General features: G+C 44.4%; 1 protein-coding gene across 1 annotated transcript; it reads right to left on the reverse strand.

Moving 5' to 3' along the window:
- Nucleotides 1-7,067: 7,067 nt before the first annotated feature.
- LOC144479211 (troponin I, slow skeletal muscle-like) lies at nucleotides 7,068-109,051 on the reverse strand. Its single transcript, XM_078197873.1, has 7 exons — nucleotides 109,038-109,051; nucleotides 98,497-98,545; nucleotides 14,826-14,867; nucleotides 12,967-13,098; nucleotides 10,170-10,259; nucleotides 8,586-8,762; nucleotides 7,068-7,175 (listed from the first exon to the last, which is right to left on the reverse strand). The coding sequence occupies exons 1-7, from the start codon at nucleotides 109,049-109,051 to the stop codon at nucleotides 7,068-7,070; spliced, it is 612 nt and encodes a 203-aa protein (XP_078053999.1).
- Nucleotides 109,052-144,179: the final 35,128 nt, after the last annotated feature.

The raw sequence follows: 144,179 nt of genomic DNA on the forward strand, positions 1-144,179 counted from the left end.
CGGTGGCACAGTGGTTAGCACTGCTGCCTCACAGCGCCAGGGACCCAGGTTCAATTCCGACCTTGGGTGACTGTGTAGCGTATGCACATTCTCCCCGTGTCTGCGTGGGTTTCCTCCCACACTCCAAAGCGGGTTAGATGGATTGGCCATGCTAAATTAACCCTTATTATCAGGGGGATTAGCAGGTTAAATACGTGAGGTTACAGGGATAGGGCCTGGGTGGGATTGGTGTCAGTGCAGGCTCAATGGGCCAAACTGCCTCCTTCTGTACTGTGGGGATTCTATGATTTTCAAAAATGATGTTCACATACCTTCACAGGTATGTTATGAAATATTATTTGACACTGAGCTACATAACACATTAGGGCAGTTGACCAATTGCTTTATTTGTAGGTGTTAAGAAGCAAACTAAATAGGAAAAGAAAGATATCGACATAGGAGGGTTAAGGAGGGAGGCCCAGAGCTTTTAGGGCTCAGTAGGGAGGCAATGATGCAGTGGTGTTGTCACTGGACTCGCAATTGGAGGACCAGGGTAATGCTCTGGGGACCCAGTTCAAATCCCACCATGGTAGGTGTTGAAATTTAAATGCAGTAAAAATCTGGAAGTAATCTAATGATGACCATGAAACAATTGTAAGTTGTTGTAAAAACCTATGTGGTTAACTAATGTCCTTGAGGGAATGAAATCTGCTACCCTTACCCGTTCTGGCCTACATGTGACTCTACATCCAGAGCAATTTGGTTGACTGTTAAATAGCCTCGCAAGACTCTCAGTTCAGGGGCAATTAGGGATGGGCAATAAATGCCAGTAACGTCCATATCCCATGAAGGAATTTTTAAAAAGCAACTCGAGGTTTGGCCATCCATTCGTGGAGCAATTAAAATCAGGGCCGATCCAGAGGCGAGAATTAGAGGAGTGCAGATACCTCGAGAGTTGTGAGGCTAGAGGAGCATATGGAGATAGGGAAAGATTAATTGGAGAGTTGGTCAGATTGAAACGTTTAGTCACTTGATCTGCTTTGAAGTGCAGCCACTGTTGATGAAGCTTGTTGTAGTTGGACTTTGTGAATTCCTTTTAACTTGTTGCTTTTTGAGAAATGAGACAGATGCATTCGTTTTAAAATTGATTTGAGGCACTTCTGTCACTTTGGTTCTTTCTGTGTGTCTTCTCAACACTGGACTTCAATTTTTTAACCAAACAACTTCAATAACATATCAGCAGGAGTTCTGAATCAATTTTGAAGCAGATTCTTGTAAAAGGTGATAGGAAAACACACTTGAAGCTTTAAAATACGCTTCAAGTTTTAAAAGAGTTAATGAGGAGCAGGTTTTACAAGGCCCAACCCAGAAGCTGATATCTAATTAAATGTAATGTTGCCATAGAGTCTCTTAAACAATTATGAATTCTGATCTATTGCTGACAATTGGAACACTTAAATCTTGCTATCTTTTACAATGGGACTTAGAAAAAGTTTTTGATCAATCTAGATTGATTTGCATACAGTTTGAAATTATATTCTATGCAATAAGCATTGGGAATGTGGAAAGATAGTAGAAAACTGATCCAACCCTTTTCCGTGGACTACGTGCAAATTGCGCTGCCAGGAGCTATTGAACTGAGTTAAAACTGGTTTAACTGATTTGTGGTTTGCAAACTTATGTCTTCATATCATATGAGTCTACCTGCCATTTCAATAAAAGCATTAAAGAGAAAATAATTACAAGGCAATAGAAATCATAGAAACCCTACAGTGCAGAAGGAGGCCATTCGGCCCATCGAGTCTGCACCGACCACAATCCCACTCTACCCCCACATATTTTACCCGCTAATCCACGCATCTTAGAATTCTAAGGGGCAATTTTTAACAGGGCCAATCAACCTAACCCGCACATCTTTGGACTGTGGGAGGAAACCAGAGCACCCGGAGGAAACCCACGCAGACACGAGGAGAATGTGCAAACTCCACACAGGCAGTGAACCGAGCCGGGAATTGAACCCAGGACCCTGGAGCTGTGAAGCAGCAGTGCTAACCACTGCGCTACCGTGCCGCCCACGGCAGAATAAGTTCCAGGAATTGAATCACTGGAAAATAACTTAATTATTCTCCAAATATACATAAAAACTCTCAGGGAAAGAAACAGGGATAAAATAAGATGGATATTAGAAAGCTCCCGCAGGCCATAGATATGCCAGTTAGGTGGATTGCCCATGCTAAATTGCCCCTTAGTGTCCATAGATGTATAAATTAGGGAATTAGTGGGGTAAATGCATAGGGCTACGGGGCTAGGATGTGGGGTGGGCCTCGTTAAGATGTCAGATAGTCAATGCAGATGCGATGGGCTGAATGGCCTCCTTCTGCACTGTAGGGATTCTGTGACTCTGATTATTAGAAGCAACAACCTTCAAATTCATGGCATTCGACTGACTCATCATCATAACTTCAGTGAGAGACTGATGGAAATTATAAGGATATGGAGGTCTTCTTATCACTCCTTTCAAGCCAGATAATGGACCTGGGCACAGAGGCAATGATCCAACGCCTGAGAATAACAAGTGTTGTATAGTAATAGCTTGTATGCAGAAATGGTTGAGGTGTACAGACCTCCACAAACAAACCTTAGCAAGGGATCTAGGCTTGAAAGATGTTAAACAAAAATGAGTGAAATAATCTGAGTATGTCTAGTGGCTTGGGCTGACTGGATCATTGAGAATGGGAGAGGAGAAGATATGAGGAAACTCATTCCCACAAAGTCTCCATTGGTAAGAAACAGAAAGAAGTAGCCGAATATCAGAAATAGGAGGGGTGGCCATATGGCCTCTCAAACCTGCTCTGTCATTCATTAAGATTCTGGGAAACCAATGTGGCTTCCCATTGAATGCAACCCCCACCGCCGGAAAAACCGCTGCGGGGGTCCGCCATCAGCAGAACTAGAAGATCCCACAAGCGTGAATGGCTGGAAAATTCCAGCCTGTTAACCTTCTTAAGCAACATTTTTTCAAAGACAATTAACTCCCATTTTGGTGCTCAATTATGTCTCATGTCGATAAGTTTTGCAGCATTACCAACATTTTGTTCTGAAGAGAAAGAGTAATAAAGTGACAAAAAAACAGAAATTATTGCAATTTTAACTGAAATAGTGCACAGCACAGGATCCTTCTCTCTCACATTCTATTCCAATAAGAAAAAGCACTGTTTGCATACTTTTTGGAAATAATTGTGAATTCTCATTGATACAGGGGGTTACACAGTAAACATAGGTATTACTGTCCTGTTGCAATGCTTCGATGGAAATTTCTAGACCTTTCATTCTTAAATATTAGGAAAAGCATCTTGAAGCTTATTGAGAATCTTATTAAGATTCTGGATGATCTTCTGCCTCAGCTTCAATTTCCCACTAGTTCTTCAGACCTTTAATTCCTTCAGAGATCAAAATCACGTCTATCTCAGCCTTAAATATATCAATCCAAATCTCCCTAAGGTAGATAATTTGAAAGATTCACAATCCTTTGACTGAAGAAATTTCTCTTCAACTCAGTTCTAAATGAGCAACCTCTTATCCTGAGCATTGATACCTGTGCCTGTCTGTGTCACAACTATGGTAGGGTCAATATTGGATTTGCAGAGAGGTCAAGAACCAAGCGATGTATTTTTAAAGGTAGAACGATGAAAGGGGAATAGCGGAGTACTATTTAAAACACTAGAGGATGTTGAGGGTCGAGAACACTGAGTGACAGGACGATAGGTACAGAAGCATCAATGCATTTAGAAAACAATTTTGATATGCATATAAGATGCCACAAATTATAGAGCAAGAGCTAGAACATGGATTAGGCGGAACTTTTATTTTTGGGCTAGCATTGAGATAATGGGCCAAATTACCTCCTTCTGAGACATAAATTGTTTTGTGTTTCTCTGGAGGATGTTGGCCGGGAATAAGCCTAGCCAAAACAGTTCAGTTCAGTTGCACTACTCTGCTCTGAGGAAGGGTTATTCTGACTCAAAACGTTGGCTCTCCACAGATGCTGTCGGACCTGCTGAGATTTTCCAGCATTTTCTGTTTTTGTTTCAGTGGCACTACTTTTGCTCTTGGAAACAATAAATCTCCTTTGCTATCTGTTTCTAAACTTGTAGCTGTTACAAAACAGTTTATTATAAAGATGTTAATGTTTCAGCCTTCTTCATCATCGTACGTGAATGCTTACCTGGGCGTTTTGCAGGAAACACTGACATCCTTGGTTTTGGTGGCAGCTGGAGCTGATAAAACAACAGTGTCGGTCCTCTCATTTCAACCCTTGTACTTTGCATAAAATGTTGCCACAAAAACACCAGCCACCAAATATTTTCAAATTTATCGCTTCTTTATTAAGCACCGGCAGGCTATATAAAACAATGGATTTAAAAGAAGAATCTGGTATTTACATCATCCAGGGACTGTGAATTTAGTTTTATTTGATCCGAATTTACACCAAAAGAGGAAAATCAGAGCAGTCTTTTAGTCAGCTCATTTAGTCTGTCTTAAAATAATATTCCTCATTATCTTCTCTCCTGTGCAGGTCATGTTTTCTTCAAGCAGTTCCAGACATCTTCAAATGCAGAGAAATACCAGCATATAAAGCAGAAGAAGGTAGGAATCTCTTGAACTTCTTGAAGCAAAATCATCTGTAAGTTGCATGCGAAACAAAAGCATACTGTATATTTTCGAGTGATCATTATTGTCAAAAATACTAAATATATATAAGTTCATAAGTTCATAAGCTATGGGAGCAGAATTAGGCCATTCAGCCCATCGAGACAGCTCTGCCATTCGATCACGGCTGATATGCTCCTCATTCCCATTTTCCTGCCTTTTCCCTATAACCCTTCAACTCATTACCAATTAAAAATCTGTCTAACTCTTCCTTAAGTCCAAAGATGTGCGGGTTAGGTTGATTGGCCAGGTTAAAAAAATTGCCCCTTAGAGTCCTGGGATGCGTAGGTTAGAGGGATTAGCGGGTAAAATATGTGGGTGTAGGGCCTGGGTGGGATTGTGGTCGGTGCAGACTCGATGGGCTGAATGGCCTCCTTCTGCACTGTAGGGTTTCTATGATTTCTATGATTAAATTTACTCACTGCCTTAGCATCCACTGCACTTTGGGTAGCGAATTCCACAGATTCACAACCCTCCTCAACTCTGTTTTAAATTTGCTACCCCTTATCCTAAAACTATGACTTCTCGTCCTAGGATGCCCCATAACAGGAAACATCTGCTCCACAGCTACTTTATCCATATTTTTTATCATCTTATATATCTTAATTTGATCTCCCCTAATTCTTCTAAATTCCAGAGAGTATAGGCCTAAACTGTTCAATCTCTTTTCATATGACAAACCCCTCATCTCTGGAATCAATCTAGTGAACCTCCTCTGAACTGCCTCCAATGCCACTACATCTTTCCTCAAATAAGGGGACTAAAACTGTGCACAATACTCCATGTGAGAATGGATTTCAGTGTGAGGCCATTTCTGGCTTCAGATTTGCCACTGTGGAAGCAACACATATCCTAACCTAGAGGTCTGAGGATCATACACATTGCAGTTAGCTTGCCCCACAGGATAAGTACATTTTGTGCTGTCTTCACATACTGGAGTTGCAATAGTGGGAGGCAGCATTATGGAGAGGATGCTGCACTTGGTTGAGGTCATTAGGTCACATTGAAGCTTCATATGTTTCATATGAAGCAATTTTTAAAAGCGGCATCTCGGCCTTTTGACCAAGATGGAAATGAGCCCAAGTCTTGGAGGAGGAACCTCCCCCTTCACCAATCAGCTTGGCTCATGTAGATCGGGCCCAGGACAGGGTGGTTTGGTTGCTTCCCCTGTCTTGTCAGCCTGGATCTGAAATGTCTCAACTTGTTGAGACTCTGAATTGGATTTGATTTGATTGAATTGGAAAAGTATTTTTTTTTTAAATAGTGGGAGGCAGCATTGCAGGATATCATTATTATGTGTGTGGGGGGAGGGAACACTTCTACCTCTTCCTGTCTCCACTGAAAGGATTTTTTAAAAATGTAAGATGCTTATATGTAGCATGGGCCCTCTGGAGAATCCTGAATGGGTCAGGTCCAACACTTACCCAGTGCACATAATTAACTTTTGCACAGAGATACTTCAATGCCAATAAATTGGGGACTGACAGATGTAATCGTTGAATGAACAGGGCAAACTATTGCTAATATGGTATACATTATACTTGGTTTACATCCTGGATGAGTACTAATTTCTATTAAGACTGAAGTATTGCAAGATACCAGGTTGCAGAAACATGGGCTGGAATTATCCAGCCCTTTCCACGGCAGGGCTAGTAAACTATTTGAAATCTCCTTTCACATCAGCCGGACTGGATGATCCCACCAGCATTAAGGCCTAGAAAATTCTGGCCTCAGGGTGGGATTTTCTGCGCAATCTACCACATGTTTTGCGGCAGCGGAGGCACCCTGCCCTTGGCCGGTGGCGGGACCAACGTGGCTTCCCATTGAATGCAACCCCCACCGCCGGAAAAACCGCTGCGGGGGTCCGCCATCAGCAGAACTAGAAGATCCCACAAGCGTGAATGGCTGGAAAATTCCAGCCTGTTAACCTTCTTAAGCAACATTTTTTCAAAGACAATTAACTCCCATTTTGGTGCTCAATTATGTCTCATGTCGATAAGTTTTGCAGCATTACCAACATTTTGTTCTGAAGAGAAAGAGTAATAAAGTGACAAAAAAACAGAAATTATTGCAATTTTAACTGAAATAGTGCACAGCACAGGATCCTTCTCTCTCACATTCTATTCCAATAAGAAAAAGCACTGTTTGCAGACTTTTTGGAAATAGTTGTGAATTCTCATTGATACAGGGGGTTACACAGTAAACATAGGTATTACTGTCCTGTTGCAATGTTTTGATGGAAATTTCTAGACCTTTCATTCTTAAATATTAGGAAAAGCATCTTGAAGCTTATTAAGAAAATATCTGTTTCTGATACCCAGGACACTGGCTAAGAATGACATGTATTGAAGAAGGGTAAAGTGGAGGCTTTCCTGTACCTACTGGCCAGAACCAGTTTTAGCAGCATCAAACATTTTCTTTCTGCCTTCCATTCCAGACATCGCCTCCACATTTTTACGCCAATCACTAACGCCAACAGGACGCTCCTAAGGGTTGGAGACAAAACATATCAGCAACTGTCCTTTATCTGTCTGCGTATTCAGAAGATTTATCACTTAAAAGGTAAACCTGCAAAAGAGCTAACCTTATTTTTAACTGTCCTATCTTATTAAGGTAGTTCTGTGCTGCTCTAGTGCAGCATCAGGGGCAGGAGGCCCCCCCACCCCACTGCCCAACCCTGCAGCGTGTCTTGCAGCAGCAGAGACAGTCTGCCATTGGTTGGCAGTGGGGTCTTCCAGTCCCACTGCTGTCAACGGGATTTCTCCTTGTTCGCACCCTTTGTTGCCGGGGAACTCATGTTGGGAAAAGCTGGAAAATCGTTGTCCCAGGTCTAAAGGCTAGTGAAATCTATGGCTAATAAAGAGAAAGACTTGCATTTATATGGCACTTTTTACAGCCTCTGGTTGTCCCAACATTCTTTATAGACAATTGAATACTTTTGAAGTGCATTCACTATAGTGATGTAGGAAAAAGAGCAGTCAATGTGTGCACAGCAACCTCCTACCAATAGTGATGTGATCATGAGTGGATAGTCTGTTTTCCTCTTCAGCGACGGTGATTGAGGAATAAATATTGACCAGGAGACTGACGATCATCTGAACGCATCTTTATGAACAACTTTCTAAACTGTGTTTGGATTTTATAAACTGGCCCTTTTGATGCCCATTTACAACAAAGGACAAGCAAATTATTCAGATATCAAAAATAAACAACCCAAAATTATAATATACTATATTGTCACAAATATCTCTTGGGAGCTTTTTTCTAAATAACAATAATTTATAACAATTTATTTCTCAATATCTATTATTATTACGGGTAGCACAGTGGCACAGAGGTTAGCACTGCTGCCTCACAGTGCCAGGGACCTGGGTTCGATTCCTGGCTTGGGTGACTGTCTATGCAGAGTCTGCACTTTCCCCCTGTGTGGGTTTCCTCCGGGTGCTTCGGTTTCTTCTCACAATCCAAAAAACATGCTGGTTAGATGCATTGGCCATGCTAAATTCTCCCTCCGTGTACCCGAACACGCACCGGAGTTTGACGACTAGGGGATTTTCACAGTAACTTTATTGCAGTGTTAATGTAAGTCCACTTGTGACACTAATAAATAAACTTTAACTTTATTTATGGTTGGTCAGTGTTCTAAGAGTCACTTTGAGTTTAAATCCCAGTAGTGACTGGCTTTAAGTTTCCCCTTCTAGATGGCTTTGTCAGTGTGGACCAGAGCAACTAAACTACAAAAGAAGAAAATTGGTTATTGATATCTTGCAACCACAATTTTCAACCAGGGGCAGTAATGATGGGGTTGAAGTATATTATAAACCAATGAGCTGTTTCCTAAGGTGCTTTGCTAGTAGGCAGATGGTATTTTCTATGGTTGGTGTTTGCTCTCATACCTTTTCTGAATCTTCCTTTTTGACTGACTTCAGGTTAGCACGAAGATCCATGGATACTTTGTGCTTGGATCCCAGCAAGGCCCTCAGCATAGCATCAGCAGAGACTCGGACCCGGCGGAGAGTCGGGCGCTTGAACTTTCCTCTGAGATCAAAAACTTTCAGATTCAAGTCCTGAATCTTAAAGATCAGAGATGAGAACAGTAAAAGCAAAATCTGCCTAAAATACAAGCCACAAAATCAAAGCACTGGACAGTCCCACAATGATTGTCTTGTTTTGTGACAAACAGTGCTCTCAACTTTGTTAACCAATATGATGTAACTTTGACATTAACTGGGTCGGGATTTCCTGACCACGTGGTATGTTTTCCAGCAGTGATGGTGGTTCACCATTGGCCGCTGTTGGGATCCTCCAGTCCCATCGACGTCAACTGCCTTTTGCATCGCTTGCCCGCCCCGCTGTCACCATAGGTGGGAAGGGTCAGAAAATCCCACCCACTGAAATTCATGGGCTAGATATAATACAAAGACAGATTCTGAACAAGGCGGAAGGGCAATAGCGTGCATGGAACTTGGAAGATATTTGGGCATGTGGTAATGTCCAATTTTAACATGGATGCCTCATTGTCAATTTACCTCTGGATTTTGTGTCTACAATGCACCCAAGTGGGTGTAATTTTATTTATATTTATTCATGCAATGTCCATCCCTATTTACCCTTAAACTGCTAGATAATTTCAGAAGGCATTTAAGCGTCAAACATGGCTAAACCGTGGCAGAATTCCTTCCTTAAAGATAGTTAGTGAACAAAATGGGTTTTCATATTATCATCAGCAATGGTTTCATGGTCATCATTAGACTTTTATTGAATTCAGTTATCACCATCTGCCATGATGGGACTCGAACCCAGGCCCCCAGAGCATTACCCTGAGTCCCTGGATTACTAGCCCAGTGACAATACCACTATGCCACTGCCTCCCCATGAACTACATAGCACAATCTCAGCTCGGCTATGAAAAGGGCCAATTCAAGGATGGAATTTGGAGCATTGAGAACATTTGGAAAGAGATGGAAAAGTCAAAACATGGAGCTAGGGTGTCCCATTTCAATGATGCCTCACTTGATCTACTACTGAGTGCAGTAAGGAGCTGGAAGGAGGTAATGTTCAGCTCAAATATTTATGGCTTGATGTCATAGGGCAAAGCAGGGATGCCTTCCATGGATGGAGAAGCCTTTTCCCAGATCTTCAATCATAACATTTGAATCAGTCCATGAAAACCCTATATCCATGAAGAGTATGGATGCCAACATGGCCACCATCTTAAAAGGATTAAGATATCTTAGCCACAGAATGCTAGCAGTGATGTGCCAGTGGTCTGCTTGATGGAGAATGGTGAAAGGGGAAGTGGAAAGGGAAACTCCATTCAAAGTGCGCCCATAATTTACCTGCTGTACTCTGTACCCAACTTGGTTATTCTGGAGGAGTGAATCTCACTAGCTCTCAGTCACCTCAAGGTAGGAAGCTTAGCTGCAGTAGTGCTACCCATTAGATGGAAGGAGAAGCTAACACATCTTCTGATTACATACCTCTCTCGTATTGTGTATCACTTTGGCTTCAATATCATATCGCTCCTCATCCACTACGTTGACCTTCTCATGGAGTTCCTGGCAGAGTTCCTTCAGTTTTGAAGATGACAAATTTATTTTTGTTAGAAAATGTAATAAATAAATGTATGAAAACTTTGTAATTGTTCAACAAATCCCATTTTCCCATTAATTCAGTTTTTAATTAAATATTTTCACTTGTAACAAAAAATCCCAATCTATGTGTGAAAGCAGTTTAATGGATGAGTAAACCTTTTGATAGCCTTTGAGATGTAAACTGTATTCAGTAATAATAAACTAAGAGAAAGGAATATTAATTTCAATTTGGAACTGTTAATTGCACAGAAAGAAGCCTGATAATGAACCAGGCAAGCAAAAGAACCTTAATCAGTATTCACTATAAACCCACTGACTCTGAGAGATTATATTTCCTCCCATCCCACTTTCTGAAAGGATTCCCTACCATTCTCCAAATTCCTCTGTCTCAATTGTATCTTGTCAAATGAGGTAACCTTCCATACCAGTGCCTCTGATATGTCTTCCTTTTCCTCGGGCAAGAACTCTGCCCAAATGTGGGTGGCAGGGACCTCAGTGTTCTTGTCCTATTGTTCACATTTCTGCTCTCACCACTTCTCCTACCTCGCTAAACCATGATAGGGTTCCCCTCATCCTTACCTTCCATCCTCCATCGTGAACAGATCAACCTTCACCATTTCCACCACTTTTAGCACAATGCACAACCAAAAACCTTCCCCTCTCAGCATTCTGCAGGAACCAATCCCACTGTGACATCATGGTCCATCTGTCAATCATCCTGAACAGAAGGGGTAATGGGGATTGGGGAGGTGGGGAGTATTGGTGGTGGTGAGAGAAGAGGTGGTGGGGAAAGGGGTGGAGTGGGAGGGGGGTGGAGAGGGGGTGGGAAGGGGGTGGTGAGGGAGGTGAGGAAGAGTGTTCCAAAGACCCATGACCCTCTGAGAGAGAAAAAAAATTCTCTTCATCTGTGTCTCTATCATAGTTTAGGACATTGCTACTCTATTCTCGCTGTTCCTTTTCTGGTAATAAATGCAAATAATAAAGGATGAGACTGCCTTGCAGTTTAATTCTCTCTGGCAATGTGACTGAGTAATATTCTTTCCTGCATTATGTTAACACAACCTTGTTTTCAAATAACACAGGACGAACTTAAATCACTAACAATAAATCATTATGTCACATCTAGTAGCATGTTCATTGATGCCAGTGTCATTTCTATATGAGTTAATGGGTGCTTTAAGAAACAATTACACGTTAATGGTATCTACAAAGTACGGCAGAAGTGGTTTAAAAGCGATTTTGAATTCTTAACTCAACATCTCGCATCTACACAGTGGCTGAAATGTTACCACCATTCACACCAGCGAGATTTTCCCACCCCGCTGCAGCGAACGGAGATTTGGCTGGGCGTCAAATTCTCCGACCTTGCTGCAGCAGGAGTGTGGCGTGAACGGCCAGTGAGCTGGCGCCCAATATCTTTAACCTGGTGGAAGATTATAGGAGAACAATGAGCTGAAAGGTGCCCCTGAGCTGCAGCAGAACTGAGACATTAGGGCAAGATTTTCCTTGCAGGTTGCTAAACCCCATTTTCAGGCTCAAGTAGGGGAGGCTGAGGGAGTGGTCAGAAGCCTGTATGTACAATTTGGGAAACTCATCACTCATTGTGATTTTTTTCAAGAGCAACTAATTAGTAGCCAGAGGATAGGCTCACAGTCCATTTACATGCTGGGTTGGCTCTCAAAGCTGGAGGGCTAATTAGAGGCCATCCAGCTTGAAAGAAGCATCAGGATCTCCTGGAAAGTTAAGTAAGGTAGAGACTGTTTCAAAATTGAGGAGTTAGCCGTAATTTTATCAGCACACCCGCCCCAGAATCGGGGCGGGCACGGCTCTCAGAATTCTCCTTTGGCCTCGGGTGGGATTTTATGAGCCTCGCCCGAGCAAGATCATAAAACACCGGCCACTGCCTCTCTCTCTCTCCAACTCTTTTATAGTTCAAATAAGCTTTGGCAGCAACCTCCTCTATGGGGCAGCCTGAGGCTGCTGCTGAACTTAGGTAGGCAGAGAGGGCCTCATGTAAGCCTCTTTGTAGTGCTGCACTCGCCTCCCCCTTTCCCCCCGCCTCCGGGGTCTGCTGCTGGGAGGTCACTTTTAGGCAGCCTCTACCACCTATGGGAATCTGAAGGCCAACTGGAAAATGCCAGTTGGTATCCTTAGTGGCTCCTAATGTGCCTGACTCACTACCAGCCGCAGATGGGGCTGGTGGCCCTGTGACACCCCCACCCCACTCCATGAAAATGGAGCCACAGAACTGGCAATCAATCTTTAGCGTTTGCCCTGTCTCCATCTCCAAGGGTGTAAAACTTAATCCCTAGGGCAAGTGATGGAAGCTTCATCAAAGTGGCCTGTTTCAAGGAGCACCTTAAAGGGGGAAAGTTTTAGGGAAGGAATTCCTGAGCTTGGGACCTGGACAGCTGAAGGTGTAGACTTTCATGCTGAGATGAAGGAATTTAAAGGTGAGGAAGAGGCTCGAATAGGGGGAACACAAAGTTTTCCATTTCACAAACACCCTTGTCCAAATTATTGCCAAGTCAGCAGCACGTTCACCCTCCCAGAAAGTGAATCCACATTCCCGAATCCGCACCTGGCATGTTTAGGTTTGTGGAGTAAACACCAGAATATGAAATAAAAATCAGGTTTTACATTAAAAGAATGAAGTGGGTGTATTCCATTGGTAAATACTTACCTGCAGCTGAGTAAAGGACAGACCAGCAATTCTTACAGGCGGGACCCGTTCGACAAGAAACTTTTCCTTTTCTTCACTTTTCTCTGTTGTTTCTTGGGCCAATTCTTCTGTTGCTTTTGCCAACAACAAACTCTAGAGGCCAAATTGTGGGTTTGTTAAATCTTGCCATGCCTTGAATGTTAAATTCTTATTTTAATAGTTACACGTATTGAGGTCACTTTACACAGTGAATGCCCAGCGAGAGGACATTTACTGATTGGCTGGAAATGCGCACACCAAAGTTTTGAATTCATTTGTTGGTGCACAAGTGGTGCAGTTCCAGTGTAATAGACTAGAACTTGGGGTGTAGGTCAGGTGCACCATCTGATTCTAAAATACCAATTCAATTCCAATAGATTGATTGCTGGCAAAATATGCATCCTGTGTTAAAGTGAGGCATTTCTGCAACTGGCAAGGACAATGAGAGTCATGTCACTGAGATTCCACCATTTATAGCTGGCTTTCGTTTAGTCTATAAAATAATGTGTTGATGTGAGATCTAAGAAATAAGGGCTGACTTCTGGAAAGGTCACGATAAATTTGACCTTTCCCTCTTATTCCATCAGTACAATCCCTGATGCTAGCTTACCTGGACTGCATTAGGGGGAGTCTTTAGATGCCTGCCTGCTTGCCGGTGGAGTGCTGGGATACGATGAAGTGACACTCACTGCCACCGATACCTCTCTGCACAAAGCTAGCACCACGCAGGGGCGGCTGTTCAGACCCTAGCCCCCATCACTCCTAATCTGCATCTTCATTATGAGGACATGTCGATCCTGAAGTTTGCTGCTCATTTCTTTAACATGGCTGCCATCCTTGTCACCCAAATAACCTGTTTCCTTTAGTGCTGCCACTGACCCTTTAAGCAGTGACAGGTTTTACTTCCTGTTGGATCTCTCTCTCTCCTGCAGGTGTTTTTTGATTTGATTTGATTTATTATTGTCACATGTATTAGTATACAGTGAAGAGTATTGTTTCTTGCACGCTATACAGAAAAACATACCGTTTATAGGGTACATAGGGGAGAAGGAAAGGAGAGAGTGCAGAATGTAGTTTTACCGTCATAGCTCGGATGCAGGGAAAGATCAGCTTAGCATTATTCGAGAGTTTAAGAGAGTTAGAGCTCAGTTTTAAGAGCTAGAACGAGAGTAAAAGATAGAAGTAGAGAATATGCTGGAGACAGCTTGCAAGAAGTCGCCATGCTCTGGCGCCTTCTTGAGTGCTTTTTTTTGGACTCCGACAATGCTACTCCCAACCATCAACCCGATCATCTGGTATTATTCAACCCCTTCCTTCATGGACCAGTTGCAGTCTAACTACTGAGGCACTATTTTGTACTCTATATATTCCAGATATTTCAGTCTCCATGTGAATTGGCCGACCCTGAATTTTACCATGGGATCACCCCCTCACTACCTTAAGACAGGCAGATGTCCTGCTCTAACTTAGTCCTGGTGGCTTAATGTCACTGTCAGATTATGAGCTACCTGGGACTGATAACCTTTCTAATGCCGATGACCTTCATCAGTTCTCAGGATGGTCACTAGATGGAGCATTTGAGATTACAAAGCGTTTCCCAGAGAGGGAGTGGGAAGGCTTCAGTGAAAAATCCCCAACAGTGCTCAATCTCATTCCAACTCTATTCACATCACCTCTTGGCCCATCAGTGTGGGGGAAAAGATGTCACCATGGAGAATCTCATTCTCTGGCCTGTGGCAATAATTCCATTGATAGAGCTTAATAGAAGGCAAGCAGCCATTGAAAACTGTTCATGTGCAGCTGAAGTTGAATAAGATAAATTATAAATTCCAATCACTTACCTTAAGCAGGAGCTTGCGGGATGCTGTGATCTTTGATTTTCTCTACAGAAACATTAAGAAGTGGTTAATTTATTGCTTGGCCTGATGTTCATCTCTGCTCCCATATTCTTATCATAATTCCTGAAACACCTTCACTATGTATTCATCAGTCAAAACATATCTGCAGTGTTTGCTTCAGACTTTACTTTCTTTACGTCCTTTTTAAAAAATGTTTTTACCATTTAGCTTTCCCCTTTACTTTTTATAATTCACACTCGTTTTCTTATCTTTCAATATTTCCTCCTCTCTTTGTCTTCTTTCTTTCATTCTATACTTGTTTGATGGACAGTTGACACCAAGGCTCACCTTGGGAGAAACTAATTACATGTTTTCAGAATGGCAAATTGATGGTGCAATATTGTAGCAAAAATTTAATAGATGAATGAGCACAAAGCTGGTACTCAGTACTGACCCGCACCTCTAGATGGCACTGCTTTTGAAGGTTGAAGCTGCTTTCATTCTGATGCTGTTTTTGTTCAGATTCTGGGAGACTGGCACCAATAAATATACCCCTACGGGATTTTATGGCCTCACTCATCCAGAAACTGTAAAATCGCTCCGGAGGTCAACGGACTTTTCCATGGTCCGCCCCTCGCCTGCTCCGATTCCTGTATCGGGCAGGACGATAAAATTCCGGCTCCAGTTTTTACAGCACCACACTCGTCTCTCTTATTCAAGCAAAATCAAACCTCGTGGATCTGATTCTGGGATAACAATTGGATTTAGTGGTGTAACTGGGTCAGAGTATCCTGCAGAAAAGCAAAATACTGCGGATGTTGGAATCTGAAACAAAACCATAAAATGCTGAAAAAATCTCTGCAGGTCTGACAGCATCTGTGGAGAATGGAGCCAATGTTTCAAGTCTGACCCTTTATCAGCGCTGGGAATAGAGCCAACATTTTGATAGTCCTTCTTGAAAGATTGGCTCTGTTCTTTCTCCACAGATGCTGTCAGACCTGCTGTGATTTTTCAGAATCCCCTGAAATCTGAACTAAAACGGGACTAATGTAAATCTGCCGTTTACCAGAATATGCAGTCTCATTCACCTGCCCGATACTGAAGTAAACCTCAAAATCTGGACTAAAGGATATTACTGATGATATAGCCCAATGAATGTGGCACTTTAATTGACATCTCTTTGGTGAACATGTAGCCCTAAAATGACAAAAAAAAGACGGATGATAAACACAGATTTGCATCATCCCACAGGACACACAATTACTGGAAATTTTCTCTGGATGGTCATTATCTATTTCTTTTAGCTTTTGATTCAAAAATAAAACATAAATAAGATTCATGTTGTTTAAATGACAAAACGTAATTTTGTATTGAAAGTCCTTGGGTCTTACGCAAGTTTTATTCTTTGCATCAAATCATAGTTCTCTGCGCAAGCAGAGATTCAAATGATTTCTGTCAGCATAGTCTATTTTTGCCATTGGACTAATTGTTTTCATTAGCTCTGATGCAAATAATGTGCGAGACTTCATTTCAGACTATGTCAGAATATACCCGATATATCACTGATTTTGACTGAAGCATGAGCAATTGCGAATTATATTCACACACAAGTCATAGGTCAGAAGAGTACAAGTAGATGCCACAATTGAAAACAATGCTGGTTTTATATTTTGTTTTTGACAAAATGTCTATCCTTTACAAAGCTATCATACGTTCACTCTTGGCAATAATAATAAAAAGCTGTGTGTTAGTCAGGAGGGGCTTGCCTCACCAGATATCAGAGCCACAACTACTGACCATTCCATCAGGCTGCTTCAATAAATCTCATCGCTATCAACTGTGTTATAAAATAATTTCTGACACAAACACAATCTTTGCCACAGCAAAAGTTGCAGTTGAAAGCTGAGTAATTGTTACTTTCCACAGCAAAAAAAAATGATTTTTTTTACACTGGTGTTTGACAATCATGCTACAGACTGAATTTAGAAAGTAAGCATCCTGTCACCATGTAAAGTGTCAGTCATTTCTCTTTAACATTGTTGTCATTATTTTCTCTTTTCAAGTAACAGAAATGCCACACCATTCATTCAGTAAATGGTGTTCAAAAGGATAGCATTAAAAGCAGTAGCTTCATACTATTACTTCCCTGTTGATCAGACGTGCTTTATTATTTTCTTGAAGTCGTGTTAAATCTTTGGACTGCATGCAACTGACCAGTAATAAACTGTGAGTGAACAGCAAACTGGGGGAGAGGAAAGGATTAAACGCATGCAAACATTTCAAAAGAAGCAAGCTTTCCTTACCTCCCTGCTGCAGGAATAATAATGAACAAGATAACGCATGAATTTTTGCTGTACTGAAGGCAATAAGAAGTTAGAATTTTTCTTAAAGTTACGTTTTATTTGCAAAATTCATCATACTTACGCAGGTTCTGGCATTTTGACAGTAGAGTTTTAAGCTGGATGAAAGAAAGAAATGTTTTAAAGCCTAGCTAGCTGCCTCATCGGTAATTGTATGTTGACGTCTTAAAATAAACACTGATAAAGGGCTGAAACCTGAGATTGCTTTATATGGTTTTGAACCTTCCATTTTAGATAAAGAGTAAATGTCACTGACATGTTTGACGCACCAAAGAAGAAACCAGATTGAGATGCGGCATCATACATAAGGCTCCTTATTAATTATCTAAGGATTTTTTAAAAATAAAACTGGGGTCCACAATGCAGCATCATCTTCAACAGTGGATAACAAACTGTGGGTAAACTGAAATTTTAAATTCTGCTCAATGGACCTTAACAATGAGAATCCCATATTTGCCAGAAAGACAATATCTGATATTCAACAAGTAATAGAATCCATTGGGGAACCTCCAGCCAAATTTACTTTTGCTAATCAGCATGCTGCAGGTTAGCTCTATCTGAATTCAGTCTAGGAAGTATTTTCAATGATCTAACCAGGCTAGGAAAGGTGTATACTGATACACATCTATCTACACTCTGTTGTATCACTTTCCCCCAACAGCCACGCCTTGCTAAGCCTATTCCATCACACCCAACAAACCATCAAGAGCACTTATTGTTTAATCCGGACAAATGCGAGGTGATGCGAGGAGGATCGAATTTAGGTGTGAATTATACTGTACATGGCAAACCCTTCGGAACATTAGCATACAGAGTGATCTGGGTGTGCAGGTCCACAGTTCCTCAAAAGTGGCCACACAGTGGCCAAAGTGATTAAGAAGGCACATGGCATGCTTGCCTTCATCGGCCTGGGCATCGAGTACAATAAATCGTGTTGCAGCTATATACAACCTTGGTTAGACCACATTTGGAGTATTGTGTGCAGTTCTGGTCACCACACTACCAAAAGGACTTGGAAATTTTGGAGAGAGTTCAAAGAATGTTCACCAGGATGTTGCCTGATCTTGAGGGTGTTGACTACAAAGAGAGGTTGAATAAACTAGGATTCTTTTCACTGAAAAGACAAAGGCTGAGGAGAGACCCGATAGAGGTCTATAAAATTATGAAAGGCATGGACAGAGTGGATAGTCTGAGGCTTTTTCCCAGGGTGGAACTGTCAATTACAAAAGGGCACAGGTTCAAGGTGAGAGGGGGCAAGTTTAAGGGAGATGTGCATGGGAGGTTTTTCACGCAGAGAGTGTTGGGTGTCTGGGACACGCTGCCAGAGGAGGTGGTGGAAGTAGGCACATTAGCAACATTTAAGAAGCATCCGATAGGGACATGAATAGGGAGTGAATAGAGGGATATGGACCAAGTAAGGACAGAAGTTTTATTTTAGTTTAGTTAGGGCATCATGATTGACACGGGCTTGGAGAGCCAAAGGGCCTGTTCCTGTGCTGTACTTTTCTTTATTCTTTGTTCTCTTTGTTCTCTTTCTATTCTTTGCTCCCACTCCCATTTATCTGTCCATCAGTGTCACTCATCCTGCTCCTTACGCAATGTGATGTCCCTCCCTGCAGTCACAGTCACCAATTGCACAGCTTCCACCTGCAAAGTCACTCAGAGGTCTGTCCTTCTACCCATTGTGTGAACAGGGCGTGCAAACATTAGGGAGAAAGATGGGAGGTGATCCTCCACAGATCTCATAACTGACAACTGTGAGGAGAAGCACATGCTGGAGATCTGTAGCATTTCAGAATCTCTGGTCAAGAAATCGAGAGATTGAGATTCCTAAGTGACATGGTGATGGAATTAAATATCAGTGGCCCACATGTGGTAGAATATTCAGGAGCAAATGCTATATAATCATCGTCATAATCCTTAAATGAATGGCAACATTCTTATCTTGCTAGTATTAACTCCAATCTTTTCTCTTCATCAGAACCTTCACATGGGCGGCATGGTGGCACAGTGGTTAGCACTGCTGCCCCAAAGCGCCAGCGACCCGGGTTCGATTCCCGGCTTGGGTCACTGTCTGTGTGGAGTTTGCAAAATCTCCGTGTCTGCGTGGGTTTCCTCCGGATGCCTCGGTTTCCTCCTACAGTCCCAAAGATATGCAGGTTAGGTGAATTGGCCATGCCAAATTCTCCCTCAGTGTACCTGAACAGGTGCTGGAGTGTGGCGACTAGGGGATTTTCACAGTAACTTCATTGCAATGTTAATGTAAGACTCCTTGTGACTATAAATCAACTTTTAAACTTTGTAAAACAGCATTTTGTCCTGCACCTGGACAATGAATCCTCAGTGGTTGATTCCATCTGAGGGTTCATTATACACCAGTGGGTATAACTGATGTATAACACATCAGTTATACCCAAACCTTGGTTTTACACTGGTGAATAGAGGTGGTAGACAAAGGCATAATGTCAAAGAAACTACAAAAGGTCATGAATGTAGCCCAATACATCACGCAAACCAGCCTCCCATCCATTGACTCTGTCTGCACTTCCCGCTGCCTTGGCAAAGCAGCCAGCATAACTAAGGACCCCACACACCCCGGACATTCTCTCTTCCACCTTCTTCCATCGGGAAACAGATACAAGAGTCTGAGGTCACGTACCAACCAACTCAAGAGCTGCTTCTTCCCTGCTGCCATCAGACTTTTGGATGGACCCACCTTGCATTAAGTTGATCTTTCTCTGCACCTAGCTATGACTGTAACATTACATTCTGCACTCTCTCGTTTCTTTCTCTATGAACGGAATGCTTTGTCTGTATAGTGTGCAAGAGGTTAAAGTCCAACAGGTTTATTTGGTAGCAAATACCATTAGCTCTCGGAGCGCTGCCCCTTTGTCAGATGGAGTGTAAATGTGCTCTCAAACAGGGCACAGAGACACAAAAATCAAGTTACAGAATACTGATTAGAATTTGAATCCCAACAGCCAGCCAGATCTTAAAGATACACACATTGTCTGTATCTTTAAGATCTGGCTGGCTGTAGGGATTTGCATTCGACAGAAAGATATGCACACGTTTATATTCTGCATGCGCGACATCAAAGGAAATCCCTTCATTGATAATGACTGTTAGTTAAAATTGAACAAGTTTCTAAAAATAGCTGTGGATGCCATATAAGGTTTTGGGAAGTTAAATATCATGATGTGTAGTGATATATATAAATTGCAAATTATACTTTTTAAAATTGCCTCCAAATAAGTAAAGCATTGATGCCTCAACCTGTAATTTCATGTATCGTATGCATTCAGAATGGGGCTACGCATGCAGAATTAGAGTTACAAAAATATCACAGCTTAAGATCAAAATGTAACTTAATACATAACTCAAGTTGGTTTAGAACAATTCATAACACCACTCTGTGGGAAATGTTGGTGATGACTTTCCTCAAGCATGAATGGAATTATATTTCTATTTTGAAGGTGTGAGCATTCAGATCAGTTTGGTTCCCGAATTTGAATACACCGCACTGTCATAACACAAGTATAGGGCAGCACGATGGTACAATGGTTAGCACTGCTGCCTCACAGAGCCAAGGACACGGGTTCAATTCCAGCCTTGGGTGACTGCTGTGTGGAGTTTGCACGTTCTCTGATTTCCTCCCACTCTCCAAAGATGCGTGGTTAGGTTGATTGCCTAATTACCTCGCCAAGATCACCTCCAATCTTGCTTGTTGTCGATGTAGTCTTGATGGGCCAAATGGCCTCTTTCTGCACTGTAGGGATGCTATGGTTCTATGATACTGGCAATGTCATAGTGATGTTGTACTGCCAATTATGTATAGCTCCTTGACCAGCTAAAATGGGAGTTCACTGCACTGATGTCCAAATGTCTAGTGTTTTGTTATATATCTATAAAGTGGCAATGGAGGATCAGTTTATTTTCTAACACTAAACATTTCTTGGTTATTGAATGGGCAATTGAAAGCTGATCATTTAAGGAAATCAGGTGCAGGGTGATAATCAGGTTATAATCACAAGACACAGAGAAAGCATGGTGCTGAGAAATTTCAACTTGTAACACAAAGAACAATTGCAGCAACTCAGCAAGGCTTCAGAAAACTTCCCAAACCCGTGATCTCTACACCTAGGAAGATCGGGATGACAGCTGCATAGCAGCATCACCTGTACAAATTTCCCCTCAGATCTCATTCCATTCTAACTTGGAAATATGTTGGGGATGATTTTGAGCCTTCATTCCTGCGGCGTGTGCTCAAAATCCGGAGAGCATGATTCGCACCAACAGGTTTCCGATCTTACCGCCCCCTCGCCAGCGGAGTGGCATGAAACACACCACAGGACTACAGAAAACTAATTTTAATACATTAGCATATCGTTAGCGAGTGCCCTCTCCGGGACTTCCGCCCTCACCGAATATTCAGTGGGTGCCAGCGTGATGTCACGCCAGCGCCATTTACAACAGGTTCACCTGGACGTGAACCTGCCATGGGGGTCTCCCCGAGGTTGTAATGGTAAGTATAGCTCCCAAGGGAGAAGGATATGGTTAGGCAGTGGCCTGGCAATGCCCATTGGCACTGCTCTTTGGCACACGTTGACACCATGTCAACCCAGCAATGCGAACCTGTGCCAGCGGATGAGCCCCAGTGGGAGCCTCATGGGGGGATGGAGGGATTCATTTAGATGTTATGGTGACCGGGAGAGGTCAGAGGAGCAGGGGATGCTGGCGATAGCTGTTGTGGTGGGTCGGGCGATGGAGGTCAGACTGTCGGTGGGGGGGAGAAGATGGAAAGGTGCCGATGATTGAGGGGGTTGGGGTGAAGAGACTCTAATTGGGGGTGGGGACTGGGGCCTCTGAGACCTCCATTGTGGGTTGGGAGGAAGGTGTACTCAGGTTATGATTGGGGCATCTTTTAAATATTGCGCCCCGATCTCTGTGCAGCTGGGTTTTGCTGGAGTGTTGAGGCCTCGACCACTGTATGATGGTGTGAAACATGCCCTTTCGATTTATTTTGGGAACAGTGTGATAAGATCTGGTGAGAAAACTGACCAGTTTCTCTGGAGAGAAACATGCTGGCTTTCTTGTCGCAAACAAAACTTTGCTATTCTTTGGTAAGATTTCACCCAAAGTCTCTCCTTCATTGATGTAGGGTCAAATTCCTTGAACTGTCTGACAAACAGCACTATGGACCATCCTCATCACATGGACCAAAAACAGCTCAAGAAGCTGAATTACCATCACCTTCTCAAGAACATTTAGGCAAGAGCATGAAGTGCTGACCTAGCCAGAAATGTCCACATCCTGTGAGTGAATAAAAAAAACAAAATTCTTCAACTAGAAATCTCACTTTGAAGCATAAGTTTGTCAAATATGGAGTTAAATGATGCAACTTTTAAAGGTTTATCCACACTGACTGGAAGAGCAATAAATTCTACCATTTCTGATTACACATTATCATTTTTGCTAAATGGGCAGTCATATCTGAACTGAACTCAAATTCCAGTTGTGCGCAATGAATTAAAATTGGTCAGATGTTCAGAATGGAGATGTTCAAAATCATAACAAGGCTGGACAGAGTAGATAGGGAGAAACTGTTCCTGCTTGTAAAAGAATCAAAAACGATAGGGCTCAGATTTAAAGAAGAAAATGTGATGTGAGAAAAAACTTTTCCACACACAGTGGTCGTGTTCTGGAGCGCACTGCCGGGATGTGTGGTGGAGGCAAGTTCAGTCGAGGTTCCAAGAGGACATTAGATGATTACTTGAATAGAAACAATGTGCAGGGGTACGAGGAACAGCACTAGGTCAGGATGCTCATTTGGAGAGCTAGTGCAGACACGATGGGCCAAATAGCCTCTTTCCGCGCCATAACAATTCTGTAAAATTGAGACCATTTTGCATGTCAGTTTGCAGCTCATCTCAATTTTAGTACAATACTTGATTTTTTCAGGCTTACATGACCCTTCACACATTCCACACACCAAAGGCAGTCACTGGGCAGAATGTTACCGGTACTTCCGCCTGAGGTTCAGATGATCCCACCCAAGGCCAACAGAGAATGCCATTCTCCAGCCTTGCGCCCATGGAATCGGGGCGGACGTGTCGGTAAAATTCCAGCCACTGTGTCAGATTGTGCGGCACACAAAATGGTTTAAGATTGGCCTTTCTGTGACTCCACATATAGTAAGAGTACATAATGCCCAGGTCCTTAAACTTCCAAACTTCACAATACCCTTGTACAAAACTGCTATCTTGTTTGACAAGAAGCACTATCTTTATACTTGAAGGGGATAATACATCAATACAGTATGTCAGCGGGGAGGATAACTTTTAGGAACTTGGAGATTTAATGCGATGCAAAATTGCCCAGTTGCTTATGTTACTAACCCTTCAGAACCAGCTGCAAATATATTTAAACTTTACACAACATAGCAGACAAAGGCAGAAATATCCCTGCCGAGCCGAGGTTACGTATGTGTTGATATGTTAAAAGTGAAACTCAGAAAAGAACAATTTAATTTAATTTTAACTTGAGAAATATAAAATATAGATGGATTATCACTACTGACTCTAACAAAAATAAACATTGTTCAGTTATAAGAATAGTATATGATACACAAAAACCATGTGAAAACATTTTCATTGGATGTGCCAGTGACATTGAACAACCCATTTTGAATGAATTGTTTGTAAGCTATGAAGTCATCTGTTTCCAGAACTTTCTCATTGAAGTAAACTTTATAAGCCTGATTACTATTGTGCACATAAAAAGTAGCTAAAATCTCAGTTTATCAGGCTGGCTGTTGTTTTCTATTTTTGTATGTATTGGTTTCTCGTTACTAGTAAAAGTATATAAAAGATCTTTGAAGGACTTTAGCCTAGCCAGAAATGAGTGCTTCTGTCGAAGTGTGGTGAACCATAGATGGTTACCACTATGGGTACTTGTATATATGTTACTCTCGTTACTGTTGGGGTTAGGGTTGTTGGGTGTTCCACCTGTTATTACTGTTTATGTGGTACGCTCCGTTCGGCTCCGCCCAGGACTCCGCCTTCTTACAGGAGTATAAAGGTCACTGCTACTTCCTAGTAGTCTTTAGTCTGGGATAATATTGTTGAGTAGTGCGCTCCTATTTGTAGTGAATAAAGCCTTTATTCCCGGGTACGTTCTAGCCTCCCGTGTGAGTCAATCGCGCATCACTAAGTTACATTCATCATTACTTCACTATTGGTATTTGACAAAATCATGCATTGAATGTCACTCTGCAAGAAGTGGAGAGCACAGTGGATTAATAAAAGACTTACAAGCAGAGAACCATAAAAAGCAATGCGTTTTGATTGAGCTTTGAAGAGATGAGGCAGATGCAAGTCCAGTTGTCATCATTTGGTTCACTGCTACAGAATGCAAGGTAAAGGGACACAGCAGGTCACTTTCTGAAGGAATGTGTTCCACCAACAAATGGGACTGGATTTGCAATCTACACTCGCGAACCCGAAGCACAGATCATTCCTGGGCCCCAATCCTGCACCAGCCTCCCATCCATTGACTCTGTCTACACTTCCCGCTGCCTCGGCAAAGCAGCCAGCATAATTAAGGATCCCACACACCCCGGACATTCTCTCTTCCACCTTCTTCCTTCGGGAAAAAGATACAAAAGTCTGAGGTCATGTACCAACCGACTCAACAACAGCTTCTTCCCTGCTGCTAACAGACTTTTGAATGGACTTACCTTGCATTAAGTTGATCTTTCTCTACACCCGAGCTATGACTGTAACACTACATTCTGCACTCTCTCATTTCTTTCTCTATGAACGGTATGCTTTGTCTGTATAGCTCTCAAGAAACAAAACTTTTCACTGTATGTTAATACATGTGACAATAATAAATCAAATCAAATCAAATCAAATCAAAACATCAATGTCACAAGGTGGAGCGGCATGGTGGCACAGTGGTTAGCACTGCTGTCTCACAATGCCAGGGACCTGGGTTCAATTCCCGGCTTGAGTGATAGTCTGTGTGGAGTCTGCACATTCTTCCCGAGTCTGCGTGAGTTTCCTCTGGATGCTCCGGTTTTCCCTCTGTGGTGAACCATAGTTGGTTACCACTATGAGTGCTGAGCCATGGATGGTCAGCACTATGGGTGTTTGTAGATATGTTACTGTTGTCACTGTTGGGGTTAGGGTTGGGCTGTTCTACCTGTTGATATTGTTCTGTGGTACACTCCAGTTGGCTCCGCCTACCTGGGGAAGTATAAAGGTCACTGCACTGCCTGGTGACCCTTTAGTCTGGGATTGTATTGTATATAGTGTGCTCCATTCTTGTTAGTAATAAAAGCCTTTATTTCCCGGGTACAATCTAGCCTCCCGAGTGATTTAATCGCGCATCAATTTTATTACTAACAAAATTTTGGTAAAAAAAAAACCATGGAGCAAATGTTGAAACCCGAGCGGCTTACTTTAGATCCACGTGCAGCTGGAGCGTCGAACACTTTCGACCATTGGTTAAAGTGTTTTCAAGACTACATCGATGCCTCAACAGCCATTCAAAATGACGCCGATAGACTGCGGGTCCTCCACGCGAGGGTAAGCGACACCGTATACTCATCAATCCGCGATGCCCAAGACTACTTAGGGGCCATCGAACTACTTAAGAAACGGTACAACAAACCGCCAAACGAGATCCATGCTCGACACCTACTAGCCACTCGACGGCGGCAGCCCGGCGAAACCGACAGAACAGTACCTGTGTGAACTTCAGCAGCTAGCCAAAGCCTGCAACTGCAAGCCAGTGTCGGCGGCCCAGTATACGAACGACTTGATCCGAGATGCGTTCGTGGCGGGAATCGGCTCGTCGTATATTCGCCTTCGGCTGCGAGAGCAAGGTAATCTAGACCTCGCTAAGACAGTAGAATTGGCTGACGCTATGGAAACGGCCTCCAGAAGTCTAGAAACGTACCCCACCGACCACGTGGGAACATCGTGGCAAGTACAGCCACCGACTCAACTTTATTCAGCGGCTCCGAAAAACTGCGCAATTGTGTTTCCAACCTTGGACCTGACGACGGCGGCAGCTCCAGGAGGCCCGCGGTGTTACTTCTGGGGATTGGCGAAACACACTCGGCAGCGATGTCCAGCTGGAACAGTATTGTGCTCCGCATGTGGAAAGAAAGGGCATTATGCCAAAGTCTGCAGGACCAAACCACTCTCCAAACATAGCAGCGCGGCGTGTGATTCTCCTGAGCCTGTCTCCTTGTCTCCAGCGTCTTCGAGGTCTTCCACCACGTGCAATTCCAGAGCGCCGCCATTCCTGACGACGGAAACGCAAGACACGTGCAACCTGCAGGGGCCGCCATTTTTAGCGCCACCGACCACGTGCGATTCATGAGCACAGCCATTCTGGTTGGCACCGACCGCAGACGACCAGCAGGGGTCATCATCATCAACCATCTCAGCTGCCTGCAGTTGCACCCAAGACCCAACGGTGGCGTCAATCATCCTGGACCAGGCCAAGCCTCACAGACTCGACAAGTCCATGATGGGCATAGAGGTAAATGGACGCCAAATTCATTGTTTGTTTGACAGCGGGAGCACGGAGAGCTTCATTCACCCTGACACCATGAAACGGTGCAGTCTCCGAGTACGGACTGTCAGACAGACAATTTCGATGGCGTCGAGGTCCCGGTCTGTTAGGGAGCTGCGTGGTAGGGAGCTGCGTGGTCAACCTAACGGTGCGGGGCACAGTTTACGAGAACTTCAGGCTCCTTGTGTTACCGCACCTTTGTGCTCCGATACTCCTGGGACTAGACTTTATGGTCCACCTGAGGAGTGTGACCCTGCAGTACGATGGGCCACTCCCTCCACTTTCAGTGGGAGCACAGCAGCCTCCAAATTGCCCAGCGCGCTCCACGTGTAGCCTCTCGACACTCAGAATCACCCCACCATCTTTATTCGAGAATCTCGTGCCAGGCTGCAAGCCCATCGCAACCAAGAGCAGGCGTTACAGCGCTGAGGATCGGATCTTTATTCGATCTGAAGTTCAGCGGCTCCTCAGGGAAGGGATCATCCAACCTAGCTCTAGTCCATGGAGAGCGCAAGTAGTGGTGGTTAAAACTGGAAACAAACCCCGGATGGTCATAGACTATAGTCAGACCATTAATAGATATACGCAGCTGGATGCGTATCCTCTTCCGCGCATATCTGACATGGTCAACCAGATTGCGCAGTACCGGGTGTTCTCCACCATTGACTTGAAGTCAGCTTACCACCAGCTCCCCATTCGCCCAGAGGACCGAAAATACACGGCCTTTGAGGCGGATGGTCGTCTTTATCACTTTTTAAGGGTTCCCTTTGGCGTCACGAATGGGATCTCGGTCTTCCAGCGTGCAATGGACCGAATGGTGGACCAGAACGGGCTGCGGGCTACCTTCCTGTACCTGGATAATGTCACTATCTGCGGCCATGACCAGCAGGACCACGATGCCAACCTCCTTAGATTTTTACGCACTGCGTCTCGCCTGAATCTGACCTACAACAGGGAGAAGTGGGTATTACGCAAGCGCTGCCTCGCAATTCTCGGATACGTGGTGGAAAACGGGGTCCTTGGCCCTGATCCAGACCGTATGCGTCCCCTCCTTGAACTTCCCCTGCCCACTAGCATCAAAGCACTGAGAAGATGCTTAGGCTTCTTCTCGTATTACGCACAGTGGGTTCCCAATTATGCGGACAAAGCCCGTCCGCTCATCAAGTCTACCTCTTTTCCCCTAGCAACAGAGGCTCGCTTAACCTTTGAAGGGATAAAAGCCGACATCGCGAAAGCCACGATGCACGCTGTTGATGACTCCATCCCCTTTCAGGTGGAGAGTGATGCATCTGATTTCGCCCTGGCCGCCACACTTAACCAGGCGGGCAGGCCCGTCGCCTTTTTCTCTCGCACCCTCCAAGGCCCTGAAATTCGGCACTCCGAGGTGGAAAAAGAGGCTCAGGCCATTGTGGAGGCCGTCCGGTATTGGCGCCATTACTTGGTGGGAAAACGATTCACCCTGCTCACGGACCAGCGGTCCGTGGCATTCATGTTCAACAACACGTTACAGGGTAAGATCAAAAATGGTAAAATCTTGAGGTGGAGAATCGAACTCTCCACCTACAACTATGATATCATGTAATGTCCAGGGAAGCTCAATGAGCCCTCGGACGCCCTGTCGTGTGGAACATGTGCAAGTGTGCAGGAGAATCGATTACAGGCTCTCCACAATGATCTCTGCCATCTGGGGAACACTCGGCTCTTCCATTTCGTAAAGGCCCAGAATCTACCCTACTCAGTGGATGATGTCAGGTCCATAACCCGAAGCTGCCAGGTATGTGCTGAATGCAAACCGCACTTCTACCGACCTGACAGGGCACACCTCATTAAGGCCACTCGCCCTTTTGAAAGACTGAGTGTGGACTTCAAGGGGCCCCTCCCTTCGACAGATCGGAACATGTACTTCCTCAATGTGATTGACGAGTACTCCCGATTCCCTTTTGCCATTCCCTGTTCAGATACGACCGCTGCCACGGTTATCAAAGCATTACGGGATCTTTTCACCCTGTTCGGTTACCCCAGCTATATCCACAGTGATAGGGGCTCGTCATTCATGAGTGACGACTTGAGGCAATACCTGCTCTCAAAAGGGATTGCCTCAAGTAGAACTACGAGTTACAACCCTAGGGGTAACGGGCAGGTTGAACGAGAAAATGCTACAGTCTGGAAGGCTGTCTTACTGGCGTTGAGGTCTAAAGGTCTTCCAGTCTCCCGTTGGCAAGAGGTACTCTCTGATGCGCTCCATTCCATCCGCTCACTCTTGTGCACGGCAACCAACGCTACTCCACATGAGAGGATGTTTTCCTTCCCTAGGAAGTCTTCCTCTGGGACCTCATTATCGTCTTGGTTGACATACTCAGGACCTGTCCTCCTGCGGCGGCATGTTAGGACCCGCAAGTCCGACCCTTTGGTTGAACAGGTCCATCTCCTCCACGCCAACCCTCAATATGCCTATGTGGCATATCCTGACGGGCGAGAGGACACGGTCTCTATTAGAGATCTGGCGCCTGCAGGGGACTTGGAAACCCCAGTTGCTCCCGCACCCCTAGTTAGGGACCCCCTGACCCTTATCTCCCCTCCTGACACGGCGCGGGCAGTATCGGGACCACCACTTAATCCTCTTACTCCCGTGTACAGCTTGCCTGAGTTCAGGAGATTGTCGCCACCTCGAGCCGTGCTGGAGTCCAGCAGATTGTCGCCACCTCGTGGTCCACCTGTCTGTGAGGAACTGGAGGAGTCACTGGACACCGCCTTGGAGAGAAGGTCACCACGGTTACCAGAACCGGCGTTACCGCCAGTGTTCAGGAGGTTGCAGAGACGGTGCGGTCCTCCAATATGACTGAACTTGTGAATATATGAACAGTTGTTCTGGTTTTTTTTGTCCCGCCGGCCTTTGTTTTAAAGGAGGGGTGAATGTGGTGAACCATAGCTGGTTACCACTATGAGTGCTGAGCCATGGATGGTCAGCACTATGGGTGTTTGTAGATATGTTACTGTTGTCACTGTTGGGGTTAGGGTTGGGTGTTCTACCTGTTGATATTGTTCTGTGGTACACTCCAGTTGGCTCCACCTACCTGGGGAAGTATAAAGGTCACTGCACTGCCTGGTGACCCTTTAGTCTGGGATTGTATTGTATATAGTGTGCTCCATTCTTGTTAGTAATAAAAGCCTTTATTTCCCGGGTACAATCTAGCCTCCCGAGTGATTTAATCGCGCATCACCCTCACAGTCCAAAAATGTGCGGGTTAGGTTGATTGGCCATGCTCCTTAGTGTTAGGGAGATTGGTAGGGTAAATGTGTGGGGTTACGGGGATAGGGTCAGGGTGGGATTGTTGTCGGTGCAGGCTCGATGGGCTGCACTGTAGTGTTTCTATGATTCTATATACATAAGTTCTGATTGGACTGGAGGTAAGTTTTGCCCACAGTTAGTGGTGCCTGGAGCCATTTCAGAAAGGAGCAGGCAGGAAAGCAAAGGCAAGCAGCCTCACAGTGACAAAACAGTCACTCACCTGATCATTTCATTTGTTCTGCTCAAGCGATGGCAGCTTTGCGCCACTGCATGAACACCTCAGTTTGTTGTTCTCTTTGTGTCAGTCGTACACACAGCAGCACCAAGAAATAATGCCTCGCTGCTGTGATCCTGACAACTGTGAGCTAATGTACCCCAGACCATTCACTCTTCCCACTCTCAGATTTGAAAATTTCATTCTATCCCTCTCCGGCCAGTTAATAGGAAGAGTGCACTTTGCCGGTTCTCCCTCAGTCCACTCTTCCTTTAACTGTAACATGTCACTGAGGCATCAGGAGACTGACATGCCATCTAAGAGCACACCCAAATCTTACCTCACCCCTCATGGGTGATTGAAAGCCTAACCCACAGTATCAGTTGACATATGATGCTGGCAAAACAAAACATGTACATTGAAAACTTTCCATTCATCAAACAAAACAATTAGAGCTGATAGCAGCATTTTCGTTTTGGGGAATGAAAGTTTGCAAGATGTGACCTGGTACCTAACACCGTTATTCTTTTCATCACTTAACCAACATTTTTCTTCCTTGTTTTAGAACATTTCTGTTTCTCTCATTGACTCCACAAATTTCTCACTTGCATCTTCACCTGGATATTCCATTCCCCACCCCTTCACTCCTTTCTTCCTCCCTTATTTCTCCCTCTCACTTTCTCTTTTCCCACTCCAAACTGTCTCCCTATTCCTTACCCTCTCCAAGCTCCCTCCCTTATTCCTTTCTCCCCCATTACACCTACCTCTCCACTTGCACCGTTCTCCCTGTTACACTTTCCTCACCCCCCCCCCCGAATTCTCTCCCCTCCCTTCCCAGCTTTATACCCCCGATACCTTCACCCTCCTCCCAGCTTTACCCCTCCCCTCTCTAATACCTTCCTCTCCCACTCCGACCTGAACATTCCTCCACCCACCCCCACTTTGCCTCATCCTTACCAGCTCATGTCGAAGAACCCGCAGTTCCGGAGTAGGTCCGAATTGATTCCACGCAACAGTGAAGCTACTACGTGGAGATCTCCCACCTTTCAAGAGCCGCTTTGTGGCGGCACCATATGCATGAAGATCCACCCAGCATGTGATGCATGTGTTCCTCCAGGGCAGTGGTTCCCAAACTTTTTTCACTGGGCCGCACTGTCGGAATAAAAATTTGCTCGCGCCACACCAAATTTTTTATTGATAAGAAATACATTCAAAAACAAAAAAAAAACAACTCCTAGCAGTGCTTGATTCATAACATAGAACACAACTACTTTATAATATGATCATGGGACATCCAGAAAGTATAAAACAATGCATCACTTGATGCTCTTGCTCTCACTTTGGAAAAATATCTATCCATGTTTAAATGTTTCTTTGATTGTCCTTGAATCTTCCCGCCACACTTGCCATCCTCTCTCGCCGCTCCAGTGTGGCGCACCGCACCCTTTAGGAACCACTGCTCCAGGGTGTGGTAGCTGCAGGCCTCCAGCATCATCTTCCCCTCAGTTGTTCATGACCTGAGCAAAGCCCTAAAGTCCCTAAGTCCCGTCTTTCGCATGCCAGTTTAGTCCAGGTGTGTTCTGGCTGAGGTGGGCAGCACGGTGGCACAGTGGTTAGCACTGCTGCCTCACAGCGCCAGGGATCTGGGTTCAATCTCAGCTTGGGTCACTGTCTGTGTGGAGTTTGCACATTCTCCTCGTGTCTGCGTGGGTTTCCTCCGGCACGGTAGCACAGTGGTTGGGCGGCACGGTAGCACAGTGGTTAGCACTGCTGCCTCACAGCGCCAGGGATCTGGGTTCAATCTCAGCTTGGGTCACTGTCTGTGTGGAGTTTGCACATTCTCCTCGTGTCTGCGTGGGTTTCCTCCGGCACGGTAGCACAGTGGTTGGGCGGCACGGTAGCACAGTGGTTAGCACTGCTGCTTCACAGCTCCAGGGACCTGGGTTCGATTCCTGGCTTGGGTCACTGTCTGTGTGGAGTTTGCACATTCTCCTCGTGTCTGCGTGGGTTTCCTCCGGGTGCTCCGGTTTCCTCCCACAGTCCAAAGATGTGTGGGTTAGGTTGATCGGCCAGCTTAAAAATTGCCCCTTAGAGTCCTGAGATGCATAGGTTAGAGGGATTAGCGGGTAAATATTTGGGGGTAGGGCCTGGGTGGGATTGTAGTCGGTGCAGACTCGATGGGCCGAATGGCCTCCTTCTGCACTGTAGGGTTTCTATGATTCTATGATTGGGTCACTGTCTGTGCGGAGTCTGCACATTCTCCCCGTGTCTGCATGGGTTTCCTCTAGGTGTTCTGGTTTCCTCCCACAGTCCGAAAGATGTGCTGTTTAAGTGCATTGGCCATGCTAAATTCTCCCTCAGTGTACCCGAACAGGGGCCGGAATGTGGCTTTCACAGTAACTTCATTGCAGTGTTAATGTAAGCCAACTTGTGACACAAATAAACTTAAACAGTAAACATTGTTTTCCCACTGACATCGCAAAGAATTGGGCATTGGGGAATGTTTCTAGTCGGGTCTCCATTTGCTTTCCATTAGTAGAATGCAGATCAGTTTGATGCCTGCCTCCAGTGGGATTCCTGATTCACCATAGCAGGCACCAGCAGGAAATCCCACTGTAAATTCATATAGCCATAAAATTGATATTTCCATCTGCCCCAAATATTCCCCCCCACCCCCTGCCATTCATCCTGCCAATGGGAGTGTGGGGAAATTCCACCCCATAATCATGGAGGAAACCAACAGCCACTTGGACAAGCGTGGATTAGTAAAGGAGAACAAACATAGGTTTGTTAAGGGTAAATTTAATTTGACTAACTTATTTGAGTTTCTTGATGAGGTAAGTGAGAGCAGTGCAGCTATAGAATCCATAGAATCCTACAGTGCAGAAGGAGACCATTCAGCCCATCGAGTCTGCACTGACCACAATCCCACCCAGGCCCTATCCCCATAACCCCATGCATTTACCCCAGCTAGTCCCCCTGACACTAAGGGGCAATTTAGTATGACCAATCCACCTAACCTGCACATCTTTGGACTGTGGAAGGAAACCAAAGCACCCAGAAGAAGCCCACGCAGACACTGGGAGAATGTGCAAACTCAACAGACAGTGACCCAAGACGGGAATCGAACCCGAGTCCCTGCCGCTGTGTGGCAGCAGTGCTAACCACTGCGCCAGCGTGCTGTCACAGTTGATATCGTGTAGGTGGACTTTTAAAAGCTGTTTAATAATGAACCACAAATTGGGGCTGGTTAGCAATTTTGAAGCCCTTGGGATAAAGCAGGCAGTAGCAGCATGGATAGCAAATTGGGTAAGGGATAGAATTCAGGGATACAAGGTGAATGGTCATTTTCCGGACAGGGGAGAGGTTTACAGTGGAACAGTTCAGTACTGCGACCACTCTCTATTTTTGATGTATATTATATATAACATAATGTACATCAAAATAACTGTGGTCCTAGTACTGAACCCTGGGGAGTTCCAATGTACACCTTTCCCAGTCTGAAAAATGATGCCATTATATATAATGGAATTCTCCCATCCCGCCCACCATGGGAATTGTAGCAGGCAGGGGGACCATGCAAATGTCCATTGACCTCGGGCGGGATTCTCCGGTTTTGAGGCAAGGGTGGCCAGAGAATCCCCCCCCAATGTATACAATATATCATTGATATACAGAAACTAAACTGGACCAGCCACCATGAATATTTGGCCAGAAGCGCAAGAAGAGGCTGGTTACATGTAGCGAGTAACTCACCTCCTGACTTCCCAAAGCCTGTCCACCATTTGCAAGGCACAAGTCAGGAGTGTGATGGAATACTCTCCACTTGCCAGGATGAATACATCTCCAACAACATTCCAGAGACTTGGCACCATCCAGAACAAAACAACTGATTGTCACCCCATTTATAAGGTTAAATATTCACTTTCTCCACCGCTGACACACAGATGCACTGGAGCAACTCGCCAAGCTTCAACACACTTTCCAAACTCATGGGGCACAATTTTACTGCCTTGCTCATCCTGAAACCTTAAAATTCTGCCCGAGGTCAACGGACCTTTCTGTTGTCCGCCCTCGCCCGCTCCGATTCCCGTGATGGGCGGGGCAGTAAAACCCCAGTCATGATCTTTTGTATTGAGTAAAACAAGGACAGCAGGCACATGGAAGCACCATCTGCAAATTCCCCTCCAAGTGATGCACCATCCTAATTGCAAAATAGAACATAGAACATTACAGCGCAGTACAGGCCCTTCGGCCCTCGATGTTGTGCCGACCAGTGAAACCAATCTAAAGCCCATCTAACCTACACTATTTCAATATCATCCATATGTTTATCCAATGACCATTTAAATGCCCTTAATGTTGGCGAGTCCACTACTGCTGCAGGCAGGGCATTCCACGCCCTTACTACTCTCTGAGTGAAGAACCTACCTCTGACATCTGTCCTATATCTATCACCCCTCAATTTAAAGCTATGTCCCCTCGTGCTAGCTATCACCATCCGAGGAAAAAGGCCCTCACTATCCACCCTATCTAATCCTCTGATCATCTTGTATGCCTCTATTAAGTCACCTCTTAACCTTCTTCTCTCTAACGAAAAACAACCTCAAGTCCCTCAGCCTTTCCTCATAAGACCTTCCCACCATACCAGCCAACATCCTAGTAAATCTCCTCTGCACCCTTTCCAATGCTTCCACATCCTTCCTATAATGCGGTGACCAGAACTGTACACAATACTCCAAGTGCGGCCGCACCAGAGTTTTGTACAGCTGCAACATGACCTCCTGGCTCCGAAACTCAATCCCTCTACCAATAAAAGCTAACACTCCGTCCACCTTCTTAACAACCCTATCAACCTGGGTGCCAACTTTCAGGGATCTATGCACATGGACACCGAGATCTCTCTGTCCATCCACACTACCAAGTATCTTACCATTAGCCCAGTACTCTGTAATCCTGTTACTCCTTCCAAAGTGAATCACCTCACACTTTTCCACATTGAACTCCATTTGCCACCTCTCAGCCCAGCACTGCAGCTTATCTATGTCCCTCTGTAACCTGCAACAACCTTCCGCACTGTCCACAACTCCACCGACTTTAGTGTCGTCCGCAAATTTACTAAACCATCCTTCTACGCCCTCATCCAGGTCATTTATTTATATCACCATTCCTCCATTGTCATTGAGTCAAAGTCTTGGAACTCCTTATTAACATCACTGTGGGTATATCTGTACCAAACAAATGGCAGAAGCTCAAGAAGATGAAGAGTTCATCTTCACTTTCTCAAGGGAAAATGGGTGGGCAATAGTGGACTTTAGTGGTGATACCCATATCCCAGGAACAAATAATAGTTTGAAAAACTTGGCCTTGAGGTATGGGCACAATTTTGAAAATTTGCAGATGACCACAAATCTTGAAAGAGCAGTAATCAATGTGAAAGATATTTATAGACTTCAGAAAGACTTAGGCGGTCTGGTACAGGATGGACAAGTGACAGATGAAATTCAACGCAGAGAATTTTAAAACTTCATTCACGGGGACATGGGTGTTGCTGAATGGCCAGCATTTATTGCTGATCCCTAGTTGTCCTTGTTCAGAGGACAGCTGAGAGTCAATCGCATTGCTGTAGGCCAGACCAGGTAAGGACAGCAGATTTCCTTCGCTAAAGGGCATTAGTGAACCAGATAGGTTTTTCCGAAAATCCTCACCATAACCCTTAATTCCTTTACTGTTCAAAAATTTATCTATCCTTGCCTTAAAAACATTCAGTGAGGTAGCCTCAACTGCTTCACTGGGCAGGGAATTCCACAGATTCACAACCCTTTGTGTGAAGAAGTTCCTCCTCAACTCAGTCCTAAATCTGCTTCCCCTTATTTTGAGGCTATGCCCCCTAATTCTAGTTTCACCCACCAGTGGAAACAACTTCCCTGCTTCTATCTTATCTATTCCTTTCATAATCTTTTATGTTTCTATCAGTAGATTCTTAATTCTGGGGGCAGGATGTGGGGGGGTGGGGGGGGGGGGGGATTCTCCCAGCCCAGTGCACTGCTCTAGAAGTGCAGAGGCTAGAAGACTTCAGTCGAGGCTGTGTCGCCACAGCCTCTGTGTGTCTCCGGCCATCGGATTTCCAGCATCGTCAGCTCCGTGCCAGAAATCGCCGCAGATCTGAATAAATTATTTAAATGAGGATTTGCCTATCATTAGCGGGCCTAGGACTGAAGTCTCCAGACCCACTAGCATCTCCCCCACCACCAGGAGTGTTTCACTCCAGCGTGGTTTACAAAAGCTCCCTACCAGCGGGGAGCTGGTGGCCCAACTCCGCTGGAGGTTGGGAATGATAGGGATGTCCCCTGGGTATTGCCAGCTTGGGAGTGCCAGCCTGGCCATTGGCACTGCACAAGGGGCAAAGTGGCAATGCCCAGGGGGCACCTTGGCACTGCCCATCAGGCATTGGGCAGTACCAAGTGGGTTGGGCCAGAGGGAGGCAGGACCCATGCAGAAAGTAATGATACATCAGTTTGTGAATTTGTTCTTTAATGTTGATAAGAATCATGCTCGTGTTGTGGTGAAACAGTTCAGTTTCAGACTGAAGAGGTCAACCAGACTGAAAAGTGGAGTTTGTAACTTCGAAATCATAGAATCCACAGTGCAGAAGGAGGCCATTTGGCCCCTCGAGCCTGCACTGACAACAATCCCACTCATGTCCCATCCCCGTAACCCCACATATTACCCTCCTATTCCCCCGACACTAAGAGGCAATTTATTACGGCCAATCAACCTAACCTGCAAAACTTTGGAATGTGGGGGGAAACCAGAGCACCCGGAGGAAACCCATGTAGCCACAGGGAGAATGTGCAAACTCCACACAGACAGTGACCCAAGCCAGGAATCGAACCCAGATCCCTGGTGCTGTGAAGCAGTAGTGCTAACCACTGTGCCACCGTGCCGTGCTTGGCAGAAGGCTTTGAGAGCAATAGAGAAACTGAGAACTCTGCTCATCCTTGCTGCTCTGGTAAGGTCACTGAATAATTTCTACATCAAACTCAGATTCTGGTGGTGATTCCGTTAGCGCTGATCCTCTCAGCTATCAGACGGGCTAAAATCCTTTGGGTGCTGATAAACAAGACCTCCTTCCTCGCCCTGATCTGTTCAACAAGGCCCTCGAGGGTCCCTGACGCTGTGAGACAGCAGTGCCACCATGCCACCAATCAGTTGCTGAACATAAAGTTACGTAAATTCCTCATAACTTTTCTGTTATTACTTTGTCATTAGATGTTAACTTTTTTTATTTACTGTAAACACAATAAAAACAATGCACACATGCAGAGATCCTGCTGAACCTGAACAACTGGAGAGCTGAAATTATGGAAAAAAACTGAAAATACTCACAAGATTGTAACTCCAGTGTTAATGGAATCACGGTATTGAAAAAACAGGCAGTATATACCACCATAACCTCTATTACTGTATGTTCCTTACACAAGGTTTGATTCTGAATTGAAAAAATGTTAAACTTGGTATGTACTGCACTAGTGAGATTGAATGGTATACACTCAGAAGGTGGAATTTTCTGCGAGTGAAATAATTAAGGCTACAACTTAACTGAATGAAATTTTAAGATCAGGATATATGCATCAACAGAGTACTGAGGTTGATTTACAGCCTTAACATCTGATAGTCTTTGGCTTTTGAGTATAAGAACATAAGAACTAGGAGCAGCAGTAGGCCATCTGCGAGCCTGCTCCGCCATTCAATAAGATCATGGCTGATCTTTTTGTGGACTCAGCTCCACTTACCCGCCTGCTCACCATAACCCTTAATTCCTTTACTGTTCAAAAATTTATCTATCCTTGCCTTAAAAACATTCAATGAGGTAGCCTCAACTGCTTCACCGGGCAGGGAATTCCACAGATTCACAACCCTTTGTGTGAAGAAGTTCCTCCTCAACTCATTCCTAAATCTGCTTCCCCTTATTTTGAGGCTATGCCCCCTAATTCTAGTTTCACCCACCAGTGGAAACAACTTCCCTGCTTCTATCTTATCTATTCCTTTCATAATCTTTTATGTTTCTATAAGATCTCCCCTCATTCTTCTGAATTCCAATGAGTATAGCTCCAGTCTACTCATTCTCTCATCATAAGCCAACCCTCTCAACTCCGGAATCAACCTAGTGAATCTCCTCTGCACCCCCTCCAGTGCCAGTATATCCTTTCTCAAGTAAGGAGGCCAAAACTGTACACATACTCCAGGTGTGGCTTCACCAGCACCTTATACAGCTGCAACATAACCTCGCTGTTTTTAAACTCCATCCCTCTAGCAGTTAAGGAAAAAATTCCATTTGCCTTCTTAATTACCTGCTGCACCTGCAAACCAACTCCTTGAGATTCCTGCACAAGGACACTTAGGTCCCTCTGCACAGCAGCATGCTGCAATTGTTTACCATTTAAATAATGCTGTTATTCCTACCAAAATAGATGACCTCACATTTACCAACATTGTACTTGTGGTGAACCATCGTTGGCTCCCACTAGATAGCACTGAGCCAGGGTCTGGCCAGTACTACAATTATGTATATATGTTGCTGTTGGGGTTAGGGATGGGTTGTTCTACTTGTTGCTGTTGGGGTTAGGGTTGGGCTGTTACACCTTGTATTATAGTTATTGTGGTACATCCCAGTCGGGCTCCGCCTCCTGGGAGAGGTATAAAGGTCACTGCTCTGTCTGGGACCCCTCAGTCTGGGATCGTATATATAATTAGTAGCTTCATTGTAACAGCAAATAAAAGCCTTTATTTCCTGAGCATCTCAAGCCTCGTGTGTGATAACGCGCATCAATTTTATTTGCTGTTAAGTAAATTCTCGTCGAAAAAAAAACGATAGAGTATGGAGCAGATATTGAAACCTGAACGTCTTACACTGGATCCACGTCTCTACGCCTCTAACACCTTCGACCACTGGTTGAAATGTTTTGAGGACTACCTGGCAGCCTCCGCAGCGGTCACCACAGACGATGACAGACTCCGGGTCCTCCATGCGAGGGTAAGCGACACCGTATACCTCGCGATCCGTGCGGCCACCGACTACACTAAGGCCCTCGAGCTTCTTAAGAAGCGTTACATTAAACCGCCAAACGAAATGCATGCTCGTGACCTCTTAGCCACTCGACGACGGCACCCGGCGAAACGACGGAAAAATACGCGAACGAGCTCCTACAGCTAGCCAGGGGCTGTAACTGCAAAGCAGTGTCGGCAGAGCAGAATATGAACGACCTCGCTCGAGATGCGTTTGTGGCGGGAATCGGATCATCTTACATCCGACTCAGACTACTGGAGCAAGGTAATCTTGACCTCACTAAGTCGATAGAACTAGCGGATATGTTGGAGACGGCCTCCAAGAGCCTAGTATTGTATCCTGAAGACCACGTGGAGACAACGTGGCAGGAGCAGTCGCTGATTCCTCCTCGTCCCTCAGGTTCGAAAAGCTGCATGATGGCGTGCCCACACTCGGGCCTGACGACGGCAGCAGCTCCGGGCGGCCCGCGGTGTTACTTCTGTGGGGGAGCGAAGCATACTCGGCAACGGTGTCCCGCTAAAGCTGTGTTGTGCTCCGCCTGCGGTAAGAAGGGGCACGACTCGAAAGTATGCCAATCTAAACCTGCTTCTATGAACAGCAGTGCGGCCTGCGATTCCTCGGACCCGGTTTTTCGTCGTCGGCATCGTCGAGGGTTTCGTCCACGTGCGAGGCCAGGACGACGCCATTACGGTCGACGGAGTCGGAGATGCGTGACCACCAGGGGTCGCTGATTTTGGCGCCATCACCCACGTGCGACCTATGGGAGCGGCCATGTTGGTCGGCACCGACCGCGAACGACCAGCAGGGGTCATCCTCGTCAATCTCAGCTGCCTGCAGTGGCGCTCATGAACCAACAGTGGCGTCGATCATCCTGGACCAGGCCAAGCCTCATAGACTCGACAAGTCTATGATGGACATTCAGGTAAACAACCACTTGTTTTATTGTCTGTTTGACAGCGGGAGCACTGAGAGTTTTATCCACCCAGACGCTGTGAAGCGGTGTGGACTCCAGATTCAACCTGTCAAACAGACAATTTCTATGGCATCAAGGTCCCGGTCTGTCACCGTGCTAGGGAGTTGCATGGTAACTTTAACGGTGCAAGGCACGGTTTACGAGCGCTTCAAGCTCCTGGTGTTGCCGCACCTTTGCGCGCCAATACTTCTCGGACTAAACTTCATGGTCCACTTGAAGAGTGCAACCCTACAGTAGGGTGGGCCACTCCCTCCGCTTTCAGTGGGAGAACAGCAGCCTCCAAATTGCCCAACGCCTCTCGACGCTGAAGATTACCACACCCTCCCTGTTCCAGAATCTTGTGCCAGGCTGCAAGCCCATTGCGACTAAGAGTAGGCATTACAGCGCTGAGGATCGGATTTTCATTCGATCTGAAGTTCAGCGGCTCCTCAAGGAAAGGATCATACAAGCTAGCGCTAGTCCGTGGAGAGCGCAGGTCGTGGTGGTCAAGGGCGGGAACAAATCCCGGATGGTCATTGACTATAGTCAGACCATTAATAGATACACGCAGCTGGATGCGTATCCCCTCCCGCGCATATCTGACATGGTCAATCAGATTGTGCAGTACCGGGTGTTCTCCACCATAGACCTCAAGTCTGCCTACCACCAACTCCCCATTCGCCCAGAGGACCGACAATACACGGCTTTTGAGGCAGATGGTCGCTTGTATCACTTTCTCAGGGTTCCCTTTGGTGTCACCAATGGGGTCTCGGTCTTCCAGCGTGCTATGGACCGAATGGTGGACCAGAACGGGCTGCGGGCTACCTTCCCGTACCTGGATAACGTCACCATCTGCGGCCATGACCAGCAGGACCACGACACAAATCTCCTGAATTTCCTACGCACTGCATCTCGCCTGAACCTGACCTACAACAGGGAGAAGTGTGTATTTCGTACGCGCCGTTTATCCATCCTCGGATACGTGGTGGAAAACGGGGTCATTGGCCCTGATCCAGACCGTATGCGTCCCCTCTTTGAACTTCCCCTGCTCACTAGTGCAAAAGCACTGAGAAGATGCTTAGGCTTCTTCTCTTATTATGCACAGTGGGTTCCCAATTACGCGAACAAAGGCCGTCCGCTCATCAAGTACACTTCTTTTCCCCTAACACCAGAGGCTCGATTGGCCTTTGATAAACTAAAAGCCGACATCGCGAAAGCTATGATGCATGCTGTTGATGAGTCCATCCCCTTTCAGGTGGAGAGCGATGCATCTGATTTCGCCCTGGCCGCCACACTTAACCAGGCGGGCAGGCCCGTCGCCTTTTTTTCCCGCACCCTCCAAGGCCCCGAAATTCAGCATTCAGCGGTGGAAAAGGAGGCCCAGGCCATCGTGGAGGCCGTCAGGCACTGGCGCCATTACTTGGTGGGAAAACGGTTCACCCTGATCACGGACCAGCGGTCCGTGGCTTTCATGTTTAATAACACGCTGAGGGGCAAGATCAAGAACGACAAGATCTTGCGGTAGAGAATTGAACTCTCCACCTATAACTATGACATCATGTATCGTCCAGGGAAACTCAATGAGCCTTCGGATGCCCTGCCGCGTGGAACATGCGCCAGTATACAGGAGGACCATTTGCAGGCTCTCCATAATGACCTATGCCATCCTGGGGTCACTCGGCTCTACCACTTTGTAAAAGCCCGCAATCTGCCCTACTCGGTGGAGGATGTCAGGTCCATAACAAGAAGCTGTCGGGTATGCGCGGAATGCAAACAGCACTTTTACCGACCTGACCGAGCACAATTAGTCAAGGCCACTCGTCCCTTCGAAAGACTGAGTGTCGACTTTAAGGGCCCCCTTCCCTCAACAGATCGGAATGTGTACTTCCTCAACATCATTGATGAGTACTCGAGATTCCCTTTTGTTATTCCCTGCTCTGATACATCCGCTGCCACGGTTATCAAGGCATTCCGTGATCTTTTCACCCTGTTCGAGTACCCCAGCTACATTCATAGCGACAGGGGCTCGTCGTTCATGAGCGACGACTTGAGGCAATACCTGCTCTCATACGGGATTGCCTCTAGTAGAACCACGAGCTACAACCCTAGGGGTAACGGACAGGTGGAACATGAGAATGCTACAGTCTGAAAGGCTGTCTTACTGGCGTTGAAGTCAAAAAGCCTTCCAGTCTCCCGTTGGCAAGAGGTGCTCCCTGATGCGCTCCATTCCATACGCTCACTACTGTGTACGGCAACCAACGCTACTCCCCATGAGAGGCTGTTTTCATTCCCTCGGAAGTCTTCCTCGGGGACCTCATTACCGTCTTGGTTGACGTACTCAGGACCTGTCCTCCTGCGGCGACATGTTAGGGCCCGCAAGTCCGACCCATTGGTCGAACAGGTCCAACTCCTCCACGCCAACCCTCAGTATGCCTATGTGGCATACCTGACGGGCAAGAGGACACGGTCTCGATCCGAGACCTGGCACCAGCAGGGGACGTAGAAACCCCTGTCGCTCCCATACCCCCTGTTAGAATCCCCCCAACTATTGTTTCCTCTCCGGACACGGCGCGGGCAGCATCGGGACCATTACTTAACCCTTTCACTCCCGTGTACAGCTTGCCTGAGTCCAGAGGATGGTCGCCACTTCAGGGCGTGTCGGAACTCAACGGATTATCATCACCTCGGGGTCAACCGACCCGTGAGACTGTGGAGGAACCGTTGGACATCGCCTTGGGGAGAACGCCACCGCAAGTGCCTACTCCGGTGTCATCGCCGGTGTTGAGGAGGTCACAACGACGTGCGGTCCCCCTGACCGTCTGAACTTATAGACTGATGACAAATTATTCTGTTTTTTTTGTACCCCGCCGGCCTTTGTCTTCAAAGGAGGGGTGAATGTGGTGAACCATCGTTGGCTCCCACTAGATAGTACTGAGCCAGGGTCTGGCCAGTACTACAAGTATGTATATATGTTGCTGTTGGGGTTAGGGATGGGCTGTTACACCTTGTATTATAGTTATTGTGGTACATCCCAGTTGGGCTCCGCCTCCTGGGAGAGGTATAAAGGTCTCTGCTCTGTCTGGGACCCCTCAGTCTGGGATCGTGTATATAATTATTAGCTTCGTTGTAACAGCAAATAAAAGCCTTTATTTCCTGAGCATCTCAAGCCTCGTGTGTGATAACGCGCATCAGTACTCCATCTGCCAGACCCTCGCCCACCCACTTAGACTATCTATATCCCTTTGCACACTTTCAGCGTCCTCTGCACACTTTGCTCTGCCACTCATCTTAGTGTCATCCGTGAATTTTGACACACTGCACTTGGTCCCCAATCCAAATCATCTATGTAAATCATAAACAATTGCGGTCCCAACACTGCTCCCTGAGGCACACCACTAGTCCCTAATCACCAACCAGAAAAACCCCCATTTACTCTCACTCTTTGCTTTCTGTTAGTTAACCAATCCTCTATCCATGCTAATACATTACCTGTAACACCTTGCATCTTTATCTTATGTAGCAGTCTTTGGTGCGGCACTTTGTCAAATGCCTTCTGGAAATCCAGATATACCACATCCACAGGTTTCCCATTGTCCACTTCACATGCAATGTTCTCAAAGAATTCCACCAAATTAGTCAAACATGACCTTTCCTTCATGAACCCATGCTGCGTCTTACCAATGGGACAATTTATATCCAGGGTATAACTGGGTAGTTCCCACAATATGTCAGCGTCTGGCTTCTCTTTCCCTCTTGCATATTCAGTTGCCTTTATATTCACTTCCTCCCTTTGTCTCTCTTGGTGTAGAGATCCTGCTGTGAGCTCAATGTACATTGCTAAATAGCGTTGTTCAAGTCAAATAAGGGCCCGATGTCCAGACCTGTCCTTTCTCTGGCAGGAGATGAGGAAACCACACCAGAATATTAAAGGAGGAATTGCACAGAATCATGGGAAAAATATAAGAGAGAAGACATGATTAAAAGCTAAGGGAAGATCATGTCAAAGAGACACCTCCAACCTTGTAAGTGTGATAGGGCCTGACCACGTTTAAGATTGAACAATGAATGGGAAGTGTTTAAAGTGTCAGGGTGTACATTTTTATTAACATCTCTTTCTACTTGAGTTCTTATGGCAAATTACGGTGATATTTTTCTGTGGGTAGGAGGCAGGTCCCAAGTCTATCTCTGCCAAAATAGGGATCAAACCTCATCCTGTTGGCATCAATCTGATCCATACACTGCCATCGAGCCAACTGAGTTAATTGGCTCAATTTATTAATTTAGTTATTATAATTTATGTACAATTAATTTTTTTGTACTGAATATGATGGGTGGTTACTTTAAATAACTGGGAAAATCAGGAAAAATACTTCCCCATTCATGATATTTTAGCCAAACAAACATTTTTTCTTTCCCTTCCTGCACAATAAAAGATTGACTCTTGAGGTTGTCCTTTTGCATTTTGCTTTGTTCCAATTGATGCACTTTGGTAGAAAGGGTTTCATCCAACATTACTGCTTTGCTGCTTCGTTGGTTAGTATATAAAAAAAATAGTGCTTTAAATCACTATTTCAAACTTATTCAGCAGTACAATATTAGTGTAGGTTGGTTTAGCTCAGTTGGCTTGATGGCTGGTTTGTCATAGAACATAGAACATAGAAAAACTACAGCACAAACAGGCCCTTCGGCCCACAAGTTGCGCCGAACATGTCCCTACCTACCTAGGCCTATATATAGGCTTACCTATGACCCTCAATCCTATTAAGTCCCATGTACTAATCCTGAAGTCTCTTAAAAGACCCTATCGAGTTTGCCTCCACCACCATTGACGGTAGCCGATTCCACTCACCCACCACCCTCTGAGTGAAAAACTTACCCCTGACATCTCCTCTGTACCTACTCCCCAGTATCTTAAACCTGTGTCCTCTCTATGCTAGAGCAATAACATGAGTTCAACTCCCAGTACTGGCTGAGGTTATTCATGAAGGCCCTGCTTTCTCAATTTTGTTCCTCACTTGAGGTGTGTTGATCCTTAGATAAAAATCACCACCAGTCAGCTCTCCATTTTGAGGGGGAGAGCAGTCTTTGGCCATCTAGGACTATGGTGACTTTAACTTTAATTACTCTGGGTGATTTAGCATGTTTAAATACATGAACTTGTCTGGTTGAGGGTAAAATGCCTTTTATAAAAGGTAACTTTCTCCTTCCCAATTCTTCCACTTCCCCAATATTTTATTTTATACGTTCATAGAATCTGAGCATTGCTGGTATTGTTACCCATCCCCAATTACCTTAGAGAAGATGCTGTCCTGAACCCAACTTCTCAGAGTGAATAAGTTGAACAGGGTGTCGTGCTTGCAAATGTTCCCTCCCTCCCTTTCTGGAGGACCTCCTATTCATTTAGCATTTCTTGAATCTGCAACACTGATGTCAATGTGCATTTGACAAAGACTTTTTAAGCTGGCAACAACTAATTTCTTGGAATAAGTATACATATTTGTCAATTATCCATGTTTTACAGAGAATTAATATTTTGAGGTTAATGCCCACTTGTCTCTCCTGTATGAACATGAAAATTGGGACCAGTTTCTGGCTTTGTTTCTGTCCTGTTTCTGGTTCAGTCCCTGATTGGCAGTTCTGGTTCCTACCTGATGATACTGCAGAAGTTCTCTCAGTAAATCAGAAATATCTTCCCACTGTAGAGGTCTCCTGTCTGTAAGACAAGATCAATGTCCAACAGGAACTGGACGCTGTACTTCAGGGGTAGGAGGGAGGAGAGTTTGAGCGTGGCATAAAGGGGGTGGTGGAGAGGAGGATATGAGTGTGAATCGGGAGGATGCCAGATATAAACCTACACAAGAGCATAAGGGTAAGACAGAACAAGCCCCTCAGTGCCATCCTGTTCAGCACAGAGGTGAAGCGTGTCAGCTTAGATTGCGAAAGGAGGGGAAAGCTGCATCAGCGCCAAATAGAAGGTTGAGGAAAAGTGCACCATTCTAAACTGAGGAGGAACATGAAGGTCAGCATGAATTGGGAGGAGAAACTGAAGAAAGAGCCCAGACTTAGGAATTTCACATTCGTATGGGACCTTAAATGTTTATACTGGTGGATGTCCCTGGTTACTCTCCTAACATTAATAGTTAGCTGCCTGGGGAGAATGTACTCATGCACAGAATTCTTATGTAATTTGGAGGCTGCGACCTGCAGAAGTGTGCAGTTAAACCATAACCCCAGTCTCCTGGTTTTCAATCATACTTGACACATACCTTCTTCATAGCTGCAATATTATCATGTTTTGAAATATAACTCAGCCTTAGGTTAATAAATATAATATACATGTTGATGGAGATGTTAAACACCCAGCTGGTTATCCACATATCCTTAAATTAAAAACATGTTACCACTTGATATCTTACTAAAAGTTTAATTTGTCATTTCTAAGTAGTATCTGAAAACCCTTACCTTCTTCCAGACTATAAAGGAAATTCACTGATGGCAGGCGAAGGAAGAATCAAAGAAAAATAGGAGGGGACAAGAGTATTTAATCCTTTGCAGCTTTCAGAGCTGAATCCAACTGGTCAATAAAAATAGCAGCTCCACATTTTCACTCTGACTATGGCAACCAAATGAAAAATGTGAAATTTTCTATTCATTTGACCGGTCAAGCATGCCTGTCGAGAAACATCAATCATGTTATTTTGGAGGCAGATCTGACAAATATTTGCTGCCTGGGGTTTGTGTTGTCAAGCAAACTATCTCTGCTTACATAGAAATCTGATCACTGGTGACACCACTCTTTATATTTAAATGAACATTGAAGCCAGACTTCAGCATGACAAAGAGATACCCCACCATACCAGACAAGTCAAACAGCCAAATAACTGACTTTTCTGTTCATATACAGTTACAGGCAATTCTAATAATTCATCAGCCAAACAAAGCCTTCATGAATTTGCAGTACCTTGCCCTCAGTTGGGGCTACACTGATGCTTACACTGCAGTCAGTCTGAGACTATACTGTAGTGTTAATGTGAGGCAGTTCTGCAAATATACTGTGTGTGCATCTCTCAGGGACCATACTGCAATGTTAATGTGAGGCAGTTCTGCATATACACTGTGTGTACATTTGTCTGAGACCATACTGCAGTGTTAATGTGAGGCAGTTCTGCATATACACTGTGTGCGTATCAGTCTGAGGCCATACTGCAGTGTCAATGTGAGGCAGTATTTCATATATACTGTCTGTAGCAGTCTGAGACAACTGAGACATACTGCAGATATCAGTGGGAGACAGTTACGTTATAGTGAAGCAGCAGTGTATCAGGGTAGAAAACCTGGTACGCATTCTCATGTTCGAGAGAGAGTTCTGTAATTGAAAGAACTTGAATTTATATAGCATTTTTCACATTTTTAGGGTGACTTAAAATGTTTTTCATTCAATTAATTATCTTTTGAAGACATCATGATTGTCAGTGGGATAGCCAATTTTCACACAAGATGCCATAAACACCAAATGGAATAACATACAAACGTTTGTATTAGGAGTAGGACTAGGCCACTCAATCCCTCGAGCCTCCTCTACCATTCAATAAGATCATGACTGATCTGATTGTAATCTCAACCCCAAATTCCTGCCCATCACTAATAACTTTCGACCCCCTTGCTAATCAACATCTAGCTCTGCCTTAAAAATATTCAAAGATTCTGCATCCACTGGCAGCATGGTGGCACAGTGGTTAGCACTGCTGCCTTACAACACCAGGGACCTGGTTTCAATTCCATTGGATGACTGTGTGGAGTTTGCACATTGTGTGGTTTCCTCTGGGTGCTCTGCTTTCCTCCCACAATCCAAAGATATGTAGGTTAGATGGATTAGCGATGGGAGATGTGCGGCATTACAGGATAGGGTGGGGGAGAGAGCCTAGGTAAGATTCTCTGTCAGAGAGTCGGTGTAGACTTGATGGGCTAAATGGCCTCCTCTGCACTGTAGGGATTCTATGACACTGCCTTTTGAGGAAGAGCATTCTTAGAATCTTAGAAACCCTACAGTGTAGAAAGAGGCCATTCGGCCCATTGAGTCTACACCGACCACAATCCCACCCAGTCCCTACCCCCATATCCCTACATATTTACCCGCTAATCCCTCTAACCTACCCATCTCAAGACACTAAGGGGCAATTGTTTTAGCACGGCCAATCAACCTAACCCGCACATCTTTGGACTGTGGGAGGAAACCGGAGCACCCGGAGGAAACCCACGCAGACACGAGGAGAATGTGCAAACTCCACACAGACAGTGACCCGAGCCGGGAATCGAACCCAGGTCCCTGGAGCTGTGAAGCAGCAGTGCTAACCACTGTGCTACCGTGCCGCCCATTCCAAAGACTCACAATTCTCTGAGAGAAAGGGTGGCACGGTAGTAATGCCGTTTCACAGCACCAGGGATCCGGGTTCAATTCTCAGCTTGGGTCACTGTCTGTGTGACGTTTGCACGTTCTCCTCGTGTCTGCATGGGTTTCCTCCGGGTGCCCCGGTTTCCTCCCACATTCTGAAAGACATGCTGGTTAGGTGCATTGTGCCAAACAGGCATCAGACTGTGGCGACTAAGGGAATTTCACAGTAACTTCATTGCCCGTTGGAAGACTGAGACCCCATTGGTGACACCAAAGGGGACTCGGAGGAACTGGTAGAGGCGGCCATCCTTGGCACTGTCCAAGGGGTACCCCCGTCTTGCACTTGGCCTCCCCAGAGGGCCTCAGTGGCCTCCGGTTCCACCAGCGAGGCAACACGACTGTTCCCCGTTCATGGGGAGCAGGTGTTTTCCTCGGTGGAGAGAACCTCTCCTGGCGAGGCCATTGATGCGCTATCAATAAGGCGAAAGACTACCGATATGCCAATATAAGTGTAGGCTTTTATCTGAGGGATATGACTCCCATACATCACTTACACCCTCATCCTGGCACAGATCAGCTTCCTCAGAGACACAGTCTCTCCATGATCTGATGACCTTTGCAGCATCACCAAGCAGCACCCGAGGACCTCCACCGAGTGGGAATTCGAGGCCATGGAGATGGTCTGGCTCCAGGGTCGCACGGGAAGGGTATATTGACGCACTGTGCGAGGGTGTATAAAACTTTCTGTGCTCCCACAGTCAAACAGGCAGTTTTCTGCATAACCATTTACCTTGATCTCCATTATTGACTTGGAGAGTTGATGAGGCTGCGACTGGTCCAGGCAAATCGATGCCACCGTTGAATTAAAGAAGAATCCATCTTCGTCGCCGTCTGATGACGTCACGGATGAAGCTTCCTGCTCAGCTCGCCTTGATGCCAGTCTCAAAGATGGCGACTCCCGCACTTCTGGTGACCGCATCAAAGATGGCGATTCCCGCACTTCCGGTGACCGCATCAAAGATGGCGATTCACGCGCAGCCGCCACCTGCATCAAAGATGGCTGCGCCCTCGGAGCACAGTAAGAAGTTTAACAACACCAGGTTAAAGTCCAACAGGTTTATTTGGTAGCAAAAGCCACACAAGCTTTCGAAGCTCTAAGCCCCTTCTTCAGGTGAGTGGGAATTCTGTTCACAAACAGAGTTTATAAAGACACAGACTCAATTTACATGAATAATGGTTGGAATGCGAATACTTACAACTAATCAAGTCTTTAAGAAACAAAACAATGGGAGTGGAGAGAGCATCAAGACAGGCTAAAAAGATGTGTATTGTCTCCAGACAAGACCGCCAGTGAAACTCTGCAGGTCCACGCAACTGTGGGCGTTACAAATAGTGTGACATGAACCCAATATCCCGGTTGAGGCCGTCCGCGTGTGTGCGGAACTTGGCTATCAGTTTCTGCTCAGCGACTCTGCGCTGTCGTGTGTCGCGAAGGCCGCGGTGCACACATGGCTCCACGAGGCTTCGGAAGCGGCTTTGCTCAGCAGACTTTAACAAAGTGGCCTAGCTTACCGCATCCGGAGCAAATCGCGTCCTTTGCCGGGCAGCGACGCCGAGGGTGCTTAGGTAGGCCACAAAAGTAACATTTGGGCCCCCGCCGGAACAGCCGTTGCGGTGGAGCCGTCAGTGGAATGGGATGCAAGGTAAGACCCGAAATTATGGGAGGCCGCTTCTAACGTTTCAGCCATCGTGGCCGTTTTCCGGAGATCTAGGTCATCTTGTTCCAGCAGATGCTGCTGGATGTATGTAGACTCAATGCCCGCAACGTAGGCGTCGCGGATCAGATCCTCCATGTTCTGAGCTGCTGTAACAGCCTTACAGTCACAAGCTCGAGCTAGGACCCGCAGGGCGCGCAGAAATTGGGCGCACGATTCTCCTGGCTGCTGCTTGCGGGTAGTTAGGAGGTGTCTGGCGTAAACCACGTTAGGGCTCTTTCGGAACTGCCCTTTTAGGAGTTCGATAGCGTCCGCGTAAGTAGCAGCGTCCCGGAAGATTCCATAGACAGTTTCGCTTACCCAGGCGCGGAGCACGTGGAGTTTAGCAGCGTCGATGTCGATGGCCGTAGCGGTGTCGACGAATGCTTCGAAGCAGTCCAACCAATGATCAAATTTATCAGAGGCTCCAACCTCTTGAGGGTCTAATGCTAACTTGTCGGGTTTTAGAAACTGCTCCATACTAGTAACTGTTGTGAATAAAATTGATGCGCTATCAATAAGGTGAAAGACTACCGATATGCCAATATAAGTGTAGGCTTTTATTCACAACAGAATCAGGAGCAGATCCCAACATATAACCAACCTGGACTAAACAAGGGGGAGGAGACAACCACCTTTATACTAGGTGCCGAGGGGAGGAACCAAACTGGAAGGGGATGTGTCCAGGTATGACAAGCACACACAACGGTGGTCCATATGGGACAAAGGCACAACTGAGGTCCACCACAGCCATAAAGTCAAGCAAGCCCAGATGATTGAGTGCCGTGCTCACTAAACGCATTGAAATGATCATATACATAAATTTAAATAAATTAATCAGTCTCTCTCCCATTCCCGGCGAGAGGCTGACCGCACTGGAAATCTGGGTGTTGTAAAATCGTGAAGACTGGCGCCATTCGAACTAGTCGCTTTACGCCCAATTTCACGACATTTACCCACCACAAAACGGGCTTAAAGTGGCCGTAAAATTCTGCCCACTGTATTTAGATTTTGAGAATGAATTTGATAAGGTTCCACATCAAAGGTTACTGCGGAAAAAGAAGCTCATGGTGTAAGGGTTAAAATGGATAGAATTTGGTTTGCTGGCAAAATAACAGAGTATGCATGAATGGGCCTTTTTCTCTTTGGCAAAATATGACAAATGGAGTCCTGCAAGGTCTATGCCGGGGCCTCAAATTTTTACAAACCATATCAATGACTTAGCTGAGTGAAGCAAAGACATGGTAGCTAAATTTTCAGATGATAGGTAGCAAAGTATATTGTGAAGACACCTATCATTTTCGATGAATATAGATATGTGTAGTGAATGGGCAAAAATCTGGAAAATGGGGTATAATGGGAGAAAATATGAAGTTGTTCACTTTGACAGGAAGAATAAAAAGGCAGAGTATTACTTAAATGGAGAATGACTGCAGAATTCTGAAGTGCAGAGAGATCTAAGCATTCTCGTGCACGAGTCACAAAAAGTTTGTATGCAGATAAAGCAAGTAATTTAGAAGGAATGATATCCTTTATTACAAGAGGAATCAGACATAAACATAAAGACATTATGCTTCAGTGATACAGGGCATTAGTGAGACCACATCTTGAATACTGTGTGGTTTTGGGCTCCTTATTTAAGGAAGGATATAAATACATTGAAGGCTGATCAGTGAAGGTTTACTGGACTGATATGTGGAATGAGCAGCTTGTCTTATGAGGAAAGGTTGGACAGATTGGGTTTGTTTCTACTGGAGTTTAGAAGAGTGACTTGATTAATGTATATAAGATCCTGAACGGTCTTGACAAGTTGGATATGTAAAGGATGCTTCCTCCTGTCTTAAAATAAGGGCTCACCATTTTAGGATGGGATAAGGAGAATGTTTTTCTCTCTTGAGGGTTTTGCCACATTGGAATTCTCTGTCTCAGAAGGTAGTAATGTTGAGGTGGACGTAGATAGATTCTTGTTAGGCAAGGGAATCAAAAGTTATCAGGAATAGATGGGAATGTGGAGTTTGATACACAAACAGATCAGCCATGATTTTACTAAATGTGGATCAGACTCGAGGAGCTGAATGGCTTACTTCTGCTCCTATTTCATATGTTTGTATATAATTCATTTTTTACATGAATCAAGAGGCATATTTCCTCATTGTAAATTTGGAATTTATTTTCCCTTCAATATGTAATAGGATCCAGAATCAGCAGGGCAGTGCAATAAAAACCTCAGCATGCACTCTTTCTGATTTTGTTCTGCCTGACTTGCCAGTCCCATTGGAGGACAAGTGAAATGTTGCCTGATGGTATAGAATTTGAGTATTGCTGAAAAAAGGCACATGCCAAAGCTTTTCATATTGCAATCATCAGGACATTCTCAAAAATGTCAAATGTAAAGGAAACAACAATTTATACTGCATGAGAACAGAGTACTGATTGGTTGGCAATTAGGCTCTAATTGGTAGAGGTATTGCCATGGAGAATGCACCAATTAACTGGTGACTGACAGTTAACAGCCAAGCATTGTTTAAATTTTGGTTCATTTCCCTGGGCAATGCCTTGACCAATCAGAGTCAAACTGCCTGGTTTGAATTTAAGTTAGCTTGGCAGTTAACCATCAGTCGTCAGTTAACTGGTGCATTCTCCATGGCAATGCCTCTGTCAATTCGAGTCCTCTTGCCAACCACTCAACACTCTTTTTTCATCAAGTATAAATTGTTGCTCTCTTTACATTTGGTATTCTTGCAAATGTCCTGACAAACACAAGACAAAAGCTTGGACATGTGTCTTTTTTCAATGAGACTCAAGCGAAATGGCAGTATATAAAATAGGATCTGTGTATTGAATAAACTTGCACAGGAGATGCAATTTTTCTGGCATCTATGGGATCCGTAAAAAAATGAAACTTTGACAAAAATCTGCAGGTGGCACCATTTACATTTCAAAATACTCTGTGAACTGTGGCTTGGTTGGGAGCTGTGGTGATTGCCCCTTTAAGGGCGACTCAACAGAAGAGGGTCACCTAACTTGAGGGAGCAATTGAAACTGAGCGTGGGTAATCACCCCAGGAGGTGGAGTTCTATCTTAGGCAGAAGTCAGTCTGAAGACATGTAGAGACTGGGGCAGCCGGGGGGGCTGCCGGCATCTGTAGAGTTTTTCCTTGTTAATAAATATCTTTTGTATTCCTGACGAAGGCTGTGATCATGCATCGTTACAGTAGCATTCATGAAGGGCAGAGTTCTTTCTTTGGAGTGAATAATGCACTCCTTTAAAATGATCATCAATATAAGAATGTTTCAAAATTTAAAACAAAAGTATTCAGGATGATGCCTTTTCAATACTTTGTATTGTGTGATTGTTAGCTTGTGAGCATCTCACATTTCATTGCAACCAGATAGTTTGGGTTGAAGTTCTATTCCAGGACCTGAGTAGAAAAGTCAAGGCTGATACTCCAGTACAGTACTGAGGCTGTGCTACACATTCAGGATGCTGTCTTTTAGATTAAATATTTAACCAAGGTTCTGCCCTGGTGGGTGTAAAAGGTCCAATGACAATATTTTGAAAATGAACAAGGTATTTTTCTTCATGTCCAGGCTCATGGCAAGAGCCAGGGTTGTAAACTCTCTAAGTTAGCCCTGGAATCGCCAGTGAACCCTCCAGGAGTGTATCCAATTAGATGAGGTAACTCTACAAGAAACCTACTTCAAAAGCATCGTGCAACAGGCTGGAATTTAATACCTCCCATGGTAGCAAGTTTGGAAGCAGCTCAGGAGGGCAGATTCATGGTGGGGACTCTACCTTCTTGCCTTCATCCAATTAAGTCCTGTTCAAAGGCAGAGTCCCGATTGAGGGACCCAGCAACAGTAAAGCCTGCTGAGAGCCCCTCCCTGCCGTTTCTTCTGACCCCCTCCCCACCAGCCAGTGACCTCTATCCATGACCCCCATCATATCCTGTCGCTTGGGTGCCACATTGAATCTCTCCTTCTCTTGTAGATGCATTACTGGCAGCAGTTACTGCTCCCAGTGGCGCTAATGAGTGAGGGAATACTGCAGGCATTTGATTAGCCAGTAGCAGGTGAAAAGCGTTGATGGCTAAGAAGTAGAGCAATGGGCTGCAAAGGCAGTGAGCTTGGGTTCAAATCCCACAGTAGCTGAGGGGGATTTTAGTGATATTTTAGGGCAGCATGGTGGTACAGTGGTTAGCACTGCTGCTTCACAGCTCTCGCGACCTGGGTTCAATTGCCGGCTTGGGTCACTGTCTGTGTGGAGTTTGCACATTCTCTCCGTGTCTGCTTGGGTTTCCTCCGCATGCTCTGGTTTCCTCCCACAGTCTAAAGATGTGCGGGTTAGGTTGATTGGCTATGCGAAATTGCTTCAGCGTCCCGGGATGTGTAGGTTAGAGGAATTAGGGGGTAAATGTACGGGGATTGGGCCTGGGTGGGATTGTTGTTGGTGCAGACTCGATGGCCAAATGGCCTCCTTCTGCATTGTAGGGATTCTATGATACCCTATTTTTAAAAAAAATCTTTGTGAGCGGCACATTGGCACAGTAGTTAGCACTGCTGCCTCACAGTGCCAGGGACCCAGGTTCAATTCCGGCTTCAGGCGACTGCGTGGAGTTTGCACGTTCTCCTCGTGTCTGCATGGGTTTCCTCCAGGTGCTCCGGTTTCCTCCCACAGTCCAAAGATTAGGTGAATTGGCCATGCTAAATTGTCCCTTCGTGTGTCCCGGGATGTGTAGGTTAGAGGGATTAATGGGGTTGTAGGGATAGGGCCTGGGGTGGGATTGTAGTCGGTGCAGACTCGTTGGGCCGAATGGCCTCCTTCTGCACTGTAGGGATTCTATGAACCTTCTATGAAGCACTCAGGGCATGGGAATTCTGCCCTCAGGGTCCTAAATTTGACCAAGATCAACACTGGCTAGTGTGTATAATGGACACTTAAATCCGGAGGGCCTTCCCCAATAGAGACAATGCACTGGTTCTCCAGCAGTATCCCACCCAGTGCCTCAGATTAAAACCTCCACCAGTATCCATTTCATCATTCCCTTCACAATGTATATTTCAACAATGCTACCCTTACAATGGAACGAAAATTATAAAGGCCTGAGTGATTTTATTGTTGCTTTCATGCCCAAAAAGTAAAACTTGAGAAGGACAGCATACTCTTATCAACTTAGCAAGGAATGAACAGATGGATCAAATATGTGGTACGTGGACCAAAATAACTTTTAAGTGGACGTTTCTCATATCAGACTCTGAAGTGGCATTAATATAATGGCATTAACAGAGGCTGATGTTCAGCTGTCGGTTATTTCGTAAGTGTCATTGACGTACATTCTCTTCTTTTCAAGAGAAACAATCACAATGGCTATCCAATCCATCCCAGGAGTGTCTCAGGCCAAGAACAATCTCTGTTCCCAATTAAAAAAGCGTTTTGTATCTTTCGAGTTCCAATTTGTTTGTCACCAGTTATTTATCTGCTGTACATTCTGATCCCAGTACTAGACGCTAAAGTGTGTTTATAGGATAAGGCTGCAAAATTTGGCTTAGTAGCAAAAGGGCATCGACACCACTCACGTCCAGTGTGGCCTATGGTGAGTGCCACCTTGGTAAGATTGTGATTGTCGAGCTTTACTGAGATTTCACTCTTGTCATGCGTTCTTGTCTTAGTGAACCTTGATGGGGTTTTGCTTCCTTTGGACAAGACTCGAGACAGTCGGTATAGTTTAACTTCAATCAATTTATTAAGAGCTACTTACAAAGACCTCAGAGTAAGCACATTGTATTTAGGATACAGGGCGGGATCTTTTGTCCCCTCCCCCCTGTGGCATGTTTCTCAGCAGCGGGAGGTGGCCCGCTATTGGCCAGCAGAGGGATCTTCCAGTCCCCTCACTATCGATAGGATTTCCGATTGAATCCACCCCACACTGCAGGAAACCCGCAGCAGGGTGCGCCGGCAGAGGGTCTGGAAGATCCTACCAGCAGGAAGGGCGGAAATATCCTGCTTACAGTCTGTTCGAGCTTTCTTGGAGCTTCCCGTCTGTCAATGTCACAGTTTCATCATTAATATAATCATAGTCCCATTAACACATCCATTATCCCATTGTTCCACCATGATGTTAGTGCTGCTTTTATGAGCAGTGGAAGTATGCAAAGCAGGTAGATTGTGACATCAGTCAATGTCTAACTCTGATTTGATGCCATGCTGCCATTTGGACCTTGCCATTGTATTAAAACCCTCTTTTAAACATACATGAATGAACGGCCATTCAGCAGCAGGAAGAAACCCCAACAAGAGGCCTTTAAAGAATCATTATCAACTTGCAGCTGAGTTGCTGACTACATTCCATTGGTGCTGGGAGTTTTAAGAAGTGGCTTACAGTGAGTGAAGTTTGCAGGGAGTGAGGACTGCACTGCCAGCTTCCAGCATTGTGGCACAGTGGTTAGCACCAGGGACCCCAGCTCAATTCTGCAATTCCCTCCTTGGGTCACTGTCTGTAAGGAGTCTGCACATTCTCTCCATGTCTGCGTGGGTTTCCTCCGAGTGCTCCAGTTTCCCCCCACAGTCCAAAGATATGCAAGCCAGGCCTTCGCGGCCGAGAGCTGCTTGGGGGTGGTCTGTAAGGCCATCTTCAATGTTGGCATCTTTCCACCAACCATACTGCAGCCACTGGGGTGGCACTGTGTAGGGCACTAGACCAGGTAAGAACTGCATCATTGAGAAAGCCGTCAGGGCTGGCTGGTTGACAGGCAACTGCAGGGGCACTTCCAGAGTGGTAGTGGGGGGAACTCAAATGCTACCATCCTGAGAGATGAAAGCTGTTTTATGCTCTGTGAAGCCATTGCCACTTTCCCCGGAGTGGTGCCTCAGCAAACCTAAAATTTGCTGGAGCACAGATTGCTGGACTGCTGTGAGAGTCTGCATTCCCCTTTGAATATTGAATCCATGGCCACAGTCTGAGTTTCCACTGCAATACTCCGACACTGAGTGGCTTCTGCTAGTACTGCAATGGAAGCTGAGACAATCCAGACGCTGCACCATGGTTCGATCAGGAAATGTTCTCAATGTCGCCACTATTTCGCGTGTCAGAAGGGATGGTCTACACTCTTCACAAAGTCCTGTGCCAATTTCCAGCTGGTTTTCTCCATGCTGTATGAGAGTGACACCAGGGGTTTCTGACAGTCTAGCTTACACCACAAATGTTTTTGTGTACATGTCCATTAACCATTTTCTTTAAGCTGCCCATTGAATTCTTCATCTGAATCCTCTGCAGCAGAATTTCTATGTGACCACACCCCGTGGAGAGTGGTGTCCATTCTATCCTTTCACCCTACCCTGTGTGGTGAACCACTGTATTTGTCTGTTTATGTGATATGCCTGGACACGCCCCTGCTGCCTCAATCCGGGGCTCCGCCCTTCTCGGGGTATAAAGGTGACTGCTCTCCGCCCCTTTTGCCTCAGTTCGGATTAGCTATCGGTTCAGGTGTGCTCCAGTTCTTTTGTTAATAAAAACCTGTTATTTCGCAACAACGAGTCTTTGCGTAATCAATGGTGCATCACCCTGGTTGTAGTTCTCTCGTGCCTGGTGACTCACCATGCACGGATCCTGCCTCTATGCAACCTTTCTAGTTTGTGCAATGTCTGTATCTGAGCCGGTTGCTGGGAGTGTGAGATTAAGTGGCGTTATTTCTTTTTCATTAATAGAAATAGAAATAGAATCCCTACAGTACAGAAAGAGGCCACTCTGCCCATCGAGCCTGCACCGACCACAATCCCACCTAGGCCCTACCCCCATATCCCTACATATTTACCCACTAATCCCTCTAACCTACGCATCTCAGGACACTAAGGGCAATTTTTAGTATGGCCAATCAACCTAACCCGCACATCTTTGGACTAATCTCTTCTTCTTCTCGCCTCACCAGAACTCTTGGGTATCTGAAAGCATAAGTCTTGGGAGGGTGTTGGTTACAGATCGGTTTGTCTTAAAGAAGTCTTTGTAGTCTTCTCGAGGCTAACTATACGTTTTTATTAACTACTTGAATTATTTACACATGTAAAGTAAAGGGTACAAGCTAGGAGCTCCATACTTAGGTCTATTCACATCTCTGCTCAATACTACACTGGTCCTGGGTCTGGGTCTTGTACCTTCTTGTGTGTGGGCGGTACTGTACTCAGTCCCATATTAACCCTGTATCTGACAGACCTGTTGTGGTGATCGGCCCTTTAAGGTCCCATCCGCAGAGTAAGGGTCACATGAGCCGGGGAATCAACCTGGAAGCAGGGTGGGGGATCACCCTGGTGAGCTCAGGTTTCTGTTCCAGAATCTTCTCGAAAGTTGACTGGTGACCATGGGGCTGCCAGCCTCTGTATTATAGTTATATAAAAAAACATTGTAGTTGTTATTTATTTAACTGCTGAACAGGAATTTTTATACCTGCTCACGACAATAAGGGTAAAAGGACAAGTTTGGAATGTGGGAAGTGGGGTGGGGTAGAACTGAAGGTGTGTGTGGTTACAGAAGGGATTGTGAGGGTAAAGTGGGATATGATAAACTGGATTCGGTTTTTGTCTCCAGTTATTGCTGCTGAATAAAATTTATGTTGTGGCCACACCATTGATTTCCAGCACTGCCTCCTCCATGGAGATGAAGACAAGCAGTCATGCCTGCTCACTAGCTCTTAGCTGCATATCATGATCCCTGAAACTGTTTTCGGGGGCCAGTGAATTTTGTTCCCCATGTTCTCCGATACCCCCATTCCAAAGCATTAACAATTTGAGATTCACGAAACTATCGCTCGCACACTTCATGTTGATATTGCTGCAGGATTTTCTAACAGGCCACCTGAGTCCTATCTAAAGGGGTAATGGACGTCTTCAAGCAAGGTTACATTTCCTGATGCTCGACTTGTTTGTTAGACAGTTGGGACAGTGTCATTAGGAGACTGAATCACAGCGCTGCCCAATGTTTTCTGATGGCTGGGGTGGTCAGTAAGTTGCGGACGACACAAAATTGGCAGGACTTGCAGATAGTGAGGAGCATTGTCAGAAGCTACAGAAGGATATAGATAGGCTGGAAATTTGGGCAAAGAAATGGCAGATGGAGTTCAATCCTGATAAATGCGAAGTGATGCATTTTGGTAGAAATAATGTTGGGAGGAGCTATATGATAAATGGCAGAACCATAAAGGGTGTAGATACGCAGAGGGACCTGGGTGTTCAAGTCCACAGATCCTTGAAAGTGACGTCACAGGTGGAGAAGGTGGTGAAGAAGGCATATGGCATGCTTGCCTTTATAGGACGGGGCATAGAGTATAAAAGTTGGGGTCTGATGTTGCAGATGTATAGAATGTTGGTTCGGCCGCATCTGGAATACTGCGTCCAATTCTGGTCGCCACACTACCAGAAGGACGTGGAGGCTTTGGAGAGAGTACAGAGGAGGTTTACCAGGATGTTACCTGGTATGGAGGGGCTTAGTTATGAGGAGAGATTGGGTAAACTGGGGTTGTTCTCCCTGGAAAGACGGAGGATGAGGGGAGACTTAATAGAGGTGTATAAAATTATGAAAGGTATAGATAGGGTGAACGGTGGGAAGCTTTTCCCCAGGTCGGTGGTGACGTTCACGAGGGGTCATAGGTTCAAGGTGAAGGGGGGGAGGTTTTACACGGATATCAGATGGACATATTTTACACAGAGGGTGGTGGGGGCCTGGAATGCGCTGCCAGGCAAGGTGGTGGAGGCGGACACACTGGGAACGTTTAAGACTTATCTAGACAGCCATATGAACGGAGTGGGAATGGAGGGGTACAAAAGAATAGTCTAGTTTGGACCAGGGAGCGGCGCGGGCTTGGAGGGCCGAAGGGCCTGTTCCTGTGCTGTATTGTTCTTTGTTCTTTGTTCTTGGCTCCCTCAAGGCCTTGTTGAACAGATCAGGGCAAGGAAGGAGGTCTTATTTTTCAGAACCTAAAGGAGATTAGCCCGTCTGATAGCTGAGAGGATCAGTGCCACCAGAATCACCACTGGAATCTGTGTTCAGTGTAGAAAATGATTCAGTGATCTTACCACAGCAGCAAGGATGAGCAGAGCTCTTAGTTTCTCTATCCCTCTCAAAAGCTCCTGCCAAGCGCGGAACGGTGGCACAGTGGTTAGCACTGTTGCCTCACAGAACCAGGGACCCGGGTTCGATTTCCGGCTTGGGTCACTGTCTGTGTGGAGTTTGCACATTCTCCCCGTGTCTACTGGGTTTCCTCCGGGTGCTCCCGTTTCGTCCCACAGTCCAAAGATGTGCGGATGAGGTTGATTGACCATGCTAAATTGCCTCTTAGTATCAGGGGGACAAGCTAGAGTAAATGCATGGGGTTATGGGGATAGGGCCTGGGTGGGATTGTGGTAGGTGCAGACTCAATGGATTGAATGGCCTCCTTCTGCACTGTAGGATTCTATGAACACTCCTTTCAGTCACTCAGTAGCAACTGCCAACATTCAGTCCTCTAAGTCACATCCTTCAGCAACAAATAAAAGGGTACATTACAACTCTCCTCTTTCCAGGTAAATCACCTTCTCATTTGTGTTATTTATGCCACTTTGTCTTCTCATATCCCAACGTCTTTGCAGCCAACAAGTTCGCTCAGACCTCGGAACACATTTCATATTTCACACACTGGAGTTTTACATTTGTCAGCTCCCCCATCCCCTTTCTCTCTTGTTTCCCCAGCTTTCAACAGGTATAGATCCTACACATCTCCACTTCCCTTCTCAGCAGCCACTCATTAATTCTCACCTTCTCTGCCCGCAGGACAGAACAACACATATTGTCAGGGAGGAAGGTTCAAGACCAGTGTATATCAGACATCAACTGCTGTGTTTAAATTTAATTCATTATTTTAATTCCCATTTGGCTCTGGTCTGTAGTGTGACTTTGTAACAGTTTCTCTGGCAGCATTGTCAGTGTGCTATTGATAGCAGAGTTGGTTGAATGCATTCAATGTTCTTTAATGCAAGATGATCAGTGCGTTGAAAGATCTTATAAAGGCTATTAATACAGAGGGGCTTTGTGTAAGCTCTAATGGTAGGGAAATGAGAAGGTCACTGAATTGTTGTGCAATTAGCTCATGTCTTTTGTTCCAAGTCTAAGAGGTGGCTACCCTTCCCTGGCTGCCTCCTTGCCTTCTCCCCGTTCTTCTGTTCCGATGAGGGTTGCGGATTCTATCATAGATACTCCAAATGCAGGTCTTTCTGCAGAATACAGCATTCAATCAGGATGTGGGAGACACTCTATGAGATGTTAATATCGGGTGCCCTGTACATTCAAACACTGCAAGGAATTTTATGCTGTTTAATAATCATTTTGGTGGTCCAGTGACATTGGTTATACCAGTGTTGCTTAGGCATGATGGGTTTTATTGGGGCATCATGATCTGCATGTGTCTTCTTCATCAGCAACCAAGGAGGATCAACATATAGAGGTGACGGGGAGTAACAAGACTGGTTGAATCACGTATGATAATTGAATTCTGAAAGGTTCCCAGATACCTTGCTCAAACTTGCATGAACTTGTTTCTTCGATTGGAAACTATGACTGGATAGATACTCAGATAATGTTGGTTGGTATTCTGGTTTTCTGATGGCAGCATCTGTGCGCTCAGTGGCACATTTGATGTGAGGGGAGCCAATTGCCTGGCATCCTTGATCCCTCTTCTGTTGCCTGTGTAAGGTCAATGGAGAAGATGATAAACTGGTTCATCCTGGCAAATAAAGTACTGTTACTTAATGTTGCTGTGCACCACAGGTTTGGAGAAGTCCTCTGCAGCCGAATGGAAGGAGTGAATGACAAACAAATTACGTCTAACAAGCAGCAAGTCCCATTGCAGGATATGCAGAGTCTGCAGCTTTTTGCTCCTGGGAGAGATCCAAGAACCCAAGTCTTGGACAGTGCACCCTGTGTGCTGGGTGCTGTGTCCCATTTGTAGTTCCCTCTCGCATGCTATGTTCTGATTTCTCCGGCTGATGTTTATGTTGATCATTGAGGCTCCTTTTGCTTCATCTATTCCTAAATCCAAATGAAAAGGACAATAACAGCACCAGGAGAAGCAGATAGAGCTTACTGAGGGTAAAAAAGGCAAATATATCACAAAAAAAACACCGAAAAGCTGGCAATTATATTGACAATTCAAACAGCACAATGACACATAGATTCTATCATCCTTCTTATTTAAGTATTGCTGCCTAGCTCTAAAAGTGCAATCCTATTCGGTTTTATTGATGGATGCAGAAATGATTTTGTAACTTCAAGTTAAATGATCCAAGGTCCATTATTGACTCGCATTTTCATGAGGTCTTGACTCTTCTAACAGGCACAACAGCTGACTTCAAAAACTGTACATGTAAAAGGACAGTTGCAAGAAATGCAGTGAGAATGAATCAGTAATCTACATGGATTTTAACCACTCCCCTGCCCCATTTCTACAGAGTAGGAAATCTCAAATTGCACCTTCACATTTGAGTAGGAGACATCTCAATTAAGAATGGGAGGCAACCCACTCCTTAGCTCTGGTCACTGTGGCTGTTGAAGTACCCCACTAACCTAGCACAGATTAAACATGACCAGCAATTAACCCAGGACTTTTGATATGTAGTTATATATATGTATGTATATATATATATATAGTTATATTATATACATAGTTACCAACTCAGCCTGCAGGCAAGCCCTTCCAAATGAGCTTTGAGTTTTCTTATACTGATGCAAACATCTTTTTAGTACATACACACTGCAGTGAAAATCCAACTTAAATATTTACTATGTTTACTTATTGGTCGTTAATCACGAAAACATCAATGAGTCATAAATCTGGAATGTTTCATTATATGATGCGTTTGCCACACTTTAACTGCAACAAAGGTTGTCAAAATATGGTCACTTCTTGGATCTGCACCATCATTGACTCATTTATCTACATTTTGCAGTTGATGGTTAAAAAGAATTAGTTTGGTATTTCTTAATTGCCAGCTGGCAGAGTCCATCATCTTAGTTTCCTGCAAGCCCAATTTAATTTCAATGTGAAGGCTAAATTGTTACACCATAAGACATAGGGGCAGAAGTAAGCCATTCAGCCCATTGAATCTCCTCCGCCATTCAATGAGATCATGACTGACCTGATGTGATTACTCCACTTTCCCACCCTATCTCCATTACCCTTGATTGCCTTACTGATTAAAAGCCTGTCTGTCTCAGCCTTGAACAAATTTAACAATCTAGTCCTTGGCGGTAAAGAATTCCACGGATTCACTCTCCTCTGAGAGAAAAAATCCTCCTCATCTCTGTCTTAAATGGGTGGCCCCTTGCTCTGAGATTAGGTCATCTCATCCCAGACTCTCCCATGAGGGGAAACAACCTCTCAGCATTATTGCAGTATTAACTTGGAAACTTGGGCTTCACAGTAGCCCAGTGTTTAGCACTGCTGCCTCACAGCACCAGGGACCCGGTTTAATTCAGGCCTCGGGTCACTGTCTGTGTGGAGTTTGCATGTTCTCCCCGTGTCTACGTGGGTTTTCTCTGGGTGCTCTGGTTTCCTCCCACTGTCCAAAGATGTGCGGGTTAGGTTGATTGGCCATGCTAAATTGACCCTATGGGATTAACAAGGTAAATATTTGGGGTTACGGGAATAGGACCTGGGTGGGATGGTAGTCTATGCATACTTGATAAGCCCCCTTCTGCACTGTATGGATTCTATGATTTTTTACCTTGAATAATTTATGCTTACAAAACAATGTTTTATCTTCCTCCGGCAAAGTACACAAATCATTTTCTTTCAGTCAGAGAAAGTCTGCTTTTTCAGGTAACAGCTTGAGTTGTAATTTGTTGCGTGATTGATAGCGATTTCTGTTACTGAAAAGGTCATGTTTTGTTCTAAATTTAGAAGGCCCGACTTTGTTTGGCAGAGAAATTATTTCACCAGTCCAAATCTTTCATCAGTATGCAACTCTTTATTGTCTGATCATAAATAAGTTAATTATGTTTGCGATTCCTAATTAATTGTTTTGCAGCTCTTAGACAGGCATTATTGTTTAATAGTTTGTCCACATAAACTGCTTGGAAATTAAGAATTATAACCATTTGATGACTAGAAATAATTTACCATGTAATAAAACTGAGGAAAAGAGGTGAGGAGTAAATTGGATCATGTCCAAAAATGGGTACAAGGATTGTGATGTGTGATTAACTCACCTCCTGCTATTGCGTCATAGGTAGCCTGCCAACTTTCTGTTGCCTACTCAATTCCATGTGCTTTGTGTCCAGACAGCACTAACTGCGCTGTTCATTGGTTGCACACATCAGCAGGGAGCCCAAGATCTTGACTTCCCACCATGGTTAAAGCTAGCAACTTGCATCTCTTAAAGGGGAAGTGTGTTGTGGCTGAAACAGGAGTCAGAGGTCATGCTTGAAGAGAATCTGACCTTGTAAAGAGTCAGGAATGAACAACATGGGAGCCAGTGGGCTCTAAGGTTTTCAAAAGGTGTGCTGGAGCTCTGGGTGGGAAAGGTGGAAAGGAGGAAAGAAAGATGTCCTATACCAGCAAAGGGGGCAGAAAGCCCTCCAAGCACATGGTCAAAACGCATTGGGAGCAGGCAGCTATCGAAATCAATGTTAGGAGTCAAGCCCAGAATACCTAGAATCAATGCTGCAAGGTATTAAATATCCTCACAAGTGGATCTTCTAAATCCATACCCTAGTAACTGCTAAAGTAGCCCCATGCGCTGCTCAATTGGTCATATCCTCACCATTCACCTACCAACACTCTCTATCAATCAGGATGCATGTTTAATATACACAGGCTTCACCTCACCCTGATATACTTAGCACTGTTGCAAGCTTCACACCCACAATTCACAGCTTACCCACATTGCCAGCTATCCAACCATGACAGCTACATCAGCCAAGGATTGCACCACACTCAGTGACACACTTCCCCTTTTTTACAGGACAAGGTGGCACCGAACTTGAGGTAACAAGAGCTAACTGGCAGGGAACAGCTGTGCCTGCATGTGCATGTTCTAACCTCCAAAGCTGAGGTGATACTGGCCATTATTGGAACTGCCATTGCAGAGGCCATGGCCAATGGTCAAGCTGAAACCATTAAATGGTACCTTCATACTTAATCCTCCTTCTCGCATCTCTCTTCCCCCTCATCCCACAATCTCTTCCAATTCATAAGCGGCAGATGGTGTCAAGCATCCTCTTAGCTTTCCCTGACATCTCATCACAAACATGGGCCTGTTTCCTTTCAGATAATCAAGAGATACAACCTGGCCAGGCAGTGGAGGAACACCAACAAGATATGATGATAAAGACACAACATTTAATTTCATACTTGCAGCCACCAGATAAGATATCAATGCTTCACATATCTTACAGGATAATATAGAGGCAGGATCTGATGTAGACACCGGGTATGAACAGGCTACAGCTAGGGCAGGAGACAAAGATAGCCCAATTTTCCAGAGTGCAAGGTTATACATGGGTTCTCCTCCATTGATTCAGCCAGGCACTTTGATGGGGCAGCCTGCAGAAGAGCCAAATGATTATGTACAAAAAAATGATGAATACATTGAGATGTTTGCCTGATGCTTGTATCCAATGTCACAGAGCATGGAGGAGTCCGGCATGGCAGGGATTTGCAGGGTGCTTGGGGTGTATCCTTTCCAGCATGGAAGTGTGGCCAACTCTGCTTGTACACTTGTGGACCCAGCTTGCTGCAGTGTCTTATGGCTAATGACAGAGCTCCATTGCAGCACAACCTATCTCTGAGTGCTACAGTACAAGCTCAGATTCTGGAAACTCCACTCAGAATCTGTCACGCAAATTCAGCTTGCTGCCATGTGATGCGTACCCAAACCACAAATCATGTGATCAGCAGAAAGTCCTTATCTCCCAGTAAACCCTCCTTTGATTTCTCATGGTACCTCAAATACAGCTGACATAATGGAATGCACAGAATGACCTCCTCCAGGCATTGACCAGCAGGATGCACTGCCTCAGGTCAGATACCAACTGGAATGCCTTTCAATTCCCATGCATGGCAGAGTTAATATGCAAAGCTTTGTGTGGCATCCTCATCTTGTGGAAGCCTGGATTTCTATCAAAGTTCAATGCCTGCTGACAAGAGAATGAAATGCAGTTAGCTCTCTTTGAATGAACGGACTCTGACATTCTTTATGTAACAATGGAGGGCAAATTGCAAGATGTTCAAATATCACCAGCTCTAGCCTAGAAGATGCCAGTGCATAAAAGTTCATGGCTGCAGTCACCCTCACAGCCACTGACAATGAGGTTGTAGTTGTGGCTGCAATAGGTGGCAAACTTTAGTGAGGATGCCCTTATTGAAGTGTAGAAGCCTTCCAAGGTGCCATCGATCTTTAGGCAGGGAAAGTGCTCCCTGAACACCATGGGCAGATATGGCCTCCTGACAAAAGCTCTTAATTCCACCCCCCACCCCCCCCCCCCCCCCCCCGCCTCCACCACACCACCTTCCTCCTCCTCTTTCTTCCAGCCATTTATACTGCTCTGTGAGGTCTCTGTTCATTCTCTAAGTCACATTACATTCCAAGGGGAATATTTGCTAGTGTGCCCACATAGATCTGGGAGTGACTGGTTTGTGCAGGAACCTTGAGATCAGGAAAATATCCTTCAGCACCTGCACTTTAATAAGGGGATCTTCACTGAAACCCACCACCTGTCGCAGCCACAATAACCTTTGAGAAAGGGCACAGGACCACATTGTTAGTCTCTGTGAGGGTGAAGTTGGCCATGAACTTTTATGCACCTGCAATCTACATCGCTGTAAAGTTTTGCAAAATGAAACTTTGAGAAAGTCCCAAGCACTTATAGAATTGTAGCAAATGACAAATGAAATCAATTAGCAATTAAGCTATAAATAGTTGATGTTCCCTCTAAATAGCGCTGGTAGAAGGTGGGGATCCTCTTTCCTAGAGCTTATCAGTACAGTGAGCTATGAAATGGCACCACTAATGCCTCATCAGCATAGCACATTGATTGCCATCATTAGTGCCAGCTCTGCATACTTTCAGCTGATGTTAGAAAGGAGCAATAATGCATTCATCAGTATGCAGCAGAAGTATGCACATCAGATGCCAGTTTGTTCCCCAGTCAGCACCCATAGCCCCCAATGAAGTCCAGCTTTGTGCCTGATGTCTTTTATTAGAGTTCCCTAAACACTGTGAATGCACATTTCCCATAATCTTGATGTTTAGAAACGTCGTCTTTGTTTAAGTTTTTTGTGATTCAGTATCTCTCTACACTCTGATAATGCTCATTCTACTTCAGAAAGGGAGTGATTCAAGTACCTTCTGAAAGAGGTTGGTGCAAGAGAAATATATCCTTATCATTGGATTTGGGACAATAGAGGAATTTGATTTCTCAACCAAAATCAGCACTGTCCCTGCCATCAGCCTCAGTGAGATTATTTAAATCAGCACAAGGATTATTCCTGCATTACATGGCTCAGTCCCCCTCTGGATTGTGCTTATATTCACTAATCAAACTAATTTTACATTCAGAAAATTGCAGACAACTTTGATGGAAAGGTCACTCTGTGAAAACGAGTCTTAGACTTAGAGAAAATAATCCAAAAACTCTGGGGGCATAATGTTATAATGTTACGTATTTGCAAATTATATTCCAGGTGGGTCATCAGTAAATAACTAGACTCTCGGCCTTTCCAATGCATTTTCATTTTATTTTATTTATATGCACAAAATACATTAAAAATTGCGGAAAATTAACTTCATTTTTTTGGTCTTTGTTAACTATGCAAATTAAATTGAATAATTTTTAATCCATTGCTCATGTAAATGTTCTTGATATTCAATGTTTTTAAGCTTAATTTCTTCTTTTAAATGAATGCTTTTTTGATCATATTTGAAGCTTCCTCGTGTGGTGAAGAGCATAACTAGAGTCCAGCCAATACAATATAGTCACCAAGAAATCGAAGAGGGAATTCGAAAGAAACTTCTTCAATCAAAGAGTGGTAATAATGCAAGGTGTGACTTTCTGTCCCTTCTCACTGGTGGAATCTTCCAGTGAGAGTCTGCATCGACTCTTCAACAAAGCATCTTACCCAGGCCCACTACCCCACCCTCTACCTGTAACATTGTGTATTTACCCCACTAATCCCCCTAACCTACATATCTTTGGACACTAAGGGGCAATTTAAAATGCCCAAAAGACCTAACCTGCACATCTTTGGACTGTGGAAGGAAACTGCAGAACCTGGAGAAAACCCACGCAGACACGGGAGAGCGTGCAAACTCCACACAGACAGTCACCAAAGGCCAGAATTGAACCTGGGTCCCTGACACTGTGAGGCAGCAGTGCTAACCACTGTGCTACCGTATTGTCCTGGCAGCTGTATGGGTGATCCATACCAAACTCCATAGATATCGGCAGGATTGGAAGATCCCGTCAGCAGCCAATGGCACCTCCACTGCCAGAAAACACGTCGTGAGGGGAACTGGGAAAATCCTGCCTATGGAACTCACTACCACAAGGAGTGGTTGAAAGTGAATAGCAGAAATGCATTGAAGAGAAAACTAAACAAGTGTATGCAGGGGAAGGGAATCTACCATCTATGATGGTAGATTTGGATTAGATAAAATGATAGGAGGCTTGAGTACAGTATTAAAGCCAGCATAGACTAGTTGGGCCAAATGACCTATTTCTGTGCCATATATTTTATGTAATCCTATGTATTTAAGGCTGAAATCATTCAGTCGTGCCTTGTATAAAATGATGTGCAAGTGCTGTTATTTCAAGACATCTATCACGGTACAGTAAATTATAATTTTATAAAATCTTACATTAAACTTAAAAATATGTAAGAAATTGCGCGATCACAATATTGGAGCAATATTTTCCTCTCAATTCCTGCAAAGTCAGTAACATTTTACTGGAGCAATTAAAAGCCCTCAGGTATGTAGACACGTAAGAATTAAATCACTGTGCTGAAAGATTCTGTCTGCTCGCTGATAATCATACATCAAGAGTTGAATGTTCACACATTCCGTCTGCTCTGTTAATGTCCTGTGTATGAGCCCAGTACGTATTTAATTCTTAGAGCGTGTGGTCATAAAAAAATATTAATACCTATTTCCCATGAGAAAAGTAGGCATCAGTGATTAATAGATGGCAACACATGTAGCCTCAGTGTCATAATGCCTTGTTATATTCTACTGCTACACATTAGATTGGTCCACCCAATCGGTGGATTATAGGGGAAAGGCGGATCAGGATATTGCATTCGATGATCAGCCATGATCATAATGATTGGTGGAGCAGGCTCGAAAAACAAAATGGCCTACTTCTGCTTCTATTTTCTATGTATGAATATCAGATCACATTTATTTACTTCAATGCATGCAAACAATTCATTTACTTTTTTATGAATGCTACGCACATTCAAATACAAAGCCTTTAGTTTTGTCTTTTTATTATGTTTGTAACATTTAGTCTTGACCGTTGGTTTATTCTTGGGTTTTATCTATCTGTCTCTTCCTGCTCTTCTATGACGCTCATTTCCTATATCATTCTTATGTTCTCCTATCTTGAATCTACATCTTGATTTGCTATATTTTCTCAAGCTTGATCCTTCACCCCTGTTGTTTAGTTTAAAACCCTAACTGCTTCCCTAATTATGTTGCTTGCTAGGACACTGGTCCCAGTATGATTCAGGTGTAGACTGTACCAATGGTACAGCCCCTACTTTCTCCAGTACAGATGTCAGTGAACCATCAGCTGAAACTCACTTCTCCTATACCAGTTCGTGAACCAAGCATTCATCTCTCTAATCCTTTTTTCCAGTGACCAATTTGGATATGGTTTACATAGTAATCCAGAGGTTATCACTTTTGGAGTTCTGCTTCTTAATTTGGTGTATATCTCTCCATACAGATTGCGCAGAACCTCTTTCCTCGTCTTGCCTATGTCGTTGATACTTATTTGCACCACGACAACTGAATTCTCTCCCTTCCATTGTAAGTTCCTATCCAGCCTTGAATAAATATCCTGAACCCTGTACCAGGCAGACAACACAGCCATCAGTTGCTTACTACCACTACATTCCTCTTTGCTCCCCCACTTGGATGGCTTTTTGTAAATATGGCCCTGGCCAGCCTGCTCGCCCACCTTGCAGATCTTGTTATTGTTCACATAGTTTGTAAGCACCTCAAACCTGTTTGATAATTGAAAAGTCTGAAGCTCCCCCCACCACTGTCTGCTTGGTTCCTTTACCTGCCTTGCTCACAGTCACATCCTCCTGTTCCGCACTTCTGTCCAAATCAGACAACCCTATTCTAGTAGGTGTGACCATCTTATGGAACAAAATATCCAGGTATTTCTCCCCCTTCCTTACGTTGCACAGTTCAGCTCCCAAATCAATTTTAATCTGAAATCCCTCTGGCTGCTTACACTTTGTGAAGATGTGTTTGTTGTGGATTACCTTGGCATCAAGAAGCCCCCACGCTCCACAACATAACACATGCCTGGCTATTGTTACTTACTAGTTGCTAATGTAGATGTGCTGATTGTAACAGTAGAGCCTGGCAGAAGGTCATTCTCTGGCAGTTATTTAAAAAAAATAATTAATGGAACAGAAACCGACCTTCAACTATCAGATTATATGTTACAGCAGGTGGTGGAAAATAAGAAGTCAAAATGCTTTGCAAACTTATTTCTGACATGACCTCCAACCACACTGAAAAATTGATTTGATGTACGTACACAGCTTTTTCCAAGAATCATTAGATACTTTCAGACTCAACCCCACAGTCTCTATTTTGTTTCTTTCCATTGTCCCCATTTCTGCCTTTTCCTGAATGTGGTAATTCAGGCGGGGGAACATTTCCACAATTGCCAAACATCCTCTGATATCTTGCTGAACCAGATATTGATCTAAAGTGAGTCTAGATCACAATAGTGAGTGGTCTATTCATCTCAAGTGACCACTAAGTTTGATAATATCCTGAATTGATCTCCACACTGGTGCAATTTGTAGAAGAATCATAGAATCCCCACACTGCAGAAGGAGGCCTTTTAGCCCATCAAGCCTGCACTGACAACAATCCCATCCAGGCCCTATCCCCTTAATCCCATGTATTTACCTTGCTAATCTCCCTGACACTGAGGCACAATTTAACATGGCCAATCAACCTAACCTGCACATCTTTGGAATGTGGAATGAAAACCAGAACACCCAGAGGAAACCTACGCAGACACGGGGAGCAGGTGCAAACTCCGCACAGACAGTCATCCAATGCCAGAATTGAACCTGGGCCCCTAGCACTGTAAGGTATCAATGCTAACCACTGTGCTGCCCAACTACGGTACCACTATGTAAAACCTGGCCCTAATTTAGCCTTCCCCAATCCAGAGATATCGCAGGAATTTGTTTTATAATACTTCTGACTGAGATGAATTCATTCACCAGAGATCAATAACCAAACCAATTTATTGGTATTCTTTGAAGGAGTAACTTGCACCATGGATAAAGGGGAACCTATAGATTGTATATGGATTTCCAGAAGGCATTTGATAAGTTGCCACATCAAAGGGTATTGTGGAAAATACAAGGTCACGGTGTAGGGGGTAACATATTAGCATGGATAGAAGTTTGGCTGGCTGGCAGAAAACAGAGTATACATAAATGTGTCATTTTCTGATTAGTAGGAAGTAACAAGTGGAGTCTCACAGGGGTCTTTGCTGGGGCTCAACATTTTACAATTTGTATCAATGACTTAGCTGAGTGGAGCAAAGGCATGGTAGCTAAATTTGCTGATGACACAGAGATAGGTAGAAAAACATGTTTGAAGAGGACACGAGGAGGTTGCAGACAGATATAGATGGGTTGAGTGAGTGGACAAAAATCCAGCAGATGGAAATGTGAAGTTGTTCACTTTTGCAGGAAGAATATAAAAGCAAAATATTACTTAAATGGAGAATGACAGTGGAATTTTGTGGAGTTCTCGTGCAAGAATTGCAAAAAGTTAGTATGCAGGTACAAAAAGTACTTAAGAAACCCAGTGGAATGCTATCCTTTATTACTCTCTGCCTCAGAAGGTGGTGGAGGCAGGATCATGGAATATTTTTAAGGCAAAGGTAGATAGATTTCTGTTAAGAAAGTGAATCAAATATTATCAGGGGGAGATGGAAATGTGGAATTAGAAACACAAACAGATCAGCCATGATCTTATTGATTGGCAGAACAGGTTTGATGGCCCGAATGACCTACTTCTTCTTCTATGGCATTAGCTATGAGGAGAGATTGGAGAAACTTGGTTTGTTCTCACTGGGGCGACCTGATAGAAGTCTACAAGATTATGAGAGGCATGGACAGAGTGGATAGTCAGAAGCTTTTTCCCAGGGTGGAAGAGTCAATTACTAGGGGGCATAGGTTTAAGGTGTGAGGGGCAAGGTTTAAAGGAGATGTACGAGGCAGATTTTTTACAGAGGGTAGTGGATGCCTGGAACTCGTTGCCGGGGGAGGTAGTGGAAGCGGATACGGTAGTGTCTTTTAAGGGGTGTCTTGACAAGTACATGAATAGGATGGGAAGAGAGGGATGTGGTCCCCCGGAAGGGTAGGGGGTTTTAGTTCACTCGGGCAGCATGGTCGGTGCAGGCTTGAAGGGCCGAAGGGCCTGTTCCTGTGCTGTAATTTTCTTTGTTCTTTGTATTATGTATGTTTGGTGGTAGACCATAGGCCTACATTTATGACTCTGCACCAGGTGCCTGATTAATCCACTTCATGGGAGAACTATGTTTTGATCAACAAGAAGTTCTGTGTGATCAGAAGTGCCCATAAATTGTCAACAGTTACATTTACTGTACATTAGAGAGAATTCTACCTAAGGCAAATACTAAGGTTAATTAAGAGCTTGGAGAAATCTGTTCTATTGAGACCGCACCTGTCTATAAAATTTGAGTTGTTGTGCCCAACTCTAAAATCTCATTTACTTCCAAATATCCTCTGAGTTTATTATCTCATTCCTGTCACGTCCATGAATTTATTTGCTTAAGGTTTCTGAATTCCTTACTGTCGAGCCTTCTCCACAACTCAATGACATGCATTGTGGTGTAGAACCAAACCATAAAGGCTCTGAGTTCAATCCTCATTTGAGGAGGAGCTCACTCATTCTTGTTGAATGCCAGTGAGCTTCAATTAGCCTAAATATCCATGAACCAAGGATCCTCATCCTTATAATCTGACCCCACTGGAAGTATACCTACTGCCACTGGATTGAATGTCAAGTGATTCAGTAGATTTGTAATGCAGTCTACTGTTCTAAATCTTGTCAATGCTCACTGACAGATTCATGTATAAAGAACAAGCAGTTTTAGCAAGGTATCAAGGGACCATAGAAGAACTTGAACATTTATAGTACAGAAGGAGGTTGTTCAGCCCACATAGAATCATAGAATCCCTACAGTGCAGAAGGAGGCCATTTGGTCCATCGAGTCTGCACTGATTCTCCAACAGAGCATCATAGCAGGCCCTATCCCAGCAGCCCCATATAGTTACCCCAATAATCCTCCTAATTTACACATCCTGGGACAATAAGAGACAAGCTAAAATAGCCAATCCACCCAACCCATATATCTCCACCTATGTCAGACTCCTATTTATCGACTACAGCTCAGCCTTCAACACCATTATTCCTACAAAACTCATCTCCAAACTCCATGGCCTGGGGCTCGACTCCTCGCTCTGCGACTGGATCCTGAACTCCCTAACCCACAGACCACAATCCGTAAGGATAGGCAACAACACTTCCTCCACGATCATCCTCAACATCAGTGCCCCACAAGGCTGTGTCCTCAGTCCCCTACTATACTCCTTATATATCTATGACTGTGTGACCAAATTCCCTTCCAACTAAATTTTCAAGTTTGATGACGACATCACCATAGTGGGTCAGATCTCAAACAGTGATAAGACGGGGTACAGGAGATAGAGAATCTGGTGAACTGGTGCGATAGGAATAATCTCTCCCTCAATGTCAACAAAATGAAAGAGATAGTCATCAACTTCAGGAAGTGTAGTGAAGAACATGCTCCTGTCTACATCAATGGGGACGAAGTAGAAATGATCGCGAGTTTCAAGTTTTTATGTGTCCAGATCACCAACAACCTGTCCTGGTTCCCCCATGCCAACATTATAATTAAGAAAGCTCACCAACACCTCTACGTTTTCAGAAGACTAAGGAAATTTCACATGTCAGCTATGACTCTCACCAACTTTTACAGATGCACCATAGAAGGCATTCTTTCTGGTTGTATCACAGCTTGGTATGGCTCCTGCTCTGCCCAAGTCCGCAAGAAACTACAAAGGGTTGTGAACGAAGCCCAGTCCATCGTGCAAACCAGCCTCCCTTCCATTGACTCTGTCTACACTTCCCGCTGCTTCGGAAAAGCAGCCAGCACAAATAAGGATCCCACACACCCCGAGCATACTTTCTTCCACCTTCCTCCATCGGGAAAAAGATACAAATGTCTGAGGTCACGTACTAACCGACTCAAGAACAGCTTCTTCCCTGCTGCCATCAGGGTTTTGATTGGACCTACCTCGTACTAAGTTGATCTTTCTCTACTCCCTAGCTATGACTGTAACACTACATTCTGCACTCTTTCCTTTACTTCTATATGAACGGTAAATTTTGTCTGTATTGCATGCAAGAAAAATACTTTTCACTGTATACTAATATGTCACAATAATAAATCAAATCAAATCAAAATCATCCTTTGACTGTGGGAGGAAACTGGAGCACCTGGAGGAAACCCACACAGACATGGTGAGAACATGCAAACTCCACACAGTCAGTCACCCAAGGCTGGAATTGGACCTGGCTCCTTGGTGCTGTGAAGCAGCAGTGCTAACCACTGCACCACTAAAAATTAGCTACCCAACCTAATCCCACATTTTAGCTCCCGTTCTATAGCCCCTCTAGGTTACAGCATTTTATTTCAAAGCAATGAGAATTTTGGGCAGTGAGATCCAGTATCCCACCACCTTTCAGTTGAACTCCTCTAATCCTTCCTGCTGTCCCTAGAGTCAATCTCCAGCATAATCATTGGCTCAAGTGCATATTAAGTATGAAAACTGGAAGAAAAAAATAAAATCCTCACACACCAACTGTTAAGTAGAGCATGATTTCACGGCCCCTCCCACCAATGGGATCTCCCAGTTCCGCTAAAGTCGACCCCTCGTGGCAGGTTTCATGGCCACAATGTGGGTGGCCACACGAAAGGCCATAGACTTCGGTGGAACTGAAAGATCCCACCAGCGAGCAGTGGTTCGCTGCATCCACAACTGGAAAAGCCGCTATGGGGAGTGCTGGAAAATCCCGGTTGCTCACTTATATTTAACTTGCAGCGATTGGTGCAAATATGAACCCTGACCTATTTGCTTTTGCAATGACTTCCTTGCTGAGTAAGTGCGTTAGAAATCTGAAAATGCTAAGCCAGATACAACTGGTATTTAAATTTTAAAGTTTTTATTTAGTCACAAGTAGGCATACATTAACTCTGCAATGAAGTAACTGTGAAAATCCCCTCGTCGCCACACTCCGACACCAGTTCGGATACACTGAGGGAGAATTTAGCATGGCCAATCCACCTAACCAGCACATCTTTTGGACTGTGGGAGGAAACCGAAGCACCCAGAGGAAACCCATGCAGACAATGGGAGAACGTGCAAACTCTGCACAGAAGTGTGCCCAAGCCAGGAATCGAAACTGGGTCCCTGGCTCTGTGATTTGAGGCAGAAGTGCTAACCACTGTGCTATGGTGCCTCAAATTGACAAAAGTTAACTCAGATCATTGACTTCATTTTACTCTCACCCCTTACCTCATGAAGAATGCACTTGTTTCAAAAACACAGCTGTTATTGACTTATTTTTTATTGATGTCTATCTATTCTGCTCTATTCTGTTGCTAATATAAATGCTGTCACATCTAATCCACTCTCTACTACTTGATCCTTAAAGAAAGAAATTGCATTTCAGAATTTGACAAAATCAAACAACCTCAGGACCTCCCAAAGCACGTTACAATTTATATAGTACAGTCGTTGTTGTAATGTAGGGAACTCAGAAGGCAATTTGCACACAACCATGTCCTGCAAACAGCAATGAGATGGTGACCAACTAGTCTATTTTAGTGCAACAAAAACAGAAAATACTGGAAAATCTCAGGTCTGACAGCATCTGTGGAGAGAGAGAGTAGAGCCAATGTTTCAAGCCTAGATGACTCTTCATCAGAGCCCAGAATAGAGCTAACTTTCAAGTTAAAATGACCTTTCTACAGAGCAGTCTATTTTATGATTCAGTTGATTTGTAGAGTTGGGGCTAGGGCAGCTGAAGGCACAACGGTGAAGTAATTAAAATACAATAAGTCAGAATTCGAGGAGGGCAGAGATCTCAGAGTCATAGGGCTTGAGGATTTTCTGGAGATAGGGAGGAGAAAAGCCATGGAGGGATTTGAAAACTCAGATTAAAATTTTGATGTTGATGCAATGGCGGACTGGAAGTTAATTTGGATCAGTGGACACAGAAGTGATTGGTGAATGCTACTCGGTGCGAGTTAGAATATGGACAGCAGAAGTTTAGATGAGTTGAAGTTTATGATGGATGGAGTTTGGAGACTAACCAGAAGAGTGTAGGAAGATTTAAATCTAAAAATAACAGTTTGGATGAGGGTTTCAGCAGCAAATGAGCTGGAGTAGGGTTAAAATCTGCAATGTAACAGAGCTGGAGATACCCGGTCTTGATAATGGACCAGATATGTGGCTGGAAGTTCAGTCTAGGTTAACACTGGAAGGCTGCAAATGGTTCAACCTCAGAGTGTTGCCAAAGAGAGGGATGGAGTCAGTGTCTAGGGGATGCAGCTTGAGGCAGAGAGCAAAAGCAATGCCACTTTCAGATCTGCGAGAGAATAAACAGAGATGAAACAGAAGAGGGCAAGCTGCTTGAAGAGGCTAGAGGAGGAGGAAGGAGAGAAGAACTCCTAACCAGATGCCAGATTGACCCAGGGTTTTCATGGACTAATTCGCTTCCCTTACGCTACGTCAGGTACAATATCTTAAATGCTTTCAATTAACTTGAAGAGGTACTCATGGAATCATAGAATTCCTACAGTGCAGAAGGAGGCCATTCGGCACACCTGGTCTGCACTGACTCAGCATCTTACCCAGGCCCCCCACCCCACCTTATCCCCATTACTCCACACATTTACCATGGCTACATATCTTGGGACACTAAGGGGCAAGTTAGCATGGCCAATCCACCTAACCTGCTCATCTTTGGAATGTGGGAGGAAACCGGAACACCCAGAGGAAACCCACGCAGACTTGGGGAGAATGTACAAACTCCACACAGACAGTCACCCAAGGCCGGAATTGAACCCGGGTCTCTGGGCTCTGATGCAGCAGTGCTTACCATTGTGCCACTGTGCCGCCACGCCACCTGTTGCAGGTATACCTAGTTTCAGAGCAGGAAAAGGATGGCACTATTAGTGGCTATGAAGGCGGTCATGGCCACAAAATCCTTCAAATCAACCCTCTTCCTGTCTAGAGCAGATACATCTCCAACATCTCCCATATTTCACCGTCCAATATTGTATAGGGGAGGAAACTGATGCACTGAGAGGGAAACACATTGCCTCCTCTATTTCCAGAGAGAAGAAGGCAAAGTGTGCACATGGTTTTGCTCAGATAATGAGCTTTCCACTTACTGCTGACACATTGCTTTGTGGACGCCAGAGCTCAATTCAGAGATGTATTGAACCCACTAAGTGTTCAATTTCCTTTAAGTGTAGCAAGTGTGATCATGATCAATACATCATGCAGGTCAATGCCCAATATGCTGTCAGCAGTCAAAATGCCTTTATTCTGCAACGATGCACTTAACATTGCATTTTTTTAATTCACTCAAGGGATGTGGGCATCACTGGCTGGACCAGTATTCATTGCCCATCCCTAATTGCCCATGAAAAGGTGGTGGTGAGCTGCCTTCTTAAACCATTGCCATCCATGTGGTATAAGCCATCATGAACGATCAGAAATCGGCTGCTGGGTAACAATTGTTGTCAGCTGACCACTGGCTTGTGACTCCAGTGCACAACCCAAGCATACTAGGGCAGCATGCATATAATGAGAGCTACGCTTCCACATGGAATGTCTCTGAGAAGACCGATAGAGTGTTAAACAAACCTTCTGTTGCCTACATTGTTCTGGAGAAGGAATATTCAGATGTGGTTTGAGAAGGACAGGAAAGAGGAGAAGGTGAAGAGGAAGAGGGGGAGGAGACATCCCCTTTCTGGCCAGGCTGCCAATGATTGGCTCATCTAACTGTGCTAGGAGTGAAAGTAATCCCACACTTAACGTCCACCCACTGCCCTTCCCCCCATTCTGTATTACAGACTATCACACTATCTTCAGGGCCACAGTGCTGAAACAAAAAGCACTGAAATAATACACACATGAACACACACACACACAAACACACGCACTACAGTCATTCAAGAAGGCAGCTCACTACCACCTTCTCAAATGGATTTAGGGATGGGCAATAAATGCTGGCCTAGCCAATGAAGCTCGCGACTGGAATTTTACCTGCACACCCACCCCTCCATTGGCCTTGGTGAGATTTTACAAGCCTCACCTGAGAAAGGTCATAAAATCCTGGCCAACATTTCAGGTCTGTGACCTTTTGTGCTTAGGTTCTTTTGAATGAATTTACTGTCATAAAGCAGGCTGTGGAGGAAAACATTGTTGATACCTTTGATGAACATTTCTGCTCAGTTTAATTTCCAAGGCAAGTGATGTTCATAGAAATCATAGAAAACCCTACAGTACAGAAAGAGGCCATTCGGCCCATCGAGTCTGCACCGACCACAGTCCCACCCAGGCCCTACCCCCATATTCCTACACTTTTACCCACTAATCCCTCTAACCTACGCATCTCAGGACACTAGGGGCAATTTTAGCATAGCCAATCAACCTAACCTGCACATCTTTGGACTGTGGGAGGAAACCGGAGCACCCGGAGGAAACCCACGCAGACACGAGGAGACTGTGCAAACTCCACACAGACATGTTCTGAAAGCATCGACTATTTTAACTTGTTTCAGAATCCTTTAGTTGATCTCCTTGGTCAGTGTGTCCGGTGCTAATCCAAGCTGGTCTGAGTTGCCTGTATTGTCAGGGATTCGTTTTCAACAACGTAAAATCATTTTGTAATAGTTCACCTTTGTCCCGGCAAAAATCTATTGAATATGCAATTAAATTTGTTTACTGTTTATTTCCATCATGAAATGCTAATGTGTAGGATTACTTGTGAATGGGCTTAGCGGATGCTGAACAATGATTGAATATTCTATATCCGGTTTGAATTGGTATGTCCTGGTCAATATGTGATGATAGTAGTTGCTATTGGTATGAATATAATTTTCTATGTTTAAGGGGACTGTTTTAAAGTTTCTCTTTTCTACAGGTAGTCAGTATGTTGGGTGGGAATACAACTTAGATGCTTGGAAAGCAGGACAATTACTCATTTCAACCATGTAGTTTTTACTTAGGTGAGAGCTAATGGAGGTTAATTGGCAAAAAGAAAAGGTTCCCTGGGTTTTTTGATTAAAGGAATAGAAGATGAATTTACATCACAAGTACATGTGATAATGTGGTTAATGAGAGGAGCCTTTGAGTCCTGACTGGGTTTGTTTAAAGGCAGGGGTCTGCAAGCTGCTCTTTCCACGAAATCTTTCTGAAAGCTTCAAGACTGACTACACCACTGATAGTAAGTACATTTATGGTTGCTAACTGTATTTAAAGTGGTTTTAAAGACTGTAAGCGAATGTTGCTTATTTGGAACTGAAACAGTGATAAGTTAGAAATTAAAGTTGTTTCCTTTCATATTTAAATATTGTTCAAACGGGTAGTAATTAATCTGCTGCATTTGTTACAGTTATAGTTAAACTATATTATGAAATAAATTTAGTCTTACTATATAAGAACCCTAATTAGTCAGTGGAATTTCTCCTGGAGTGAAGCATTCTATCCTCACATTTATGCCAAAATAAAAAAGCTGTTGGGGTCTAGTCTAACTTGGGTTCTGGTCTAGGATCCAAAAATATAGCATCAATTAAGCAACAACAGCAATTACACCAATAATTTATATTTATTATAGTGTCTTTAATGAAGTGAAACATCACAAAGTGTTTCACAGAAGCATTATTAAAAAATAATTGACAGCTTGAGTAGTTTCTGTTCATCCTATATATGTGGCTCCACTCCAGCAGGGAGCTTTATGGAAATGTGTTGGAGTGTTATGGCAAGAAAGATGACCAAAAGCTTGGTCAAGCCAGTGTGCCAGCATAGCCTTCAGTCATCTGAGGAAAAGAGTTTTTGGTGTCAAAGACTTTAAACCCGGCAGTAAGCTCATGGTCAACAGGTCTACAGTGCTACCTGCCCTCCTGTAAACATCAGAGACATGAACAACATACAGCAAACAGCCTAAAACCCTGGAGAAATATTGCCAGCAATTCCTCCGCACACATCTTACAAATTCAATAGGAGGATAAAGCATTCCATTATCAGTATCCTGTCTCATTAATCAGATCAATATCCCCACTATTGAAGCACTGGTTATGGTTAATCAGCTACATTGGGTGGGCCACGCCATCCACATGCTTGACACAAGATTCCGAAAACAAACTCTCTATTCTCTACTCTGAGCTTCATCACATTAAGCACTTACTGGGAGGGCAGAGGAAATGTTTCAGTGATATCCTCAAAGCCTTCCTGAAAAAAATGTAACATCCCTACCAAAATGTGGGAATCCCTTGCTCGAGACTGCCCAAACTGAAGAAGAAGCACACGCAACAGTGCCAACCACTTTGAATGTGTCCGGCAGGTCCAGGTGGCGGATAAGCGCTAACAGCGGAAGGAGTGTACATTAATCCGAGCATCCCACCCATCTCCAACACCTAAGAATACCTGCCCATTGTCCTTCCTCCCTGTGGCAGTGTGCAGAAATAGCGCTGGACTTTTTAGTCACCTCAGGATTTACAATCCTAGAGTGGAAAGAAGTCATCCTCGATCCTGGGGAACTGCCTGAGAAGAAGAAGAAGAAGAAGAAGTTTGCAGAGGTTGGAAGATGGAAAGCCGGCCAGGTGTGTGTTGGGATAGTGAAGTCCAAAGGGAACAAAGGCATTGAATGAGCTGAGAAAGAAATTCAGTTTGTGATGCGCGTTATCACACACGAGGCTTGATGCTCAGGAAATAAAGGCTTTTATTTGCTGTAACAAGGCAGCTACTAATTATATACACGATCCCAGACTGAGGGGTCCCAGACAGAGCAGAGACCTTTATACCTCTCCCAGGAGGTGGAGCCCGACTGGGATGTACCACAATAACTATAATACAAGGTGTAACAGCCCAACCCTAACCCCAACAGCAACAAGTAGAACAACCCATCCCTAACCCCAACAGCAACATATATACATACTTGTAGTACTGGCCAGACCCTGGCTCAGTACTATCTAGTGGGAACCAACGATGGTTCACCACATTCACCCCTCCTTTGAAGACAAAGGCCGGCGGGGTACAAAAAAACAGAATAATTTGTCATCAGTCTATAAGTTCAGACGGTCAGGGGGACCGCACCGTCGTTGTGACCTCCTCAATACCGGCGATGACACCGGAGTAGGCACTTGCAGTGGCGTTCTCCCCAAGGCTATGTCCAACTGTTCCTCCACAGACTCACGGGCCGGTTGACCCTGAGGTGATGGTAATCCATGGAGTTCCAACACGCCCTGAAGTGGCGACCATCCTCTGGACTCAGGCAAGCTGTACATGGGAGTAAAAGGGTTAAGTAATGGTCCCGATGCTGCCCGCGCCGTGTCCGGAGGGGAAACAAGAGTTATGGGGTTTGTAACAGGGGGTATGGGAGCGAAAGGGGTTTCCACGTCCCCTGCTGGCGCCAGGTCTCGGATCGAGACTGTGCCCTCTCACCCGTCAGGGTATGCCACATAGGCATACTGAGGGTTGGCGTGGAGGAGATGGACCTGTTCGACCAATGGGTCGGACTTGCGGGCCCTTACATGTCGCCGCAGGAGGACAGGTCCTGAGTATGTCAACCAAGACGGTAATGAGGTCCCAGAGGAAGACTTCCGAGGGAATGAAAACATCCTCTCATGGGGAGTAGCGTTGGTTGCCGTACACAGGAGTGAGCGTATGGAATGGAGCGCATCAGGGAGCACCTCTTGCCAACGGGAGACTGGAAGACTTTTTGACTTCAACGCCAGTAAGACAGCCTTCCAGACTGTAGCATTCTCACGTTCTACCTGTCCGTTACCCCTAGGGTTGTAGCTCGTGGTTCTACTAGAGGCAATCCCGTATGAGAGCAGGTATTGCCTCAAGTCATCGCTCATGAACGACGAGCCCCTGTCTCTGTGAATGTAGCTGGGGTACCCGAACAGGGTAAAAAGATCACGGAATGCCTTGATAACCGTGGCAGCGGATGTATCAGAGCAGGGAATAACAAAAGGGAATCTAGAGTACTCGTCAATGATGTTGAGGAAGTACACATTCCGATCTGTTGAGGGAAGGGGGCCCTTAAAATCGACACTCAGTCTCTCGAAGGAACGAGTGGCCTTGACTTAATGTGCCCGGTCAGGTCGGTAAAAGTGCAGTTTGCATTCCGCGCATGCCCGACAGCTTCTTGTTATGGACCTGACGTCCTCCACCGAGTAGGGCAGATTGCGGGCTTTTATAAAGTGGTAGAGCCGAGTGACCCCAGGATGGCATAGGTCATTATGGAGAGCCTGCAAACGGTCCTCCTGTATACTGGCGCATGTTCCACGCGAGAGGGCATCTGAGGGCTCATTGAGTTTCCCTGGATGATACATGATGTCATAGTTATAGGTGGAGAGTTCAATTCTCCACCGCAAGATCTTGTCGTTCTTGATCTTGCCCCTCAGCGTGTTATTAAACATGAACGCCACGGACCGCTGGTCATTGATCAGGGTGAACCGTTTTCCCGCCAAGTAATGGCACCAGTGCCTGACGGCCTCCACAATGGCCTGGGCCTCCTTTTCCACTGCTGAATGCCGAATTTCGGGGCCTTGGAGGGTGTGGGAAAAAAAGGCGACGGGCCTGCCCGCCTGGTTAAGTGTGGCAGCCAGGGCGAAATCAGATGCATCGCTCTCCACCTGAAAGGGGATGGACTCATCAACAGCATGCATCATAGCTTTCGCGATGTCAGCTTTTAATTTATCAAAGGCCAATCGGGCCTCTGGTGTTAGGGGAAAAGAAGTGGACTTAATGAGCGGACGGGCTTTGTCCACGTAATTGGGAACCCACTGTGCATAATAAGAGAAGAAGCCTAAGCATCTTCTCAGTGCTTTTGCACTAGTGGATCAGGGCCAATGACCCCGTTTTCCACCACGTATCCTAGGATGGCTAAACGGCGCGTACGAAACACACACTTCTCCCTGTTGTAGGTCAGGTTCAGGAGAGATGCAGTGCGTAGGAAATTCAGGAGATTTGTGTCGTGGTCCTGCTGGTCATGGCTGCAGATGGTGACATTATCCAAGTACGGGAAGGTAGCCCGCAGCCCGTTCTGGTCCACCATTCAGTCCATAGCACGCTGGAAGACCGAGACCCCATTGGTGACACCAAAGGGAACCCTGAGAAAGTGATACAAGTGACCATCCGCCTCAAAAGCCGTGTATTGTCGGTCCTCTGGGCGAATGGGGAGTTGGTGGTAGGCAGACTTGAGGTCTATGGTGGAGAACACCCGGTACTGCGCAATCTGATTGACCATGTCAGATATGTGCGGGAGGGGATACGCATCCAGCTGCGTGTATCTATTAATGGTCTGACTATAGTCAATGACCATCCGGGGTTTGTTCCCGCTCTTGACCACCACGACCTGCGCTCTCCACGGACTAGCGCTGGGTTGTATGATCCTTTCCTTGAGGAGCCGCTGAACTTCAGATCGAATGAAGATCCGATCCTCAGCGCTGTAATGCCTACTCTTAGTCGCAATGGGCTTGCAGCCTGGCACAAGATTCTGGAACAGGGAGGGTGTGGTGATCTTCAGCGTCGAGAGGCTACAGGCGGGGCGCGTTGGGCAATTTGGAGGCTGCTGTTCTCCCACTGAAAGCGAAGGGAGTGGCCCACCGTACTGTAGGGCTACACTCCTCAGGTGGACCATGAAGTTTAGTCTGAGAAGTATTGGCGCGCAAAGGTGCGGCAACACCAGGAGCTTGAAACCCTCGTAAACTGTGCCTTGCACCGTTAAAGTTACCACGCAACTCCCTAGCACGGTGACAGACCGGGACCTTGATGCCATAGAAATTGTCTGTTTGACAGGTTGAATCCGGAGTCCACACCGCTTCACAGAGTCTGGGTGGATAAAACTCTCAGTGCTCCCGCTGTCATACAGACAATAAATCAAGTGGTCGTTTACCTGAATGTCCATCATAGACTTGTCAAGTCTATGAGGCTTGGCCTTGTCCAGGATGATCGACGCCACCGTTGGTTCATGAGCGCCACTGCAGGCAGCTGAAATCAATGAGGATGACCCCTGCTGGTCGTTCGCGGTTGGTGCCGACCAACATGGCCGCTCCCATAGGTCGCACGTGGGTGATGGCGCCAAACTCAGTGACCCCTGGTGGTCACACATCTCCGACTCCGTCGACCGTAATGGCGTCGTCCTGGCCTCGCACGTGGACGAAACCCTCGATGATGTCGACGACGAAGAACCGGGCTCTGAGGAATCGCAGGCCGCACTGCTGTTCCTAGATTTAGATCGGCACACTTTCGAATAGTGCCCCTTCTTACCGCAGGCGGAGCACAAGACAGCTTTAGCGGGACACCATTGCCGAGTATGCTTCGCTCCCCACAGAAGTAACACCGCGGACCACCCGGAGCTACTGCCGTCGCCTGGCCCGAGTGTGAGCACGCCATTACGCAGCATTTCGAACCCGAGGGACGAGGAGTGATTGGTGACTGCTCCTGCCACGTTGTCTCCACGTGGTCTTCAGGATACAATACTAGGCTTTTGGAGGCCTTCTTCAGCATCTCCGCTAGTTCTATTGCCTGGGTGAGGTCAAGGTTACCTTTCTCCAGTAGTTTGAGTCGGATGTACGATGATCCGACTCCCGCCACAAACGCATCTCGAGTGAGGTCGTTCATATTCTGCTCTGCCGACACTGCTTTGCAGTTACAGCCCCTGGCTAGCTGTAGGAGCTCGTTCGCGTATTCCTCCATCGTTTCGCCGGACTGCCGTCGTCGAGTGGCTAAGAGGTAAGGAGCGTGTATTTCGTTGGGCGGTTTGATACAACGCTTCTTAAGAAGCTCGAGGGCCTTTGTGTAGTCGGTGGCCGCACGGATCGCGAGGTAGACGGTGTCGCTTACCCTCGCATGGAGGACCCGGAGTCTGTCATCATCTGTGGTGACCGCTGCGGAGGCTGCCAGGTAGTCCTCAAAACATTTCAACCAGTGGTCGAAGGTGTTAGAGGCGCCCACCGCACGTGGATCTAGTGTAAGGCGTTCAGGCTTCAGTATCTGCTCCATACTCTCTTTTTTTTTCTTCGACGAGAGTTTATTTACAGCAAATAAAATTGATGCACGTTATCACACACGAGGCTTGATGCTCAGGAAATAAAGGCTTTTATTTGCTGTAACAAGGCAGCTACTAATTATATACACGATCCCAGACAGAGGGGTCCCAGACAGGGCAGAGACCTTTATACCTCTCCCAGGAGGCGGAGCCCGACTGGGATGTACCACAATAACTATAATACAAGGTGTAACAGCCCAACCCTTTCCAACACCAATTTCTTCTGCGTTTATTCCTTGAAAGAAGCTTTCTCCAGGTTGCAACACTCTCAAATTTCCAATTGTCCAGCCTTCCCCTCTCCATGTGCCATGTTCGCACAGCGCCAGGGAACCGGGTTCAAATTCCCAGCTCGGGTCACTGTCTGTGCGGAGTTTGACGTTCTCCCCGTGTCATAAGAACATAAGAACATAAGAAATAGGAGCAGGAGTAGGCCATCTAGCCCCTCGAGCCCGCCCCGCCATTCAATAAGATCATGGCTGATCTGACGTGGATCAGTACCACTTACCCGCCTGATCCCCATAACCCTTAATTCCCTTACCGATCAGGAATCCATCCATCCGCGCTTTAAACATATTCAGCGAGGTAGCCTCCACCACCTCAGTGGGCAGAGAATTCCAGAGATTCACCACCCTCTGGGAGAAGTAGTTCCTCCTCAACTCTGTCTTAAACCGACCCCCCTTTATTTTGAGGCTGTGTCCTCTAGTTTTAACTTCCTTACTAAGTGTCTGTGTGGGTTTCCTCCGGGTGCTCTGGTTTCCTCCCACAGTCTGAAAGACACACTGGTTAGGTGCATTGGCCATGCTAAATATTCCATCAGTGTACCTGAACAGGCACTGTAGTGTGGCGACTAAGGGATTTTCACAGTAACTCCCTTGCAGTGTTAACGCAAGTCTACTTGTGACAGTAATAAAAAATCTTTAAACTTAATGTTACAGTTGGTGATTTGTTCAACCTTTCTCTCACCTTCCCTTTCAAGCCTTGATCTGCACAAAAAAATCGTCACCTTTTGCCTCCTTAACTCCCTTGACATGATTTCTATCTTCACTCACTCAATCTCAAGGGCTGTGACTTGGTATGTATTTGCACACATGATTTACTCAACTGACTCACATCTGACTTGCTCACATCAAGTTTTCCAGTTTCATTTTCCCTTGCCTTCCAGGATACTCGCCCAGTATCAAATTTACTGCAGTGATGGAGTGCTACACCCATTCAGATGGAAATTAAACTAAAGCCATATAGGCTCTCCAAGTGGATGTAAAAGATCCAGTGGCCCCATTAGAAGATAATCTTCCAGTGATCTGGATAACTTTTATTGCTAAGTCAATAGTGTTAAAATGCAATCATTGATCACATACCTCTGCTGTCTATCTTGCGATGTGTAAATTGAGAGCTGGGTTTCCCCACACAGAGACTACACTTCAGATGTATTCATTGATTGTGAAGTGCTTTGGCCATTTTGAATTGCTTCACTGTTTAATGCAAGTTCTCTCCTCATGTTTCTTTCTATGCAATTATTTTTGTCCATGTTAAATTAACTACCAGAAGATGGCACTCATGGGAATTTCTCAAGTTGGAAGTGTTTGTTTCTCTCACTCTTTGGACAGCAGTACTGAACAAATTTGTGGAAAACTTATTCTGAGAACTGGATTCTTAGAGTGCCCCAAGGTTAAATTTCAAACTTTTGGAAAGTCAATTCCTCGCTGTGTTGTGGGTTTCACTACTTTTCAGCTAAAATGAAATGCCGGTCCATGCTGGTAGAGGAGAGCATAACATTTTTCAAAAGCAGTCTTGCCCTATACAAGTTTGCCACCTTATGGCTGATCTCAGAGCAACATGTTTCACATTATCCTGGCTGCAATGCCAAGAGTCCATATACTGCAGATGTAAATCTTTCATTGTGGCTAGGTTAACAGCCTGGAAATCAATAACAACGTGAGGGGATCTCCACTAGGCAGACCGCAAGAGTTCATGAAGAATGCCCACACCACCTTCTCTTGGACAATTAAGAGTTGAACAATAATTTTTTATTAATCATTCGTGGGACATGGGCATCACTGGCTGGCCAGCATTTATTGCCCATCCCTAGTTGCCCAAGGGCAGTTGAGAGTCAACAACATTGCTGTGGCTCTGGAGTCACATATAGGCCAGACCCAATTATGATGGCAAATTTTCTTCCCTAAAGGACCAGATAGGTTTTTTTGACAATCGACTGGTTTCATGGTCATCAGTAGATTCTTAATTCCAGATTTTTTTATTGAATTAAAATTCCACCACCTGCCATGGCGGGATTCGAACCCAAGTCCCCAGAACATTAGCTAAGTTTCTGGATTAATAGTCGAGTGATAATACAACTAAGCCATCACCTCCCCTCAATGCCAAACTTGCCAGCAATGTCCATAGACTGAAAATGGCTTGTATTGGACCAGAGGGCATAATCTATTGTGTTGTATTGGACCAGAGGGCATAATCATTTAAGACAAAGCTGAGGAGAAATTTCTTCTCTCAGAAGGTAGTGAATCTGTGAAATGCTTTCCCGTAGAGGGCTGTAGAGATTGGGTCAACAAGCCTGTTCAGATAGACAGATTTTTAATTAGTATGGGAATCAAGGGTTATGGGAATAAGGTAGAAAAGTGGATTTGAGGATTATCATTTCAGATCAGTCAAGATCTCATTGAATGGTGGAGCAGACTTGATGGATTGAATGGCCTACTTCTGCTCCTACGTCTTATGGTCTAATTTCGGAATGCTGTCATACGATTCCCAGCACAGTAAGCTCACAGTCTCAAGGAATCAGATAAAACAGCATAGAGCTGGATTTACCCTGTCGGGTGAAAATTGTGTAAGGTAAAAGGGGATCTGACCCTCACTAATTGCGCAGAAATGTCATCAGGGTAGGATGCTTTGTTGGAGAGTTGGTGTGGACTCAGTGTGCCAAGTGGTCTCCTTCTCCATTGTTGGGATTGCATGATTCTATGATTTTATGAGATGTGAGTATAGAAGATGGGATTTTCTGGACCTCCCCCCGCTCGTGGCGGGTTTTCTGGCTGTGGTGGTGGTTTGCCATTGGCCACCGGCTGGAGCTTCTGGTCCCATCGAAGTCAATGGAGCGGCACGGTAGCACAGTGGTTAGCACTGCTGCTTCACAGCTCCAGGGACCTGGGTTCGATTCCCAGCTTGGGTAACTGTCTGTGTGGAGTTTGCACATTCTCCTCGTGTCTGCGTGGGTTTCCTCCGGGTGCTCCGGTTTCCTCCCACACTCCAAAGATGTGTAGATTAGGTTGATTGGCTATGCTAAAAATTGCCCTTAGTGTCCTGAGATGTGTAGGTTAGAGGGATTAGTGGGTAAATATGTAGGGATATGGGGGTAGGGCCTGGGTGGGATTGTGGTCGGTGCAGACTCGATGGGCCGAATTGCCTCTTTCTGTACTGTAGGGTTTCTATGAATGGCCATTTGCGCTGCTTGTTAACTCGCACTTTCATAGAATCTACCGTGGGGATTGCCTTCGATGGGACAAGAAGACCTCATCGACGGGAAAGGCTGGAAAATCTCAGCCAAATGTTTTGATTTAAGGTGAACAGTGGGGTGCATTAAAGCATGAAGAACCATGGAGAGAGTGATTGAATTCTTGATATAGAGAAAAATAATAAGGCTAGACCTAATAAAACCAGGAAAATGAATGCCATGAAAAATATGGAGGTGGAAAAGATTAGAGTGGCTAAAAGAGAATTGGGAAAGGCAAGCAGATAAAAAGAAATAGGAAGGGCTTTTATAAAACTATAGTAAATAAAATAATAGTTAGGGCAGCACAATCCAGGATCATGGGACAATTCAAATTGTGGAGGGTGAAGGTATTACAAACACAATCCAGTCATGCCGACATGAATGGTGGCACAGTGGTTAGCACTGCCACTTCACAGCACCAAGGACCCAGGGTTCAATTCTGGCCTTGGGTCATTGTTCGCACGTTCTCCCCATGTCTGTGTGAGTTTCCTCCCACAGTCCAAAGATATGCAGGTTACATTGATTGGCCATGGTAAATTGCCCCTTAGCATCATTAGCATTAGCAGGGGATAGGGCCTGGGTGGGATTGTTGTCAGTGCAGGCTCAATGGACCGAATGGCCTCCTTCTGCAGTGTAGGGGCTCTATGATCCTAACATCAGGCATCATCAGAGTGGGACTAGTGAATCTGGCCATTCGTCAAAATCCCAGCCATATATTTTGCATTGATTTCTGTAAATTATAGTAGTGGTGGGAACATTGGTGGACCACGAAAGAATGTAAAACAACTGATAGAAATAACAATTGAAAAGGAATTGGTTTTGTAAACATCAGCAGAATTCAAGGTGGAGAGGTCATTGGGTGCTGATGGCATGTGTATCCAGCAGTTCAAACAGGCTAGAGAAGAAATAAGAATGACTTTGGCCACAATTTTTTACACCTCCTCAAATATATAAATTGTGCGATAAGAATGGAAACTAGCTGATTTAATAGTCATGTTGAAAAAAATCAGAGATTAAATCTAATTGCTTTTGGTCAGTTGGTCTACAATGTCAGGTTGGCAAACCCTTAGAATTCATAATTCAAGATCAAATTAGTGAATATTAGAAATACATGGATTTTATTATTTTTTAAATCATGGAAGACAGCATGGACTTATTGAAGGCCAGCTTTTTGAAAAGTGTATTATTTTGAGAAGAAATGTCCAAATTGGATAATTGAAGGGAATGCACAATAAAGTGTCTTCCAAGAATGTTGTGAAAAAATATCTGTAACAGCACAGATTGAAACTGGTTGACAGGAAACAAATAATTAAATGGTTATTATTGAGACTGGAGACAGGCTGTAAATAGCTTAAACCATAAGACCATATAGGAGCAGAATTAGGCCACTCAGCCCATTGAGTATGCTCCGCATTCAATCACGGCTGATATTTTTCTCATCCCCATTCTCCTGCCTTTTCCCCATAACCCCTGATCCCCTTATTAATCAAGAACCTATCTGTCTCTGTCTTAAAGACACTCAATGACTGTGGTAAACCACAGTTAGCTTATTGCCTGTGTGTGTGTGACATGCCTGGACATGCCCCTGCCGGCTCTGCCTGGGACTCCTCCCTCCCTGGTCCAGGTATAAAGGTGACTGCTCCCCACCTCCTGCCTCAGTCTCTGGACCAGTTCATCGGCATGGGTGTGCTCCAAGTCGTTTGCGAATAAAAGCCTATTTGTTCTTGCATACAAACTAGTCTTTGCTTGATTGATAGTGCATCAATGACCTGACCTCCACAGCCTTCTGCAGCAAAGAGTTCCACAGATTCATCACTCTCTGGCTGAAGAAATTCCTCCTCATCTTTGTTTTAAAGGAACGTCCCTTTAGCTTGAGGTTATGCCCTCTGGTTCTAGTTTTTCCTACTAGTGGAAACATCCTCTCCACGTCCACTCTATCCAGGCCTCACAGTATCCTGTAAGTTTCAATAACTTATCCCAGGTCAATGTTGGATCCATTTTTGTTCTCCATATACATTGATGCTTTAGACTTGGATATAGTGGACGCAATCTCAATATTCTGATGAGGTAGAAGTTGCTGGATTGGCAATGGTGGGTAAGGCTTTAGAAATTGACTACATTATCATTGCGAGGTTAGAAGATTCTTTCCTTTTTTTATTAATTTGCAGTGTTGCTGGCTAGGCCCACATTTATTGCCCATCACAAACTGCTCTTGAACTGACTGGCTTGCTCGGCCTTTTCAGAGGGTATTTAAGCATTAATCACATTACTGCAGATCTGGAATCATATATAGGCCAGACGAGGTGCGGACAGCAGATTTCCTTCCCTTAAAGGAAAGACATTAGCGAACCAGATGGGTTTTTTTTTAACGGTAATCAACAATGATTTCTTGTTCATTATTAGACTTTTAATTCCAGATTTATTTTTATTGAATTCAAATTTCACCATCTGTTCTGGTGGGATTTGAACCTGGATCTCCAGATCATTACACTGGGTAATCTCTGGATTATTAGTCCTGTGACAATACCACTAAACTGCCATTTTATGCAGAGCATTGTTGGAGCAGCGAATGCTTTAGTACAATAAGTGACTGCGGAAGAGATATTGCACCTCTTAAGGGAAGTTTGAGCCAATATTTGAAGCAGAGGAAGATAGTGGACAATGAGTAGAAAGCAACCCACTGGGATTAGTTTTGAATTGTAGTAAAGAGCCAGAATGGGGATGATGAACTGAATGGCCTCATTCCGTGATGAAAAATATTATGGGCGGGATTTTACGGGCTTGCTTGTCCCGAAACTGTAAAATCTCACCCGAGGTCAACAGACCTTTCCATGGTCCGCCCCTCGCCCGCTCCAATTCCCATAGCAGGAGGGACGGTACAATTCTAGCCTTTGATTCTAAGGTCCTAACTCTGTCAATCAGCAGTTCAAGCAACGTAGAATAGACCTGAGATTTGTTAGTTAGGGAATGTGATGGTGCAAAAATTGAAATGAAAACTGGATAGTTGGATTTTACATTCAGTATAAAATCAGATAAATCTATCTTACTGGAACACAAGTTCCAACTCCAGTTTAATCTGCTGTTGATTTATCTTGAACGAAAAGGTTATTTTAGCTGTATGATGCAAGTGTTTTTTTTTCAGAATCAAAGGGAGATTAGATTCTTTTCCCCCAATGTTTCACATTATCTTCCAATAAGAAGTGGAAGTTAATGAAGCTTGCAAAACTATGCAGCAGAGCACTATGGGAAAATAAACATCCATCTTATGTTGGAAGCGGATGAAGGCAGTTTCCAATGATGCAGTGAATCAAAACATCACATGGTATAAACAAGGTCACATTCTCTTGTATCGAATCATTGTTTAACAGCTTGCTCCAATCAAATGACATGAACTGATGTCTCCAGTATTTTGCTGTATTCTTAAGTTTTCTTTAAAAAAAATTGGGCTTGGTTTTCAGGCTGAAATAAAGTAGTTTCTTCAACTGAAAGAATTATTTGAGATAAAAATTTTATTTCCCCCCAAAAGTCATCCACAATTGTACTCTTGCTGTCAGTGAGTGTTCCCAATGAGTTTGGGAGGTAGATTGAACGGGTTAATGCACAGAGTCATACAGTCAATTGATAGACAAAGTACCATTATTCTTGAATCAGATCGGTTCTTTATTGAACAAAATATAAATATTACCACTACTCAAGAGGATACCCTGTTTAAAACACACGTGATCCTAAATTCCTCAGGATAAGTTTAAAACAAACATCTTTGCCATCCCCTACCCCAGAGAACAGTGGAAGCTCAGTCATTGAGCCTGTTCAAGACAGAAATTGATAGATTTCTGGAGACTAGTGACATTAATCAGTATGGAGATAACCCAGGAAAGTGGTGTTGATGCTGATAACTAGTTAAGTTATCATGGAAGCAGGAGGAGGCCATTCTGCCCATTGAACCAGTTAGGTTCAATGGGCAGAATGGCCTCCTCCTGCTTCCATGTTTCTATGTTTCTACAACTGTGAAGTGTTAGCCTAGTGGTGTGCTCAAGTCTCTGGAGTCCATAACCTTCCCACCTTGTCAGCTTCACTGAAGAAACTTGACCCTCTATGCACTTGCCTCAGTAGACCTAGCAAGTTGCTGACAGATCAGAAAACGGGTTCCATGGCAGGGAAATCCAGAAATGAGAGTTAAATCAGTTGGCTTTTTAATGAGCTTAATATTTAACCAAAATTGCTGATAGTCACAGGTGGAGAAAGATCTAAAGTATTTCCCTAATTTGTTTGCTCCAGTGTGATAATGTAGCACAGTCATGCAGCTTTCTTGTTCCGCTGTTTGTACAGTTGAACCCGGAGGGTACGGAATTCCTTTAGCTGTATGAGCATAAACTCTGCTGTGCTTTTTCTGACCGTTAAAGAATATTCTGCAGAATTACATTGAGTATATAATACAGAAGCAGGCCTAGCCATTTGGCCCAATGATACTGGTGTTTATTCTTCACTCGAGCCTCCTCCATCGTTCCTCAACCAACTGGATTAGCAAAACCCTGTGCAGTAATTGGAAAGATTGGCGACCACGAGTTAGCATTTAATGAACCAAAACTGTTTATTTACAAATGGATATATATTATATATAATACCGTGTACTTTCAAGAAGTTAACACTTCCAAATCTAAGATCTACTCTGGCTGCAAAAGTCCGCACTCTGCACCAAGATCCCCATGCTCATTCCACGTTGGGCCATTAAGTCGAATGACACTCCGTGTGCACACTCCTTAAAGGGGCCAGCTACTACACCCTGTATCACCTCTCCTTAATATCATTATCTAGCTTCCTCTTCAATTGTCACCAATTGTCTCCACTTGTTCTAGCAGTTCCACATCCTCACCACTCTCTGAAAAGAAGTTTACTTTGAATCGCCTATTTGATTCCTTGGTGATAATCTTACACTGATGGCTGATGGTGTTGCTCTTGCCCACAAATGGAAACTGCTTCTCTCTCTCTCTCTATTGGAACCTTTCATCAAAGAAATGGCAGATGGAGTTCAATCCAGATAAATGCGAAGTGATGCATTTTGGTAGAACTAACATAGGGGGAGCTATACGATAAATGGCAGAACCATAAAGGGTGTAGATATGCGGAGGGACCTGGGTGTGCAAGTCCACAGATCCTTGAAGGTGACGTCACAGGTGGAGAAGGTAGTGAATAAGGCATATGGCATACTTGCCTTTATAGGACGGGGCATAGAGTATAAAAGTTGGGGTCTGATGTTGCAGTTGTATAGAATGTTGGTTCAGCCGCATTTGGAATACTGCGCACAGTTCTGGTCACCACACTACCAGAAGGACATGGAGGCTTCAGAGAGAGTGCAGAGGAGATTTACCAGGATGTTGTCTGGTATGGAAGGGCTTAGTTATGAGGAGAGATTGGGTAAACTGGGGTTGTTCACACTGGAAAGACGGAGGATGACGGGTGACCTAATGGAGGTGTATAAAATTATGAAAGGCATTCTGGTGAACCATAGATGGTTACCACTATGGGTACTAAACCATAGAATGGTTATCACTATGGGTACTTGTACATATGTTACTCTTGTTACTGTTGGGGTTAGGGTTGGGGTGTTCCACCTGTTGGTATTGTTCTGTGGTACACTCCGGTTGGCTCCGCCTCCCTGTAGGAGTATAAAGGTCACTGCACTTCCTAGTGACCCTTTAGTCTGGGATTGTATTGTTAAGCAGTATGCTCTATTCTTGTTGCTAATAAAAGCCTTTATTTCCCGGGTACGATCCAGCCTCCCGAGTGAATTAATCGCGCATCAATTTTATTAGCAACAATCTTGTTTGAAGAAAAAAAAACCATGGAGCAAATGTTAAAACCCGATCGGCTTACCTTAGATCTGCGTGCCGCTGGAGCGTCGAACACTTTCGACCATTGGTTGAAGTGTTTCCAGGATTATATCGACGCCTCAACAGCAATCCAAAATGACGCCGATAGATTGCGGGTCCTCCACGCAAGGGTAAGCGACACTGTGTATGCAACAATCCATGATGCCCAAGACTACAAAGGGGCCATCGAACTACTACAGAAGTTGTACAACAAACCGCCAAATGAGATTCATGCTCGGTACCTACTAGCCACTCGATGGCGGCAGCCTGGTGAATCGACGGGACAGTACCTGCACGAACTTCAGCAGCTAGCCAGAGCCTGCAATTGCAAGCCAGTGTCGGCGACTCAATATACTAACGATCTGATCCGAGATGCGTTCGTGGCGGGAATCGACTCATCCTATATTCGCCTGTGACTGCTAGAGCAAGGTAACTTGGACCTAGCTAAGACGGTGGAATTGGCTGATGCGATGGAAACGGCCTCCAGAAGTCTTGAAACTTACCCCACCGACCACGTGGGAACATCGTGGCAAGTACAGCCACCGACTCAACTCCACCCAGCGGCTCCTAGGAACTGCGTGATCGTGCTTTCAACCTCGGACCTGAGGGTGGCGGCAGCTCCAGGTGGCCCGTTTTGTAAAGGCCCGGAATCTGCCCTACTCCGTAGAGGATGTCAGGTCAATAACTCGAAGCTGCCAGGTATGTGGTGAATGCAAGCCGCACTTCTACCGACCTGACAGGGCACACCTCATTAGGCCACTCGCCCTTTTGAACGACTGAGTGTTGATTTCAAGGGTCCCCTTCCTTCGACAGATCGGAATGTGTACTTCCTCAACGTGGTTGACGAGCACTCCCGATTCCCTTTTGCCATTCCCTGTTCAGACATGACCACTGCCACGGTTATCAAAGCCTTGCAGGATCTTTTCACCCTGTTTGGTTACCCCAGTTATATCCACAGTGATGGGGGTTCGTCGTTTATGAGTGACGACTTGAGGCAATACCTGCTCTCTAAAGGGATTGCCTCAAGTAGGACTACGAGTTACAACCCCAGGGGTAACGGGCAGGTCGAAAGAGAAAACGCTAGTCTGGAAGGCTGTCTTACTGGCGTTGAGGTCTAAGGGTCTTCCAGTCTCCCGTTGGCAAGAGGTACTTTCTGATGCGCTCCATTCAATATGGTCCCTCCTGTGTACGGCAACCAACGCTACCCCACATGAACGGATGTTTACCTTCCCTAGGAAGTCTTCCTCTGGGACCTCACTGCCATCTTGGTTGACGTACTCAGGACCTGTCCTCCTGCGGCGGCATGTTAGGACCCGCAAGTCCGACCCTTTGGTTGAACAGGTCCATCTCCTCCATGCCAACCCTCAATATACCTCTGTAGCATATCCTGACGGGCGAGAGGACACGGTCTCTATTCGAGATCTGGCGCCTGCAGGGGACCTGGAAACCCCCGTCGTTCCCGCACCCCTGGTTAGGGTCCCCTTGACCTTTATCTCCCCTCCTGACACGGCGCGGACAGTATCGGGACCACCACTTAATCCTCTTACTCCCGTGTACAGCTTGCCTGAGTCCAGGAGATTGTCGCCACCTCGGGGCGTGCTCGAGTCCAGGAGATTGTCGCCACCTCGTGGTCCACCCATCCGTGAGGAACTGGAGGAGTCACTGGACACCGCCTTGGAGAGAGGGTCATCACAGTCACCAGAACCGGCTCTACCGCCAGTGTTGAGGAGGTCGCAGAGACGGTGCGGCCCTCCGATACGACTGAACTTGTAAATATATGGACAGTTCGTACTTTTTTTTGCCCCACTGGCCTTTGTTTTTAAAGGAGGGGTGAATGTGGTGAACCATAGATGGTTACCACTATGGGTACTGAACCATAGATGGTTATCACTATGGGTACTTGTACATATGTTACTCTTGTTACTGTTGGGGTTAGGGTTGGGGTGTTCCACCTGTTGGTATTGTTCTGTGGTACACTCCGGTTGGCTCCACCTTCCTATAGGAGTATAAAGGTCACTGCACTTCCTAGTGACCCTTTAGTCTGGGATTGTATTGTTAAGCAGTATGCTCCATCCTTGTTGCTAATAAAAGCCTTTATTTCCCGGGTACGATCCAGCCTCCTGAGTGAATTAATCGCGCATCAGGCATAGATAGGGTGAACGGTGGGAAGCTTTTTCCCAGGTCGGTGGTGACGCGCACGAGGGGTCATAGGTTCAAGGTGAGGGGGGGGAGGTTTAACACGGATATCAGAAGGACGTATTTTACACAGAGGGTGGTGGGGGCCTGGAATGCGCTGCCGGGCAAGGTGGTGGTGGCGGGCACACTGGGAACATTTAAGACTTATCTAGATTGCCACATGAACGGAGTGGGAATGGAGGGATACAAAAGAATGGTCTAGTTTGGACCAGGGAGCAGCGTGGGCTTGGAGGGCCGAAGGGCCTGTTCCTGTGCTGTATTGTTCTTTGTTCTTTATTTTAAACACTTCTATTATGTTAGCTTTCTCAGTTCAGGAGAAAAGACACTGATCTGTTCATCCTTTCCCGGAATAAGGTACACATCAATTGAATGAAAGTCTTTCATATCTGACATGAAGTTATTGCCAGGTGGAATTTTGGCCACTTGTGTGCTGTCAGTGATGCCTTTTACTTGTTGGAAGGCCTGTTACCTACTAAAAATGCTGCACTCACTGTTGCTGTTGCCTTTTTCCAAGGCAAGTAAGACCTTTGCCACATTGTTTTATGCAATGGCAACTTCATAATTGACCTTGCGAAATGTTATCAGTGTTGACTTGTAAGGATCTGATCACATAAAAATGGGATGCTGTTGTAACCTTCGCAGCTGATCTGTGTAGCTGAAGGTTGGACTTTGGGACAGCAAAACTCCCTCCTGAATCTTACGTGGTAAATCCCAACCAGGTGTGCCTGAGTCTAAAGAATTGGTTCCTGCGGCAAGGCCGAGTGGGCACAAGTTGCCAGGAATGCAGTCATACCTGATCTTCCTCCTCCCCCTGAATGAATTCCTCTCTTTTCAAAATGCAGCTTTGTCACTTCCCATGGTAATTTCAACAATGATTGCTGCTGGTAAAGAAACAGCAGATAGCAACGATACTGTGGGAAGAGAGTCTTGCAATGTTAATGCCACCGGCAACTAACAAACTAAAGAATTAAACTATTAAAAGCCAGAATGGAAATGCTCAGAAACACTTATTTTAACAGTGAGAAGTGTTAGTGAAGTGAATGACCAAATGAAGAACTTTGACCTCGGTGTGGTAGGAATACCTAAACATAAAAAATGACGCCAACCGTGACGTCGCTAAATCTGCAGCTCACTAATAGTGGGTCACAACCTTTGTTTTTGGGCTCACTGATCCAAATCAGCAAGGGTGAGTTCCTCATTGCTGAATCAGCTCTCCAATGCCAATATCTACAATGTATCTCAGGTGTTACAGAAGGAACACTTATGTTTCAGCTACACTGACTTTTCACCGGTAGTACAAAGTCCAGAGTTCTCTTCTACAGGAGGAAAGAGTTGAAGAGTAACCCAGACAGTTTGCTATTATGCTGCGTTTCCTTAAACACTCCATACATAAATGTTTACATGGTTATGACAAAAGGGTAATTCATTCCAGACTCTGGAAATGTTTGACTACACTGCCCACACAGGCAATGATGTGATGACCTACATCACAAAGCTGTAAACTGTGCCAGTTATGTGATCTGTTTTAATCCCGTTCCTTTTTTCCCCTTAGAGAATACAATGGAAATATTCACCAAAATTGGGATTACTGAACAAGTTGCAAATCCTTTTGGGAGATTTAAGGCATCGCAATAGAATTGAAGGTTAAAAGCAGTTACCTATAATTTCCTTCACTATTTGGTTCGAACAATTGTATTTCCTATAGAAATGCATTCATCACACATACCTAATGATGGGTAGAATGAACACCTGAATTTGCATTTATCTATCAGTGATATTTAATAGCCACAGATATTTCTGTTAAAGGGGATCATGCACATGACATGCTTGGGTAAATTAACTTCTCAAAGTTTGAAAATAAATTAATAGGCAGTATTGTTATCCAGTTCATTTTACCATATAATCATTCCTAATCTTCCAAAGAAATTAAGTTTTCAAAGATAACTTCATACATCTGTTTGAGATTCTGTGGCCATGTAAAGGACTTGAACATGAACATTTTTAGTGTGTGTTTTGGGCAGAAGACAGTCAGAGTGAAGAGTTTCTCCTGACAGGCCCCTGCTCATTGATCATCTAGTGACAGAAATGAAGGATGGGCAATTGCCTTGCCCACATCTTGAAACAATAGCCCATTTGTTAGCAACATCTGGTCACGCAGGTAAACCTTTGATTTCTTCCAGTCTTTTAATAGAGATGTTTATTTAAAAATAGCACTCGGAGCAGGTTAGTCAGATAAGACAAGAATGGCAAGACAAAGAAATAATCTCTGTGCTGTTAGTACACATAGATAGTAAATCAACTCCATCTTTCTGTATAAAGAATTACCTCTCCCCTCTCCCTTGCAATTAGGCTAGTGTACACACATTCTTTAATTGGGTAATGATACAGGAACAGTTGGATTGATTGTATCGAATGACTTACATCATCCTGTTTTGCATTGCTGCTATGCAAGGGGCTCCTACCAGTAAAAGGCAGGCGGCCAAGCCATTGAAGTTAGTGACTAGCAATGCTGAATCTGATTATGTATCTGTGGCACCTCATAAAATTCCCAGTATAGAATGAAAAGTTCTCTCTTGTATTTTTTAGTTAAGATTCAATCCCCATTAATCGTTATTATAGACAATTATTTTTATAACTTGTCAGATACTTCCAACTACATTCATTAATTCCTAATGAGTTCTCCCAATGTCTGGACCAGATATACCAAGTCTCTGACCAGATATACCAAAGATGCAGATCTGGATCCTGCAGAAGTCCTGAAATGAGTACCTCTGTGGTAATTTCCCAGAAAGTTTCAGTTCCTAATGGCAATGCCCTTGCTCCCTCTGACCTTCTTTGAAAGTCTCTGGGGGGAATTTTCCTGTCCCACCTGCCACGGGAATCATAACGGGCAGGGGGCAGTGGGGTGCAGACCATGCAAAGGTCCATTGACCTCAGATGGGATTTTCCGGTTTTGGGGTGAGTGCGGCCAGAAAATCCCACCATCTGATTCCGAAATAGAATCGGAGACTTCTGACAGTTCTGTGGTACTTAGCCGGATAGTTAGTCAGGAAATGTGAGACAACAATATCCCAGTCTATCTCCTGGATAATGACAGAACTATTCCCCCCACCCTGCCCCCACCACTCACAATGACCCCTATACCAGCACCACCTGACCCACCTTGCACCATGGCACCCCCTCTGACACCCAACCTGGCTAGCCCCTGACCCAACTTTGACCCAACCCACTAACCACCTCACCCATTTACCATTCTACCCATCTGCATGCCCACCTATATGCCACCCTGCCCACTACCTTATCCATCTGCACTTTACCCACTTAGTTCAGCCAACTACCCATTCACTCATTCATAGAAGAAATCATAGAAATCATAGAAACCCTACAGTGCAGAAGGAGGCCATTCGGCCCATCGAGTCTGCACCGACCACAATCCCACCCAGGCCCTACCCCCACATATTTACCCGCTAATCTCTCTAATCTACACATCTCAGGACTCTAAGGGGCAATTTTTAACCTGGCCAATCAACCTAACCCGCACATCTTTGGACTGTGGGAGGAAACCGGAGCACCCGGAGGAAACCCACGCAGACACGAGGAGAATGTGCAAACTCCACACAGACAGTGACCCAGGCCGGGAATCGAACCCAGGTCCCTGGAGCTGTGAAGCAGCAGTGCTAACCACTGTGCTACCGTGCCGCCCATTCATCCATTCACCTGTTCACCCACATCCACAATGGATCTTTAAACTCATCATACAGTGGTTAGTGCCTTAAAAGGCGGCTGTGTCTTGTCTTTCCTCCCTGGCACTGCAGAGCTGTGATGGGAGCTCTCCTAAGGACGCTGTACTCTTCACATCTGGAGAATCTAGGCTTGGTAGACCAGGCAAGAGATGTGGGGCAGCGCCGAGGCTTGGAGACATTTGAGTGGAGTGGCAGTGCAGCGATGATTACTGCTTCAGGGATGATCTGGGACAATGCAGCATTTTTGAAAAGTTAAACATTAAGCAAAACTGACACTTTCCCTTTGCCCATGGGAGCTTTGTGTTCTTGCAGCTGCTTTTAAAGTTGTTAAAGTATGTGTGGGAGATTTATATTACTTACCTCATTCAACAGACTATAGATTCCAGTAAGCTGGTAAAATAAGCAACCAAAATATTTTCTTGAATGATTTTCCATCCGTATCCCCTTCACACTCCCGAACACACTTCCTCTGTGCCATCTCCAAGAAGATCGCGCATATCGACACAGACATCATTTAACCTGGTGTTGTTAAACTTCTTACTGTGCCTTCCCCTGGAAACAATCTGTGCCCCAATTCAACTTCCTTTCATTTGTTCTTGGGATGTTAGCATCATTAGATTGGCAATGATTTATTGCCAATCTCTAATTGCTCTTGAGAAAGTGGTGGTGTGCTGTCTTTTTGAACCATGCAGTCCATGTGGTGTAGGTATACAAAGTACTGTTCGGTAGGCAGTTTAAGAACTTTGACCCAGTGATAGTGATGGAATAGTAGTTCCAAGTGAGAATGTTACTCTTCCAAGGCACAAACCAATGTTCCCAAGAGCCAGCTGACCTTGTTCTTCTAGGTGGTGGAGGCTGTGTGTTTGGAAGGTGCTGACAAAGGAGCTTTGGTGAATGGCTTAGAGTCAGAGGTTTACAGCATGGAAACAGGTCCTTCGGCCCATCTTGTCCACGTCGTCCTTTTTTTTAAACCCCTAAGCTAGTCCAATTGCCCGCATTTGGCCCATATCCCTCTATACCCATCTTGCCCATGTAACTATCTAAATGCTTTTTAAAAGACAAAATTGTACCCACCTCTACTACTACCTCTTGCAGCTTGTTCCAGACACTCACCACCCTCTGCGTGAAAGAATTGCCCCACTGGACACTTTTGTATCTCTTCCCTCTCACCTTACCCCTATGCCCCCTAGTTTTAGGCTCCCCTACCTTTGGGAAAAGATATTGGCTATCTAGCTGATCTATGCCCCTCATTATTTTATAGACCTTTATAAGATCACCCCTCAGCCTTCTACGCTCCAGGGAAAAAAGTCCCAGTCTATCAGTTCTCCTTATAAGTCAAACCACCAAGTCCCGGTAGCATCCTAGTAAATCTTTTCTGCACTCTTTCTAGTTTAATAATATATTTTCTATAATAGGGTGACCAGAACTGTACACAGTATTCCAAGTGTGGCCTTACCAATGTCTTGCACAACTTCAACAAGATGTCCCAACTCCTGTATTCAATGTTCTGACCAATGAAACCAAGCATGCTGAATGCATTCTTAACCACTCAGTCCACCTGTGACTCCACTTTCAAGGAGCTATGAACATGTACCCCTAGATCTCTTTGTTCTATAACTCTCCCTAACGCCCTACCATTAACTGAGTAAGTCCTGCCCTGGTTCAATCTACCAAAATGCATCTCGCATTTATCTAAATTAAACTCCATCTGCCATTCGTCAGCCCACTGGCCCAATTGATCGAGATCCCGTTGCAATTGGAGATAACTTTCTTCACGATCCACTGCGCCACCAATCTTGGTGCCATCTGCAAACTTACTAACCATGCCTCCTATATTCTCATCCAAATCATTAATATGAATGACAAATAACAGTGGACCCAGCACTGATCCCTGAGGCACACCGCTGGTCACAGGCCTCCAGTTTGAAAAACAACCCTCTGCAGAAGCCACTTTTGTATCCATTTAGATACCTCACCCTGGATCCCGTGAGATTTAACCTTATGCAACAACCTACCATACGGTACTTTCTTAAATACACTTGAACAATATATAATTGGCTTGAACAATACACTTGAACAAAGCCACCTGCATTTCCATTTTCCTTCGGTTCTGCAGCAAGGTCTCTGACCTGAAACATTGGGCTGGGTTTTCATGCAGTCGGGATAATTTTGTGGAGAGTTGAAAATTGGCAGCTGGGAGCTGATTCCAGGATTTTCGATCCCATTCCCAGGGTTTCTGATTTTCAGGAAGGCCTTTTAAGGGTGTAGACTTGTTTGAGTCATGAGCCCACACCCTGAACTCTCACGCTGGCCGGCTCCACACTTCTCAGGGAGTCAGGCCAGTTTTTCAAAGAACCATGGATCGCACCACCGCAGAGGTGTCGTGGATCATAGTTAGCATGAGTGTAGTTTTTGAAAGGAAATTTCAAAAGGTCCTTCTTGTGCTCCCCCTCCTTGTACAAAGTTATCCCCCCTGTCCCATGCCCCCCACCCCCTCACCCTATGTGGCCCCTCATTACCTCATGCCAAGCTATGGTACATCCAAGCCTATTTTAAACAATATTTATGGCTAGTCCATTTAAGTGCATAGAACTGATGAGTTTAGAAGAAAGAGGGGTGACTTTATTGAAGCATAGAACCATAGGATTCCCACAATGCAGAAGGAGGCCATTCGGCTCATCAAGACTGCAATGGCAACAATCCCATCCAGGCCCTATCCCTGTAACCTCACATATTTACCCAGCTAATCCCCATGACACTAAATGACAATTTACTATGGCCAATCAACCTAACCCGCACATCTTGGAGTGTGGGAGAAAACCGGAGCACCTGGAGGGAGCCCACGCAGACAAGGGAGAATATGTAAACTCCACACAGACAGTCACCCAAGGCCAGAATTGAACCCGGGTCCCTGGCACTGTGAGGCAGCAGTGCTAACCACTGTGCCACCATGTCGCCATGCAAGGTTCTGGGGGGGCTTGACTGTGAAGATGCTGACAGGATGTTCCCTCTCGTGAGGAAATCTAGAACTAGGGAGCAGAGTTAAAAATGAGGGGTCTCCCATTTAAGTCAGGGTTGAAAAGAAAATTCTCAGCGGGTTGTTTGGGGTCAAATGGTGGCCTGCCACCTTTCTTGTCTGACTCCTTATTGTTACTCTGACATGATTGACACTGGTTTTTCAGATGGGAGTTGGAACTGATATACCTAAAAGAACCCTAGGAATAGCCTGGGCCTCACTTTGGCAAACCTTGAGTGAGACCAGTTATCACCCCACCAGCCTTATTCTCAGTCTCAATTGAGGCATTAATGTTTGTCATAAATATTTCAATTTCTACCCTTCTTATAGCACAGGGACCGTGACAGGAATGTTGTTTATATTTGAAATAAGTTGCAGCACTTGAAGTTTGTTTACAAGGTCATTCGCTTAATCCTAGTTTTCAAACATTTTTAAAAATGAAATGCTGGGCTGGAACTGATTTAACCCTTTGATGACTATTATCCAGTGGACTGAATTTTAATGCAGAGGCACAGGTAGGGTTTGGGTGCGGCAGGACGTCAGGAGGCATCTCCAACCCACCATTTTGGAGTTTGACTCCAGCACAGTAGGTTGTCTATGAACAAAGTCCTTGGAGAACTGGGGATGGGGCTGGGGTTGGGGAGGGTGGTTGTGATGGTTGGATAGGCGGTTTTGGTTAAGATGGGGGAGGGGAGCCATAGAAAGCGTAGAAACCCGACAGTGCAGAAGGAGGCCACTCAGCCCATCGAGTCTGCACCGACAACAATCCCACCTCGGCCTTATCCCCATAACCCTACATATTTACCGCGCTAAAACCTCTAACCTATGCATCCCAGGACACTAAGGGGCAATTTAGCAAGGCCAATGCACCTCACCCGCACATCTTTGGGCTGTGGGAGGAAACCGGAGCATCCCCACTCAGACATGGGGATAATATGCAAACTCCACACAGACAGTGACCCAAGCCGCGAATCGAACCCAGGTCCCTGGAGCTGTGAGGCAGCAGTGCTAATCATTGTGCCACCATGCCAACTCCTGATTTTTCTGGCTCACAAGGAGACTGTGTAAAATGTATGATCCCTTTCTGGCCAGTTTAGGTCTGCTGCTCTTTCACAATCCTAGAAGTGAACTGGTCTGGGGTGTGGGTTAAAGTCAAGTCGGGGTCTGGAGGATGTAACCTGATGTTAACTTTTGAATTTCAGTGAGATCCTTGCCTGCTTGATGTGATGGTTTAGCCAGACACCTGTTAAAATGAGCATGCAGCACAAAACCAATGAGAATCAGATGAACAGACTGATGCCAGCATTTTAAACACTTTTCCCAATTCATCCTTGCTCATAATGTGCAGAGGGGCAGTGCTTAAAGTCAAGCTTTTAACACTAAGATACTGATGGTTTATTAAAATGCTACATAGATCAATAGTTTAGAAGTTCGTTTATACTGCTTCATTTATATAAATGGAAAAGTGCAAAAAAAACCTCATTACAAAGTCCACTGCATGACATGTTCCATTTTCCAAATCAGCTACCTCAGTGAGTGTGACTGGATTATGTCTTGATATTGAATTGTCCACATCTACGCTCACAAACTCACTTCATTTTTATCCTCACAGTCAACATATAGAGAAGATATGTACCCTTCAAAATGGCAGATATCACTTCACTATAAGAATGATGTCAGAGGGAAAGCAAGGAAATATGGACCTGTTAGCCTAACATCATGTAAAGGGCAGGGTGTGCCTGACAGAATAATATAAAGAGCTGACTGAAGTAGTAAGTGAGGGAATGTCTATGAATGTTATTTATATGGACGTCCAGAGGCTTTGGATAAAGTTCCTCATGAAAGGATGTTAGTTAAAGTTGAGGTTCATGAAATTGAAATTAGTTTCTTGATGTGTTTATGAAATATGCTGAATGGAAGGAGACAGAGAGAGGGATAATGCACAGGATGTGCTAGTTGTGCCTCACAAGGATCTGTTGGGGCATCAGCTTTTCACAACTATTAGTAACTTAGACCTTGAGATAGAGGGTGAAATTCTCCCATCTCGACCACTATGGGAATTGTAGGGGGTGAGGCAGTAAATGTGTCAGATCGTTTAAAGTTCCGTTGAGTTCAGGTAGGAACTCCTGGTCTTGGGGCACGCGCGGCCGGAGAATCCTGCCCAGAATATCCAAAGATAGAAAGCATTGCAAATAGTCACAGAATCACAAACTACTACAGTGCAGAAGAGGCCCTTCGGCCCATTGAGTCTGCACCGACGCATGAAAGGCCCTGACCTGCCCATCTAATCTCACTTGCCAGCACTTGGCCTTTAGCCTTGAATGTTATGGTGTGCCAAGTACTCATCCAGGTACCCTTTAAAGGATGTGAGGCATCTTGCCTCCACCACTCTCCCAGGTAGTGCATTCCAGACCGTCACCATCCTCTGAATAAAATTTTTTTCCTCAAATCCACCCCCGCTAAACCTCCCACCCAAATTCTATGATTCGAAATAGTGTAGATGGAAGATTCTATGATTCTAAATAGTGTAGCTGGAAGCATGATATTACAAGAGATATTGATAGTTTTTTTATTCATTCATAGGATGTGGGTGTCGCTGGCTGGCCAACGTTTATTGCCCATACCTAATTGCCCGAGGACAATTGAGAGTCAACCACATTGCTGTGGCTCTGGAGTCACATATAGGCCAGAGCAGATAAGGATGGCAGATTACCTTCCCTAACCGACATTAATAAACCAGATGGGCTTTTCTGACCATCGACAATAGTTTCATGATAATCAGTGGATTCTTTATTCCAAATATTTTTTATTGAATTCAAATTCCACCACCTGCCATGATAGGATTTGAACCCAGGTCCCCAGAACATTAGATGAGTTTCTGGATTAATAGTCGAGCGATAATACCACTAGACTATTGCCTCCCCTAAGCGAACAGACAACTGTGGCAAATGAATTTCAATGTAGGCAGTGTGAGATAATCCACTTTGAATTTAAAAAGGAGAGACCAGGTTACTTTGTAATTAGTGAAAAACTGGAAATGAGAGGTTGTCCAAAAGTGACCTGGGAATCCAGCTCCTTAGATCATTAACATTTCAAGAACAGGGACAGAAAATAATCCAAAAAGTTGAATGGAATGCTGAATTTTGTATTGAAAGGAATAAAACAAAGCAACAGTTAGATCAAACCTGGAGCACTGTGAGCAGTTCTGGCTATCAGGCTGTGGAAAGAATGAGTAGTTTTGGAGCGAGTACAACTGGAATGTGTTACAATTATATCTGGACTGCAATTGTTAAATTACAAGGAGAAATTGCACAAACTAGGGTTTTATTGCCAGGAATTTAAAAGGTTGAGGAATGGTTTAATCAAAGTTTTCAAAATATTAGAAGGAACAGATATGGTGAACAAAGAAATTATTTCTCTGGATGGGGAATCTAGGACTAGGTGACATAGTCTAAAAAATAGAGCAAGACCATTCAGAAGTGAAAAGAAACAATCCACAGAAGCCAGTAAAACCTTTGTGCTCTCTTCCACACTTGGTAACTGATGCTGGATCAATTGTTAATTTCTAAGATGAGATTGACTGATATTTGTTAATGAAAGGCATTAACTAAAAGGGGCAAAGATGGTAATATAGGGCAGGATTTTCCTTCCTCTCTGCAGTGGCGGGAGACGGCACTTCGCTTGCTGGCAGCAGGATTTTATGGTCCCATCATTGTAAACAGGGTTTCCTGTTCAACGTACATTCGCTGCTGAGAAACCCACAGCCGTAAGATCCCAACAAAGTGAATGGCAGCTAGATTTCGCCATTAGAGTTAGGTTTGAGATCAATCACGATCGCATTGAATGGATGAAGAGGTTCAAAGGACCAGGTGAACCATTCCTTCTCCTGTGTTCTAACATTACTATGAAAGTACAACCTTGATGGAGCCTTTCTACAGATTTCTACGGGTTCACTCCAGGATCAGACTGAGGCCTGAATTGTGTTTAAATTGCAAGCTTAGCATTTGTATAAAGCTCCCAGTGCAAATGCAGCTTTAGCCTGTGTTTGGTCTGAACCTAGGTTTCAGAGGTGACAGAGCCATAATATCCTTAAGAGCCATCTGTACAACCTGCAATTGTAAAATGGTAATTTGGACTAGAAATACAGTGGGTTACAATGTTTACCAGTAAATTCAGAGCAAAAATATATTTTAAAATGATCATAAAATCCTTAGGCTGTTGTTGATTGATGCAGAATCAATGTGTGGGTGAATTTATTAAACATTCTATCTCGTGAATGACATTTGTTTTTAAACGTTGCAATTGATACTCATTATTTCCTGTCATTTGGAACATTTTGAATGCTGGAATGATACAGTATTCTCTTCTATTAGTAAGTAACTGTTAATGGAATTAAACCAGATATGAGATGATTAAAATCTTTAAGTTTCAATATCATAGTGTCTTCCCGATGATTTGAAAATAAGGGCTCCTACTTTGGACGAAATAAAAATAATAAATGGCTTAGTTATTTGATCATACAGATTTTCCTTTCAAAGGCATTGATTCTTGCTGCTATCCAGTTCAACAGCTTACCATCCATCGACCATTCTTCATGTGTGAACCTAGGTGAACTATTTGACTGCAGAGAGCATCACAGCAGAGTCCAATCCTGTCCTCATAAGAGTATTTTTACAGTAGGTCACCGAATAACACTTGGAACCTAGAAACCTGGATGGCTTTCTTTGTCTTATTTGGGGTGTGGGGGAGTGGGGTGGGATTCAGATTCACTTGTAGCACTCATGTTGCTAACCAGCTAAACTCTAAAACGCAGGACGTATCTGAGATCAAAACCTAGGATGGTTCTGGTCCCTATGACTCCATTCCACACTTCACCAACTAAACCATGACACACCTTCTGACGAATGAGGTTTGTAACAGTAATAATTTAAATATTTAAAATTGTGTGGAAAGGCAGGAAATTTGGACATTATTAATCAGCGAGCAGTTTTATCTTTAGTGACAAATCACCCACAGTATATAGAGGGATATAAAGTCACCATAGGGGGAGAGCTGACTAGTGGTGATTTTAACCTCAGGGTCACCACACCTCAGGTGAGGTTGAGAAGGCATGAATAACATCAGCCAGGACAGGAATTGAACCAGCACTATTGGTATCACTCTGCATTATAAAGCAGCCATCCAGTCAACTGAGCTAACCAATGTGGGACCTGTAATGGAGCCCGCCAGGCTTTATACTAGGGAATCATAAGGTGATCCTGATGGATATTTGATACCATCCGCCCATTATTGCTCTATATTACCTGGTCAAGCACATTGGAGGGAAACCCACTCGAAAGTGTGAATCTTGTTATTTTAAATTCTTTTGAATAGGATGCTAATCATGAAATCCTACCACACTAAATGGGGCCATTCACTCCAACGTACCTATGCAAGGTCTTTGAAAGAGTTATCCAGTTTGTCCTACTCCTTTGCTCTTTTCTCTCCTCTTCTAGTATTTATCCAATTCCCTAAAAATAATTTAATTCTATTAATTCTAAACATTTCAAAACGTTGCCCCAAACAATGAGTCTGGTTTACCAAAGATGCGGGATTTCTTTTGCATTCATTCTTGTTTCTCTAATTAGTACCCTACTGGTTATATTTATTCTCTCTGTTGGCTATTTCAAAGGACTGCTACTCCTTCCAAAAGGATACGATTTGGCTTCTTGTGGATATTCTGACTTGATGGATAATAACTGAAAAGAAAAGTCTGTTTTATTGCAAAACCCAGGGCCAAGACAAGTTCAATTCCTCCCTTTCCCCAGCCATACTTCACTCCTTCTACTGACGCGCATGTTTTTCATAAAAACATTTAAATTTTTTTTAATCAACCTATTGTGCTTTATTTTGCTGACTTTCTTTTAAACGACAGGAAGAATGAAAGGTAATTGAATGGAACAGAATGTCAAAATGTCATGGGAAACTATGTAGCATGTCCAAAGCTGATGAAGTCAACTGGAGTTTATTATCTGCTGGTTTAGCAAGGAAGAAATTTAGACCAAGTGTTGTAATCCATCATCAGCTGCTCTTCATGAGCTCTTGATTTATTTTAATACATCCCCATGATTCACTGTAAATTCAGTGTCTCGCCAGTTTTAACTATTATTCACAAGTAGCAAATTAACTGCACTTAAGCAAAGCAGCAATCATCATTCAATCCTTCTATACTTACCTGGGCAAGCTTTTGTCTCAAGCAGTGAAATAAATATTCTAAGCGGCGTAACTTGATTTGATTTATTATTTGATTTATTATTATTGCCACATGTATTAGTTAACAGTGAAAAATATTGTTTCTTGCGCGCTATACAGACAAAACATACCATTCATAGAGCACATAGGGGAGAAGGAAAGGAGAGGTGCAGAATATAGTGTTAAAGTCATAGCTAGGGTGTAGAGAAAGATCAACTTAATATATGGTAGGTCCATTCAAAGGTCTGATGATAGCAGGGAAGAATCTATTCTTGAGACGGTTGGTACATGATCTCAGACTCTTGTATCTTCTTTCCGACAGAAGAAGGTGGAAGAGAGTATGTCTGGGGTGTGTGGGGTCCTTGACTATGCTGGCTGCTTTTCCAAGACAGTGGGAAGTGTAGATGGAGTTAATGAATGGGAGGCTGGTTTGCGTGATGGTCATGATTCTCCACTTGTAGCATCAGAAAATGCATTTAGTTTCAAACAGAGAAAAATGCAGGGCAGTGAGGAGAGGAGGATAATGGCATTCGTTTTGGATTGCCCAAACAAAGAGATGGAACAGACACAATGGGCCAAATACCTCCCTCATTGCCAGAATGCTCTAAGGGCCTACCCACATGGCTATTGGCACAAGAACCCCTGGATGTGTTTTAACCAGCACAAGCCAATGATTGTTGTATTAAATTCCAATCACAACACTTTAAAGATGCTTCTTTTGTGAGGGTTTTGATTTGGCTTTAAGTATTTTTTGTTTAATCATTTTTCCCCCGATATCATTTGAGTTCTTCTGAAGTACTGGCGAACCTTTAGTACTTCACCCAAGTAGCCATTGTTCATGCAGGTGTCAATGTGTGGAGTATTAGCATACTATTTGACCATGGGAGGGAAGTAGAATGGAGTCCAATTCTGTCCTTAGCCTGCATTACTACATTTTCAATGGCATTATCAACCAATATTAATCTGTACTAAAGTGTACTATTATCACTTTGCTTTAAATGATAAATTAATGATTCTCTTTCTCCCCATCAATTGGAACTCCAGTCCCAAGTGGAGACAAAATCTCAACAGTGTCATTAATACAGTTGGATGTTGATCTTCATTATTTAAAAGAGAGGAAGAGAGAAAGAGAGAACTTTCATGGACATAGTGAATTTCACTTCCTCAGGACAGCAACATCAATTTGCATTTATATAGTGGCTTTAACATGACAAAGAATACTTTACATGCGCTAACAAACAAAATTTGACAGTGAGATACATAAGATGATATTAGGGCAGATGGCCAGAGATAGATTTTAATAAGGGTCTTAATGAAAGCAAGAAAGATGGAGAAATTTAAGAAGGGAATTCAAGAGCTTAGGGCCTTGGCAGTTGATGACACATAATGAGGGAGTCATTAAAATTGGGAATATTCAAGCAGCCAGAATTGCCAGAGTGCAGAGATTTCAGGGCACTATAAGATTGGAAGAGATCACAAGGATGGGGAAGGAAGAGGTTTTGTAGGGATTTGAAAGCAAAAAGGCAATTTTAAAATCAAGGTATTGCTTCTCTGGAAGCTCATGTAGGTCAATATGTATGCACAGGGGAGGTGGGACTCATTGTGAGTTAGGACATGGGCAGCGGGTTTTCAAATGACTTCAAAGTTGGGAGGGCGTCCAGGAGTGCACTAGACTAGTCAAGTCTAGAAATAAGAAAAACCTAAATGAAGGTTTCAGTATGGATGGAATTGGACAATGTTACAGAGGTTGAAATTATGAAAAAGTGGATATGTGATAAGAAGCTCATCTCAAGGTGAAATATAACACCAAACTTGCAAACAGTCAATAGGGATGGCATCAGTAGCCAGGGGATAGAGTTGGTGAAGAGGACCAAAGACAATGGGCAGCATTTTCACCACCCACCCCTTTCCCCCAATGGCATGTTATCCGGTGGTGGAGATCACCATTGGCCACTGATGGGATATTCTGACCCTTCTGATGTCCTTGGTGTTTTTCTGTAGCGCACCCATCCCACCACAGCGGAACCCGCTGCGAAGAGTTGCCTTTGGTAGGACCAGAGGATCCCGTTGATAGGAAGGGCTGGAAAATCCTGCCCAATGTCTTTCCTTCCAAACATTTAGTTGGACGAAATTTCTGGTCATCCAGTAGTGGATATCAAAGAAACACTCTGACAATTCAGAGTCATTGGAGTGGTCAAGAGACATTGAGACGAGAAAGCTGGGTTTGTCAGTGTAAATGTGGAAACTGATATTATGGGCAAGGTTTTCCAGTCCTGCCTGCCCCAGAGCTGGAAATTGCCTCCCAAGTTCAACGAACCTATAGTTTGTCCATCCGTCACATTCTCCTCCTCATCCGCAATGATTCCTGTGGCAGGTGGGACAGAAAGATTTAGACCATAAGACCATAAGACCATAAGACATAGGAGCGGAAGTAAGGCCATTCGACCCATCGAGTCCACTCCACCATTCAATCATGGTTGATTTCAACTCCATTTACCCGCTGTGTTTTCAGAGAAAGTTGTCAAAGGGTAGAAAATGAAAAATAATATAGGGCTGAGTATCCCTCGAGAGACACCAGGAGTCATGGTGAAGGAGTAGAAAAGGTGATTCTTTGGCCGTGTTTGGATAGATAAGAATGGAACCAGGCAAGTGCAATCACACCCAGTCAAATTACTGTCGGGAGACATTGAAATTGAATTTCATGATCAAAAGCATCAAGCAGACGGGTCAAGGAGAATGAAGAGAGACTGGTTATCTTTTTCATCATCAACTAGGCTGTCATTTGTAACGTTTGTTAGAGCTGCATTAGTGCGCGATGGAGGCATCTCAAAACACTTTACAGCCAATCAAGTATTTTTGAAGTTTAGACACTTTTGTAATCATGGAATCATGAAATGATGTGACACATTAGGAAACTCTTCTGGATATTATGACTGTCTCAGATTTTTTAGTGGAGCTACCCAATTAGATCCACTTCACTCCTCTTTCCTTATAGTCCTGAATTTATTTTTATCCAATTCCCTTTGAAAAGTTACTACCGTATCTGTTTTGTGGTGCAGTGGATGACATCTCTGCCTCTGAGCCAGAAGCTCTGAGTTCAGGTCCCATCCCGGACCTGATGGCCAAGGATTAATGTTCATAATGCGACCAAATGTGTTGAATATCAACTTCCGAAATATACCAATCACAGGCAATAAGAGTAGAAGAGTTTCATAGAATAGAATCATAGAATCCCTACAATGCAGAAAGAGGCCATTCGGCCTGTCAAGCCTGCACTGACAACAATCCCACAGGCCCTATCTCCGTAACTCCAAATTGGTCAGAATGGAAGGAAGTTGGTGCCACTACCATCACTATCCATAGCTCCAAGCAGCAAACTATATGTAAAAGTATGTGTTGCCACAGCAACTTGGATTCATTGAGGGGGGCACGGAGGTTGGCCTTAGTTGACAACACAGCCAGTCTGGATCAGGTTGGTGCCAACAGCATAGGATTTGATTCCTGTTCATGCTGGGGCGAATTCAGGACCTGGCACCTTGGCTTATCTATAGTGGAGGTGGTGACACTGTGGGTCAGACCTTTGGGTATAAACCTCAAGAAGAAGATTTGCTTCCACCACCCTTTGTGTGTGAGAAAAATATGCGGCCGTATAATTGTGAATGTTGTAGCTTTGTTTTACTTCTGGTTGTGCAATAGTACACTAATGTGGAATTGGAACCTTCAGTAATTTTATCATTCAATCACTCAAGCTTCCATTTAGACTGCTGCACATTTGCAATCTATATTGCAAATTATCTTTTAGATTATAAATGAACATATGTGTGACTGATTGTCACAGAGGAGCCTTCAGGCTTACTAAATAGCCCCACACTATGAAAGTGGCTCTCTGCTGTGTGCAGGCCTCAGTAATCCTGCGCTTGAAGGTCTGAAGCAGAGTTCAGGACTAAGACTGAGAGCAGGCAACAAGCACAGCACAATGCAGAGCTGATTAATTCAATTGTATTTAATAATCTGTTGGGTTATCGCAAGGGGGAGGTTTCCACTCTCAAAAACAGGTGCCATGAGGAAATCATGGGGAGAAATGGATTTTCATGATTGTGGGAGTTCAACGCAAGTTGGCATCTGTTAGTTTGGCATCTGTAAACACAAGAATTCAAAGTAAATACAAATTTCTAAAGCAATTTGAAATGGTGCACAATAAACGTTCATAGAATGTCACAGAATATATTGCAAAGAAACCAGCCATTCTGCCCAACAGTCTATCCTGGCACATATGCTCCACTCAAAGCAAAAAATAAATACCATACAATAAATAAATGGAACTGGCAACCATTAAGTGATGCGATAAAACTGATTCAGACATTTAAAAAACACAAGGGTCTGTTTAAATATTGGGCATTACCTTACCGACCATTCACACCACAATCCCGCTGCAGCGAGGTCGGAGAATCTGGTGCCCAGCCAAATCTCCGTTCACTGTGCGGGATGGGAAAATCCCACAGGTGTTAACAGCCGTAACATTCCGGCTGTTGTGTTTCCAATTTATTTAACTTCTTGTGCCTTTAGTTATTGAACTTTGCTCCTTGGCTTTCCACAGACAGTGTTCATTATAATCCTCACCTGATCACATTAAACTTCCAAGAATCTTGATTGTTATAAATGATGGCTGAGGGCAGGATTTCAGTTCATCAATTGATGATCATTGCAGCGTGTCTTATAGGATGCAATAGAATGAAAAATGTGAGTCAGGTCAGAAACTCCAAAGTGTTTTATGGAGCCCAGCTGGATCATAAGTTTTGCATCCTGAATTTGGCTAGGATAAGCATGATAGGTTTCACTTCAAGTAGGGAGCCTTTAACAAACATTATTTAAGAATACAAAGAACAAAGAACAATACAGCACAGGAACAGGCCCTGCGGCCCTCCAAGCCCGCGCCGCTCCCTGGTCCAAACTAGACCATTCTTTTGTATCCCTCCATTCCCACTCTGTTCATGTGGCTATCTAGATAAGTCTTAAATATTCCCAGTGTGTCCGCCTCCACCACCATGCCTGGCAACGCATTCCAGGCCCCCACCACCCTCTGTGTAAAATACGTCCTTCTGATATCCGTGTTAAACCTCCCCCCCCTTACCTTGAACCTATGACCCCTCGTGAACGTCACCACCAACCTGGGAAAAAGCTTCCCACCGTTCACCCTATCTATGCCTTTCATAATTTTATACACCTCTATTAGGTCAGCCCTCATCCTCCGTCTTTCCAGTGAGAACAACCCCAGTTTACCCAATCTCTCCTCATAACTAAGCCCTTCCATACCAGGCAACATCCTGGTAAACCTCCTCTGCACTCTCTCTAAAGCCTCCACATCCTTCCGGTAGTGTGGCGACCAGAACTGGGCGCAGTATTCCAAATGCGGCCGAATCAACGTTCTATACAACCGCAACATCAGACCCCAACTTTTATACTCTATGCCCCGTCCTATAAAGGCAAGCATGCCATATGCCTTATTCACTACCTTCTCCACCTGTGACGTCACCTTCAAGGATCTGTGGACTTGCACACCCAGGTCCCTCTGCGTATCTACACCCTTTATGGTTCTGCCATTTATCGTATAGCTCCCCCGTACGTTAGTTCTACCAAAATGCATCACTTCGCATTCATCTGGATTGAACTCCATCTGCCATTTCTTTGCCCAATATAGTTAACATGTATAGTAAGGATATTACCAATAATTTCTCTCAATTACAAACAACACCAAAACAACGACAATAATGTATAACCCTTAATGAATATAGGAGCTGCCCCAGTAATACCAATGCCATAAACAAGACCCTTCAAATAGGTTTAATACAGCATAGACTAATGCTCACGTGATACTGGAATTGAGTCATTTGGATGAAGCCTACAGTTCTCTGGATAGAACAGTTTGAAGTCAGAACAGCTTCTCAAAACACCAGGGACTCTAGGCAAGCCGCCAACAGCAGATTCCCCCCCTTCAGAAAGGCAAGACCTTGCTTTCAGATGACTAGCAGAATTTCCAAAACCAGGGAGAGAGAGACTTCTTTTCAGCTTGATACCCCTTCTAAAACTAAAAACTCAAAACTAAATAGCAGCTCAAACTGAAAACAAAAGAACTCCTGTCACCTGACCTGCCAACCAGGTTTTTCTCCCAACAATGCAGTCATAAACATCCCAGTAAAAATAAACAAACCCGCGTTTAAGCTTCAATAAAAAGACATCTCCTGTCAAATCGGTGCCATAATAAAACAAAACAACTGAAGCCAAAAAGGCCTGCTTACAACTGCAGAAAATATGATTTAGAAAAATGCTCTCTTAAAGGTACACTAACAGGAGCATGATGTAGAAACATAGAAGAAACCCTACAGAACAGAAAGAGGCCATTTTGGCCCAACGAGTCTGCACCGACCACAATCCCACCCCCCAGGCTCCAACCCCATATCCCTACACATTTACCCACTAATCCCTCTAACCTACGCATTTCAGGACACTAAGGGCAATTTTTAGCATGGCCAATCAACCTAACCCGCACATTTTTGGACTGTGGGAGGAAACCAGAGCACCCGGAGGAAACCCACGCAGAGAAGAGGAGTAAAGGGTTATCAGAAGCCTCTGCTGCTGATGTAATATTGATGTAATAACGCAAATCTTAACATGTATATTGGCTCTGAAGGTAAAGGGTGGTGGTTTTACCAAACTACAGTCTTGAGGAGCCTACATTGGGAGAATAGATAAGCCCCAAATAACTCCATATAGACCGAAACACAGGACAAAACAACAATTACTTGCTTTGTCCAAACTGCAAGGTTTACAAAAATATTTCACATGCTTTGTACCCAACATGTACTGTAAGGATGAGATGTAACTTCCCCATTTCCTGGTCATCACAGACCACGGGGTCCAGATGGCAGATTATACCTTACAGTTGGTGGGAGCAGAGAGGAAAGCTCTTTGCCAAACTGCACTCTTGCAGTGTTCTTGCAGCTTGAGATGCAGGTTCAAAAATGGCTGTTAATAGAGTCCCATTAATTTGGATTTAGCTTTTTTTCTGCACTTGGGACATTAGAACACAAAACACATTGTGGAAAAATCTGTGAGGGGGGGGGGGGGTGGAGAAAGGGAATGTCTTATTAAAGGGGACATTCTTGACTCCCTATATTCATTGCACCCAGTTGATCCTAATCCCTGCCCCATCCAATTCCCCTACCCCTTCAACCAACTCCATTCACATTGCAGGATGAGAAAAGTCCGCACCATTCTCTCTCTCTCCCTGTTGTTCTATCTGGGGTAAATCTTGACTTTAGTGATAGTGTAGCACAGGTAATCTGAGTCAGCAGCACATTTTTCTTCTCACCTGAATAAAGTTAATGGAATTTGAAATTGGAATTTGCTGCAAATTCGCCATCGGCCTATTTACACTATTGCAGGCTGCAATTTTCCGGCCATTTCCGCCAGCGGAGTCTTCCAGTCCCACCAACAGTGACCACCCCACTGAGGGTGCAAACAATGGAAAAACCCATTGACAGCGGCAGGATCCACCGCCAGCCAATGGTGAGCTGCCTCCGCCACTGCAAAACACACCGTGGGGTGAGTGGGAAAATCCTGTCCTAAATCTTTCTCTCCCTCTCACTACATGCATGTGTCTCTGATATAAAGCCGAGAATGCACACTGGAGTAGATTTAGTCTTAGGGCCGCAGCCCTGTAAAAGCTACCTTTGCACCATTGCAAATCATCTCAAATCTGTTTTGCAGAGTCAAGGGTATTTTTAGTCATGCTTTTTGTTTGTTAAACCACCCACTGCTCATGATTACTCCTCCGCCTGACATGTGCTGTCCAGTGTGTGGGCAAAATGTAGTGTTTGAACAGGTGTGTTATTTATAGAGGTTGTTTGACAACTGTTCATTGCTTAGAGAACAGAAGATGGATGAACATCAATTCAACCACAGTTACCTTTGCTTCCCAACATGACCTGTCCTTCAGTGGGAGACACACAGTGTCTCCACCTTATAGCATTTGTGCACACGGGGCTTGACACTGAGACGCACAGCTGGATTTCACAAAACACACCTAATCTGCACTGACTGTGTAGGAGTAATCATTGTGTTTAAAGCAGTTAAAGGAAGATAATTAACCTAAGTAAAGTGACAAAGAACATTTCCTTTTAAAATAAGATTCCACTCAATGAGTAGAATGTTTATTTTTATCACGAGGCAAGAAATGGATGGTCGTTGTTTGATCATCTATTTTAGACTTTGCCCGATTATCACTTCCATTGGTAAATAAATTAACCAACTCTTACCACACACATGGTAGAAGTAAGTATTCACACAATGATATTGTTCCTGACTAAAGTACGAGATCTAAAGAAGAAAAACAAATGAATTATTCAGAGTTGAGGAGACAGAGAAGAAACTTGGCAAGATGGGTCCAGAGATGAATCAATGAGGCTGTTTTATTTAATTCAGTGGACATACCATGCAACAGTTATCATTGGGTGTGTTTGATCAGCAGAGCTCATATTTATGCAATGATGTAAAATAATGAACACGCTATGTGTTCACACTTTATCAGATCATCTTACTTGTCATTAAATAACTCCCAGCTACCCTGCTGCATGCAAAGCTTTAGAGCCTGCCAAAATGTTCCCTTGAAGTTTTCTGGATGAAGAACATTTGTATGTTTAACTCAATTTTTAATCATTCATTATTTCCAGCTAGAATGGATGCGACGTGCTTACCATTTGGGACAGGGTCTAACAAATTGCTTCCATCTCTCGGGAAAGACTATCTAAGCTTCGGAGCACAGGCACATCGGAACAGGATTAAGTCATTTAAGCCCTTTCCTTCATGATAATGAGATCATGGCTGTTCTGCAAGTTAATTCTGTATAAAGGTCTTTGATCCCTATCTCTGAATACATTTGGCTAACAAAAATCTGTCAATCTCCGGTTTAAAATGAGCAATAGATCTAATATCAGTTCCTTTTGTGGAAGAGAGTTCCAAATTTCTGGCAAACTTTGAGGAAAGAAATGAGCCCCAGTGCCACTCCTCAAAGGTTGGTTCTATTTCTTCTTAATATAGTCCCTAATCCTAAACTTCCCAGCAAACGGAAATAGTTTCTCCTGCTCCCCTTAATATCTTGAAAACTTCAATCAAATCATTCCCTAAATTCTAGAGAATGCAACCTTAGTTGTGTAATTTCTGCTTGGAGTTGAAGCCTTGGGCACAAATTTTTGTCAAGTCAGAAGGATTACCTTGTGCCTCAGTCAAAGTAGTGCCAGGAAAAGTCTGTCCCTACCGCAGTTCTTTTGAAGTTACCTCTTTGGGAGAGGTTGGGTATCCTTTGGGAGTGATAAGAGAAGATTGGATGTGGAACTGTCAAGCTATCAAGTCATTGAAAACCCCTACCCTTTAAGTTTTGAAGAAAAGAAAGCCAGTTGAAAAAAAGCATTGCTTACAAATTTTGTATACTTGAGATCACATTGTCACAAAAAATCAAAAACTTTAATGAAAAGTTTATCATGGGGAATAGAATACAAGATTGTGGAAGTCATGTTTCAGTGATTCAAAGCTCGCCAACATCACTTTGGTACATCATGCTTTAGCCTTCACCCCAACTATACCTTTAGAGATATAGTTTTGTAAGGAAAACACAAGTTACAAAATCTATCTTGTACTCTAATGTTCCGAGCAAGTAAATAATGCAGTTAAAACAATAAGCTAACTGTAGTTAGTTTCAATCTGTGAAGCCAAGTGATTATGTCACCCAGAACAACTTCTATGGGTCTTGCATCAATTCCCACAAGTCATTTGTCACACTGTGAGCCAACTGGTCTCACTAGACCTCTGGGCGGGATTTTCTGGCCGCACTCGCCCAAGGCCAGAAATTCCTGCCTGAGGTCAATGGACCTTTGCATGGTCTGCCCCCACCCACTACGATTCCCATGGCAGGCAGGAAGGGAAAATTCCACCCTCTGTCTTTCACACTAAAGTTTCCAGTCTTTGACTTGGAATCTTCTCCAAAAAACTCTTTTTAGGTGGAATCTTCTCCAAGTGATGCATGATCTTTGGTATCTTCAATAAAGGTCCATCTCAAAGGTTTCAGCCTCTCCTTCTATGTTCCTTTGACCTGGATTATCATACGCTTTCAGCTTCACCTTCCATAAAATCTCTCAGACACCCAGCTATGCCAACAGAACACCATGGTTCACAAGCCCACAGGAAAGAATCACCAGCCTTCTGGTCACATTGGATCTCTGGCTTCTCACAAGCCCACTTCGCTTTCTGTAGCTTTGTCTTTTAGACTCTCTCTTTCTACTCTTCACTCTTAATTTTACAGAACAGAACTTTTTCTCCAGATTGCTGTTCTTTTTTCCTTCGACTGGAAGGTCTTCTTGGAACTTGCTTCTGTCCATCTCACTGGTTTCTGGGACTTTCTTTCTGTCCTTGCATTTTGCCCTGCCTGATCTGGCAGATTCTGTGGAAAGCTCCTTCTCTCTGGGTTATCTAGTCCCAAGTGAACTCAAACTGCTTTTTCTATCTCTCTGGATACCTGGTTGCGAGGGTTGTTTATACCCTGTGTTTCCATTAGAGTTGTTAAACTCTCATTAAAAATGCAAGTAACTAAACAAACCCACAGCCCTATAGGTAATTTTAAAAATAAAACTAAAACTTAAAGCTGCACTTCATTCCAAACAAAAAACTACAAATGTAAATTACTTTAAACTATATCTATTTCTTTCGAACTGCTTTTTACAGTTGGGATAAAGAGCGAAAGCACTGAGGCAGGCATTTTAAACAGTCCATCTCCAGATACAGCAGCCCGTGTCTGCCTCGGAACACACTGTGGGGGGGGCAACGGACCTTACTCCAGCTGGCAATTTCATCCCACCCACTCCAGAATGAAAATCTAACCATTCAGGACTCATTCTCCGAGTCGGGTTTATGAAATTTTCCCGATTGTGCTCCCGACTCGGAAGTAAAAATGCGGTCCTCGCAGTCTAGGTATCCTTCTGCTAAATCTATGCTGCACTCCCTCTGAAGCCTATATATCCTTCCTAAAGTGGATGTCCAGAACTGCTCACAGTATCCCGATGTTGTCTAGCCAGGACTTTGTATAACTGCAACATGACTTCGACAATCTTAACTTCTATTCTCCTTGATAAATATTTCACATTTCACAAACCTTTCTGATTATTTTCTGTGAGTAAACATGACCAAATATTTTTGGAATGCCACTCTTTCTAGCTTTTCACCATTTAAGTGGTATTCCATCCTTTTTAGGTTCAAAGTAGATGACCTCACATTTGTCTGCATTGAAATCCATCTGCTACAGTTTTACACATTCACTTAACTTTGTAATTTTACACTTTCAACTACACTGTTTACAATACTATCGATCTTTGTGACATTATATGTGTTTTTCAATCCCACCATCTAAATCATTAATTAATACTGTGAATAATTGAGGCTCCAACATAAATCATTATGGGACACCATGAGTCATATCCTGCCAATTAGAATTCCTACCCATTTTCTCAGATCTCTGTCTCCTGCCACCCAGCCAATTTCCTAATCAGATCAATAATTTGCCTTCAATTCCATGAGCTTCAAGATTAGCTAGTAGTCTCTGAGGAGAGACTGTATCAAATGCCAATTTAACTCATTAACGTTTTAATCACCTTCTTAAAACAATGTGTGCATAGACAATACATTTAAAAGACCCATGTTTAAAGGTAACTTAATACTTTCAAATCCTTCCTATGAAAACAGTATTCAATGAATCCAGAACTTGACAGCCCTATTTAGAACCATTTCTTATGAAATGTACTGCAATATGGGGGTCGGTTTAGCTCAGTTGGCTGGGCAGCTGGTTTGCAATGTGACATCATCAGTGTGGGTTCAATTCCCATAGTGGCTGAGGTTATTTGTGAAAGCCTGCCTTCGCAATCTTGCTCCTCATTTCTGGTGATCTTCAGGTTAAATCAACCAGTCAGCTCTCCCCCTATGCTCATATTTGAAGTCCAACTCTGCATTTAGAACAACTTGTATCTGATGTCCTTTCGGGAAGGAAACCTGCCGTCCTTACCTTGTCTGGCTTACATGTGACTCCAGACTCACAGCAATGTGGTTGACCCTTAAATGCCCTCTGAAATGGCCACCCAACTGCTACAAAGTCTACAAAAAGGACCAAAACCAGATGAACCACCCAGCATCAACCTAGGCACCAGAAACAACAACAGTAAACCCAGCACTGGCAAACCAGCAAAATCCTCCTCACTTGGGTCTTGTGCCAAAACTGGGAGACCGGTTCTGCAGACTAGCGAAGCAACAGCCTCTCATAGTCATAACTTACAGATAATGTCCCAGTCACCATCATCATCCTTGGGTACGTACTGTCCCATTGGCAGAACTGACCAATTGGGTAAACAGTTCAAGGGGAATTGCCCTGGAAGTCCTCAACATCAATGGTGGACCTCCTGATGTCTCACAGTATCAGGTCAAACATGGGCAATGCAACATCCTGCTGATTACCACATTCCACCCCACCCTATTGTCACTTCAGCTGGATGTATCTTCCATGTTGAACACCACTTGGAGGAAACACTGAGGATGGCAAATGTACAGAATGTACTCTGAGTGTGGGAATTCAATATCCATCACCAAGACTGGCTCAGGAACATCACTACTGACCAGGCTAGTTGAGTTCTAAAGGACATAGCTGCTAGACTGGGTCTGTGGCAGGTGGTGAGGGAACCAACAAGATGTACAAACATACTTGACCTCAGCCTCACCAACTTGCCTGCCACAGATACATTTATCCATGACAGTATATGTAGGAGTGATTGCCGCACAGTCCTTTTGGAGACAAAGTTCTGTCTTCACATTGAGGATACCCGCCATCTTGGTGTGTAGCACTACCACTGTGCTAAATGGGGCAAACTTTGAACAGATTTGCCACTCAAGATTGGATATCCATGAGGCACTGTGGGTCATCAACAGCAGAATTGTATTCAACCACAATCTGTAACTACATGTCCTGGCATATGCCCCAGTCCACCATTACTACCAAGTCAGGGTTCAACCCTGGTTCAAAAAAGAGCATGCCTCATGGTTGTTCAGTCTTGAGGTGCTAGATCTGTTAGTCATCTGCACCATTTAACATTCTGGTAGTGTCACACAACACGATGGCCCAGCATATCCCCCACTCTACCATTATCACCAAGCCAGGGGAGCAACCCTGATTCACTGAAGAGTGCTGAAGGGCATACCAGAAGCAGCACTAGACATATCTAAAAAAAAGAGGTCCCAACCTGGTGAAGCTACAACACAAGTCTCCTTGCATACCAAATAGCATAAACCAGCAAGTGACAGGCAGAGTTAAGTGACCCCACAATCCAACAAGAGAGTATATAACCATTGCCTCTTGATATTCAACGGCATTGCCATCACTGAATCCACCATTATCAACATCTTGGGGTTACCAAAGATCAGAAACTCAACTGGACTAGCCATATAAATACAGTGGCTACCAGAGCAGGTCAGAGGCTGGGATCCCTGCAGCAAGTAATTCACCTTACTCCCCAAATGCTTTCCACCATCAACAGGGCATAAGTCAGGAGTGTGATGGAATATTCTCCACTTGCCTGGATGAGTGCAGCTCCAACAACTCTAAAGAAGCTCAACACCATCCAGGACAAAGCAGTTTGCTTGATTGGCATTCCTTCCACAAATAATTGCACCCTCCAACCCCAACACACAGTAGAAAAAGTGCATACCATCTATAAGATGTACTGCAGGAACTCACAAAGACTCCTTAGACAACCTTCCAAACCCATGACTATGACCATCTCAAAGGTCAAAGGCAGCACTCACATGGGTACACTGCCACTCACCATTCTGACTTAGAAATATATTGCCAATGCTTCACTGTTGCTGGGCCAAAATCCTGGAACTCCCTCACAACAGCACTGTGGGTCATAACATCACATAGACTGCAGCAGTTCAAGAAGGCAGTCCACCACCACCTTCAATTAGAAATAGGCGATGAAAACTTGCCTAGCCTGCGATGTCCATGTCCCACACATGAATAATTAATAAAATAACATCTTTAATGTTGTAAAACATTCCAAGGTGCTTCACAGAAATGCTATAGAGCAAAAAGTGACACTGGGTAACAGAAGGCAATATTAAAACAAATTGCCGAATCTTGCAGAGCATTTTAAAGGAGGAAAGAGAGGAAGAGAACTGGAAAGGTTTGGGAAGGAAATTCCAGAGCTTCAGGCTTAGGCAGCTGAAAGCACAACTACCATTAAAACCTGGGTTCCTCAAGAGGCCAGAATTAGAAGAGTACAAATAGCTTGAAGGTTTGTGGAGCTGAAGGAAATTACAAAAACCACAGATGACAAAAAACTTGGTCAAAGAGGAAGGGTTTAAAGGACATTTAAAGGAGCAGAAAGAGGTGGAGAGAATTGCAGCACAAATTCTAGATGGAGTAACAGCAAACTGAAAACACAGTTGCTAATGGTGGAGTGATCAAGTGTAGCTATGCGGATGCTGCACTTGGTTGAGGTCATTGGGTTGCATTTGGGCTTCATTTTCATATGAAGCAATTTTTTAAAGCGGCATCTCGGCCTTTTGGCTGGGATGCAAATGAGATCAAGCCTTGGAGGAGGAAACCTCCGCCTACTCCAATCAGCTTGGCTCATGTAGATCAGGCCCAAGATAGGGTAGGGGTTGCATACCCTGTCTTGTCAGCTTGGATCGGAAATGTTTCAACTTGTTGAGACTCTGAATTGGACTTGATTTGATTGAATTGGAAAAGTATAAAAAATATATATTTTTTAAATATGCAAAACACCAGAATTGAAGGAGTGCAGAAATCTCATGGTAGTTGTTGGTCTGGATGAGGTTACTAAGATAGGGATGGGGGAAGTCACAGAGGCTCATCAAAACATAGATATTTAAACTTGAGGCATTGCTGGACTGAGAGCCAAAGTAAGTCCATGAGCACTTGGAGGGGATTCAGCCTCAGAGTCCAACCTCCAAATTTCATACCGACACTCGGGTGAGTCTCAATAAACCAAGCAGGAAGATCACGGTCAAAGGGTCACTCCTGAGTAACCCACAGACACCTCAAATTGACCACCTGAGGGATAACTGCATGGTTTAGTTTAACCTACTGAGTTAAAATTTTCAATAAAGCTGTTGGATTTAGTGTGAAATTGTGTCAATCATAATTTTCGGTCTCAGAATTTACAGAAGTGCAAGTATAATCTACATGGGCCTGAAAGCAGCCACAAATACTGGTGATTTATTGCAGTCATTGAATGAGTTCCAATTAAACATTTCCTCTTGCTGATTTCAATCACAAGTTCCAGGAAGCCTATTGATTTGAATTAAATTGAAGAACTTCTTGAAATATCACTCCAATTGAACAATTAATTGGCAATCTAATTCTTTTGAGATATAACATGGAAAACATGATAGAGACCAGAAATTAAACAGAAGAATAACCTACTGACTTAAGGTTATGAATGCATATGTGTTGACAGCAGGTATTTAGATTCTTTGTCGCCTTTCTAATTGAGAGGTTTAAGTTGGTGAAGCAAGGCAGGAAACAATTAAATAACCAATTCATTATTGCATCCATCATTGTGGGTAGTTTATATTGTCATAGGGATTGGAATTTCCACATTAGATTTTTTTCTCTAAAACAGGAAGGATGTGGAAATGATTGAAAGGGTGCAGAGGAGATTTACAAGGATGTTGCCTGGATTGAGTGACATGCCTTATGAGGATAGGCTGAGGGAGCTTGGTCTTTTCTCCTTGGAGAGACGTAGGATGAGAGGAGACCTAATAGAGGTATATAAAATGTTGAGAGGCATAGATTGGGTGGACTCTCAGAGGCTTTTTCCCAGGGTGGAAATGGCTGCTACGAGAGGACACAGGTTTAAGGTGCTGGGGGGTAGGTACAGGGGAAATGTTAAGGGGAAGTTTTTCACACAGAGGGTGGTGGGCGAGTGGAATCGGCTGCCATCAGTGGTGGTGGAGGCAAACTCAATAGGGTCTTTTAAGAGACTCCTGGATGAGTACATGGGACTTAATAGGATGGAGGGTTATAGGTAGGCCTAAAAGGTAGGGATATGTTTGGCACAACTTGTGGGGCCGAAGGGCCTGTTTTGTGCTGTAGTTTTTCTATGTTTCTAAAATATGAATGTTTCCTCAATTAATTAAAGTGGATTGAGCAGCCATTACATCATTTTTACAGCACTGAAACAGGCCATTCACCAAAACAAACCCTTGCTGGCTTCCCTGTTTCAAAAGAGACTCTTCTCAACATTTCTCCTTCTTCATCTAATTCCATCACCTTATCCTTTCCCTCACATGTCTTTATCTAGCTTTCCCATGAAGAGAGTTTAAAAAGAGATTTGATTCCCAGTGACCAAATTAAAGGAGAACACAGGATTTCATTTTTTAAGACTTTTACTCTAACAAACAAATCAAAATCAACCAAACACTATTTCGTGTTATACTCCTTTCACATATCGAGACCTGACTGTACTTTACCATTCCTGGAATCAACTTGGATTCCTTTAAGACCTTGATCTTCATTATTAGAAGAACATTCTTCCCTCTTTGATTAAGTCACTTTTTATTTGATTGCCTTAACCTTGACTTAACAGTGTTGAGATTTAATAATTTTTCATAACCAATTCAAGAGGAAACAGATCAGAATGGGATTAAATACAATTTCTTGTTTGCTGCATTAGCACTTTGGTCATTGTAGCTCATCCATTTTATCTGAAAAGATAATTTTCAGAAATGTCTGCTAAATAAGAAAGACCAACATTCATCTCTCAGATTTAGCATAATTTTGTGAGCATTCCTGTTTAAAATCCTATTGATGGACAAAGGGACCTGGATGTACTTGTAAACCAGTCACTGATAGCAAGCAGGCGGGTGCAGCAAACAGTTAGGAAGGCAAATGGTAAGTTAGTTTTCACACAAAAAGATATGAGTACAAGATGTCTTGCTGTAGTTGCACAAGGCCTTGGTGAAACCACACCTGGAGTAATGTGCGCAGTTTTGGTCTCCTTACCTAAAGAAGGATATACTTGCTGCAGAGGGTGTGCAGCGAAGGGTCACCACATTGATTCTTTGGATGGTAGGATTGTTGTATGAGGAGAGGTTGGGGTTTAGAGGAATGAGAGGGGATCTCAATGAAACGTATGTAAAAATGGCTGGATAGACTGGATGCAGGGATGATGTTCCCCCTGAGTGGTGTATCTATAACAAAGGATCACAGACTCAGGATATGGGATAGGCCATTTAGGACTGAGATGAGGATAAATTTCTTCACTCAGAGGGTAGTATTCTCTACCATAAAAGACTGTGGGGGCCAAGTCACTGAATCTATTTAAGAAGTAAATAGATAGATTTCTAAACTCTAAAGATGTCGAGGGGTATGGGGAGTGAACTGTTGAGGTAAAGGATCGGTCGTGAGCATTTTGAATGATGGAGCTGACTTGAGGAGCTAAATTGCCTACTCCTGCTCTTATTTTATATTTTTCTATGTTAGCTTATAAAAAGCTTAAGATTGTTTTATCACAGTCACAAAATGGAAAACAGGATGCATGCAATTAAGATCTTACCTAGACTCAAAATACTCATTACGAAATATGGCATTTTCTCCTGGGCATTTAAGCTCTTTGTAAATGTAAAGATGCCAATAACTCATTTTTATCCCAGCTGCCTGGAGACCTAAGACATCTATTAATTCTCCATGAAAACAAAGTTACATCTCATACAATTTGGGAATTGTGATTGGACTTAGTGATTCTCTTCACTGGTTACAATGTGTTAAAGCTCTTGCTTAGTAGTGGCACAGTGATTAACACTGCTGCCTCACTGAGCTTGGGACCCGTATTCAATTCCGACCTCGGGTCACTGTCTGTGGAGTGTGCACATTCTCCCCATGGCTGCGTGGGTTTCCTCCACGTGCTCCGGTTTCCTCCCACAGTCCAAAGATGTGTGGGTTAGGTTGATTGGCCATGCTAAATTAACGCTAATGTCAGGGGATTCGCAGGGTAAATATGAGGGGTATGGGGATAGGGCCTGGGTGGGATTGTGGTCGGTGCAGACTCGATGGGCCAAATGGCCTCCTTCTGTAGGGATTCTATGATTCTGCAAGAAAGAGCCCAATAAAGCAACATTTCCGGGGAATGCCATGGAGTATCAAAGCATCAATACATGTCTGTAGCTTGTGACACTTGAACTCCATAGGACTGTTTGGTGAAGGTGCTAACACAACCAAAAAATTACACTTTAATATTAATTGTATATTCATTGTATGCAGGTGGGGGGCATTCACTAGTCATTCACTTGATCCACTTATAAATAAAAATAGACTAAAATTCAGGTCGTTGAGTTAAGAGGTGCATACTTGGAATGTGTAACTCTAAATAAACACAAAAGTGTGTAAAGATTGGCTCCTGTTCTATCCTTCCCCAACTGGTTTCCTGGAATATAACATTTAGAACATAGAACATAGAACAGTACAGCACAGAACAGGCCCTTCGGCCCACGATGTTGTGGTGATTGAATTGTCACCAATATTAAAAGAATATTGATTGCCTTAACAATCTTAACAATACAAAAACTTGGCCATAGTCCATCCAATTCAATTCTTTCCCCACACTTAAGGCAGACTTTTGTCTGTTTACATAGGTAGTAATTCCTGGAACATGTCACTAATCTGTCGCCAGGGGCTGACAGTTTGAGGGACACCACTCCACATCAGGTGTGACTGATCAGGAGTCTCTCCACTGACTGCCAGTCATTGGTTTTTGGAAGAATTTACAAGTTGACACGCTCAATCTATTTGACCGTGCTATGAACACACCTTCCTTGGCCATAGTGCCTTATTCCAAAGTAACTTATAAGGCCTGCAAATGGGTTTCCTGCTCACTTTTCCCACCAGGGGACAATATGCTAAGAAATAAATATTCTTGAAAAGAGAAAATTAATAGCAAATGTTGGATTCCTGCATTACATTTTGCAGTTGGGGTCTTATGAGCAAATCTTTCTTTTTTGGCATTGATTTCCCTTTCACTGTTTTTTTAAATTGGTGCTTTAGGGAACAAACTTTATTATCGTTTCTGCTATCTGTGAATTGTACCTACATAAGTTACTTTGCGGGAGGTCTTGTAGCTCAGTAGGTAGCACCCCTACCCCTGAGCCAGAAACTCGAGGTTCAAACCCAGGCTATTCCAGACCTTGTTGACTGCAGAAGCAGCCTTTCTGAGGTGGTTCTTCTTCAGATAGTAAATACTGTACATCTCTATTCATTTTATAATATGATGGCCAGAACTGTGCACAGTACTACAACTGCACTAAACTTAGATACTAAATATATTAGGGCCAGGATTTTCCACGCTTCCCCTCCCCCCCTCCCCATTCCCTGCCCCTCCTCCCCACCTCCAGCAGCAGAGGTGACTCAACATTGGCAGCAGGCGGGATCTTCCAGTCCCGCCGAATCCAATGGCCATTAGCATTGGTTGTCGGCCACACCGCCAGCGAACACACCACCAGGATCACCTTCGGTGGAACCAAAAGATCCTGCTAACAAGGACGGCCAGAAAATGCCACTCTGTACCCTTTTATATACACCTGAGCAATTGCATGAAGCCCCACTCCAGACACTTGAACACAAAATAGAGGCTAACTCTCCTAATGCAGTGCTGAGAGGGAACTGCACTATTGGAGGTGCCATCTTTCAAATGAGAAGTTAAATCAAGGTACTAAACACGTGGCAGAGTGCTTGCTAGTGTTTCCAAAGTAATTATTCTCATCAAGACCCCCTCCTTAGCCACATTGAATGGTGGTGGTAATGGTGGGGGTGTGTGTAGGTGCAGGGATAATTGGCTATTTCTGTAACCTTGGAAGAGTAGCAATAGCACACATCTGGCAGTAAGATATGTGGGGGGCGATTCTCCCAGTCTGCTGCACTGCTCGAGTAGCGCAGTGGGCCAGGAGACATCAGCGGCGGCCATTCAGGGGGCTTCCCGCTGGGCATCATGGCCTCTGCGTGTCTCCGAGCCAAAGATTTTTGATGTAATCAGCTCTGTGCCAGAAATCAGTGCGGAGCTAATTATCAGATGAAAATATCATTCCAATCACATTTCCATATGATTAGCGGGCTTGCGACTGAATTCTCCAAGCATGTAGTTCCCTCCAGTGGGGTCTAGTGCTGCTCCCTACTAATGGGAAACAGGAGGCCTGACCCCGCTGGAAGAAGCAGACACCATTGAGGCCCCCCATTGAGGTCAGGGGTAAGGGGGTGCCCCTTGGGCAATGTCAGCTTGGCACCACGGCACTGCCAAGGGGCACATTGGCACTATCCACTGGGCATCAGGCAGTGTCAAGGGGGTGAGGCTGGCGGGGCTACTGTGGATGGGAAGGACCCGCTGCCTCTCTGCGATCGGGATCGGTGGGGGAGGATGGATGTGAGGGAGATCGGGACTGGCCATCAGAGAGAAGGGGTTGGGGCAGCCTGAGGGTGGATCGAGGATGGTCATCAGGGGTGAGGGAGTCGGAGGGTTGGGACTGTCGGGGGGGAGATCGGGGCTGGCAGGGGGAATCATACAGGCTGCTCATCAGGATCTGGGGGATGTCAGCACTGTCTGGAGGGTGGGTCATGGAGGTTGGGGCTGGCCAGAAGGTTGGGGGAACATAGGGACTGGCCCAGGATAGTCCAGGAGGCCAGCAATCAGGAGCGCCAGGGGGGGTGGGGGGAGGGGGGGTCGGAAGGCCAGCGATGGGGGGGCCGCGGGGCTGGCCAGCGATCTGAGGCCAGCGATCTCCTCGTGTCTGCGTGGGTTTCTGCGTGCACATTCTCCTCGTGTCTGCATGCATTTCCTCCGGGTGCTCCGGTTTCCTCCCACAGTCCAAAGATGTGCGGGTTAGGTTGACTGGCCATGCTAAAATTGCCCTTAGTGTCCTGGGATGAGTAGGTTAGAGGGATTAGTGGGTAAAATACGTAGAGCTATGGGGGTAGGCGCTGGGTGGGATTGTGGTCGGTGCAGACTCGATGGGCCGAATGGCCTCTTTCTGTACTGTAGGGTTTCCATGATTCTATGATCTGAAGGCTGACAATGGTGGTGGGGGGGGGGGGGGGGGGGGGGGGGGCACTGCACATTCGCTGACCTCCACACTGATAGATTGGTGCATGCGCAGTGGCCCACTCAGTGCTGCTAGCCTCTCCAGTGGGAATAGGCCCTGTCCCTGGATTTTCAGAGGGAATCCCGCGAGGGCACTTTGTGATGTGTCGGAGATTCAATTTGGAAATCATGTTGAAAAAAACAACGGAATTTACTGCCATGTTCCTGCTGGGGACTTAGAATTTGTTTGGGAGAATGTTGGCCTTAATGTTACATGTCAGACCATTCCACCAGACAGACGGCAATGATTCAAAACATTTGGCAGAATATTTTAGGTGTGAATAAATTATCAATGTACCAGTTTCATGCAAGACAAAGTCCCCTTTAATGCAGAAACAATCTTTTGAGGGCAAAGATTTAATGGTGGGCAAAAATTCACACATTATCTCTAGTTTCTCCGACCCACATCCTCCATGAGTAAACTATTATAAATGCCACAAAGCTTTTTATGCAAAGCTCCCGGTGATTGATAGCACAGGTGTCTGGCAAAACTCCAGTGACATAAAACTGCTGAAAAGGAGGAACAGATTGCAAGCAAATGACAGTGGTGTGCAAAGTACTACAAAAGGTACTAGCTTTGCAGGGGAAGTTTATTTTAATTTTTAATTTAATAGACTTTGGTCACCAGCTCTCAAGATTATTGCTTTCATCTTCTAAAGACATTGATTCATCTTGCGGCTCTGCTCTGCAAACACCAATGATCCTCTAATCAGGTACCCAAGTGACCATTCTTCACACGTAAATGTTAACATAACAACTAAATAAAAGAGCTCATCTCACCTCCATAAGCCAGAATTTGATCGCCATGCCCGCCCCGGAATCGGGGTGCAATGGCCTCTGCTCCAATGTGCGGGAAAATGGGAGTAAATTCTGTTGTTTTTTTTAAAACATGATTTCCAGATTGAATCTCCGATATATCACAGAGTGCCCTAGTGGGATTCTCTCTGAAAATCCGGGGACGGGGCCTATTCCCACTGGAGAGGCTGGCAGCACTGAGTGGGCCACTTCACATGCGCCAATCTGTCAGCACGGAGGTCAGCGAATGCACAGCAGCTCACAGAACGGAATTCCCCGTTGGCCTTGGGTGGGATTTTACGAACCTCAGCCGAGCGAGGTGGTAAAATACTGGCCATAGTGTCCAAAGGATAGTGAATGGGCCTGTGAATTTTAGTTGCATTTTAAAAATTACTCATTCCATAGTCTAAGGGAACTGCAGCCAATTGTGGTGATCCTTTTTATTCATTTGTGGGAGATTGGCGTCACTAGCTGGACAGCATTTATTGCCCATCCCTAGTTGCACTTGGAGGGCAGTTGAGAGTCAACAATATTGTTGTGGCTCTGGAGTCACATATAGGCCAAACCAGGGAAGGACGACAGATTTTATTCCTTAAAGGACATTAGTGAATCAGATGGGTTTTTCCAGCAATGGTTTCATGGTCATCATTTGATTCTTAACTCCAGCTATTTTTTTATTGAATTCAGATTTAACCATCTGCCATGGCAGGATTCGAACCCAGGTCCCTAGAACATTAGCTAAGTTTCTGGATTAATAGTCTAGCAATAATACCACTAGGCCATCACCACTCCTGTCAACACTCAATTGACATCAGGATTTTAATCGTGCATAGACAGGGAATCACTTCCTGGACTGTGTACTCTTTTAGTTGATGCATTTCCCCACTGATATATTTAAGTGCCACAATGACAGTGACTATGCAGGAGACACAGATCATCCTGGGGCCTTGAGAGCCTCAGGTGACTGGAGGATGGCCATTATCACAGACAAGGGGGCATAAGCTGTCTCCACTATAGCAAGAAGTTTAACAACACCAGGTTAAAGTCCAACAGGTTTATTTGGTAGCAAAAGCCACACAAGCTTTCGAGGCTCTGAGCCCCTTCGCCACTATAGCTGTCAGTGAGGGAGCCACAGCAGCCAGAAAATAATTTTTCGAAGTAGTCACAATTTGGTGCACTCTGATGAACTTATAATTGATATTATTTGCAAATATCAATAAGGCCCTTTTTACATAAATGATGTCTTCTTTGAACATCCTGGTGGTCACTGGTTTATTTACTGTGTTTAAGGATGCATCGAGATGGACTCCATGGATGGTTTTGTTTGAATGGGTAATTTAACATCAAAACTCTTTGGATGCTTGTGGTTCTAACAGATGAGAAACTGGTTTCGTTGGTGATGGAGGAAGGTAAAAAGGAAACATTGGCCAAGATGTTTGGATGAATCGAGCTAAAGGAAACTTTGCATAATTAAAGCCTCCCTTGTCTCATGCCCAACTAGATACTCCTTGTCAAAGCCTTGCACATCTGACTCTGTCAGTTCCCCCTCCTCTTCCTCTATCTCCTTATCAGAGGAATGCTCTTCTTCCATTAGGGAATCTCCTTCCTGCAGCGCAAGGTTCTGAAGAGCACAGCAACCAACATAAGGGAAAATCTCAAAGGAGCATACTGGAGAGCTCCTCCAGATCGATCGAGGCACCTGAACCTTATTCTGAGAGGATCAATGGTCTGTACGATAATGGCCCTGATTATTGCATGATTCTCATTGTATCAACACTCAGGATCAGTCCTAGGTCCTTGAGCAGGTGTCATGAGCCACTTCTTCAAAGAGTACCCTTTGTCACGCAGCAACCATCCTTGCAATGCACCAGTTCAACTCAACATGCCTGGAACCTGTAAGTTTCTCAGGATATATGATTCATAGCTGCTCCCTGGTACCTTAGAGGCATAGTATGGAATTTTCCCATTCTGCCCGCCACGGGAATCGTAGCAGGTGGGACACGGAGCATGCAAAGGTCCGTTGACCTTGGGCAGGATTTTTCAGTTTTGTGGAGAGTGTAGCTGGAAAATCTCGCCCATAGAGTTTTACAGTCGAAAATGGGGACTTTCCGCCCATCATGGCCATTGAGCACCTATCTATTCTAAACCCTTTTTAAAAAACTTGGCCTGAAGCCTTGTATGTTATAAAAGAACAAAGAACAGTACAGCACAGGAAACAGGCCCTTCAGCCCTCCAAGCCTGTGCCGCTCATTGGTCCAACTAGACCATTCGTTTGTATCCCTCCATTCCCAGACTGCTCATGTGACTATCCAGGTAAGTCTTAAACGATGCCAGCGTGTCTGCCTCCACCACCCTACTTGGCAGCACATTCCAGGCCCCCACCACTCTCTGTGTAAAAAATGTCTCTCTGATATCTGAGTTATACCTCGCCCCTCTCACCTTGAGCCCGTGACCCCTCGTGATCGTCACCTCCGACCTGGGAAAAAGCTTCCCACTGTTCACCCTATCTATACCTTTCATAATTTTGTACACCTCTATTAGGTCTCCCCTCATTCTCCGTCTTTCCAGGGAGAACAAGCCCAGTTTACCCAATCTCTCCTCATAGCTAAGACCCTCCAAACCAGGCAACATCCTGGTAAACCTTCTCTGCACTCTCTCTAACGCCTCCACATCCTTCTGGTAGTGTGGTGACCAGAACTGGATGCAGTACTCCAAATGTGGCCTAACCAGCGTTCTATACAGCTGCAACATCAGACTCCAGCTTTTATACTCTATTCCCCTTCCTATAAAGGCAAGCATACCATATGCCTTCTTCACCACCTTCTCCACCTGCGCTGCCACCTTCAAGGATTTGTGGACTTTTACACCTAGGTCCCTCCGTGTTTCTATACACTTAATGGCTCTGCCATTTATTGTATAACTCCCCCTTACATTAGTTCTTCCAAAATGCATCACTTCGCATTTATCTGGATTAAATTCCATCTGCCATTTCTCCACCCAATTTTCCAGTCTATCTATATCCTTCTGTATTGTCCGACAATGCTCATCGCTATCTGCAAGTCCAGCCATCTTCGTGTCATCCGCAAACTTGCTGATAACACCAGTTGCACCTTCTTCCAAATCATTTATATATATCACAAATAGCAGAGGTCCCAGTACAAAGCCCTGCGGAACTCCACTGGTCACAGACCTCCAGCCGGAAAAAGACCCTCGACTGCTACCCTCTGTCTCCTGTGGCCAAGATGTGGAGATGCCGGCGTTGGACTGGGGTAAGCACAGTAAGAAGTCTCACAACACCAGGTTAAAGTCCAACAGGTTTATTTGGTAGCAAATACCATAAGCTTTCGGAGCACAGCTCCTTCGTCAGATGGAGTGGTTATCTGTTCTCAAACAGTGCAAACAGACACAGAAATCAAATTACAGAATACTGATTAGAATGCAAATCTCTACAGCCAGCCAGGTCTTAAATGTACAGACAATGTGGGTGGACCAGAGGCCCAGCAATTACATCTCTTGTCTCCCTGAGCATGGTGTTTCAAGTGGTCATTTAAGTGCTTCTTAAATGTTGTGAGGGTTCCTGCCTCTATCACCCTTTCAGGCAGTAAGTTCTTGATGCCCACCACCCTCTCAGTGAAAAAAAATCCTCAAACCCCTTCTAAATCTTCTGGCCCTTACCTTAAATCTCACCTCCTGATTATTAAACAATCCACTAAGGGAAATGTTCCTTTTTATTTACCCTATCTATGTCACTCATAACTTTTTACAACTCAATCAGGCCCCCCTCAGCCTTCTCTGCTCTAAGGAAAACAATGCCAGCCTAACCAGCCTCTCTTCATAGCTGAAATGTTCCAGCCCAGGTAACATCCTGGTGAATCTCCTCTGCACCCTTCCTAGTGCGATCATCTCCTTTCTATAATATGGTGACCAGAATTGCACATACCTGTATTATACACTAGTGGTGGTTGCAGACAATCTAGATGTTAATCGAATGGTACTCCTTCATGTTAACAAAGCCCCCTGGCTGCCCTGCTGCTGTCTTGATGGCAATATGGATACAGTCACTGATGCCTTGCATCCTTGGAAGACCTGTCAAGGCTGCAAAACTTTTGTCTCTTTCCACCTGACTATTACAGTGATTGATGAAGGCAATGAATTGCTCTGCACATTGAAATATGAGCCTGAATTGTACCCATGTCGGGCATGCATGGCAGGCAGGACCAGATGCAGTTGTGTTTTCTGCTTCTGCCCGAGATCAACCAAAGACATGATATTGCACTGACTGCCCAATTAATGGCCAACTACTGCAAAACCCTGGAGACATAGGCGCTGTGAGGCCAGTGAACGTAGCTGGCATCAGGTCCAACGGGAACTTGTTTGGAGGTTTAAAGGCTGCTGAGCCAGAACACTGAAGACATTGGAGCAGGCAGAGTGAGCTTTCCAGAATGACTGCAGCACCTAGGAGACATACCAGGTGGGAGGCCAATGCAGGTGATCAATAAGGCCCTCAGTTTTCTGATGATTGCCTGCATGATCTCGTGGGGGCCAGCGAGTGCCAGGCAGGATATTCTTTTGTCACCAGATGGCAAGAGGAGGCCACCCCATCAAAACAAGAAGGCCTGGACAGAAGTGGCCAAGTAACTTTCTCTGGTAGGAACATGGGGCAAAAAGATTTCTTTGGGATAGTGGTGGTGGTATTCTAATTGGAGAAAGTTATAGAGATGGGGGATGTGAGGCCATTGAGGGATTTTAACATGTGGATCAGCAGTTTAATTGGGAAGCAATGGGGTAACAATGTAAGAATGGGGGTGAAGTTTGCTGATGATGAAAAGTGGGAGGTCAGCAGGGAAACTTTGGAACAGTCACATCAGAAGGTGTCAAAGGATGGGAGTTTCAATCAAATAAGGGCATTTGCGATGGCCCTTTTTGTAACAAAGGAGGAGCTACATCGGGACCAAATTCACCCAGCTGACAGAAGCTGACGCAGAACAACATTGTTGCCAGCCCAACAAAGATCCACAGCTCAGATTATCATTTAAAGATTGCAACAATATTTCTCATCTCAAATTTGTAAATGTTTCATTCTGCAACGGAGGCTTTCATACTTCTCACTCCATTCTTATTTTGGCCTTTTGGCTACGGTCAAGTGTAGTGTCTGTTCTTATTAGTTGGGCAGCACAGTGGCACAGTGGTTAGCACTGGCGGGGACCCAGGTTCAATTCCAGCCTTGAGTGACTGTCCCTGTGGAGTTTGCACGTTCCCCCCGTGTCTGTGTAGATTTCCTCCAGGTACTCCAGTTTTCTCCCACAGTCCAAAGATGTGCAGGCTGGGTGGATTGGCCATGCTAAATTGCCCCTTGGTCTCCAAAGGTGTGTACATTAGATGGATTAAAGCCATTGTGAATTTGTGGGGTTATGGGGATAGGATGGGGGAAAGACAAGAGAGGTAAGACACTCTGTCAGAGAGTTGGTGCAGGCCGAATGAGCCAAATGGCCTCCTTCTGACTGTGAGGATTCTATAATAATCTTATAATACAGTTCATTCCATTTCAATATTTATTGACAGAAAGAAAGTTCAAAATCTAATACTTCCTCTTTCTTTTCTAACATTTTGGGTTGGATTTTCATTGCCAGGATCATGTTGGAAAGGAGGTGGGTGATGGAAGATAATGGTGGCAAATCTATGCGTTACAACATCTCACCTCCATTCCCAACCCTGCCAATTTACACAAGGATGGGAGAAAAACAGGTGGAGGGCGAGAAAATGAAGTCACCCACATCATTAATGAGTGTCTTAAGGTATTTAAGCAGTTCCTTCTCAGGTGCCAACTTTTTTATGAAGCCAGGTGGCCATTGGCCACTGTGTAAAGCACAACAGCTCCAGCCTGCTGGGAGTGGGGTCAGAAGTGTGGAAGCAATTTTGCTTGAAGGAAGGGGATGCACGTTTTGAAGAAAATCTACTCCACAACACCGAAATTTTAACAACTTCAACATTTTCTCCACACCAGCCCAAGGTTCCAGCTCTCCAGCCAGCTGCCCTGGCCAATCTGAAGATTTGTTTACATTTGGGCCTGAATGTGTTTCATTTGCCTGACATCCTGTCTGCACTCCCTATCCCTTGCCAAATAACCCCACACCTCCGCCAGAGTCAGATGCTTTGGCTGCTTCCCACGAGAGCAGTTTCAGGACCAAGAAATAAACCTACTTCTTGAATCCAGAGAACCTTTATGTTAACAATGCAACTTTAAAGTTAGTGTAACGTGCCTTCATTTATCATTTCTTAACTTAACCACATTATTCGGTTTCTACATTGATTAAAATGTACTTTTTGATCAATTTATATCTGTGACATTAGTGTATCTTTAAGAAAGGTTTTTTTTAATCATGATCTCTGGAGCTCTTGCGGTTTCAATGTTTTTCATTGCTGCAGAGCTGTCTACAGATGTCCTTTTATTGCTCCTTAAGTAGCTTAAATGGGGGCCTCTGGTACTTTCTGAGATTAGTTTTGTGATCATGCTGTTGTTAGGTGGAAAACTGGTTGGCAGGTCAGGTGAAGGAGCTCTTCCATTTTCAGTTCTGATCTGCAGGTTAGGTTTTTAGAGGGGACAGCAGGCTGAATAGAAATGTTTCTCTCTCCCTATTTCATTTGAAAATTCTGCTGGTTATCTGAAATCAAGGTCTTGCCTTTCTGAAGCGGAGAATCTGCTGTTGGTGGCTTGACCAGAGTCTCTCCCTGGGATCTGGGAAGCTGTTCCGACTTCAAACCGTTCTGAGCCTATCAAGGGAACTGCAGAATTCATCCAAAGGGCTCAATTCTAGTCTCACGTGAGCATTTGTCTTTGCTGTGTTAAACATGTGAAAAGGGTCTTTTGTTTATGGGATTGTTTGATTGGAACATCTTAGATATATTTGTTAAGGGTTATATATTATTGTGGTTGTTTTGTTGGTTGTAATTGATAAAAGCTTTTGCTAATTTTCTTACTATACTTGTTAATTATATTCTCAATTAAACTTTGTTTGATAAGAGCTCCCTAGTGATCATTTGAATCATACCTGAAGTGAAAGCTATCATGCTTATCCTAGTCAAATTCAAGATGCAAAACTTATGATTCAGATGGGCCCCATAAAACACTTTGGAGTTTCTGACCTGAAATATAACATATCACACTGACCCAAAATGAATTCCATCAGCACCTGCTTATAAAGCGTCAGCATCTTTTGCATTCCCCAGATTGATTCCTACAAACCGCCCCATTGATCTAGTTCATACGATCATAGAATCCCTATGGTGCAGAAGGAGGTTATTTGGCCCATGAAGTCTGCACTGACCACAATCCCACCCAGGTCCTATTCCTATAACAGCACATATTTACCCTGCTCATCCCCTGACACTGGGGTCAATTTGGCATGGCCAATGAACCTAACTCGCACACCTTTGGACTGTGGGAGGAAACCGGAGCACCCAGAGGAAACCCACACAGACATGGGGAGAATATGCAAATTCCACATAGACTGTGACCCGAGGCCGGAATTGAACCCAGGTCCCTGGCACTGTGAGGCAGCAATGCTAGCCACTGTGCCCCGTGCTACCCCTTGTTGGGTGAAGATAGAGAGAAAAATAAGCAAAAGACCATAACTTACCCCAAGCTGGCTAAATGACTCTCAAGGCAACTGCTCCTTAAGTCAAGGTGTGAAACAATGTATTGCAGTGAACGTTACAATGCAACATAAGTGATTGGAGGTTTAAAGTTTATTTATTAGCGTCACAAATAGGCTTACATTAACACTGCAATGAAGTTATGTGAAAATCCCCTAGTCGCCACACTACGCCGCCTGTTCGGGTACACTGTGGAAGAATTTAGCATGGCCAATGCACCTAACAAGCAAGCCTTTTGGATTGTGGGAGGAAACCAGAGCACCCGGAGGAAACCCACACGGATAAGGGGAGAACGTGCAAACTCTGCACAGGCAGTGACCCAAGCCGGAAATCAAACCCGGGTCGCTGGCACTGTAAAGCAGCAGTGCTAACCATTGTGCCACCATGCCTCCCTTTGTTAAGTCCCAGAAATCATGTATGGTTAGATTTGACCAAAGTTTCAGCCATAAGGTTGGGTATCAGATGTGAAAACTATATACGATCAAACAAAAGGATTAAAAGGAAACTAAATCAAGGTAGTGTGTAAGGTAACATTAGAAAATAAAACAAAGGCAAAAATCTTCCATCCGCATTCGCGGCTGGGGTTTTCCAGTGCTGCTGAGAATAAACGGGGTTTTGGCAGGAATGACAAATATTCCTTTTAGCTCACAATGGGTCCGACAATGGACAAGACTGGAGAATCCCACCATGGGTGTGAAAATGACTGCTGCAGATTACTGTTCAAATAAATAGCTAGAATTTGGCCATAAATGCTTTGCAATGAAGTCAGGATGATTTGGAAGTTAGGAAATCTATTGAAATATAAAATAAATTGAACAGCAAAAAGTTCTGGTTATCGATTGTTGCCTAATATTCATCACAACTTTCTTCAGCAGATTAATACTGCACATCATGAGGTAGAAATTAGTTTTGAGTGCTGGCCATAAACAGATATTATCAGATCAGATCTGTTAACTGCAATGGAATTGACTATCAGGCAGTCTGCGTAACCAGTAGCCAATGTGATAAGGCCATTTAATGACAATGCCTGAGGTGAATTTTGAACCCATGTGCTGAATCTTCCATGGATCTCCGTTGGATTGCCACTCCTATTTTCTTACCTTATCTAGATCTGGAGCTCCACATTTCTCACCTGGACTCCCGACCCGGGTCTGCTGAGAAATGTGAAGTGTAGCTGCAATAGCGTCAGGGAAATGAAGTGAAGCCTCCTTTTTATGGCACTAGTTGGGAGGTGGGAGAGTGAGTTGTTGGGTGGTTGGGGTTAGTTAGCTAGTCAGTGAGGTTGTGGGGGTTAGTCGATGGGTTGGGAGGGTGTAATAAAGTCTTCAGAGGCAGAAGTCCCTTCACCAAAATCCCTTTATTTGCAAACTCTAACAGCAGTACACAGAGAGTTAGCAGTCTTGGGGGGTCAGAGGAACTGACACTCCTGGTTACGTGCAAGGCAAAGACTCCCTGATTGGCCCATCAATTGACTCCTTAATCAGGGAGTTCATATTCCAATAGGCCAACCTCAATGGCCTGATTGAAGTCATTACAGGGGGTGTGTGGAGGTACGTCAAGGGATGAGGGAAAGTCAGTGGTTAGGTTGTAGTTCGGTGGTCAGGCAGGATCGAGGAGGCAGTCGGCAGGTGACGAGGGTAATCAGAGTTGGGGTGATAGTGTGGTATGAGGATAGTAGTCGGGGGGGGTGTATTCTGGGTGTTCAGTGCGGGGAGTGGGGGGGGTGGGGGGGGGTGGGAGCAGGATGGAGTGGTCGGGGCAGGGTGGTTGTTAGTAGTATAGTTACTCAGGAGAAAGAAGTGGTTTTAACCTGCCTGACTTGCCCTGGGTAATTATTCTGCTAGATAAATCTGAACCATCTGAAACTTCAGATTTACTGCAAAGTTTTGAAGGGCTCCAGGCACAAGGTAATTGTTCCCAGTCAATTCCCCTGCAGGCCCTGCTTCTAGACAGTCCACCAGTGGATCTCCCAGGGTATCTCTAGGGTATGACCCTCCGGGAAAGAAAGTTCTGGGCCCAAGTCTTTTCCAGAAAGAATTACTGTTTGTTTTCAAAACACTTCCTCATAGGAATGACATATTAAATTCAGAGTTGTATCAACACCCCCAAGATAATTTGGTTCATAAATTCCATGTAAAGATGGAAAAATATCAACATGCTGTCAAAAATATGGACGAATTATGGAAAGAAATGTTGTTTCCATTTTAATTCCTCACACAGCAGATTTATAGAAATTGTATGGTGTGGCACTTTTATAAGCTTCCCAAACCTTCAGATATAGTAACAGGATGTCATAACTCAATTTTGGTAGATTGAACCAGGGCAGGACTTACTCAGTAAATGTTGTGGCGTTGGGGAGAGTTACAGAGCAAAGAGATCTAGGGGTACAGGTTCATAGTTCCTTGAAAATGGAGTCACAGGTGGACAGAGTGGTGAAGAAGGCATTCAGTATGCTTGGTTTCATTGGTCAGAACATTGAATACAGGAATACAGGAGTTGGGACATCTTGTTGAAGTTGTACAATATGTCAGTTGTACAAGTGTAAGGCCACACTTGGAATACTGTGTACAGTTCTGGTCACCCTCATTATAGAAAGGATATTATTAAACTAGAAAGAGTGCAGAAAAGATTTACTAGGATGCTACCAGGACTTGATGTTTTGAGTTATAAGGAGAGGCTGGATAGACAGGGACTTTTTTCTTTGGAGCGTAGGAGAATTAGGGGTGATCTTATAGAGGTCTATAAAATAATGAGGGGTATAGATCAGCTGGATAGTCAATATCTTTTCCCAAAGGGAGGGGAGTCTAAAATTAGAGGGCAAATGTTTAAGGTGAGAGGGGAGAGATACAAAAGGGTCCAGAGGGGAAATCTTTTCACACAGAGGCTGTTGATTGTCTGGAACAAGCTGCCAGAGGTAGTAGTAGAGGCGGGTACAATTTTGTCTTTTAAAAAGCATTTAGACAGTTACATGGGGAAGATGGGTATAGAGGGATACGGGCCAAATGCGGGCAATGGGACTAGCTTAGGGGTTTAACAAAAAGGGCAGCATGGACAAGTTCGGCCGAAGGGCCTGTTTTCATGCTGTAAACCTCGATGACTCTATGCTCTATCAGACATTTGTAAGTGAGGAGGCATCCGGTTTTCCAGCTGCTTATGTCAACGGTATGTGATTTTAAAGTGAGGTCTTTGTTTTCTTCTTTTAACAATGATGTCTTCATATTGCAACATATATCGCAGTATAATGCATTTTGGAAAAGTTCAATTAAGTATTTTGCAACAAACATGAAGCATCTCTGACTTTAAAATGTGTCCAACTCTCACACACGGCATGAAAGCTAAACCTAATTGGCTAACATTCGATTAAAAAAACACAGACCTTTATATTTCCCAATAGTTCCAAAAGGAAAGATTGAATGAGCTAACTTCAATTGCTCTGCTGTGTCACCACACAAGTATATGATGATGCACTCCATCCAAACGTGCCAGTTATTCCCAATTGCCCTTACGCAAGATAATTGTATGTATGTTGAAATTGCGAAGGATTTCAGTGTTCAAGTCATTCACCTCTGGTATTCACCTCCCATTAGTGTTCTCAGTTGATAAGATTTTTATCTGGATAAAGCAACAAAGACCATTTACTGAGTTTCCTGGGGCCACATTGAGGCACACTTTGAAATCTTCAATGTGCAATCTAAGATTTTAGGTATTTACAGCCAGGCACATGTCGTATTTACAGTTTCTGGCATTGGAAGCATACACCATAGCTTCGGAATATCTGTCATCTGTAAAGAAAGAATATTAG

Source organism: Mustelus asterias, chromosome 25 (genome assembly GCF_964213995.1).
Source record: "Mustelus asterias chromosome 25, sMusAst1.hap1.1, whole genome shotgun sequence".
NCBI lineage: Eukaryota > Metazoa > Chordata > Chondrichthyes > Carcharhiniformes > Triakidae > Mustelus > Mustelus asterias.

What these genes read in the sequence shown, in the direction of transcription:
- LOC144479211 (XM_078197873.1), bottom strand. An exon ending in CCCGCAAGCTCCTGCTTAAG is followed by an intron (nt 13,099 to 14,825) that starts GTAAGTGATTGG and finishes TTTGGCCTCTAG; the next exon opens with AGTTTGTTGTTGGCAAAAGC. An exon ending in TGATACACAATACGAGAGAG is followed by an intron (nt 8,763 to 10,169) that starts GTATGTAATCAG and finishes CTGATCTTTAAG; the next exon opens with ATTCAGGACTTGAATCTGAA.